This window comes from Pelmatolapia mariae, linkage group LG7 (genome assembly GCF_036321145.2).
Source record: "Pelmatolapia mariae isolate MD_Pm_ZW linkage group LG7, Pm_UMD_F_2, whole genome shotgun sequence".
Classification (NCBI taxonomy): Eukaryota; Metazoa; Chordata; class Actinopteri; order Cichliformes; family Cichlidae; genus Pelmatolapia; species Pelmatolapia mariae.
The window spans coordinates 12,355,637-12,474,417 of NC_086233.1; the positions used below are offsets into that span (position 1 = coordinate 12,355,637).

A 118,781-nucleotide genomic window follows, 5' to 3' on the forward strand; every position below is an offset into this window, starting at 1 on the left:
CATGGACATGTCGAAAAGGGCCCATAGTTTTTGTAGTAGTGCACTTAGAAAAAACCTGTCAGGTGATTTTGTTTTGTACTTTGATGAGCTAATAAGCAGCTCTCTTTTTCTCATTTTTGTTCTGAAGCAGGCCTGGAAGAGGGTGAGCAGCGCTGACAAAATTCTCAGGAGAACAAAATGTAAGGTGGGCTTTTCAGATTGTAATTGGCTGAAGAGGAGTCCATCGTGGGGACCTGATTGGCTGTGAGTCTCTGTCTAAAAGGGTTGTAGCGATTCAATCCAGACAAAAGCCTAAAGGACTATTTTCCTAAAAAGGACAACGAAATAAAACAAATGATTGAGCTCATTTTGCTGATGTGGAGTATCTGATTATTTGGAGGCTCGATATCAGCAAACATCATGTGTGAATGCGTGTGAGTGAATGTGAGTGACTGGACCAAAGAGGGGATGAATGAATGTGGACAAACAGTTTACCATGCCAGGAAGAGAAATGGGATGCTTTGTTTTGCTTTTGTCATAAGCAGGACAAGGGGGAGACTTAATTTGGGGACTGCTGATTTTTGAGTTGCTTTGAGGGAATTTCTGTTTTACTGACTGGGGTTAGATTAGTATTTTGCTGATATTTCTGCTGCTATTTTTTATAATGTATTTGCTTGATAATTGTGTCTTGTTGGGGTTTCTTTCTGATAACACAGATTGGATCATAAAGGGGGAGAGTTGGTTATGAAATGTAAAGTACAGGTTTTTGTTTCCAGGAAGTTCCAAGGAACCAGACTTTGCATGGAGCAAGGAGTTTGAGAAGATTTGACATAATGATTAGATTGATTTTATTCCTTAAACACAGGTTTTTAGGGCAAAATACCTGGGAGGAGGATGGCTGTAGTGTTTGAGTGTTTAGAGAGATGATATGACTAACCTTTTTTCCCTTTAATTTCTTAAGCCTGGGTGATGCATTTTGAGTTTTATTTGGACACACATGTGAAGTCCAAATAAAAAGGGGGATTTAATTTGAAATGGGTTTTAGGATGAGTTTATAATTATGGGGTTTTTTGTGATAATTTAGATATGGTAAAACTGAGGCAGGAATTGTTATTTTCATGTCTAAGCTGAAGGAGTAAAATGTTCAGAAGATAAAGGGTGTCCATAAGAAGTTGTACACCAAACTTAAAGGGAAACTGTGGGAATAACAATAATAACGGGGAAGATTAGTGAAATTTTGATGAGCAGAAATGTGTGATTTCTTTTTATTTGTAGAATAAGCTGTTATAATGTAGGCTTTAGAAACAGATATTAAATAGATTTATTTCTAGGGTAGAGGAGAGCTTTTTATGAGGATGTTAAAAGTGTCACTGACCCAAAGGAATAGCATTGAAGATTACATACATAGAAATGATTTCATACACACTGCATTTTGTGCTTATTAAAGAAATGTTGCTCAAGTCAATAACTGAAGGTCAGAAGCTTTGTTTGGCGCGATGTCCAAGCAATTTATTGTGCAAGATGACAGAGCATGGAAGGCCGCACACGCTTACAGACATATAGAGTCCATAACCACACATGACAGTGTTGATTCCAGGCCAAAGGCCTCAAATCCATTTAGCCTCTGTTTGAATAGGAGTTTTGCTTGTAACTAAACTGTGTGACATGTAAAATATTGCGATAACACATGCGGCCCTACATGAGTCTTGTTACATAAAATGCAGTTACAGAATAACAAATGCTTGGTGAAGTGACCAAGTTTTTTGTCTTAAAATAGAAGTAAATGGGGAAAGCTTATATTTTTTGGTTAAGTCTGATAAAGTATAAATTAGAATGTATGATTACATTAAGAGCAGCAAAATGAAATAAAATGTTATACCAAGAATCGAAATAACACAGGAAGCGTGGGTTTAAAAAAAAAAAAAAAAAAAAATTAAGTTAGGGTTAACACATAGTAATTGATTATATGCTTACACTTAGCTGATTGAAGTTTTTTGATTTTGTAGAAGAATAAGTTTAAATGATGATATTTCTTGTGAAAGGTGACTTACATGCAGCTGCAACAGCACAGGATGTTGATGATCAGATAAGGGAGAAGAGAGCGAGCAACAGGAAGTGGATGTGAAAGCAGCACTTTGAGAGTTTTATACATGATGAGTGATGTTGAATAATATATAGAAATGAACGTTAAGTTGAATCAGGTTTAAATGAAGAGAGCAATTGAGGGACATAAGGTAGGGAAGTCGTAGTAGGGAGAAAGTGTTTTCTATCCCTTAGAGGAGAAGATGTCCACTAGAGAGGGACCCAGAAAAGGAGCAGAGACCACTTAAGCATGAAGTGTTTTCAAGTAGGAGCTGGCATTTTATTATTAAGACTACCTAGATGACATGGGGTTGTCTGGTCCGCTAAGTCACAGAATGCCGAGAGAGGGTCAGAGTGGGAAAAGTGATCCTAATGTCCATGACGTCAGGGGTGGACAGGGAAGCAGCTGAATGGGCCAAGGAGTGACACAACATAATGTATGGCGACCTCTGGTGGGCCAGAGGTCGAGAGAGGGAATTGAGAGGAGTAGAAATATTTTCCTGCTATTATTTGCTGCTATTTTTATAATCATCATTACCATTTTATGTTAATAGTGATGTTGTATTTAGATGCATTCAGATGTTCAAATATATTGGTATTATATTAGTCTTTATTACAGGTCCAGAAAAAACCACTTTAAACTGTTGAGTTGAATCTATAACCCGAAGTGCTTTTGAATTTATAATTTTAATGTTTATGCAGACTGCAGGGTGAAAGAGTAACTCTGTGCTAAAAGAAGACAGGAAGTTATATGTTTTTGAAGTTACATGCTTCTGCAGAAGCGAAACTGAAACCAGAGTCTAAGTGCAAGTTAAGAGCAGGTTATTTTTTATGCATTTATCGCTGATTAAGCTTTAAGTAGTTGTATTAGATTGGAACATTTGTTTTATACATTTTACATATAAGTCAAGATCGGCACACACATAGTTTCAGTTGTGCTGGCCTTCTGTCTAGTGGAAAGGTTAAGGTCTAGCTGGGGAGCTGAGAGGTGAAACAAAGTGCAAGCAGAGGCTGACACATACACACACACACATCGTAGATAGACTCAGTTATATAGGTAAAAGTTAATCTTATGTTTTGCTTGCAACTGCAAAAATTGTGCGTGCATATGTGACTGTTTGATGAAGAAGCAGGTGCAGGATGTTCTAGAGACAAGCGACAGCGAAGGCAAGCGTCCGGGGACAACAGGAAGGCACCTGGATGGAGACGAGACGATGTTCTTTTTAAACTATGTTAAAAGTCATTGTGGTTTTGAGTTGACGTATGCTTTGTTTGGTTTCTGCCTGGCAACAGAAGGGGGGCTGTACTATTTCCCCCTATAAAGCCTTTGACTTCTTGTTGTAAGAGAGTTCAACACTGAATCTGAACAGTGTTGGCTCCACGCTGCGTGTATTCATTAAAATGCCGTCTAATTGCACCCGGCCGGATCAGTGGTCATTATTTTGGTCTACCTCCTCAATTCCTGAACCCAACACCATCTTCACCACACCAGTGCTCTTCTTCTGGCCGAGACGACTACACCACACCAGGCCCTGTGCTGCTGGTTGAGGCCAACTACACCACACCAGGCCTTTGCTGCTGGTTGAGGCCAACTACACCACACCAGGGCCTGAGCTGCTGGTTGTGGCCAACTACACCACACCAGGGCCTGTGCTGCTGGTTGAGGCCAACTACACCGCACCAGGGCCTTTTGGAAGGCCATCTTCGCCGTATACAAAGAGTAAAAACCCAACATCGACATTGTACACCATTCATTGCATTCATTGCAGACAATGGCCTGTGGCTCTGTCCTAGGCCATCTACACCACAGGAGTGCCTTTGCTTCTGGCCAAGGCCATCTTCACCACACCAGGGCCTGTGATTATGGCTGAGGCCAACTTCACCACACCAGGGCCTGTGCTGCTGGTTGAGGCCAACTACACCACACCAGGGCCTGTGATTATGGCTGAGGCCAACTACACCACACCAGGGCCTGTGCTGCTGGTTGAGGCCAACTACACCACACCAGGCCTGTGCTGCTGGTTGAGGCCAACTACACCACACCAGGGCCTGTGATTATTGCTGAGGCCAACTACACCACACCAGGGCCTGAGCTGCTGGTTGAGGCCATCTACACCACACCAGGGCCTGTGCTGCTGGTTGAGGCCAACTACACCACACCAGGGCCTGTGCTGCTGGTTGAGGCCATCTTCACCACACCAGTGCCTTTGCTTCTGGCCGAGGCCATCGTCACCACACCAGGGCCTGTGATTATGGCTGAGGCCAACTTCACCACACCAGGGCCTGAGCTGCTGGTTGAGGCCAACTACACCGCACCAGGGCCTTTTGGAAGCCCATCTTCGCCGTATACAAAGAGTAAAAACCCAACATCGACATTGTAGACCCTTCATTGCAGACAATGGACTGTGGCTCTGTCCTAGGCCATCTACACCACAGGAGTGCCTTTGCTTCTGGCCAAGGCCATCTTCACCACACCAGGGCCTGTGATTATGGCTGAGGCCAAATACACCACAACAGGGCCTGTGCTGCTGGTTGAGGCCAACTACACCACACTAGGGCCTGTGGCACTGGCTGAGGCCATCTGCACCACAACAGTGCTCTGCTTCTGGCCGAAGCGACTACACCACACCAGGGTCTGTGCTTCTTGCTGAGACCACCTACACCACACCATGGCCTGTGCTGCTGGCTGAAGCCACCTTCACCACACCAAGGCCAGTGCTTCTGGCTGAGCCCACTACTCCACACCAGGTCCTGTGCTTCTTGCTGAGGCAACCTAAACCACAACAGAGCCTGTGGTGCTGTTTGAGGCCAACTACACCACACCAGGGCCTGTGGCTCTGGCTGTGGCCATCTTCACCACACCAGTGCTCTGCTTCTGGCCGAGACGACTACACCACACCAGGCCCTGTGCTGCTGGCTGAGGCCAACTACACCACACCAGGGCCTGTGATTATGGCTGAGGCCAACTACATCACACCAGGGCCTGTGCTGCTGGTTGAGGCCAACTACACCACACCAGGCCTGTGCTGCTGGTTGAGGCCAACTACACCACACCAGGGCCTGTGCTGCTGGTTGAGGCCAACTACACCACACCAGGGCCTGTGAATATGGCTGACGCCAACTTCACCACACCAGGGCCTGTGCTGCTGGTTGAGGCCAACTACACCACACCAGGGCCTGTGGCTCTGGCTGTGGCCATCTTCACCACACCAGTGCTCTGCTTCTGTCCTAGGCCATCTACACCACACCAGGGCCTGTGCTGCTGGCTGAGGCCAACTACACCACACCAGGGCCTGTAATTATGGCTGAGGCCAACTACACCACACCAGGGCCTGTGCTGCTAGTTGAGGCCAACTACAAAACACCAGGCCTGTGCTGCTGGTTGAGGCCATCTTCACCACACGACTGCCTTTGCTTCTGGCCGAGGCCATCTTCTCCACACCAGGGCCTGTGATTATGGCTGAGGCCAATTTCACCACACCAGGGCCTGTGCGGCTGGTTGAGGCCAAGTACACCGCACCAGGGTTTTTTGGAAGGCCATCTTCGCCGTATACAAAGAGTAAAAACCCAACATCGACATTGTAGACCATTCATTGCAGACAATGGCCTGTGGCTCTGTCCTAGGCCATCTACACCACAGGAGTGCCTTTGCTTCTGGCCAAGGCCATCTTCACCACACCAGGGCCTGTGATTATGGCTGAGTCCAACTTCACCACACCAGGGCCTGTGCTGCTGGTTGAGGCCAACTACACCACACCAGGGCCTGTGGCTCTGCCTGTGGCCATCTTCACCACACCAGTGCTCTGCTTCTGGCCGAGACGACTACACCACACCAGGCCCTGTGCTGCTGGCTGAGGCCAACTACACCACACCAGGGCCTGTACCTCTGGCTGTGGCCATCTTCACCACACCAGTGCCTGTGTTTATGGCTGAGGCCAAATACACCACAACAGGGCCTGTGCTGCTGGTTGAGGCCAACTACACCAGACTAGGGCCTGTGGATCTGGCTGTGGCCATCTTCACCACACCAGGGCCTGTGATTATGGCTGAGGCCAACTACACCACACCAGGGCCTGTGCTGCTTTTTGAGGCCAACTACACCACACCAGGCCCTGTGCTGCTGGCTGAGACCAACTACACCACACCAGGGCCTGTGATTATGGCTGAGGCCAACTACACCACACCAGGGCCTGTGCTGCTGGTTGAGGCCAACTACACCACACCAGGGCCTGTGGCTCTGGCTGTGGCCATTTTCACCACACCAGAGCCTGTGATTATGGCCTAGGCCATCTTCATCACACCAGGGCCTGTGCTGCTGGTTGAGGCCAACTACACCACACCAGGCCTGTGCTGCTGGTTGAGGCCAATTTCACCACACCAGGGCCTCTGCTGCTGGTTGAGGCCAACTACACCGCACCAGGGCCTTTTGGAAGGCCATCTTCGCCGTATACAAAGAGTAAAAACCCAACATCGACATTGTAGACCATTCATTGCAGACAATGGCCTGTGGCTCTGTCCTAGGCCATCTACACCACACCAGTGCCATTGCTTCTGGCCAAGGCCATCTTCACCACACCAGGGCCTGTGATTATGGCTGAGGCCAACTTCACCACACCAGGGCCTGTGCTGCTGGTTGAGGCCAACTACACCACACCAGGGCCTGTGGCTCTGGCTGTGGCCATCTTCACCACACCAGTGCTCTGCTTCTGGCCGAGACGACTACACCACACCAGGGCATGTGATTATTGCTGAGGCCAACTACAAAACACCAGGGCCTGTGATTATTGCTGAGGCCAACTACACCACACCAGGGCCTGTGATTATGGCTGAGGCCAACTACACCACACCAGGGCCTGTGCTGCTGGTTGAGGCCAACTACACCACACCAGGGCCTGTGCTGCTGGTTGAGGCCAACTACACCACACCAGGGCCTGTGATTATTGCTGAGGCCAACTACACCACACCAGGGCCTGAGCTGCTGGTTGAGGCCATCTACACCACACCAGGGCCTGTGCTGCTGGTTGAGGCCAACTACACCACACCAGGGCCTGTGCTGCTGGTTGAGGCCAACTACACCGCACCAGGGCCTTTTGGAAGGCCATCTTCGCCGTATACAAAGAGAAAAAACCCAGCATAGACATTGTAGACCATTCATTGCAGACAATGGCCTGTGGCTCTGTCCTAGGCCATCTACACCACAGGAGTGCCTTTGCTTCTAGCCAAAGCCATCTTCACCACACCAGGGCCTGTGATTATGGCTGACGCCAACTTCACCACACCAGGGCCTGTGCTGCTGGTTGAGGCCAACTACACCACACCAGGGCCTGTGGCTCTGGCTGTGGCCATCTTCACCACACCAGTGCTCTGCTTCTGTCCTAGGCCATCTACACCACACCAGGGCCTGTGCTGCTGGCTGAGGCCAACTACACCACACCAGGGCCTGTAATTATGGCTGAGGCCAACTACACCACACCAGGGCCTGTGCTGCTAGTTGAGGCCAACTACAAAACACCAGGCCTGTGCTGCTGGTTGAGGCCATCTTCACCACACGACTGCCTTTGCTTCTGGCCGAGGCCATCTTCTCTACACCAGGGCCTGTGATTATGGCTGAGGCCAATTTCACCACACCAGGGCCTGTGCGGCTGGTTGAGGCCAAGTACACCGCACCAGGGTTTTTTGGAAGGCCATCTTCGCCGTATACAAAGAGTAAAAACCCAACATCGACATTGTAGACCATTCATTGCAGACAATGGCCTGTGGCTCTGTCCTAGGCCATCTACACCACAGGAGTGCCTTTGCTTCTGGCCAAGGCCATCTTCACCACACCAGGGCCTGTGATTATGGCTGAGTCCAACTTCACCACACCAGGGCCTGTGCTGCTGGTTGAGGCCAACTACACCACACCAGGGCCTGTGGCTCTGCCTGTGGCCATCTTCACCACACCAGTGCTCTGCTTCTGGCCGAGACGACTACACCACACCAGGCCCTGTGCTGCTGGCTGAGGCCAACTACACCACACCAGGGCCTGTACCTCTGGCTGTGGCCATCTTCACCACACCAGTGCCTGTGTTTATGGCTGAGGCCAAATACACCACAACAGGGCCTGTGCTGCTGGTTGAGGCCAACTACACCAGACTAGGGCCTGTGGATCTGGCTGTGGCCATCTTCACCACACCAGGGCCTGTGATTATGGCTGAGGCCAACTACACCACACCAGGGCCTGTGCTGCTTTTTGAGGCCAACTACACCACACCAGGCCCTGTGCTGCTGGCTGAGACCAACTACACCACACCAGGGCCTGTGATTATGGCTGAGGCCAACTACACCACACCAGGGCCTGTGCTGCTGGTTGAGGCCAACTACACCACACCAGGGCCTGTGGCTCTGGCTGTGGCCATTTTCACCACACCAGAGCCTGTGATTATGGCCTAGGCCATCTTCATCACACCAGGGCCTGTGCTGCTGGTTGAGGCCAACTACACCACACCAGGCCTGTGCTGCTGGTTGAGGCCAATTTCACCACACCAGGGCCTCTGCTGCTGGTTGAGGCCAACTACACCGCACCAGGGCCTTTTGGAAGGCCATCTTCGCCGTATACAAAGAGTAAAAACCCAACATCGACATTGTAGACCATTCATTGCAGACAATGGCCTGTGGCTCTGTCCTAGGCCATCTACACCACACCAGTGCCATTGCTTCTGGCCAAGGCCATCTTCACCACACCAGGGCCTGTGATTATGGCTGAGGCCAACTTCACCACACCAGGGCCTGTGCTGCTGGTTGAGGCCAACTACACCACACCAGGGCCTGTGGCTCTGGCTGTGGCCATCTTCACCACACCAGTGCTCTGCTTCTGGCCGAGACGACTACACCACACCAGGGCATGTGATTATTGCTGAGGCCAACTACAAAACACCAGGGCCTGTGATTATTGCTGAGGCCAACTACACCACACCAGGGCCTGTGATTATGGCTGAGGCCAACTACACCACACCAGGGCCTGTGCTGCTGGTTGAGGCCAACTACACCACACCAGGGCCTGTGCTGCTGGTTGAGGCCAACTACACCGCACCAGGGCCTTTTGGAAGGCCATCTTCGCCGTATACAAAGAGAAAAAACCCAGCATAGACATTGTAGACCATTCATTGCAGACAATGGCCTGTGGCTCTGTCCTAGGCCATCTACACCACAGGAGTGCCTTTGCTTCTAGCCAAAGCCATCTTCACCACACCAGGGCCTGTGATTATGGCTGAGGCCAACTTCACCACACCAGGGCTTGTGCTGCTGGTTGAGGCCAACTACACCACACCAGGGCCTGTGCTGCTGGTTGAGGCCAACTACACCACACCAGGGCCTGTGCTGCTTGTTGAGGCCATCTTCACCACACCAGTGCCTTTGCTTCTGGCCGAGGCCATCTTCACCACACCAGGGCCTGTGATTATGGCTGAGGCCAAATTCACCACACCAGGGCCTGTGCTGCTGGTTGAGGCCAACTACACCACACTAGGGCCTGTGGCACTGGCTGTGGCCATCATCACCTCAACAGTGCTCTGCTTCTGGCCGAGGCAACTACACCACACCAGGGTCTGTGCTTCTTGCTGAGACCACCTACACCACACCAGGGCCTGTGCTTCTGGCTGAAGCCACCTTCACCACACCAAGGCCAGTGCTCCTGACTGAGCCCACTACTCCACACTAGGTCCTGTGCTTCTCGCTGAGGCAACCTAAACCAAAACAGGGCATGTGCTGCTGTTTGAGGCCATCTTCACTACACCAGTGCCTTTGCTTCTGGCCGAGGCCATCTTCACCACACCAGGGCCTGTGATTATGGCTGAGGCCAACTTCACCACTCCAGGGCCTGTGCTTCTGGATGAGGCCAAACTACACCACACCAGGGCCTGTGGCTCTGGCTGTGGCCATCTTCACCACACCAGTGCTCTGCTTCTGGCCGAGACGACTACACCACACCAGGCCCTGTGCTGCTGGCTGAGGCCAACTACACCACACCAGGGCCTGTGATTATGGCTGAGGCCAACTACACCACACCAGGGCCTGTGCTGCTGGTTGAGGCCAACTACACCACACCAGGGCCTGTGCTGCTGGTTGAGGCCAACTACACCACACCAGTGCCGTTGCTTCTGGCCGAGGCCATCTTCACCACACCAGGGCCTGTGATTATGGCTGAGGCCAACTTCACCACACCAGGGCCTGTGCTGCTGGTTGAGGCCAACTACACCACACCAGGGCCTGTGGCTCTGGCTGTGGCCATCTTCACCACACCAGTGCTCTGCTTCTGGCCGAGACGACTACACCACACCAGGGCCTGTGATTATTGCTGAGGCCAACTACACCACACCAGGGCCTGTGATTATGGCTGAGGCCAACTACACCACACCAGGGCCTGTGCTGCTGGTTGAGGCCAACTACACCACACCAGGCCTGTGCTGCTGGTTGAGGCCATCTTCACCACACGAGTGCCTTTGCTTCTGGCCTAGGCCATCTACACCACACCAGGGCCTGTGATTATGGCTGAGGCCAATTTCACCACACCAGGGCCTGCGCTGCTGGTTGAGGCCAACTACACCGCACCAGGGCCTTTTGGAAGGCCATCTTCGCCGTATACAAAGAGAAAAAACCCAACATCGACATTGTAGACCATTCATTGCAGACAATGGCCTGTGGCTCTGTCCTAGGCCATCTACACCACAGGAGTGCCTTTGCTTCTAGCCAAAGCCATCTTCACCACACCAGGGCCTGTGATTATGGCTGAGGCCAACTTCACCACACCAGGGCTTGTGCTGCTAGTTGAGGCCAACTACACCACACCAGGGCCTGTGCTGCTGGTTGAGGCCAACTACACCACACCAGGGCCTGTGCTGCTTGTTGAGGCCATCTTCACCACACCAGTGCCTTTGCTTCTGGCCGAGGCCATCTTCACCACACCAGGGCCTGTGATTATGGCTGAGGCCAAATTCACCACACCAGGGCCTGTGCTGCTGGTTGAGGCCAACTACACCACACTAGGGCCTGTGGCACTGGCTGAGGCCATCATCACCTCAACAGTGCTCTGCTTCTGGCCGAGGCGACTACACCACACCAGGGTCTGTGCTTCTTGCTGAGACCACCTACACCACACCATGGCCTGTGCTTCTGGCTGAAGCCACCTTCAGCACACCAAGGCCAGTGCTCCTGACTGAGCCCACTACTCCACACTAGGTCCTGTGCTTCTCGCTGAGGCAACCTAAACCAAAACAGGGCATGTGCTGCTGTTTGAGGCCATCTTCACTACACCAGTGCCTTTGCTTCTGGCCGAGGCCATCTTCACCACACCAGGGCCTGTGATTATGGCTGAGGACAACTTCACCACACCAGGGCATGTGCTTCTGCATGAGGCCAAACTACACCACACCAGAGCCTGTGGCTCTGGCTATGGCCATCTTCACCACACCAGTGCTCTGCTTCTGGCCGAGACGACTACACCACACCAGGCCCTGTGCTGCTGGCTGAGGCCAACTACACCACACCAGGGCCTGTGATTATGGCTGAGGCCAACTACACCACACCAGGGCCTGTGCTGCTGGTTGAGGCCAACTACACCACACCAGGGCCTGTGCTGCTGGTTGAGGCCAACTACACCACACCAGGGCCCTGTGCTGCTTGTTGAGGCCATCTTCACCACACCAGTGCCGTTGCTTCTGGCCGAGGCCATCTTCACCACACCAGGGCCTGTGATTATGGCTGAGGCCAACTTCACCACACCAGGGCCTGTGCTGCTGGTTGAGGCCAACTACACCACACCAGGGCCTGTGGCTCTGGCTGTGGCCATCTTCACCACACCAGTGCTCTGCTTCTGGCCGAGACGACTACACCACACCAGGGCCTGTGATTATTGCTGAGGCCAACTACACCACACCAGGGCCTGTGATTATGGCTGAGGCCAACTACACCACACCAGGGCCTGTGCTGCTGGTTGAGGCCAACTACACCACACCAGGCCTGTGCTGCTGGTTGAGGCCATCTTCACCACACGAGTGCCTTTGCTTCTGGCCTAGGCCATCTTCACCACACCAGGGCCTGTGATTATGGCTGAGGCCAATTTCACCACACCAGGGCCTGCGCTGCTGGTTGAGGCCAACTACACCGCACCAGGGCCTTTTGGAAGGCCATCTTCGCCGTATACAATGAGAAAAAACCCAACATCGACATTGTAGACCATTCATTGCAGACAATGGCCTGTGGCTCTGTCCTAGGCCATCTACACCACAGGAGTGCCTTTGCTTCTAGCCAAAGCCATCTTCACCACACCAGGGCCTGTGATTATGGCTGAGGCCAACTTCACCACACCAGGGCTTGTGCTGCTAGTTGAGGCCAACTACACCACACCAGGGCCTGTGCTGCTGGTTGAGGCCAACTACACCACACCAGGGCCTGTGCTGCTTGTTGAGGCCATCTTCACCACACCAGTGCCTTTGCTTCTGGCCGAGGCCATCTTCACCACACCAGGGCCTGTGATTATGGCTGAGGCCAACTTCACCACACCAGGGCCTGTGCTGCTGGTTGAGGCCAACTACACCACACTAGGGCCTGTGGCACTGGCTGAGGCCATCATCACCTCAACAGTGCTCTGCTTCTGGCCGAGGCGACTACACCACACCAGGGTCTGTGCTTCTTGCTGAGACCACCTACACCACACCATGGCCTGTGCTTCTGGCTGAAGCCACCTTCAGCACACCAAGGCCAGTGCTCCTGACTGAGCCCACTACTCCACACTAGGTCCTGTGCTTCTCGCTGAGGCAACCTAAACCAAAACAGGGCATGTGCTGCTGTTTGAGGCCATCTTCACTACACCAGTGCCTTTGCTTCTGGCCGAGGCCATCTTCACCACACCAGGGCCTGTGATTATGGCTGAGGACAACTTCACCACACCAGGGCATGTGCTTCTGCATGAGGCCAAACTACACCACACCAGAGCCTGTGGCTCTGGCTGTGGCCATCTTCACCACACCAGTGCTCTGCTTCTGGCCGAGACGACTACACCACACCAGGCCCTGTGCTGCTGGCTGAGGCCAACTACACCACACCAGGGCCTGTGATTATGGCTGAGGCCAACTACACCACACCAGGGCCTGTGCTGCTGGTTGAGGCCAACTACACCACACCAGGGCCTGTGCTGCTGGTTGAGGCCAACTACACCACACCAGGGCCCTGTGCTGCTTGTTGAGGCCATCTTCACCACACCAGTGCCGTTGCTTGTGGCCGAGGCCATCTTCACCACACCAGGGCCTGTGATTATGGCTGAGGCCAACTTCACCACACCAGGGCCTGTGCTGCTGGTTGAGGCCAACTACACCACACCAGGGCCTGTGGCTCTGGCTGTGGCCATCTTCACCACACCAGTGCTCTGCTTCTGGCCGAGACGACTACACCACACCAGGGCCTGTGATTATTGCTGAGGCCAACTACACCACACCAGGGCCTGTGATTATGGCTGAGGCCAACTACACCACACCAGGGCCTGTGCTGCTGGTTGAGGCCAACTACACCACACCAGGCCTGTGCTGCTGGTTGAGGCCATCTTCACCACACGAGTGCCTTTGCTTCTGGCCTAGGCCATCTTCACCACACCAGGGCCTGTGATTATGGCTGAGGCCAATTTCACCACACCAGGGCCTGCGCTGCTGGTTGAGGCCAACTACACCGCACCAGGGCCTTTTGGAAGGCCATCTTCGCCGTATACAATGAGAAAAAACCCAACATCGACATTGTAGACCATTCATTGCAGACAATGGCCTGTGGCTCTGTCCTAGGCCATCTACACCACAGGAGTGCCTTTGCTTCTAGCCAAAGCAATCTTCACCACACCAGGGCCTGTGATTATGGCTGAGGCCAACTTCACCACACCAGGGCTTGTGCTGCTAGTTGAGGCCAACTACACCACACCAGGGCCTGTGCTGCTGGTTGAGGCCAACTACACCACACCAGGGCCTGTGCTGCTTGTTGAGGCCATCTTCACCACACCAGTGCCTTTGCTTCTGGCCGAGGCCATCTTCACCACACCAGGGCCTGTGATTATGGCTGAGGCCAACTTCACCACACCAGGGCCTGTGCTGCTGGTTGAGGCCAACTACACCACACTAGGGCCTGTGGCACTGGCTGAGGCCATCATCACCTCAACAGTGCTCTGCTTCTGGCCGAGGCGACTACACCACACCAGGGTCTGTGCTTCTTGCTGAGACCACCTACACCACACCATGGCCTGTGCTTCTGGCTGAAGCCACCTTCACCACACCAAGGCCAGTGCTCCTGACTGAGCCCACTACTCCACACTAGGTCCTGTGCGTCTCGCTGAGGCAACCTAAACCAAAACAGGGCATGTGCTGCTGTTTGAGGCCATCTTCACTACACCAGTGCCTTTGCTTCTGGCCGAGGCCATCTTCACCACACCAGGGCGTATGATTATGGCTGAGGCCAACTTCACCACACCAGGGCCTGTGCTTCTGCATGAGGCCAAACTACACCACACCAGAGCCTGTGGCTCTGGCTGTGGCCATCTTCACCACACCAGTGCTCTGCTTCTGGCCGAGACGACTACACCACACCAGGCCCTGTGCTGCTGGCTGAGGCCAACTACACCACACCAGGGCCTGTGATTATGGCTGAGGCCAACTACACCACACCAGGGCCTGTGCTGCTGGTTGAGGACAACTACACCACACCAGGGCCTGTGCTGCTGGTTGAGGCCAACTACACCACACCAGGGCCTGTGCTGCTGGTTGAGGCCATCTTCACCACACCAGTGCCGTTGCTTCTGGCCGAGGCCATCTTCACCACACCAGGGCCTGTGATTATGGCTGAGGCCAACTTCACCACACCAGGGCCTGTGCTGCTGGTTGAGGCCAACTACACCACAACAGGCCTGTGGCTCTGGTTGTGGCCATCTTCACCACACCAGGGCCTGTGATTATGGCTGAGGCCAAATACACCACAACAGGGCCTGTGCTGCTGGGTGAGGCCATCTTCACCACACCAGGGCCTGTGCTGCATGTTGAGGCCATCTTCACCACACCAGGGCCTGTGATTATGGCTGATGCCAAATACACCACAACAGGGCCAGTGCTACTGGGTGAGGCCAACTACACCACACTAGGGCCTGTGGCACTGGCTGAGGCCATCTGAACCACAACAGTGCTCTGATTCTGGCCGAGGCGACTACACCACACCAGGGTCTGTGCTTCTTGCTGAGACCACCTACACCACACCATGGCCTGTGCTGCTGGCTGAAGCCACCTTCACCACACCAAGGCCAGTGCTTCTGGCTGAGCCCACTACTCCACACCACGTCCTGTGCTTCTTGCTGAGGCAACCTATACCACAACAGGGCCTGTGCTGCTGTTTGAGGCCAACTACACCGCACCAGGGCCTTTTGGAAGGCCACCTTCACCGTATACAAAGAGTAAAAACCCAACATCGACATTGTAGACCATTCATTGCAGACAATGGACTGTGGCTCTGTCCTAGGCCATCTACACCACAGGAGTGCCTTTGCTTCTGGCCAAGGCCATCTTCACCACACCAGGGCCTGTGATTATGGCTGAGGCCAAATACACCACAACAGGGCCTGTGCTGCTGGTTGAGGCCAACTACACCACACTAGGGCCTGTGGCACTGGCTGAGGCCATCTGCACCACAACAGTGTTCTGCTTCTGGCCGAAGCGACTACACCACACCAGGGTCTGTGGCTCTGGTTGTGGCCATCTTCACCACACCAGGGCCTGTGATTATGGCTGAGGCCAAATACACCACAACAGGGTCTGTGCTTCTTGCTGAGACCACCTACACCACACCATGGCCTGTGCTGCTGGCTGAAGCCACCTTCACCACACCAAGGCCAGTGCTTCTGGCTGAGCCCACTACTCCACACCACGTCCTGTGCTTCTTGCTGAGGCAACCTATACCACAACAGGGCCTGTGCTGCTGTTTGAGGCCAACTACACCGCACCAGGGCCTTTTGGAAGGCCACCTTCGCCGTATACAAAGAGTAAAAACCCAACATCGACATTGTAGACCATTCATTGCAGACAATGGACTGTGGCTCTGTCCTAGGCCATCTACACCACAGGAGTGCCTTTGCTTCTGGCCAAGGCCATCTTCACCACACCAGGGCCTGTGATTATGGCTGAGGCCAAATACACCACAACAGGGCCTGTGCTGCTGGTTGAGGCCAACTACACCACACTAGGGCCTGTGGCACTGGCTGAGGCCATCTGCACCACAACAGTGTTCTGCTTCTGGCCGAAGCGACTACACCACACCAGGGTCTGTGCTTCTTGCTGAGACCACCTACACCACACCATGGCCCGTGCTGCTGGCTGAAGCCACCTTCACCACACCAGTGCCTTTGCTTCTGGCCGAGGCCATCTTCACCACACCAGGGCCTGTGATTATGGCTGAGGCCAACTTCACCACACCAGGGTCTGTGCTGCTGTTTGAGGCCAACTACACCACGCCAGGGCCTGTGGCTCTGGCTGTGGCCATCTTCACCACACCAGGGCCTGTGATTATGGCTGATGCCAAATACACCACAACAGGGCCTGTGCTGCTGGGTGAGGCCAACTACACCACACTAGGGCCTGTGGCACTGGTTGAGGCCATCTGCACCACAACAGTGCTCTGCTTCTGGCCGAGGCGACTACACCACACCAGGGTCTGTGCTTCTTACTGAGACCACCTACACCACACCATGGCCTGTGCTTCTGGCTGAAGCCACCTTCACCGCACCAAGGCCAGTGCTTCTGGCTGAGCCCACTACTCCACACTAGGTCCTGTGCTTCTTGCTGAGGCAACCTAAACCACAACAGGGCCTGTGCTGCTGGTTGAGGCCAACTACACCACACTAGTGCCTTTGCTTCTGGCCGAGGCCATCTTCACCACACCAGGGCCTGTGATTATGGCTGAGGCCAACTTCACCACACCAGGGCCTGTGCTGCTGGTTGAGGCCAACTACACCACACCAGGGCCTGTGCTGCTGGTTGAGGCCAACTACACCACACCAGGCCTGTGCTGCTGGTTGAGGCCAACTACACCACACCAGGGCCTGTGATTATTGCTGAGGCCAACTACACCACACCAGGGCCTGAGCTGCTGGTTGAGGCCAACTACACCACACCAGGGCCTGTGCTGCTGGTTGAGGCCAACTACATCGCACCAGGGCCTTTTGGAAGGCCATCTTCGCCGTATACAAAGAGTAAAAACCCAACATCGACATTGTAGACCATTCATTGCAGACAATGGCCTGTGGCTCTGTCCTAGGCCATCTACACCACAGGAGTGCCTTTGCTTCTGGCCAAGGCCATCTTCACCACACCAGGGCCTGTGATTATGGCTGAGGCCAACTTCACCACACCAGGGCCTGTGCTGCTGGTTGAGGCCAACTACACCACACCAGGGCCTGTGGCTCTGGCTGTGGCCATCTTCACCACACCAGTGCTCTGCTTCTGGCCGAGACGACTACACCACACCAGGCCCTGTGCTGCTGGCTGAGGCCAACTACACCACACCAGGGCCTGTGATTATGGCTGAGGCCAACTACACCACACCAGGGCCTGTGCTGCTGGTTGAGGCCAACTACACCACACCATGGCCTGTGCTGCTGGTTGAGGCCAACTACACCACACCAGGGCCTGTGATTATTGCTGAGGCCAACTACACCACACCAGGGCCTGAGCTGCTGGTTGAGGCCATCTACACCACACCAGGGCCTGTGCTGCTGGTTGAGGCCAACTACACCACACCAGGGCCTGTGCTGCTGGTTGAGGCCATCTTCACCACACCAGTGCCTTTGCTTCTGGCCGAGGCCATCGTCACCACACCAGGGCCTGTGATTATGGCTGAGGCCAACTTCACCACACCAGGGCCTGAGCTGCTGTTTGAGGCCAATTACACCGCACCAGGGCCTTTTGGAAGGCCATCTTCGCCGTATACAAAGAGTAAAAACCCAACATCGACATTGTACACCATTCATTGCAGACAATGGCCTGTGGCTCTGTCCTAGCCCATCTACACCACAGGAGTGCCTTTGCTTCTGGCCAAGGCCATCTTCACCACACCAGGGCCTGTGATTATGGCTGAGGCCAACTTCACCACACCAGGGCCTGTGCTGCTGGTTGAGGCCAACTACACCACACCAGTGCCTGTGGCTCTGGCTGTGGCCATCTTCACCACACCAGTGCTCTGCTTCTGGCCGAGACGACTACACCACACCAGGCCCTGTGCTGCTGGCTGAGGCCAACTACACCATACCAGGGCCTGTGATTATGGCTGTGGCCAACTACACCACACCAGGGCCTGTGCTGCTGGTTGAGGCCAACTACACCACACCAGGCCTGTGCTGCTGGTTGAGGCCAACTGAGGGGGCTGAATAATTACACATACCACACTTTTCAGTTATTTATTTGTAAAAAAATGTTTGGAATCATTGATGAATTTTGTTACAATTCTCAATTGTTTACCACTTTTTATTGGTCTTTTATGTTGAATTCCAATAAAAAATATTTGTTTGTGGCTATAATGTGACAAACTGTGGAAAAGTTCTAGGGCCCGAATACTGCAGCCCTGAAGTAATCAAGCCGTTGGGTTGCTTTGCTTTCTAATATCATCATAGGTTAATGCTGAGTTTGTCATGGCGTCCATTCACCCTCAGCTGAGTGAGAAGGGAACCTCCAAGCATCAGGTTGAGCTGGACCTGGTTAACTTCATTCAGGACTTGCTTTATGAGTCAGAAGGTAAATGGTTATTTTTGTCTAGTTTATAGTTGTCACATTCCGAAATTATATTCTAAGGTTTTTGTGACAAAAGTTACACTTGTATCGAATTAAAATATTTAGATTTTTTTTTTTGTCCAAAAGGCCAGTGTTCTTCAAAACGTCTTAAAATTCACTCTTATCCTAACAGAAGGTCAAGAACATGTAGCTGACGAAGATGGCCCAAGATCTATCACATCTGCCAGGTTTCTGCAATGGATCACCGGTCAAGGCCATGTTCCTCTCCTCCCCTCAGAAAAGAAGGACTTTGCTGTGGTGGTAAAATTTAATCACAATTGTGAAGCTGACTTTGGAAATCACAGCATCTGCTATCCTGTTGTGTCATCCTGTGCTAAGACCATTGTCCTGCCTGTGAAACATATGAAGTCCTATAGTCAATTCAGAATGGTTCTGCTGGAGGCTTTTCACCTTGGCCAGGAATTTAACAATGTGTAAAGCATAGCATTGTCTATCAATGGTTTTGAGGTGTAACTCAAAATGCTGCTCCTTCCATTTAATGTTCAGGAAGCACATTTCAAAGTTGGAGATTGACAGCCAGAGTTCTTTAATGAGTGGCATGAAGCACACAAAAACATACAGGTTTACTGTTGAAAAATGTGCCAGAGACAAAAAAAATAGTTTGTAATGTGATGTTTGAGTGTTCACATAAAAATTTCCTGGCAGGTTCATTTTACATGTATATCAAATCAAATAAAAGTCTGAGCTATTCATGAACCTTCTCTGGGTTGAAAATTCAAAATAAAAATGTTGCCGCCTAGGAACGGTGAGTTAGTACAAAGTTAAGTACATCCAAATAAATGTCTCGGCCATGTGACTGAGAGGGCCTTGTTACATTGACAGTGTCTCTTAGTCTTGCCATGTCCTCCTCAGATAGAGGACATTCAACAGATGGAAGAATTACTCCAGGATTGCTCCCATCCAGCTCACCAATAGAGTTGACATCCAAGTACGCATCCTCGATTTCCTGTGATGATTTAAAAAAAAAAAAAGATATTTCAAATGACAATTCAAAAACAGTGTTGGGAAATTCAAGACAAACAGTCAGCTCCATAAATATTGGAACATGGGAATTCTACTTTTGGCTCTATATGCCACGCAATGGATTTGAAATGGAACTAACACGATTGGCTATAACTGCAGAGGTATTTGAACTGTTTTCATATGTGCCTTCCACTTAAGGGACCAAAAGTAATGGAACAATTGGCTTCTCTGATGTTCCATGGCCCAACATCTGCTGAAGTCTCTGCGATCCAGTTTCAGTTATGATTAATGTTCTGTCTCATTACTTTTGGTAACTTAACAAGTGGGGGGTACACATGCAGACTGTTGTAACTCCTACAACTTTTAACTGATTTGGATGCAAATACCCTCAACTTAAAGCTGATAGTCTGCAGTGACAGCACACCGTGTTTTTTTCAACATCTCCAAGGATGTGATATTCTTGTATTTAGTGAAGCAATATATCTGCTCATATTCAGCCAAATGCTTCGAAACTCATGAGTCAGCACTTGATGGTCCAGATGGACAATCACTTAAAGCATTCTGCAGAAAAAAAAACAAATAGTTAAAAGAAGTGGAATGTTATGCAGTGGCCACATCAATCACTTGACCTGAATCTGACGGAGCAGTGTTTCATTGCTGAAGACAAAATTGAAGGGCAAATGCCTCAATAATAGCTGGAAGTGAAGACAGTTGCAGTAGAGGCCTGACAGAGCATCAGCAGGTATGAAGCCCAACATCTGCTGAAGTCTCTGCGATCCAGTTTCAGTTATGATTAATGTTCTGTCTCATTACTTTTGGTAACTTAACAAGTGGGGGGTACACATGCAGACTGTTGTAACTCCTACAACTTTTAACTGATTTGGATGCAAATACCCTCAACTTAAAGCTGATAGTCTGCAGTGACAGCACACCGTGTTTTTTTCAACATCTCCAAGTGCACTTTTTGAAACTTGATTAAAGAGGGATTGTATAATTTAGATTTGTTTTAGTACCTCCACTGTGTCTGGAGTATCAACTGGATTCTGGTGGAGTCCTAGTGTCCACAGTTGTTGTGGGGACAGATTCCTCTCTGTCCTTAGAGGGTGGTTATCCCAACCCTGTCTAAAGACATCCAGATCCCTCTGCAGACGTGGAAGAAATGTATGTTGGGCACAAAACATGTGGACACCATCAGTTGGATCCAGAAGGCCTTCATCCTCGAGGTTGTGAAGGGTTTCATAGTGCACGCTTGAAACAGCCATCCACACATCTCGCCACAAGCGCTCTATTCTGTTCAACATCAAAATATGGCAACGTTTTCAGAATTTTACCCAGAAATTCACTGAATTGAAAAATATATAAGAACATTTTTCTTATTTCCATGGGACATTTATACAAATACTACACATACCTTTGGTTGTGAACACTCTTGCCTGACAGAAAGCTTCCTCTTCCACAGCCCCGGATAGTGAACATGCATCTTGCTATTCCAACATTTTCCACCCCTTGATCCCCTCGAACTCTGAAACAAAATTAAACATCGACAGTACAATTTGTTTTAAATCTAAAAAAAAACATGTCACTCTTAAAATTTATTGCAGCCTTTGTGTTTTTAATATAGTTTTACTTTAGACTGGTTATTAGAAGTTTATTGTTTTGGTCATTCAACAGTGTGCAGCTCTGTATAAGCACACCTTTCAAGAATTCTAAATGTTTGAACCATTTAAACAACTGTATGGGGATGTATAAACAACTGATCATATAGGCTACAGTTTACATATTGCATGTCAAAATAATTACACTGCTAATCAAGGGGGGGGGGGGGAATCATATTTACACATTTGCACAATCATTGTGAAAATTAATTTTGTGTAGATTTTACCTCAATGGAAAGCCATACTTTTGTACAGCCTCCAAGAAGAAAGCAAGTGCAGTTGATGCTCTATTGTTGGCAGCAGCACCCAGGTACATGATCTAGAGATGTAAATATCATTAAGTGGAAACTTGGTCAAGTCAAGTTACTATAATTAAAGATAGAAACATGTTTATCAGGTATTGTAGCTTGGTACATTTATTTTATATTTATAAGTACAAGAAAAAAAGCAGGCTACATAATTCCCAAGGTAGCAAGCTGCCATGAGATGTAGCAGTACTTGTAATCAACTATTCACCCAAATGCAAAGGGTAAAAAAAAAATCCTTTTAGCAACTTGAAGAATTAGTTTACCAAGCATTTATAGTCACCAAATACTGACAAACATAAACAGATTAGGAACATTTTGTTCTACAGAAGGATCTCTATATTACAGTATATGGTAAGATCTGAATCTGAAAAAATGTAATCTGAGACTGAATAGATTTTTTAAAAATAATAATAATGAAAAAAGGATTCAGTTAATACAAATATTCAAAACGTTTGATTTTATTTTAAATCCAACTCTTTCTTTTTCAAAGTTCACTCTAAAAATGTGACTTTTGCTTTCAGTTTACAAATTTTCGATTTCAAATTTTTCTTTTAACTACACAAACATTATGGCCCTGATTTAACTCCATAGTTTTCCTTCATTTCTGCATTTACATGTGGACGGGATTATTTTTTAAAACGAAAACGGAAAATCTCTGTTTTCAAAAATACCCATGTACGTGTGGACGTAGCCTCAGAAGCACGTAAAAATTCCAAAACATGTATAAAAGACAACAGAAGTGCTCCAGAATGCTAGGTGCAGTGTTGAGCTTTTGTTACCTAGAGGCTACACAAGCCAGCAAGTACCAACGACCGGTGTGTGGTAGTAATAGGTAAATGAACTTTTTTTTTTTTATTATTTGAATATATATGAGTGCTTGTGTATAAATACACAAACAATACACATATGCTTTCAATTGTGTAATTTAAGTGATCTAGGTAGCTCTGTTTTGGAAGTTCAGTTAATGCTAGAAATGTGTTTTAGAGTTTGTACGTGCTTTTTGGAGTTTGTACGTGTCTCTAGGGGCCACTGTATATATTTATATATAAACATAAATAAAACCACTTTTTTTTTTACATTAGTAATTCCTTTTGTGCATAATTTTATATTATTGTTTTGTTTTTTTTTGTTTTGTTTTTTTTGTTTTTTTTAAACCTGTCCCGTTTGGTTCTTTTGCCATCAGAATTATTGTCTAAAGGCGAAGAAAGATGCCCAACGGATTTACTTTACCAAATGGACCATCCCAGCCTTGCCGTAATGGTCCATTTGATTTACCTTTTATTGTTTATTTTATTTTATTTTATTTATTTTTTTTTTACTTGCTAGATACGGGACAGGGGAAAAGAAAAGGGAGAAAGAAAGAGGGGGGAAAAAACAAAACAAAACAACACAAAAAAAAAACAGCGGAGAAGAGGGACGGGGATAAAGGGCAAAAAACAAAATAAGCAGACAAAAAATACATATATCGATCACCTGGATCACTTGTTGAGAAAGAAAAAAGAAAACAAGCAGAAGAAAACGAGAGTAATAGAATAAACAACATCACAATGATATATGGGAATATAACACTAAATACTTAATATTAAACATTATTGTGCAGCACGTAAGATCGACAGCGCACAGTGTGCTTTGAGGTAGGAGCCAAAAAGGGTGTAGTTTGTGTGTGTGATCACCTGTGTGTACACCTGTGAGCATGAGCGCGCTTGTATTTAAAAGGTTCCTTAATGTAATGATCTGCTAGAGGGTGTGGGGGGCCACAGTCCCATCCTCCAGGGCATGAAGCAGGTATGGAGGAGATCAAAACTCCAGACATCCAGAGGCCCCCAGAACACAAGAGACCAAGGAAGACCAACAGAGGGGCAGCCGCGCCACTGTCCCAGAAAGAGCTGAGGAGAGTCCCAGATGAGGGATCACTCAGCAGCCGCGGAGCAGAAGCCAGGGGGGGTTGCAGTGACGTGCCCGTGAGCTCCGCCGGCAGCCAGCTGTGCCTGAGTGACCGAGCCCCAGGCCGAGAGGCCGAGGGCACCCCACCCCCGAAGTGGCCCGAGCGAGCCCCAGGTTCCAGGCCCGGATAAGCAGCCACCAAGGAGTGAGCCGGTGTGTACCCGGACGCCCACCCCCGGACACAAAGAACCACCAACGCATCGATGTCTGAGGGCGTCTGCCACCGGCAGGGGAAGTGGTGGGGGGAGATAGGCCTCCAAACCTTGGAGGGCCTGAGATGTCCCCAGAGAGGTGGCGTCTGATACCCAACCTGACATATAGACACAGACATACAGGCACACTCAAATACAAACATCCATTCCCACCCTCATGCTCTCATAGGCAATTACTCCACACTCAACCAACGTGGAGACAGACATAAAGAGACGCTGTACACACAATCACACTCCCCAAGCGTACTCTAAGAACCGGGTCTAGGTACCCTTGCCCCTGCAGGGGGAAACTGCACCCAGACCCAGGTGGTGTTACCCTTTTCCCTGCAGTGGGGAGAAGCAGACTGCCCCGACTCCGCAGCAGCAGGGAGGCCCCACACACCAGACCCCAGTCGGACGGCCAACTCCTCCTCCTAGCCCCCCCCGCTCCAGCAGGCCGCAGAGACCGGGGGTGTGAGAAGACTCCAAACCTCCCTCCACCCGCTCATATGTAGTGTTGATGTATATGTGTTCTAAGGTGCAATTAAAACCCAGGAGGGCATGGAGCTACCTGCCAGAGAGCAGCAGGTAAGCGCATAGCCCCTCCTGATAGCCCTCAATGTCTACGTGTATTTAAAATTGAGAGGTGGGCAACGACGCCAGGGGTGCGGTGTACACCCTGATGGTAATTTGGGGTCCGTGTTGTGAGCCCACCCCCAAGATCCTATATGTATGTGTTATGAGAGTGTGAGTAATGTGAATGTCTAAGTTGTGAGATAAAATTGAGGCAGAGGCAGCCAGAAGGGGACAGAGGGGGGGGATGCCTCCTCTGCACCCTGGTGACACACCCCTACCCCAAGGCCCTGCATGTGTGGGTGATTGTGGTGGAGCGGGAAGAGGGAGGCAGCTGGAGATGGGGAGGGAAGAAAGAGAGGGGCAAGTGACCCCTCCCTGGGGCCAGCTCCCCCGCTGACCCCAGTAGGCACCCCCATGCTCTGCAACCCGCCATGGAAAGGGGGCCCAGGCCCATCCGGACCAGGGCCCAGTGCAGCAGCGCCGCCCGGCCCCACAGAGCCCGGGACAGCCCACCCGACCCCACTACAGAGAAAACTGCACCCACCCCATCATCCACTCATCTTCCAGACTACACAAGACAATAGACGCCCAGGCTGAGATCTTCCTCCACCTCTCCTATATCTCCCCCTCCTGCAGAGAGAATTCCTGAAGAGAGGAAAGCTCCTGCAAGATGTGACAACCTCCCCCACCAGTTGAAGAGTCCCCCAGGTGGCTCGATGCACCGGCGGCGCCCTGCGCCAGGACTGGGCCCCCATATACCCACCCGCCCACAACCCCAGCAACACACCAACCAGGACCCGAGCCCCCGAGGCCCGGCCAGGGCCCCAGCCCAGAGACGGAGCGCCCCCAGAACCTCACGCCTGTCCCGGACCCACCCAGGGGCAGCCAGGCTACCAGGTCAGTAACCCACGTCCGTCAGCACAGCAATTTTATATTATTGTAATAATAAATTAATTAAAGCAACAAAACAACCTGAAGAGCCGGTTCGGAGCCGAAAGAGCTGGCTCTTTTAAGTGAGCCGAAAGAGCCGGTTCTCTAAAAAGAGCCGGAAATCCCATCACTACTGCCTGCATCTGTGAGTATCGCTTTCCCACTGTTGGGCGCTAGGCGTAGCTTTGCCGGGGGAGGGTAACCGCGGCTGCGCCGACAACGTTGCTGGCCCGTGTCTGTTGTTTCAGGGCGGGGCTACGAGGGAGGCCGTGTGCGGGTGTGGAGAGTGGCTGGACTCCTCCCTGGTCTTCTGCTGGCGAGATTCCCCATCCCGGAAGAGGAGTTCCTCTCCTGTCTCTTTCAGCTAAGGAACATTTGCCCGCGTGTGGCTGGACTGTGGGGATATAGGACTCTGGGGGGAAGTTTTTAGCATATGAAAAAACATTCATTTAGTTTTGTTTTTTTAGTGTATAGTTATTTCTGCCGGCAGGGTTTTTAGCGGGTTGTGAACACTATTTTTATTGTATAGCGGGGGTTTTAGCTTGTATTTGTGATTCTGGCTGCATTTTCTTATGAAAATAAATGGTGTGTTTAAAGCCGCCTTAGCTTCTGTGCTCTGAGCGCTGACCCACTCACTCCCCTTCCGCTTGTATGTATACAGACGTGGTAGTGAAGATTTAGGTCCACCAGTTTAGCGGCTACACTTACACTCATAACAGATCACAATGTCTGTTAACATGGACATCTTCCTGATCTCATCTGTCAAACTATCTATCACCATGTCAAACAAGATCGGGCTTGGCACCAGTCAATGATCTGTCTCTTCAACTGCACACCTCACTACTGTTTAGCTCTCCTTATAGACATGACGCACCATCCTCACTTACACTACCAGTCAAAAGCTTTAGAACAACCCAATTTTTTCAGTTATTTATTGCAATTCAACTCATTCAAGCCCAATGAATAGCTTGAAATGCTACAGTTACATTAAGTTAAGTGCTGAACTGCCAGAGGTGAAAAAAAGGTAGGGTTAGCCAAAAATTGAAAAATAATGTACATTTCAGAATTGTACAAAAAGGACTTTTTCAAGGAAATATTACGTCTGCTAGCATGGAGCAGAGAGTGTGTGGACCCAAATGCAGACGACAGAGACGGAGTAAAGCTAGCCTTTATTTTGGCTGAAGAAACTACAAACAGTAGGCAGCAAGGGAATTAAAAAAACCTAAACTAGGAAAGCTAAACATAAAATACTACATAAAACCTGGATACACAGGGCAGAAAAGCAGACAAACCAACAATAGACAGAGGAGAACGGAGGACTAAATACACAAAGGGATAACGAGGGAATGAGGACCAGGAGGGAAACAGCTGGGACTAATCACGCACATGAGACAGGGAGGAAGCAAAACAGAATACTCTAACACAGGACACGGGACTGTCAAAGTAAAACAGGGACTACACGAACATAGAGACAGGAATGACGAGGAACACAAGGAACACAGGGGAGGTAGTAACAAAACCTAAAGACTAGAAATCACAAAATACAAAAGAATGACTAAGGGAGCTAGAAATACAAAAGACTAGATTCTGCACTAGAAAAACCACTAAATCACAGAATATTATTAATCAAAACATAAGCACTGGGTTACCAGACCCAGGACCATGACAGCAACACAAAATAGGTTAACAATTTAAAGCTATTCTGCAGCAATGGAGGTTGATCGAGTCCTGAAAGCTGGTGCTACTAATTCCTACAGGTGTTCCAACTTTTCTGGATTACTTACACCCCCCTCTGTGTGCATAAAAGCAGTACTGGAACACACTGCTAGTACCATACCCTCATGAGCATCAGTTGAACAGTATTGTACTGCAGAAAGTAGTTTGTTGCTACAAAAATGGCGAGAAAAAGGCAATTAAAAATGGAAGAGACAGATCATCATAACACTTGAAAATGTAGGTCTTTCCTACAGAAAAACTGGAAAGAAAGTCAAGGTGTCAGCAAGTACAGTTTCCTTCACCATCAAAAGGCATTCAGAAACTGGAGCAAACTCAGGAAGAGGTCTGGCAGACCCAAAGCCACAACTGAATCAGAAGACAAGTTTCTGAAAGTTAACAGCTTGTGTGATAGGCGGCTCACAGAACAACAGCTTCAAGCACAGCTTAATAGTGGTTGTAGTAAGCAAGTCTCAGTTTCAACTATGAAGAGAAGACTTCGAGCTGCAGGTTTGACAGGACGAGCTGCAGCAAGAAAGTCAGACATCTGAATAAGACAAAGAGGCTTGCCTGGGCCATGTAACACCACCATTGGACTACTGAAGACTTGAAGAAAGTATTATGGACTGATGAATCAAAATTTCAGATCTTCAGTTCATCACGTAGGATCTTTGTATGCCGTCAAGTAGACGAAAGGATGGTTCCACAGCGTGTGGCATCAACTGTCAAACAAGGAGGAATTGTGATGGTCTAGGGCTGTTTTGCTGGATCCAGGGTCGGTGACTTGTACAGAGTTGAGAGGTCCCCTGAACGGCTACCACAGCATTCTGCAGCACCATGCAATACCCTCTGGCATGTCCCTAGTTGGTCAAGGGTTCATCCTACAGCAAGATTATGACCCAAAACATAAGTCAAAACTATACCAGAACTACCTCAGGAAAAAAGCTTGAAAACATGGAGTGGCCAGCACAGTCTCTAAACCCCATTGAGCTGGTTTGGGATGAACTGGACAGAAGAGTGAAAGCAAAGCAACCTGCAAGTACCACACATTTATGGGAACTTCTGCAACAGATATGGGAAGAACTTTCTGGAGAATATTTGACTTCTATTGTAGAAAGATTACCATTCAGCTTTTATACAGTGGCTTGCAAAAGTATTCAGCCCCCTTGAACTTTTCCACATTTTGTCACATTACAGCCACAAACATGAATCAATCTTATTGGAATTCCACGTGAAAGACCAATACAAAGTGGTGTACATGTGAGAAGTGGAACGAAAATCATGCATGATTCCAAACATTTTTTACAAATAAATAACTGCAAAGTGGGGTGTGCGTAATTATTCAGCCCCCTGAGTCAATACTTTGTACAACCACCTTTTGCTGCAATTACAGCTGCCAGTCTTTTAGGGTATGTCTCTACCATCTTTGCACATCCAGAGACTGAAATCTTGCCCATTCTTCTTTGCAAAACAGCTCCAGCTCAGTCAGATTAGATGGACAGCGTTTGTGAACAGCAGTTTTCAGATCTTGCCACAGATTCTCTATTGGATTTAGATCTGGACTTTGACTGGGCCATTCTAACACATGGATATGTTTTGTTTTAAACCATTCCATTGTTGCCCTGGCTTTATGTTTAGGGTCATTGTTCCGCTGGAAGGTGAACCTCCGCCCCAGTCTCAAGTCTTTTGCAGACTCCAAGAGGCTTTCTTCCAAGATTGCCCTGTATTTGGCTCCATCCATCTTCCCATCAACTCTGACCAGCTTCCCTGTCCCTGCTGAAGAGAAGCACCCCCAGAGCATGATGCTGCCACCACCATATTTGATAGTGGGGACGGTGTGGTCAGAGTGATGCGCAGTGTTAGTTTTCCGCCACACATAGCGTTTTGCATTTTGGCCAAAAAGTTCCATTTTTGGCCAGAGCACCTTCTTCCACATGTTTGTTGTGTCCCCCACATGGCTTGTGGCAAACTGCAAACGGGACTTCTTATGGTTTTCTGTTAACAATGGCTTTCTTCTTGCCACTCTTCCATAAAGGCCAACTTTGTGCAGTGCATGACTAATAGTTGTCCTATGGACAGATTCCCCCACCTGAGCTGTAGATCTCTGCAGCTCGTCCAGAGTCACCATGGGCCTCTTGGCTGCATTTCTGATCAGCGCTCTCCTTGTTCGGCCTGTGAGTTTAGGTGGACGGCCTTGTCTTGGTAGGTTTACAGTTGTGCCATACTCCTTCCATTTCTGAATGATTGCTTGAACAGTGCTCCGTGGGATGTTCAAGGCTTGGGAAATCTTTCTGTAGCCTAAGCCTGCTTTAAATTTCTCAATAACTTTATCTCTGACCTGTCTGGTGTGTTCTTTGGATTTCATGGTGTTGTTGCTCCCAATATTCTCTTAGACAACCTCTGAGGCCGTCACAGAGCAGCTGTATTTGTACTGACATTAGATTACACATAGAGTGCACTCTATTTAGTCATTAGCACTCATCAGGCAGTGTCTATGGGCAACTGACTGCACTCAGACCAAAGGGGGCTGAATAATTACGCACACCCCACTTTGCAGTTATTTATTTGTAAAAAATGTTTGGAATCATGTATGATTTTTGTTCCACTTCTCATGTGTACACCACTTTGTATTGGTCTTTCACGTGGAATTCCAATAAAATTGATTCATGTTTGTGGCTGTAATGTGACAAAATGTGGGAAAGTTCAAGGGGGCCGAATACTTTTGCAAGCCACTGTATCTGCCAAAGGTGGCTACTTTGAGGAGTCAAATGTTTAGAATACATTTCGGTCTATAAATTGATTCCATCATTTCTTTTTTAACTCCAATTGCTTATTTGTACTATGCTTTCATTTCAGAGTGCAATGAGACATTAAACTGCATAATTTTCAAAGTTTTAGAACACCCCCGGAAAAACTTTTGACCGATAGTGTACTTCTCTGCCACTCCTGACTTAAAAATGCAGTAGCACAGTTTTTATTAGATTTTTCCACAGTTACCTGAATTTTACAGGTTTAACCAACTCAACTAAAAAAGATACATAAGAACAGTTTCTTGCCAATATGAAGAAATTGTTCACTTCCTATTACTTACTATTACTGGCCTGGGTAATAGTAAGGTCACTTATTATTGCCCAGGCTTTTATTTTTCCCTCTGTCTCTGCGCAATCTACTCAGTCGTAAAACTAATAAGGTCCATATAGGCAATAGTGTCAATGTGTCTCATCTCTGCCTGCAAAGTCAAGATTGCGTGTTTTGTGGTCTAATGTTTTGTGCCTCGGGTTTCTCATTGGCTCACACTCTTGTGGAGTCGTAGCATGCGCATGAACAAGAGGCGGAAGTAGAGTTGGATGTCTCGAGACCACTTTTACGTGGTCTTGTCTTGGTCTCGGATCCCTCGGTCTTGTCTTGGTCTCGCTGTCTCGGTCTTGCTGTCTCAGAGCGACATAGTGGTCGGGAGATTTGGAGTCACCAGTATCCATGACACACAACCTAACGTTCGATAATGTGTCATGCGCAAAAGCATCAGCTCTAAGAGCCGTGCTTAGAGAGTGTTTTGTAGTGAATCAGAAGAGTCGACTCCCATTGAGCGAGAGCCGTCTCATCACTTAATTTCCTTTCGCTGCTCAGCTCTCACACAGTGGTTCAGCTATGCTCCAATCGCTTCAGAGGGTGAGAGACGCGGCAGTCAAGTGGAGCGTGCGTCTGTCCTCTCAGTAAGTGAGTGAGACAGTAGACAGTGGTGAGGAGGGCTGTGCGAGTGCATCGGAAAGACACATAAATATGCCTGACACCCTTAAATGAAGCAGCATCTGGCTGCAGTTTAAAGACTTTTTTGTCTTGGTCTTAGTCTTGTCTCAACTTTGTCTTGGTCTTGATTTGGTCTGTCTTGGTCTTGATCTTGTCTTGGTCTCGATACCCTCTGGTCTTGGTATTGTCTTGGTCTTGGTTTAGGCGGTCTTGACTACAAATCTAGGCGGAAGGCGATTGTAGTTCCTATTAACAGGGTATTGCCGAATATCCCGCTAATTGCAAAGTTTACTTTTGTCTGTATGTCATCTTTACAATTAAAACAAATTTAATCAAAATAGATATTGATATTTTCATATGGGAATTGATCCTGCAACATGAAATGCTGGTATTGAAAGCATCAATATTTCAGGATTGCTCCTCACGTCACTCCTCAGTCAGTGAGTGAGACGGTAGACAGCGACAAGGAGGAGAGTGCAAGTGCATCGCAAAAACTCATAAATATGACTGACACCCGTAAACGAAGCAGCATCTGGCTGCAGTTTAAAGAAGAAGCAGATACTAAGAGGAGAAACGGAATCACCCCATCCAAGCTGAGGCATTTGATTTTTCTGAATCACTCAGGACTTACTGTTTGGCTACTGAGTTTGGTTCTGTTTCTGTTCTGTGGATTTGTTTACAGTGTTTTGTTTTTGTGTTGAATTAAAATTAAAAGTTTGATTACATTTTTTTAAAGTAAGAATGCCTGCTTTTGTAACAGAACAAATACACAAAATTAGGCAATTATAAGGCTTCTCATAAAAACACTAAATGCAAAAGGGTTTATCAACACACAAAGCATTCATATTTGCCAAATAAAGCTAAAATATGAGGCTACAGATGATAATAAATTAAGAGCCATTTGGGAGCCAAAAGAGCCAGCTCTTCTTTGGGAGCCGTGCCACAAGAGCTGGCTCTGTGAAAAGAGCCGAACTTCCCATCACTAATACGCGAACTCACACGTGCTGGCAGTATAAGTTTTATGCATGGTGTGGGCCATGCTTGGGTTTTCTGTGGGCATGCCCATTGTGGGGTGCCCATGGGCCCAAAAGGACTGACCTATATGTGCCCCGTATACATTATCCATTTCTGTGGGGGTTTTGTGGCAAGTCAACCCTTAAGTAGTTGTCAAACGGCTAACACATCATCTGCAGAGGAATGGTTTATTTGAAGAGTTTCCGTCAGGTTTAAGAGCTTATCACAGTACAGACACAGCTTTAGTGAAGGTTACAAATGATCTTCTTATGGCTTCTGACACTGGACTCATGTCTGTGCTTGTCCTGCTAGACCTTAGCGCAGCATTCGATACTGTTGACCATAATATTCTATTCATGTGATTAGAGCATGCTATAGGTATTACAACACAAACATGTCTGCTGAGTATTCTTGAAACCAAGGAGTCTTCATTTACAGTATTACAAATACTGCTTTAAAAACCTGTATGAATCTTCTCAGCAGTGCATGTAAACAACGCACACGCTTGAATTTTTAATTATTTATTTTTTTTAAACGCAATTTTGTTTTCAGGCAAGTTTGTTGTTTAAATCCTGATCTTATTCATTCCTCCAGTGCACTCATTTGTACAGTACACAATATCTTGATCACGTGCTAGTGACATAAAGTTCACTGATCCAAATCTGTCCATTAGAGGGTAAGGTATTGGGGGCAGCCGATGTTTAAGGTGGAGTGTGGCATTAAGGTTGTAACAAGTGAAGTTACAAGTCTCTAACTGGCTAATTGGTGGATGTCTGACTGCTAAGCTCCACACTACAAAGGAGCCACTAAAGCTGATAACGACATTAATGGACCAGGGACTAAACCCTGGCCTGGATTCACTGGACTGTACAAGTTAACACAGTGCAACAGGCTGAATGGTTTACATCATTCAGGCTACACATACAGACCAACATGACCTCGCCTGAAAGTCATTGAGTGCTAATTTGTCAATGTGTTTTTGCAACCAAGGCTCAGACAGTGGTTTATATCTTTTATTTTTTTTAAAAAACACATTTATTTATTTGTTTTACAAGTTTTACATAATGCACAGTTAGTTTATTTCTTTAAGGTGTAAATGTAACTGGTAGATGTTGGAACTGATGTAAATTAGAAAATCCATCCATATAATGCACCCACTGTCCAAATCAAACAAGTATATATATATCTCTTTTTTTTATTTATTGTGGGTGCATTTTTGCCTTTAGTTTAGAGTTGAGTGTAGATACAAATGTATTGAAAAAAACCCGGGTATTGTGGTGTCTCATGCAAAAAAAGGGCTACATTCGAAGAGATGTACTTTTGAGAGATGTACTATTACAAAACAATACCGAAACTCTGTTTTTGAAGCTTCTATATTCAGTTTTTGCTGATTTCAGAGTGATAATTTTACCTTATTTGTTATGTTATTGAACTTGTCATAGACCTTGTACAAGAATGCTTTTCCACTTGGCAGCCATCTTGAAATAACTGTAGACTCCTATTTGTGCTGTTATTTTTGAAGAGTTGGACTTTTATTTCAATAGTCACAGGGATAAAAGCTGCATAAACTAGAATCATTAGTCAAATGTGACTACAAAATTTAAGAAAAATAGATAAATGTTTAAGAACTTTTCCAAATTATCTTTGTGGGTGGTGTAATTCTGAGACCATCTTTGCTGTGGTGGATTTCTCTCATATATTTCCTCTGTCTGTCAGTGGGATGGACTGTCACCTCATCTCAAATGGCCAGCCTTCCTTATTTTGAAGATTATTTCTGTTTTTCTTCAAACTGTTTCCAAGTTCTTCTAAATGGGAATGGTTGGCTTTTCCACTTTAGTATTTGAAGTTCTTTATCTTTATCTGAAGTGAATTGAACAGGGGTTTTACACATTGCACTTTGTCACAAAAAGTTGCAGAATTCAAAGATTTGGCCTAAAGCGCTTCTAAGAACCATTCCATTTACCATTTGCTTTTGTTGAAGGAAAAAATTATTTACAGATCATAATATTTTCTTACTTTTTTCTGTTTCTAGGTGGGACAGTTAAAGGGTTTGAGGGCCTCTGAATGGAAAAACAGTATTAGCAGGTGCTAATCCAGTTCATGTTTTCCTGTTTTCTTTCACGTGGCTGATTATACTCCAGTCTAAAGCAGGGAGGGCTTTCGGTCTGTATCCAAGCATGAGTATTGGGGCAACCACAACACAGCGAGGAGCCTTTACATTGCACAGCAACATGCCATTACTGTAGGACTTCTTCACTTGTTTTTTTTTCCTACTGAAAAACAAATTGATATTTCCTTGTGGTTTTACATACCCCAGTCTGTGATTGTGCTATGGAGTTGGGGAAAGTTCATGTGAATTTAAAGACGGTGCTGCTGACAATGATGATGTTCAAATGGGGTGAGTACAAACACACTTAACACTTTTGTTTTAGAGAAGGTAACAGATTACATTGCAAGAGTAATCACAGGGATATATTAAAAAAAACCAAAAAAAAAACGGAGAACTATTTTAAAAATTTATTTGTTTATTTGTTTATTTATTTGATAGTCCTGAGGAGTCCTGAGGATTCTCACTTTTACAAACCAGTAAGAGGAGCAGGTCCTAGAAATGCCATGAGTGAAAAGAAGTTTCAGGGAGGTGCTATATTGTGTTCTCAACAGTGACAGGACTGAAAACAATAAGTGAGAATATTGAGAAAACATAGGCATGTCCATAACCATTACTTTAATTACGAGGCTGTTGTCAGACAAATATATTTAGCAGATTTTTAAATATTAGTAGTTAATATGTGTCTAAATCATTCAATAGAGAAGTTGATTTGTTAGAGACAGAATTCCTCATTTGCTTCTAGTTTTTGAAAGCTCTATCTGTCAGATTTTACACATGATTGGATCTGAATGAGAGATTGTGCTCCTTAGTCATGCATTCCTAATCAGTGCAACCAGTTGACTGGAGAGAAGCTCATTCACACCTATATGTGCATGAAAGGAGGGCAAAAACAAGGTCACATCTTGGTCACAAAGTTTTAAAGCACAAACCATGTTTTCAGCTTTTTAAAATCTCCCTTTTAACAAAAAGAAAGGCCCAGCAAATGCAGGCACTTCCTGAACACCGAAGAGAGCCAGAGTCCCACCACCAATCGTCACCAATTTCACAGAAAATAGGAAAACTCTAGAGAGTATCCTGAACAGATATATTACTATGGGATTCAGGAATGGCAAACCACAGGAGTGCAATTCTATAAAATCTTAAACAGGGCATTCTTCCACCCATCCATGACATCTTCCAGCCATTGTTTCCACATAGTCTTTGCTGTTGTAAAGTTTCCCATCCACTTCACACTGCTCATGCTCATTGTATCAGGTGTTTAGCTCCTCCTTGGCCTTCTTTAGTAATGATACTTGTAATAAACATAGCCTGTTTGCAGCTCTGGAGGTCCAGATCTCTAAATTAGAGACCCAGCTTTGCACCCTCGAAAAACCCCTGTAGCCAGTTCAGCTGAAGGTAGCATAGCCCCTGTTAGCAGATTGTCCAGAGTGTAGTCCTAAACAGAAGCCCCCAGTACACTGCATCAACTCATTCATGTGTCTAATCGTTTTTCCCCACTCAGCAAAACACCTGCTGGGAAACAAACTCTGATAATTAAAGATTCTGTTTTGAGATGTGAAGCTGGAGACACCAGCGACCTTCTAAGGACCAGAAGGAAATTTGAGGGAAATATGAAATCAGAGGTCACTAAATTAGTGTCTAACGTTGCCAAAACAATGTCGGACTCTCTAGTTTTCTCTGGTCTCCTCTCCAATCGCACCAGGAGTGACGTCTTCAGCCGCATGTTCTCCCTATATTGCAATAATCGCAAAGAAAAAACAGTATTAGTAGTATCCACAACTGCACAAAAGAGAAAATGTGGATTTTTAGACATTAGGTGTCTGTCATTTCTAAGCCCTTATATTACATGAATTAATAATTGATCACCAATCAATTTACTCTGCCTCACAGAAACCCGATTATTTTGTTAGTTTAAATGAATCAACACACCTGAGTTGTACAAATTGTCACAATCCTCGAAGCACAACCTGAGGAGCAGGTGTGGCAACAATCTTCAATTCTGTCTGATTTCTTGGATTTTTTATCTGTTTAAGTGCTCAGCTCAGACAAAATAAGTATAGTGGGTGATTTTAACATCCATGTAGATGCTAAAAATTACAGCCTCGACACGGCATTTAATCTGTTACTAGACTCAGTTGGCTTCTTTCAAAATGTGAAAGAAACTACTTTAATCACACTCTAGATATGTTCTGACATATGACATAGAAACTGAACATTTAACAGTATTTGTGAGTTCCTCATAGTTCCATACATGCTTGCATACATTTTCACTGCTATGCAGATGACACCCAACTTTGCCTATCCATGAAACCAGGACAGGCAAATGACTCAGATAAAACTGAGGTTACTGTACTCCTTAAAATCTAAGAAATATGGTATCTAACCAGATACTTACTCTGGATGCCATTACTTTCGCATGCACTAACACTGTGACAAACTGAAACACACTTTGTCAGCGTGATGCAGAAAAACTAGTTCATGTGTGTATTACCTCTATCCTGGATTTCAGTAATTTGTTATTTTCCGTTATTGTCCTAAAAACTCCATGAAAAGCATTCAGTTGACCTAAAATACTGCAGAACAAGTACTGATAGGAACTAAAAAAGAGAGAACATATTTCTCCTATATTGCCTTGCCTTCATTGGTTCCCTGTCAAATCCAGAATCACTTAAAGTCACTTAAAATCCTGCTTCTCACATAAAAGGTCTTCAATAATGAGACCCATATCACTCCATAAGAACACATTGCTCTCAGACAAAATAAGAATGGGAGGCAGAGCCTTTAGCCTTCAGACCCCTCTTCTGTGGAACCAGCTTCCAGTTTGAATTTGGGAGACAAACACCCTCTCTACTTTTAAAATTAGGCTTAAAACTTTCCTTTATGATCAAGCTTATAGTTAGGGCTGGATCAGGTGACCTTGAATCCTACCATAGTAACGATGCATTCAGTTATTAATTATTATTCATCTCTGGCCGTCTCCCACAGTAAGTCTTCTCCTGTGTTACTCCCCTAACCCCAGTCAGTTGGTGCAGGTGGTTGCCCCTCCCTCAACCTGGTTATGCTGGAGGTTTCTTCTTGTGAACAGGGGATTTTTCCTTCCCACTGTTGCTCATATGGGATCATATGATTGTTGGGTTTTTCTCTGTTTCTTTGTATTATTGTAGGGTCTTTACCTTACGATTTAAAGTACCTCGAGGCAACTGTTGTTGTGATTTGGACCTATATATTAACCTGTTTGCTCTCGTGTCATCAGGCAGAAATGTAGTCAGATGCCTTTAGTCAAGATTGAATAAAACTGACATATTGATGTTTTTAACTAAACAAATATAGAAGCTAGCTCAGAGAACTCAATAGGAGAGAGGAAGTCTAAATAAATATGAGCAGTTACTAAAGTTGCTGTAGGTTAAGTTGTCATTTTTATTTTGTCATTAGTAGTTAATTAATAATCTGAGTTGTCTCTCAGAAAATGGAGACATAATAGTGTGTGTGTCTAGGAAGAGAAAATTGTTTGTGATTGCTTATATTTGTGCCATAGGGAGTTTGACAGCTAAGCTGTAGACTTTGAGAGCTCTGTATGCGAAGGAGGAGCAACCCAGCAACTTTTCTTTAATGTGCACTGGGCATTTTCAGCTTTGTTGAATTTTTGACCCTTTCCTCTGCATCACGTCTTACAGGTCCAGCTATCTGCACAGTAAGCATCAACCTTGTGTGTGTGTGTGTGTGTGTGTGTGTGTGTGTGTGTGTGTGTGTGTGTGTGTGTGTGTGTGTGTTCTGTGGGTTATCATAAAAAATGGACAGGTTAAAGTGTCAGTATTCACTTGTCTGTCTGAATGCATTTGCAGCTATTATTGCGTCAACTCTTTTGGAAAGGATTTCCACAAATTTAGGAGTTTATTAATTGGAATTTTCAACCATTATTCCAAAAACACAATTAAGAGGTCAGACACCAATACTGGATAAAAGCCTCCGCTCTAATTCATCCCAAACATGTTCTATCGGTTGAGATCAAGACTCTGTCCAGGCCAGTCAAGTGCTTTCACGCCAAACTCGCTCATCCATGTCCTTATGGACCTTACTTTGCACGCTGGTGCACAATCCTGTTAGAATAGGATGGAGTCAAACTATTCCCAAAAAACTGGAAGCATGAAATTTTCCAAAATGTCTTGTATGCACCCAAAGGATCACCTTTAAGTCTGACAAGTAGGGATGGAAATTTAGTAGAGAACTGGTTCAATTCCTTGGAATTATTAGCCTGCTTGGCTGCCAATTCTGCTTATTAGTTCCGCTTGCTCTTGTGCTACAGTCAGTTGATTATAGCTCATGTCCCTAAAGAGAAAAATAGTAGCATCCACAGCATGGATATGGACATTACTTTTATTTTTATTGTACAAAAGGACAAGAGAACAATGGTAAAGACCAAGGAGCTTGGAAAGAAAAGCGTCTGGACTTCTTACTTAAAGAAGTCCAGACGCTTTTCTTTCCAAGCTCCTTAGACTACGATGACCTGGATGACTGAGAACCTTCGCAGGACAATGGTAAAGAGCAAACTGTGTCCAGGACAGACTTTGCTTTTTGCTATCAGCTTTGTGTTGATACATAAATCAAAGAGAATTTCAATTCAATTCAATTTTATTTATATAGCGCCAAATCACAACAGAAGTCGCCTCAAGGCGCTTTATATTGTACAGTAGATCGCACAATAATACATACAGAGAAAAACCCAACAATCATATGACCCCCTATGAGCAAGCACTTTGGCGACAGTGGGAAGGAAAAACTCCCTTTTAACAGGAAGAAAGCTCCGGCAGAACCAGGCTCATCTGCTGCGACCGGTTGGGGTGAGAGAAGGAAAACAGGATAAAGACATGCTGTGGAAGAGAGACATAGGTGTGATTAGGGATGGGTATCGTTTAGGTTTTATCCGATACCGGTGCCAAACCGGTACTTTTCCTTTATGTTATTATCTCTTCTCTTTCATCAAAATGGCCCTCACCTCTTTTCAGCAACGGCTCCACTCAGATACTAAAATAAAATAAAAAGACTGACAAGAGGAGCCTCTACAGAGCTCATCTTGGCAAAAGAAAATGTGTTTGGGGCAAAAAAGCATTCAGACCATGATTCTGCTTACTAAAACTGCCGAACAGAACCGGTTAGAAAAAATAAAAAAAAATCTTCTCTTGGCACAATGCAGTCAAACATGTTTCGTTCTCCTAGCAACCACTAAGCCCGCACTCATCCATCTGTGACACGTCAGACCAAAAGGGTGACTGTAGCTCAGCAGGTAGAGCAGGTCACCTACTGATCAGAAGGTTGGTGTTCGATCCCTGGCTCCTCCAGTCTGTATGCCAAGTATCCTTGGGCAAGATACTGACCCCAAGTTGCTCTCCAATACATCCATTTCAGCGTGAATGTAGTTAGGAAGCACTCAGTTTAGTTTAGAGGAAAGTGAATGTTGTATAGAGTGCTTTGAGTACTCCGGGAGAGTAGAAAGGTCCGCTCCATTTATTACCCAACTATTACCATGTTACTAATGAGCTGTATTGTAAAGTGCTACTGGTTTTCTAAATTAGTATGAAACAGTATGGATCGTTTCTTTGTTTTACTGCAATTGTAACACAACCTATGGTGGCAAATCTGAACTTTGGTAGGTTACTTGAGTGGAAACAAGCTAGAGGTTGAAGCTGTAAGCTATAAGCTCTTCGCCACCTGGAGATTACAAGAGCAAGGGGATTGACCCAAAGAGGCCAGAGGGATTACAACATGGAAAGGCTCTGAAAGAGAGGGACAGTAACGCTGTCTAATTAATCTCAGGTATACATCAAATGAGTGAGAAAATGTGTAAAATATGAAAAGGTTAGTAATCCAATCCAATCCAACTTTATTTATAAAGCACTTTAAAGTAGCCATCACAGGATCAGAGTGCTGTACAGTAAATAAGTTAAGAACAATAGAATAAAACAAAACAGCAAAAAATAAAACACATAATACATAAAATGACAATTAAAACAGCCCCATATTAAAAAACAACATAAAACAACACAGAGTCAACTAATAAAAACTAATAAAAATAATCTGAAAAAACAACATGTCACGTGGTGTCAAAGGCGAGGGAAAGGTAAATGGGTGCTTTCTTATACAGTAATTTTTTTTTTGTACTTAAGCCCTCAAAGTACTTTGTACAACATGTCCCATTCACACATAAATTCATACAAGCGCTTCACGCATCTAAGTGCTTTCTATCTAATGGTCACACACACACATTCACAATTTGATGACTCTGTTTTCAGTCTTCCCCAAGGTTATTTTAGTTATGGAATAGCCAAAGATTCAAATGACCAACCTTCCAATTGTTCAACCTTTTCAGGCACAACACGTAATAACACTATAATACGTGTTAAATTAAAAAGCCCTTTTAAGTCTTTATAAGGTGCTTAATAAAAATTAATATGTTAATAAGAACTGAAAAAATAAACATATGTTAAATGTTTTGTGTGTTTATATGTTATCCTATAAAGCAACACACAATGCATAAGTAAATGTTTAATAATGAAATACTAAGTAAATTAGTTGAACTTTTTAATATTGTTAAATTAGAAGTTTCCCTTCAAGAATGTCCTACAAATGAATTATAAATCTGTTTCTAATTCTAAAATTCAACACTCTCTGTTCACTTATTTAAAAATAAACCATATTATAAATATTTATAAATTTTATTACCCCTTAACTAAGGACTTAGCAAAGTCCTTATATTAAGCGTCAAATAGCTATGCTACTTAATATAGCCATGAGCCTGGGAAGAGATGCAAATCCTTTGGACTTTGTTTCAGAATGGATATCCAGGCGTAATAAATCTCCCAAATCAAATAAGTAGAGCTACCAACTGTGACAATCTGTGAAGGGAGCAGCTAAAAGTAGCTTTTAATGTAGCTACTTATTTATTTCTATATTTATCCAACTGCTTCTTTATTTGTTAGTAGTAAAAAGGGACTACATCACAGCAATCTTTCTGCATAAGAAACAAAAGGATATAGAAGCGTTACTGTATTATATTCAAATATACCAAAATACATATGCAATGTATGAGATACAAATTTTAAAAAAAGACAGACATTTAGTATTATTGGCTATTTCACCTCTCCTTGATGTAGTGGTACAGAGAAAAGATAATGCAATACATTTGTTAAAATACTTACTGTTCATGTCAAAGTCAAAGTCAGCTTTATTATTAAAAAACATATTTACAGATCATACACAGGAATTTGAAAGTGCAATGCTCCCACGACCCGCAGGGTACACTAAACAACATAAAGATAAAAAGATAAAAACAAAATAAAAGTCTTATATACAACACAATACAATCTTATATAAACAACAATGTCCAACACAATCTTGTGGGCAAGAGTTAGTGTGCAAGTGGGTTGGGGGAGTCAGTGAAAGGGCGATGTCCCCCTACAATGTGTAATTGATAAGATTTATCACAACATGTCTATGTCACTTAATTACTATGTTTCTCCTATACTCCGTCTTACATCAAGAAGACTTGAATCTAATCTTGAATCCTTACAGCGTCCTGGAGCACATCCAGCCTACAGGTGGCTAACACTCCTCTGGAGTCACTGTAATCTGGAAAGATCAAACGCAGTTAGTGTCTAATGTTTGGATTGAGGGCAGAAGGCACCTTAACCAGAACTGGAAATGGTAACACCCTTCTACTTTAACAGAGTGACTGTGGATAATGCCTGCCTTTGAGGCCACACTTGAGGAGTTTACTTTTTTTGTGTGCATGGTTATTCTGTAAATAAGACAAATTACAACATACTAATTAATTGTAGAGGCAGGGTAATAATACATTAAATAATAGGAATAATTAGTCAGATTTCAAAATAATTATAATTATCCCAGATTGTATTTGATTAAAATTATAATTTAATTCTAAAAAATCTATTTAAAAATATGAATTTTTTAGCTCTGTTTGGGTTTGGGAGTTATGATATCTCTTCTTAGATCATCATCCCCATGATATGGCTGAATGGATGGATGGATGTGTCTAAAGTCCATTCTCAAGACACAAATAAAAGACCTCAATAGTATTGGGGAGCTCGTATTGCAGTATTTTTCACAGTATCAGATTGATATTAGATTTTTGGGGGGGCATGACGAAAATATGAGCGAGTGATTGGTGTCCAAACTTCCAAACTTCCACACTACCTCCAACATGGCTCCATCTTGTTTCCTCAAATTCTGATATATATTATTTTTATAGTCTTCTTCTTGTAGGTTAAAAATGTCAGTTAATACATTAACTTGCCTGGATATCACTAGTTTGATCTTTTTAGCATAGTATTTACTCATTTGTAAGTATCTGAAGAAAACCTTGTACTCCAGTCCACATTCTGTAGCTCTGCAAACCTTTAAAAGTATCCTCTATGACTTAACGTGCAGACTGCTGTAATGCCCTTGTCCCACTACTATCTGAATCCAATATCATTAGATCTTGGTTTGAATTATGATCAAGGACTACGTCAATATTTTAATATTGCATAAAAATACCACTTTGAATTAGGAAAGCCTAATCCTCCCTTCTGCCTGGATATAATGGACCCTCGGTCTTTTGCAAGCACATAAAAATCTCAAAATACCATATTTGCAGAATTTAAATTGTGTGTCAGAGATTGTATGGGGAATAGACTGAAAAAGATAGAGGAGTTGTGGTAGTATGTTCACTTTAATGTCGATTTGAGTGCCAAAGCATCTGATTTTTGTCTTAACGGTGTCACGAATTGTGTTATACTTAATTAAGATATTATTAATATATTTAGTTATTTTAATCTTCCATTTGATCTAATATTTCTAGAAATTTCTTGGGACCACCAACCCATTCATGTCTATAATTGTTTTTCCCCACTCAGCGACACACCTGCCAAGGAACATGCTGCAGTTATTGGATAAACTTTTTTGAGACATGCAAAACTATGTATATGAGACATGTAAAACAACAGCAACCATAGTGTCCATTATTTGTCTAGTGAACTGTCCAACATTGAGCGAAACCTGAAACTACTGGCTAAGGATTAATGCAAATACCTTAAAACTGTAATTCATGTCAATAGTAATGACAACAGGTAACATGAATTGGAGGACACTAAAATTACTGCTGTATAACTTTTCCAAAACAATGTCAGACTCTATACATTGCTGGCTGGCTGAGTGTAAGAGTTTTAATCTTACACACCCCTTTGCAGCTCCTCTCCTCCCCTTATCTCCCCAAAACTCCATCCTTTAAGAGACTGTCTGCCCCCAGACCACCAAAAAAACATTCAAAATTCAGCAAAAACAATTTTAAAAAAGAACAATGTAGTATCTAAAACTGCACCAAAGAGTCAAACAGTGAAATGTGGATTTTTAAACATTAGGTGTCTCTCTTGTAAATCTCTGTTAGGCCATCAATTAACTGAACTTACAAAATATAAACAACGTAATTCTGAAATCAACAATAGCATAAGGATTAAAGCCAAAGAGTATCATCAACATAGCCTGGAGAACATTTGCTAATAAGATGAAGTTAGCTAAATAAGCAATCTCATTCCTAGAGTATTTGAAATGTAGAATGGGAGGCAGAGCCTTCAGCTTCCAAGCCCCTCTTCTGTGGAACCAGCTTTCAGTTTGTATTTGGGAGACACCCTCTCTGCTTTTAAGATTAAACTTAAAACTTCCCTTTTTGACAAAGCATGTAGTTAGGGCTTGATCATGTGACCCTGAATCTTCCCTTAGTTATGTGTGTAGGCTGCTGGGTGATTTTTCATTCATATAATTTATATAATAATAATAATGACTAATGATTAAGATATTATTATATCTTAATCATTATATCTTAATGATTAAGATATTATTATATCTTAATCATTAGTTATTATTAATATCTGGCCCATCTATATATGCATACATAAACAATAAGATCAGATATAAGGATATTGCATGTTAAAACTGCACCTGAGTTATTTATGTACTATACATATATCTTTAGATGGGTACACATACATAGATGGGTATACAGTCATGTGCATACAGACAATACAGGAAGGGGCTCAGCACACAGCTTTGGGGAACTTCAGTGCTCAAAGTGAAGATGGTGTGCTTGCCCCTAGCTTAACATTTTGAGGGTGGTTGATGAGAAAATATTATATACAGTTACATATTGAGGGGGCACTAGTTTGAGAAGTTTGTCTTAAGTTTGACTTAAGTGTTGTGTTTGTCTCTATGAGTAAGGGCTGTGTGTGAGAGCCACACAGACTCTTTAGTTGATCTTTTTGCCCAGTAGACAAACTGGTTTTGATCTAGATCAGCTGGGATGGATTCCTTGATGAGAGTGGGTATCAGTCATTCAAAGCATTTTGAAAAGGTTGGGGTAAGAACATTTGGGGGGGGGGGGGGGGGGGGGGTTGTTGTTGTTTTTTTTACATACACAAGGAATGGTGGGCAGTTTTGTCTTCATCTCTCAAGATTTCCAGATAAAGATCTGCAGATAAAGATGTGTGTGAGTACCTCTGCCAGTTGGTTGGCACAGGACTGTAGTGGGTATCCATGCACACCATTAGGAGAAGCTACTTTCCTTCTCAAAGGAGCTTGCAAAGAAGCGTCTGGACTTCTTTAAGTTGCTTGAAGATGTTTCACCTCTCATCCGAGAAGCTTCTTCAGTTCTAAGGTCAAATGGCAGAGAGTCCCAGATTTAAACCCAGTGGGAGTATCCCCCCAAAGAGGGACAAAAGGACCCCCTGATGATCCTCTAATCACCTGAGCCAAGGTGTGAAAATGGGTGTGGGTCCCAACCAGCCAGGGTTTCGGGTGAGCTCATTGTGAAACCTGGCCCCACCTTATCATGCGATTTCCTGAGGTCAGATGGCCCAGGATGTGAGTGGGCGTTAAGGCGTCTGGGGAGGGAACTCAAAACTGGATTATAGATGGCAGACAGTTGGTGTCGTAAACCACCGCCTCTGTTCAAAGATGGTCGCTCACAGTGGACATAGATGGCTTCTTTCACTCCTCTTTCAAACCATCTGTCCTCTCTGTCCAAAATGTGAACATTGGCATCTGCTCTGGTAGTCCCATAAGCTGAGATGTCTTCTTATTTAAAGGTAGTGTCTCTGGCTGTGAGCAATCATTTGATATCACTGTTCTACTATGATTTCGGTTAGTCCACAGTGATGTAAAACTTGCTTCACTGGGCACAGTGTCAGTGATACTGGTGTTCTGGCGGTTTCCAATTCATGGTAGGCTTGAGCTTGGTGGTTCCTAGGTTATTCCTGAATTTCCTAACCATTTTCTCCTCATACTTCCCCAGACCTATCTCAAAGTCATACATCCAGAAAAACTATTTGAACTGATTTATGTGATGTTTGAACTTGAAATTTGTGGTTGTTCAGGAATGCCTCCAACAGACCTCTCCAACTTGTATAAATCTACAATTCTCCTTTGTACATGTTTAATCTGTTCCTTGGACTTTAAAAATATACCTGATCTGACTGCATCACTTTCTAACTTTGCTACACCTGCTGTCACTGAAGATAACAGCATTTGAGATTCTAAATCTCAAGCTTCGCACAAAGCAGTTATGGAAGACAAGAAGTCAGACACAGATATAGAATAGAGAACTCAGTAAGCTTTTAAAAAATAAAGATGTGCAGACTAAATGCTCTAGTTCTAAAAAGTTCACAATATGATTTGACATGGTGTAAAGAAGAAAACAAAACTGCACTGTAGGTGATGTAATCCCAGGTTGAGGTTTTGTGGTCTATGATTTTATAATGATGGAAGTTAAGATTTGTAGCATAGTATATTTACAGTCATTGATCCTTATTTCTTATATTTTTGCACATTTGTCACACTTCCATGTTTTAGACATAAAACAAATTTTAAATGTTTGATAAATCACAAATTAATGTTGATTAACCAAAAATGATTTTGTTAATTACCAGTATTGTTAGCTTAGGGTACCTGTGGCATAAACATTACATTGGGTGGTGGTCTAATAAATTTATACACAATTGCAACTTGTGTATGCCACTTTTCACTATGATGAAAACTGGGAACATAAACTGCATATAAGAGCAAAAAGAAAGAATAACACGTATAATCTTTTGGCTTGATTACTTTCTATTTTGTAACAGAATTTTGTAACAGAAAAAAATGCAGGCAATTTGTAATCATAACCATTTTTCTTTACTTTTATTATTTATCTCTCTTTTCTTTTACACTGTCACTCTGCTCCCACATTCCTCTCCTCTGCAACTCAGTCACTTTTAATATCTTCCACTCCAGTGAGAATTTGGAACCATAACACTGATCAAAGAACTGGGGACTGGGAGGTAGACTGGGGTATTTTGGATAGTGTGTTGAGATTGGCCTATTTAAAAGGAATGTGAACTGATTCCACTGAGACCTAGTAGGACTGGCTGATGAGGGCACACATTAATATGTATTGAAAGAATTCACTGTACTTGCCCAGCCATTTTCCCTAGATACCCACAAACGTGAAAAATGGACTGATATTTAGATACTGGATATCTGCCTTAAATTGGCAGTCACAGTGTTTTTCCAGTGTAGGTTTTAGTTCCTATTAGTTATGGTCAATGGCCAAATGAAGCTCACTGAAGCTTGAAATGAAGAAGGATCTACTAGATCTACTAGTAGAGGTGCTACTTGAAGCTTTTCAACACAGCCCTCTTTGGTGGCATCTGGTGGCCAGACATATTAAGACCAGCCTGAATCAAAATGAACTGCTTCATCATGATTGTCTGCTCAAGAGAACTGATTTGACAGCTTCTGTTTGATATCATGTGACGATTCTTTGTGATATTGGGCTACCGTTGTGGTCCTTTGAACATGTTTTTTTTAACAAAAAAAAAAAAAAAGTTATTTAATTTAATAATTGTGATGAATAAACCATCCTTGTTTTAGACATGGGCCATTTTTTGATCTCCCTTTGCTTGTGATTTTTTAAAAATTGTCAAGTCTGTCTAGATTGCAATTAAAATTGCCATTTTGAGACTAAACATGCAGAGAAACACAAGATCTTGACTGATGTGGAGTGGTAGGCGGTATTTGAACTTAAAAGCAAAAAGGAATTTGTATCAAGATTTAAACATTTAAAGACCAGCTTAAGAACAACTTTGTCATCGTAAAATTGAAAAAAAAAAAAAAAAAAGCAAAAAAACAAAAAACAAAACAGTAAATGATGAGGAGTTTATCAAAAAAAATGTTTGGCAGTATCCAGACAAACCAAGACTTAACAAAACATAACACTTTACATTGCAGGAAATCTGTACAGTGGACAAACATATAGTTTTTCTCCTAGGCTCTGATCGAGAGATGTCATGTCTGCCACACACTCCAGTTACTCATCTTTGTATAGGTCATCTTTGTAACAAGACTTTGAGAATACAGAGGAGGTGGCAGTAATATGCTGAATGAAAGGGACTAGGTAAGGGAGTGATTTAACCACGGAGCTATATGTATGCTTGGAAAGGTTTAAACTGAAAAGAGACAAGATTGTCAGATGACAGATTTTATAAAGGCTGTCCAAGTGCAGCCAAGTGCAGATTTTGTCATCAGTGTTGTGGCAAAAGTACTGGATTGGACTCCTGTTTTCTCTGATTTTAGGGTCATGTTGAGAAACAGGAAGCCCACTTAGCACGTTTATATCTATTATGATGGATGAAAAAACACAAATAAGTACTAAAATACTAAATACTAATGCATCAGTATTCTAATAGGATAATAAAATCGGATATATTAGCCTGGAATGAAATAAAAGATATTGAGAGTCTTTTTAGCAATTAGATACTGCATATTCTTCCTCTTCTTTTTCACTCACTTCTTCTTTACTAATATTCATGCTTCAATGAACACATCAGGAGCAACTTGGGGTTCAGTATTTTGTTCAAGAGTCCTTTCACATGTAGACTGGAGGAGCGAGGGATCGACCCACCAACCTTTAACACAGCAACCTAGAAAATGATCTGCTCTACACAGCCAGCCTGGAAATAAACCCAATTCCAAAGAAGTTGGGAAGCTATGTAAAATGTAAAAGAGAATACAATGACTTTGAAATCTCATAAATCCATGTTTTATACCCAATAGAACATAGAAGACATATTAAATGTTTAAACAGAGACAATGCATTAACATTAACTCAGTGTATTTTCTTTTTTTTCTCACAGGAACATTCTGCACAGCCACAGCAGACAGATGCTTGTCTGCACCCTGCCAAAATGGTGCTACCTGTGTGGACACAATGGATGATTATGCCTGTATTTGTGCCAGAGATGGGGTGAGGTACATGGGCAAAAACTGTGATGAACTCTATGATGCCTGCTCTTTTGCTCCGTGCGAGGACTGCAGTAGTGTTCCTGGCACCACAGAGTACCACTGCATCTGTCCAGACGGACTGACAGGAGATAACTGCACAGAGGAGGTGGATGAGTGTCAGAGCAATCCTTGTTTTGAGCCTCGTTCTCTGTGTGTAGACCAGCTGAATGGCTACTTCTGCAGGTGTCCATCTGGGTATGGAGGACGAGACTGCAGGACACCTGTAACCGACTGCATTGATGAACCCTGCAAGAACAATGGAACGTGTTTATTACAACCCGAAGGGTTTGAATGCCATTGTGCACCTGGGTTTGAGGGAAAGACCTGTGAGGAAGATATAAATGAGTGTTCATCAGAGCCCTGTCAGAATGGTGCCATCTGTATAGATGGAGTGGGAGAATTTCACTGCTTCTGTGTCCCAGGTTTTCAGGGCTATAACTGTGAAATTGATATCAATGAGTGTGCTTCAAGACCCTGTGAGAACAACGCCACTTGCATTAATGAGAAGGATCACTATAAGTGTGAGTGCCTGATGGGCTTTAAAGGTACATTCAAAAGTTGCATACACACACGTCAAAGATATAGAGAGGAAAACTGTGTCCATATTACGTTATAGGCATATATTTCTAAAAAGGCCTAAAACTATACTAATACTAAAGTGGCTAAGGTCAATTACAATTTATTTAAATGGCACATTTCATGATATAAAAACTCAATGTGGTTAACAGAGAAAATAAAGACATAAGAACCTGCAAAGGTTTACAGTGCCTTGATGCAATGAAAACAGCAAAACAGAAGTTCATTTTTAGAAATTATTCAGCAAACTGAAATGTATTATGTGCTTCCAGCTACAGGTTGAGATGTCATTTACTTTGTATTCCTACCACTTTTAAGCAATGTGAACCAAAGTCTCACACAGGCAAGACTTCCATAGTAGTAATAATACAGAGAAAGCAACAACAGTAAAAAATAAATAAAAACAAACAAACAAACAAACAAAACAGATGAACAAGCAGTTGGTGACAGGTGGAAGTAAAAAGTCAACAGCCAGCAGTCTGAGATGATGGGGCCTGATTATTTAAGACCTTGTATGTGATGAGGAGGATTTTGAATTTGATTCTGGATTTAACTGGGAGCCAATGAAGCAAAGCCAGTTTGGGAGAAATATGCTCTCCATCGAGTCTAATCAACTCAAGGCTTTTAGGACAGCTTGATAATGATGAAAACATTCCAGACATGAAGTGATAAATGCATGAACTACTTTTTCAGTATCACTCTGAGACACAACATTTCTAATTTTAGAGATATTGTGCAAGTGGAAGAAAGCAGTCCTACATATTTGTTTAATATGTGCATTAAAAGACATATCCTGGTCCAATACAACTCCAAGAGTGTTACTGGAGGCCAAGGTAATGCCATCCAGAGTAAGTATCTGGTTAAATACTACCGGTATGTTTAACCAAGATTTTTAGGACTGAGTACAAAAATCTCAGGGTTATTTGAATTTAGAAGTAGGAAGTTAACCTGCTTTCCAAATTTCTTCTGAGATTTTTGCACTGGTTCCTTGTATATTTGCTCCCAATTTCACAGAAAGTTTTCAGGGTCTTTATAAATATATTAACTCTTCAGTTGTGCAGAAGCTAAAGAGTCTTTATGTTTTGTACATAACTACAGCAAGGTGCTACCTTAAATCAATGGACCACAGGGATTACCTTTTTAATTACAAAATGTATTGTGAAAAAGTGGAAAAATGAAAGAACCTCCACATTGTTAATGCGCTGACAAATAAACTTCCAAAATATGTATTTCAACAGTATATGTTACCACTAACTGTGGTCTGAACAGAAACCGGTTAATTTGATTATTTGCTTAGTCCACACATAAATTTTTGTTTCATATCACATACTCATTTTCACTAAGAATGCATCAGTAGGAAGACCGGTGCTCGCTCACATCATAGAGGCATTTCTGCTTCTGCTAATTCTATTGTTTTGTTTGTCGTTGATAAACTGGGCACAGCCGCACAGAGAGTATTTTAAGCATTTAGGTTAGATTAATCTCTCATTCAATTAGTTTGTTTAAGGATTTTACCAGAAGCTTTTAATCATCAAGAGTATCTGAAGACGAGAATAGACACACTAATGTTGATGGTTGCTGATCTCAATGGGTAGTTGATTGTGCTTTGTTTTCTTGACATGACAACTTATTATTCTTTTATCGCTTTCATTTATCTCCTTTGCTTGACTCCCCCCTTCTCTTCCAGGAGTCAACTGTGAGACTGAAATAGATGAATGTGAGTCAAATCCCTGTCGCAACGGAGCCGACTGTCATGACCTCATAGGGATGTACTCTTGTGAGTGTCTACCTGGATTTGGTGGCATCCACTGTGAAGTTGATGTTGATGAGTGTGCCAGTATGCCCTGTCAGAACGGTGCAGTCTGTCATGATATGATTAACAGGTAGGCCAGTCCATCGGTAGCTGCCACAATAGCATAGACCGTGAAATACTAAAGACAGATACTAGAAAGCTACCAGGTTACTGTTTTGAGGAGCTGATCACACCCACTAAAGGCAATAGTCGAGTAGTCACACTAATTCTCTCAGTCAGCACTAATGATTTGTGCAAGAGTTTGATTTGTGCAGGAGGCTGTTAATACACAACATACAGTTTAAACATGAGGAAAGCAGTAATATCATATACTATAATGTGTGCTTTTTTGAACATGAAAAATAAACATAATAATCATAATAACTTAACATATTTTTAAAAAATCCTTGTACCTTATTTTAGATAGGCTCTTTATTGCCATTGTGCAATTTTGTTCAGCAAAACTCTTTGATGGCAGTCTTTTTCAAAGCAGCATATAGAAAAAATGATATAAAAAGAAAAAAAGAAATAGGAGGTACTAAATTGACTATTACTAAGTAGTTTGAGTTCAATAGTGCAATTATGAAAAGAAAAATAATAATAAATATCAGACAAATTATGGCTAATGTGAATGTCCAATGAATGTGACGTGTTGGGTGTAAGGTGCAATTTGCCAGTCCAGCTCAATCTTCAATCAGAGCTTTCACAGCCCTTGGAAAGAAGCTCTTTTTCAGTCTTTCTGTGTGTGCTTTATTGACCCCGAGCCTGCTAGAGGGGAGGGAATCAAAAAAAAAACTAGTCTGTCTAACTAGTTGGGGGCTAGGTAGACTTCAGTGTAGACCTGGTCCAGTGTTTTTCCATTCCATGTTCCCATGTGGATGTTTTTGTGTTGTTTTTTGTTTTGGTAAAACAGACTTCAGGTTTGTGTGGTGAAAGCCACACAAACTAATGAGGAGTAAACTGGGAATGGGCGGTCTGTGGATAGCCTGATGCAGCCTGGCTTTGTATGATCTCTATCCAGTGTTATGGATTATCCAAAATGGATAATGAACATAGTGAACACATCTAAGAAGAGCTGAAGCATTTCATTCAGGTTTCAGAGCTCATCACAGTACAGAAACAGTACTAGTTGCCTCTGACAGTGGACTCATCTGTGTGGCTCTCTTCCACAGCATGTCTTTTATCCTGTCTTCCTTCTCTCACCCTAACCGGTCGCAGCAGATGGCCAACCCTCCCTGAGTCTGGTTCTGCTAGAGGTTTCTTCCTGTTAAAAGGGAGTTTTTCCTTCCCACTGTCGCCAAAGTGGTTGCTCATAGGGGGTCATATGATTGTTGGGTTTTTCCCTGTATGTATTATTGTAGGGTCTACCTTACAATATAAAGCGCCTTGAGGCAAATGTTGTTGTAATTTGGCGCTATATGAATAAAATAAAATAAAATAAAATAAAATAAAATAAAATAAAATAAAATAAAATAAAATAGAATTGAATTGAATTGAATTGAATTGAATTGAATTGAATTGAATTGAACTGAACTTAATCTCTGGGCTTCTCCTGCTAAGCCTGAGTGCTCAGTTCGATACTGTTGGTTGTAATATTTTATGGCAGCTATTTGAGTATACAGTAGGTCTTGTAAGCTGCTGTGCTGCAGTGGTTTGAATCATATCTATCTAATAGACCCCAATTTTTTCATGTAAATGGAGAGTCCTCTTTACAGACTAAGGTTAATTATGGAATTCCACAGGGTTCTGTGCTAGGACCATTTATACATGCTTCCCTTAGGCAGTATCATTTAGCATAACATACATTTTCACTGCTATGCAGATAATACCCAACTTTATCGATCCATGAAGCCAGATAATACATACCAATCAGTTAAACTACAGGCTCTAATTTCCTGCCTCTTAATTCAAATAAAATTGAGGTTATTGTATTCGGCACTAAAATCTTAGAATATGGTATCTAACCAGATGCTTACTGTGGATGGCATTTACTTGGCCTCCAGTAACACTGTGAGGAATCTTGGAGTTGTTTTTGACCAGGATATGTCCTTCAGTGTGTATATCAGGGACTAGAAAGAGAGAGTATATTCCTCCTATATTGGCTACTCTTCATCGGCTCCCTGTCAAATCCAGAATCAAACTTACAATCCTGATCCTCAAATACAAGGTCTTCAATAATCAGACCCCTCTTATCTTTATGAGTTTATACTACCGTATAACCTTATGAGAGCACTTTGCTCTCAGATTGCGGGCTTACATTATAAAATGATGTAAAAATCTGGGCTTCCAATGTGCAGTATTTAACATTTTAGTCCTTGTAAGGCTCATTTCATTTTGTCATGTTAGTGATGTCATTATCATTGTTTCTATTATCATAGCTACTGCACTAATGTATAGAATACCCTTTTAACCACATTCACCATGCTCATATGCTTATTTTATATATTTATTTTAAATGCTGGGCTACCTCACGATAGAAATTGTTACATTATAGCTATCAAAGATATTCAGCATTCATCTATTGCAAGTTAGCTATAAACATTACAATACTTATGTGATGTAACTTAATGTGATGTAACTAAATGTAATGCATCTTAAATGTAACACCATTAAAACTTTAATCACTTCTGCTTAAGTTGCTTAAAGATCAGATAATGAATTTCCATGACCTCAAATTACTTTTTTATGTCATTAACTTCCACTTAGCTCTATAAGCTCAATAATATTGTTATTCTCTTAAGACAAAAATGCCTTCAATCTGCCTATATAATTCACTATCAAATATGTGTTTATACATAACAAAGTTTTCTTTTAATCTTGTGGAGTTTATGCTAAAACCCAGAAATTTTTATTTTTCACTTAATTTCATTCATGAGACGCAAACTAAAACTAAATACCACAGATATTTTTCCATAGTTCCTCCTTTATTAGAACAATAAATTTCTATTACAATAACAATTTTAAATTTCTGAGGTTAAATTAGAAGAGAAAATTAGCATTGACCTTCAGATGGTTGGACACTTTGTTCCACGTTCTCTGAATGCTGATATCCTTGTGTCTTTTACAGCTATGCATGTGACTGCTCTGATACAGGATATGAGGGCAATCACTGTGAGATAGATATTCCTGAATGTCTGTCTGATCCCTGCCAGCATGGTGGTACTTGTCAAGAAGGAGTCAAAGAATACACCTGTCTCTGCTGGCAAGGTACTGATCTACAAGCTCCAATCCAAACATTTCTGTCCCAGACACAAGAGTACAAATTGTGAATGCCTCTGATGTTCACGACTCTCTCTAATAACACCTCCATCTGTTTTTTTGTTGTTGTTGTTTTTGTGTGTTTTTTTAACCAAACCACAATGAGATACTGGAATTGCCTACAGAAGAAATCAGAGTTGCACTTCACTAAATCAGAGTCATGTTTTTTTGTGTGTGTGTTTGTTTTTTAAATATTTTCAGTGTGTGACACACACCTTTTTTTCTCTCTAGGTTATGAAGGACCGAACTGTGAAGCTGATATAGATGAGTGTGCTGATCAGCCCTGTGAGAACAATGGGGAGTGTTTTGAACGCTCTGATGCATCTCACTGGGAGCTAGACTGGGAGCTGAGCTTTGCAGATGCAGCTGGATATATTTGCCAGTGTCAGTCGGGATTTGCAGGTCAATAAAAGTAAAGGAATCAATGAGCAAAGAATTATAGATAGATAGATAGATAGATAGATAGATAGATAGATAGATAGATAGATAGATAGATAGATAGATAGATAGATAGATAGATAGATAGATAGATAGATAGATAGATAGATAGATAGATAGATAGATAGATAGATAGATAGATATTAAAACTACTGATAATGTTATATTTTGTTTGGCATAACAGGAGAGAACTGCTCTGTCAACATTGATGAGTGTGAATCTGAACCCTGTCAAAATGGAGGCATTTGTAAAGACAAGATCAATGGATATACCTGCACATGTCCTGCTGGATTTTTAGGTGGGTCTTATAATCTTGTAATACAGAGACAGAATTCCCTGCCACACTAAAATTTAAATTCTGTATTAGTGTGTCTGTGTTTCCTAGTTTATAGTGAATTAAACAAAAGGTGAATCTTGCAAACCATTCTCTCTTATAAAAATAAATTAGTAATACATGCACACAATTAAGCAACATTGGATTTCAATTCTGTTAAAAACAAACAAATGAAAAAAAAAAGTCTTTGTCTCCTGGGATTTTCACCTTAAAGATGAGGAATATACTCCTGTGTGTGACTTTTACACAACTTTCTATTTTTTACTATATATATATATATATATATATATATATATATATATATATATATATATATATATATATTTTCTTTACGATTAATCTTTATTATTCATTTATTTAAACCTGTTTATATAAGTTTGGACAGCAAAACTACTCATCTAGGTCACTTTCTGGGTTACCAGAAGTACCCTTGGTCAAGATACTGAACCCATGCTGCTCTTCAATGCATGTATGAATGTGTGTGAATGTTAGATAGGAAGCACTTAGAAAGAAAGTGCTAGTGTGAATGGGTGAATGTACAAGTTGTGTAATGCGCTTTGAGTCTTCAGATAGAACAGAAAAGCGCTATATAAGAACCAGTCCATTTACCATCTCTGTTTTTTCTAATACAGCACAGTATCAGGTGGTCATCTACCTCCACCATATCTAACCACCAATTTTCTCCTTCCAGGTGAGTTGTGTGAAGTGAACATTGATGAATGTGAGAGCCAGCCCTGCCAGAACGGTGGCTGGTGTGAAGATGGCAGGGCCACCTACACCTGTCACTGTCCTGAGGCAGCTGCAGGTGACCTTCCTTGGGGAGGTCGTCACTGTCATTTGAAACTCCTTGGTTGCGTTGACCATAAATGTCAGAATGGAGCCACCTGCCATCCATGGCTAGAGGATGGAGAACATGGCCACACATGCTTGTGCCCTCATGGATTCCTAGATGAGAAATGCTCCACCAGAACAACATTCTCATTCTCCACTCCTGGATTTATTCACATTCAAGTTGTTGTAGAAGAAAGAATTCGCCGGGAAGTTGACCACCATGTTCACAAAGGTCTCGGGATACAGCTTCGCTTCCGGACAACTATATCTAATATGTTGGTCTTCTTCAGAGGGGATGTGGACAACCACCTCTTTCTAGAGATTGTGAATGGTAGTCTTCATGCAAAAGCCTCTTCTGAGGAATCGGAGTTGGATGTAATATTTCCTGGCTTGGTTAGTGATGGAAAATGGAGGGACGCTCACGTGTTTATGGCTCAGGAAGGTCTAGTCTTAAATCTGAAAGGTCCTGACTGTGACAATGATGGATGCACAGTTATAGATAGTGGTGCAGGTGAACCACCTTTCGAGCTCTCTGAAGCCTTTACTCATATTTATATAGGCGGAGCACCAGAGAACCTTTTAGAGTACTCTAAAAGTGGTGCAGGATTCATTGGGTGTATGGAAGACCTGATGATTGACTCTAAGCCTATTCTACCACAAACACTTCCAGAGGACCAAGGCCATGAACTGGGATGTACTAAGACTGAATGGTGTAATACTGAACCCTGCAATGGGCATGGACGGTGTGTGGACCTGTGGACCAGTTACCAGTGTGACTGCTACCGTCCCTTCCACAGTGAAAACTGTTCTGAAGGTAAAAATGTTTACCACAGGCAAATCTTGTCTTGTCAAGCTTGTTATATGTTGTAATCCCAATTTCCCAGAAACTAAAGCCTGTAATAATATATATGGGGAACCATTGGGGGGGGGTAATTGAAGGGATTTATCCATTCCCCTTACCTATTACTTTGCTTTACCTTCTAAAAAAAAGAAACCAAATTCATTGATTTTATAAAGAATAATGATGATTATGTAAAGAATAATGATTAAATTTCCTTAGACTACGATGACCTGGATGACTAAGAACCTTCACAGACAATAATGATTAAAACTAAAACTAAAACCTGAGATAGTCCAGCTAAAGTAATAAGCAAATAAAAGTCAGTTTAAAGGAACTCAAATTCATATTACTGAAGAAGGAATGTGAATTCAAAGGAAATTAGACCAGCTGACAACTAGACCAGCTCTTTGTAAACACACAGACATCACTTTACATTGATTATATGGTTTTCCTTTGAAAAGTACCAGTCTCCATTTTATTTTTTAAATGCTAATTTTGCTGGCCTGAGATTCACATTTGATTTTAGTTTCAAAGAGATATGAATGCAAAAGGTATATATACATAGTGTATGTGAGAGAAATAACACAGGGAAAATATTAAACATGCTAACTGAAATTTTTAAAATTACTGAAACACTTGGTACAAAAGCTTTTGTTGGTGAGAGGTTCTACTTACTGATAGTAATTAGATTAGTAATAGGTTTAATAGGAATAGATTTCAGCTGATGTCATGACTTTCCATGCCTTTTTGCACCCAACTTTCTTTGTGTGTTCAATACTTTTTCCCTGTGTCATTTCTCCTTAAAATACTTAATTTAAGCATATCTATGTACGCCATACTCAGAAATATGAAGCTAAAGTACACTCTAGCTCTTCCAGCTGCATGGGCTCCAGCAGGAGATGTTGAAACCAATTTAAAACAGCTGGGGAAGAATTACTGGAGTGATATTCAAGTGATATCCAGTTGAATCAATGACAGATCTATAAAGGTAATGCTGAAATGTAACCAGTGGCGACATGTATAGACACTTATCATCTTTTGACCAAAATAGACAAAATAATTATTGCTGGGCACTTTATTTTTATATTACATTTAAATAATAATAACATTCCAATTGGCGTCCATCGAAATGTTAATGAATATTAATTATTTGATTCCCTACTGAATTTTTAAGTTTCCTCACTTATAAAGAACAGTCTCAAATTTTTATTGGCCTTTTATTTTCATGGAGAGAGTCAAAATATCAACCAATATCAAGAAAGAAAATATCAAGAAAAAACACATTCAACAGACATTATTGAGTGAAATAAGTATTTGAATCACAAGCAAAGCATAACCAAGTACTTGTTGGAGAAAACCTTTTTGGTCTACTCCCCTTTACAGAAACTCTACTTGAAGCCAACTTGAAGCTTTTGCTCCCACCACAGATTTTCTATAGGTTTAAGGTCTGGAGAATTTCTAGGTCACTCCATTCCTTAATATGCTTCTTGTTTAGCCACTGCATTATTGCCTTGATGGTAAGTGATCATTATCATGCTGGAAGACCAATTCACAATCCATTCCGTGTTCTGGCTGAGGAAAGGAGTTTCTTATGCAAGATTTCATGATACATGGCCCCAACTATTGTCCTCTCACTGTGGTAAAATCATCCTCACCAGATCCTTACCCTTACCAGAAAAATAGTCCTAAAGCATAATGTAACTCTATGCTTGACTGTGGATGGTGTTCTGTGGGTCATAGACAGCATTTCTCTTTCTCTGGAGCTGTAGCCCTAAACAGAACTCCTGCACACCCACCAAGGAACAAACTCTGGTTATTGACAATTCAGTTTTAAGAAATATGACACTAGAGACACCAGCAACCATTGCTAATTGTCGTCCAGGGGCCAGAGCAGGCGGCACTGAAGAAACACTGAAACTGTTAGCTAAGGATAAACGGAAATTTCATGAAACAGTAATTCCCATAATAATGAAATCCTGTTAAATCAATCAGAGACATTTAAAATGAATGTTTATTTGTTGTGCAACTTTGCCAAAACATTTAGAATCAAATTTTATTCATCCCTGAGGAAATTACGTGGTTACAGTTGCTCCAAGACAGTAAGAACAGTAATTAACTGAACTAAATTAAATAATACAATATATTGTCAGACTCTTCTTTTCTGGTCCCCTCCCCAATCGGACCAGTAGTGACATTCTCATCGAATTCCTGGCTCTCGGAGTGGTGTCCAAAATATGATGTGGGCTTTACTGATAATTGGGAAACCTTCTGGGGAAACCCTGGTCTTGTTAAAAAAGATGGCATACATCCCACCTTCTTGTTTCAAGAAATCTGGCCAAATTTATTAAACCCCCAAAACATGAACCACCCCAAAGAAAAAAGGGTACTAGAGTCCCAAAAAAATTGTGGAGTCTGCCTGGCCATGAATCAAGACTAGCAGGGATGGATAGTAGGACCAAGCTGGGGAGCTGCTCAGGAGGGGGTAATCCCAACAACAGCGAGATGAATTCATCGGAAATTATAAGGTCTTTGGTTTGTATCATATCTTTCTAATAGGCTCCAATTTGTTCATGTAAATTGAGTCCTCTTCACACACTAAGGTTAATTATGGAATTCCACAGGGTTCTGTGCTAGGGCCATTTATTACACATAACATACATTTTCACTGCTATGCAGATAATACCCAACATCGATCCATGAAGCCAGATAATACACACCAATTAGTTAAACTACAGGCTTTAATTTCCTGCCTCTTAATTCAAATAAAACTGAGGTTATTGTATTTGGCGCTAAAAATCTCAGAAATATGGTATCTAACCAGATGCTTACTCTAGATGGCATTAGCTTGGCCTCCAGTAACACTTTGGGGAACCTTGGAGTTGTTTTATTGACCAGGATATGTCCTTTAATGTGTATATTAAACAAATATGTAGGACTGCTTTTTTCCATTTGCGCAATATCTCTAAAATTAGAAACATCCTGTCTCTGAGTGACACTAAAAAAACTAGTTAATGCATTTATTACTTCTAGGCTGGACTACTGTAATTCATTTCATTCAGGATGTCCTAAAAACTCCCAGAAAAGCTTTCAAGTAATCCAAAATGTTGCAGCAAGAGTACTGACAGGGACTAGAAAGAGAGAGCATATTTCTCCTGTATTTGCTTCCCTTCATTGGCTCCCTGTTAAATACAGAATTGAAGTCAGAATCCTGCTCCTCACATACAAGGTCTTAAATAAATCAGGCCCCATCTTATCTTAATGACCTTATAGTACCATATCACCCCATTAGAGCACTTCACTCTCGAACTGCGGGCTTACTTGTTGATCCTAGAGCATTTAAAAGTAGAATGGGAGGGAGAGACTTCAGTTTTCAGGCCCCTCTTCTATGAAACCAGCTTCCACTTTGGATTGGGCCTAATCTCTACTTTTAAGATTACACTTAAAACTTTCCTTTTTGCTATAGCATATAGTTAGGGCTGGATCAGATGACCCTGAATCCTCCCTTAGTTATGTGCGTAGGCTGCTGGGTGATTCCCACGATGCATTGAGTATTTCTTCTTCAGTCACCTTTTTCGCTCACTATGTGTTAATAGATCTCTCTGCATTGAACTATACTTGTTATTAATCTCTGGCACTCTTCCACAGAGTGTCTTTTGTCTTTTCTTCCTTCTCTCACCCCAACTGGTCGCAGCAGATGGCCAACCCTCCCTGAGTCTGGTTCTGCTAGAGGTTTCTTCCTGTTAAAAGGGAGTTTTTCCTTCCCACTGTCGCCAAAGTGGTTGCTAATAGGGGGTCATATGATTGTTAGGTTTCTCTCTGTATGTTTTATTCTAGGGTCTACCTTACAATATAAAGTGGCTTGAGGCGACTGTTGTTGTGATTTGGTGCCCTATAAATAAAATTGAATTGAATTGAATTAGATGTATCATTACGTACATTTACTTTCAATACTACTGATGTTTATTTAGACTTTTTCTCTCCGTTTAAACTTTCTGAGCTAACTTCAGTAATACCTTCTTCAAAGCCATCAATGTGTCTGTTAAATGTTTGCCATGATTAATCTGTTTATAAATGGGCAACATACTATAGCCTTCGAGTGGAGGTAATTAAACCATTATTTAAAAAGCCATTGCTTAACCCAGTTGTCTCAGCTAATTATAGGCCGATCTCCAATCTTCCTTTTATCTCAACATTTTTTGAAAGAGTAAATGTTATCTGATCATCTGCAGAACTCGCCTCCAACTCTGGAGACCCACAAACTCACCACACTTGATTCCTACTTCCGCTTGATAGGTCCCTTCACCTCTGGTGTCCATCATTTGTTCAGGGGATTACTGCCACGACAGTCCACAGCTTTGTACTGCTGTCTCTGTATTTAACACTAGCCATTCAGGCTCAATCTCTCTATTCTCCATCATAAAGTTGTGTTGATGGTGTGATTCAAAAATCTCATGGGGCTTCTGCCAGACACTCTCAGTGTACCCTCATTCTATGTTTGGTTACACCAGACCTATCCACCATCCTCCCCATAGTGTTTGTTATGGACAAACTGTGATTAGTACAGAAGTCCAACAAACAACTTGGAGGTTTAGGTTTAGCTCAACTCTCCCTGAAATGTCACCATAAGAATACAAGGACTAGAAAGATGTCCTATTTCTCCTATACTGGCTGCTATTCATTGGCTTCCTCTTAAATAAACAATTGAATTTAAATTCCTTCTCTTCACATACAAAGTAAAAAATCAGACCCTATGCTAAAGACCTCTTAGTAGCATATTATGCCAATAGAGAACTTTGCTTTCAGAGTGCAGGGTTACTTGCCATTTCAAAAAGCAGAATAGAAGGCAGAACCTTCAGCTATCAGATCCCTCTCCTGTGGAACCAGTTACCAGATTCCCTGCCTAATTTTAAGATTAGGCTTAAGGCTCCTTTTTGGTAAAGCTTATAGTTTCACTCACTGAGCCTTGTTCTGCTGAAGGGCTTTTCATGTTGCAAGGGATTTCTTCCTTCCAGTTGTTGCTAAGTGCTTGCTCATAGGGGATTGTCTGTTCGTGTTTTGGGGTCCAGGGTTTTTTACCAATATAAAATACTACAGTGAAATTGAAAGCTATGTATAAACTATCTGTATGAATGAGTGAATATGGTTTTTAGTGTAAAAGTGCTTTGAGTGGTCAGCAAAACAAAAATTACAACACAAATACATGTCCAATTACCTTGCTATCACCTAATGTAGACTTTACTACTTTTACTATAGACATCCAGGTATACATATTTTTTACAGAACATTTTAACTTAGGTGTGTGCTAAACATAAAATATAACTGGACTTTATTAATGGAACACACTGGGGCATTGTTGCAGAGGTGTACATGATGTTTTTAATGTAGTTCAATTATTGTTCCCTGACAGAATTTTCTTGGTGGACCTACAACCATGAAGACACAGTGAGTTCCAGTGGATATGATATTGTTAAAAGCCACGGGAGCAGCTTCAGTGTGTCTTTCATCCTGCGCTCTTTAAAGCCAGATGGCTTGCTTTTCCAGCTGAGGAGGCCCACAGAGGAGGCCTACTTCTCAGTTTACCTGGGCATGGGGAGGGTTTTTGTTAGCTCTCTGCCAAGTAGTGCTCCACTTACAGCTCCAATATTTGTGACTAATGGTGAGAAGCACCTTCTGCAGGTGGAAGTGCAACACAGACAGGTCATCTTTGAACATGCGGGAATTCGCTACAGAATGGGAGAGATCCCTGAAGTTAGTGTTAACAGTGGAGATCAGGCCTATGTGGGAGGACTTCCAAAGGAATGGCCCTCTGATACCTGGGGGGGACGTTTCAAAGGTTGCCTTCAGGATCTTCGTTTAGACTCCGTGCATTTGGATGTGGATGGTTGGAACACCTTGAATAAAGTGGACATTTATTCATTAACCTATTCTGAGAATGTAAAGAAGGGATGTGTCAGTGACAATACCTGCAAGGTAGGACAAACCTCCTAAATCTTTTTATATTCTTTTGTGTCTTTGTGTTCTTGTGAAAAATACCTTTAGGTATGTTGTTCACCTTCATGTTGTTTGGATGTGCAGTTCTCAGTGAGTGTATAACTATTGTCTTTTTGAAAAAGTAACTTAACTGTCTGCTTATGGTGTATGTAATGGACATCAGTAAACTGCCATTATAAAAGGACAGGTTACACTTTTCCTTAAACCATCTCTAAACTAATGAGGTGATATTTAGGCCAAAATGGTACCCACTTTGTTAAAATATGACCCAAAGGGGAAAGTGTTATAAATGAAACACAGACCATTTTGATACTAGTCCGAAGCCAACAGTTCTGGGCGGCTCTCACTTCATGTTGGCTTTCTCTGCGTTACAGTTTCATGTCCTGTTCTTGTTACAACGCACAGTTGTGTCTTAGTGTAGCATATCTGTGTAGCCCATTTAATTCAAATTGTTTATATAATTTCTTATTTCATAGATCAGTCTTCACATCTTTTATCCAAGGCACACTCTGTGTTGAATCACCTGCTAATTATATTCACAGTAATTTGAATATAATAAGTAATAATTAGTCCCCCAGTCCGCACCCTTGAAAACCTGCAGCTAGCCACGCCCCTGTGGTCACTGTGGTCAAAGTTAGTATAAACACTGTTAGCTCTCCCCCAGCAGACTGTCCCGAGCAGCTGGGAAAAAAAGGAAGCATAACTCTATACAGAGGTCCCTGGCATGCCAGCAACCTGTTCATGTCTCTAATCGTTTATCCCCACTCTGTGACATACCCGCAAAAAAAGACAAACTATGGTTATTGCCAATTCTGTTTTGAGACATGTGAAACTAGAGACACTTGCAACCTTAGTAAATTCCAGGAGCCAGAGCAGGCAACACTGAAGGGAACATGAAACTACTGTCTAAGGATAAGTGTAAACTTTGTAAAATTATAATTCATGATGGCAGTAATGACACTCGGTTATATCAATCAGAGTTAATGTTAAACTTTGCTGTAACAGTGTCCGATCTGTAGTTTCCTCTGGTCCCCTCCCCTATTGAACAAGGTGTGACATGCTTAGCTGCATATTCTTCATAAATTGATGGCTCTCTGAGTGGTGTCCAAAAATGATGTGGGCTTTATAGATGATTGGAAAACTTTTATGGAAAACCTGGTCTTGTTAGAAGAGACAGCATCCATCCCACTATTCCACTTTGGATGGAGCAGCTCTCATTTCTAGAAATCTGGCCAAATTTATTAAACCCTCAAAAACGTGTCTATGCAGAATCAGGACGAGAAAGCAGAGTTGCAATCTTGCAATTCTCTCTGCAGCTCATCACTTCCTGTTATCCCCCCGAAACCCCATTATTATTAAAGATTAGGTCTCTCTCAGTACATCAATTATTAATCGACCAACAAACTTTTCTTTGATTTATTCTGCCTTACAGAAAACTGGTTACAGTAAGATGGTTACGTTAGTTTATATGAATCAAATGGCCTGGTAAATGGCCTGTATTTGTATAGCGCTTTACTAGTCCCTAAGGACCCCAAAGCGCTTTACACATCCAGTCATCCACCCATTCACACACTGGTGATGGCAAGCTACATTGTAGCCACAGCCACCCTGGGGCGCACTGACAGAGGCGAGGCTGCCAGACACTGGCGCCACCGGGCCCTCTGACCACCACCAGTAGGCAACGGGTGAAGTGCCTTGCCCAAGGACACAACAAGCGAGACTGTCCAAGCCGGGGCTCGAACCAGCAACCTTCCGATTACAAGGCAAACGCCCAACTCTTGAGCCACGATCGCCCCACCCCTGATTTAGTGCTCATGTGATATGAAATAATTATTGTTATTATGTTATGTAATTATTGATTTTAAGATCTGTGTAGATACTGAAAATGACAGACTCAACACAGCATTAAGTCAATTATCAATTATTAGACTCAACTGGCTTCTCTCAAAATGTAAAAGAAACCACACATTATTTTAATCACACTGGATTTTGTTCTGACATATGGCATAAAAACAAACATTTAACAATATTACCCCAGATCCCTCTTTTGTGTGATCATTCCCTAAAAACATTTAAATGTATAATAACACACTAGAGAATTGGGGAATACATTTTATCACAATAGATGTCTTTTAAGTATACAATTCCTCTTCTGTTTCCTTTTTCAATGCCACTTGCCAACACTGTGCAGAGCAGTTACCTGAATTCTACTCCCACAGTGGCCAATTATTCAATTCAGTTCTATTCAGTTTTATTTATTTAGCATCAAATCACAACAACAGTTGCTTCAAAAAAATTATTGTAATGACCCTAAAACAAAGGAAAAAAAGGAAAAATGGCAACAATCAAATGAGGCCTTTTGCGCAAGTGCTTTGGCAACAGTGGGAAGGGAAAAGCTTTTAACAGGAAGAAAGAACCAACTCAGAACCATGCTGAGTTAGGGGCAGCCATCTGCAGCAAACAGTTGGGGGTGAGGGGAGGAAAAAGACATACTATGGAGAAGAGTGAGAGATTAATAATAATTAATGATTAAATGCAGAGTGGGGTATAAACACATGGTGAGTTAAGAAGAAACAGTGCATCATGGGAAGCTTCCTGCAGCCTTGACCAATTGCAGTGTAAGGGAAGATTCACAGTCATCTAATCCAGCCCTAAATATTTGCTTTATTAAAAAGGAAAGTTTTAAGCCTAATCTTAAAAGTAGAGAGGGTGTCTGTCTCCCCAATCCAAGCTGGGAGCTGGTTCCCAGAAGAAGGACCTGCAAGCTGAACAAGGCTCTCTCTGCCAGGCCTTCAGCCTGGGATGCATGAGGTTCGCCCTGAGTTCCCAAAGGCTCTGGATGTTGTAGGGCTGCCTTGGTTGATGTTTCTCATTTTCAAGATATTGCACAAATAAAAGGAAAGCAGTCCTGCATATTTGTTTAATATACGCATTGGACATATCCTGGCCAAAATTGACTTCAAGATTCTTCACAGGGTTACTGGATGTCAAGGTAATGCCATACAGAGTAGACAACTAGTTAGACATCATATTCCTAAGATTTCTAGGGGTGAATACAATAACCTGAGTTTAGAACTAGAAAATTTGAGGTTATTTTTTATCTGAATTTTGGTCTTTAAACCTGTAAGACATTCCTGCAGTTTAACTACTTGTTAAACGGTATGGTATGTATGGTATGTTATCTGACTTCATGGATAGATAACCTTCGGTATCATTCGCATAGTATTGAAAATACATGCTATGCCTTCTAGTGATACTACTAACGGAAGCATGTATAATGTCATAGCACCTAATTCTGTGGAACTCCATAAATAACCTTAGCATTCAATTTAATTCAATTCTGTTTATATTCCGCCAAATCACAAGTTTCAAGGTACTTTACATTTTAGGTTTTAAAAAAAAAAAGAAAAAAAAAACCTACAATAATATAGAGAAAACAGAAAATTCCAACAATGATATGACCCCCTTGGAGCAAGCACTTTGCATTGGGAAGGAAAAACTCCTTTTTAACAGGAAGAAACCTCGAGCAGAACCATGCTCAGAGAGGGGCAGCAATTTGCAACGTCTAGCTGGGGTTAGGGGAGGAAGACAGGACATTGACACTGTGGAAGAGAGCCAGAAATTAATAATAACTAATAATTAAATGCAGAGAGGTGTATAAACACAGAGATTGAAAAAAAGTGACTGAAGAAAGTAGCTGTGTGAAGAGGACTATCCATTTACATGTATAAACTGGATATCTGCATTTATCCTGGAAAAGTCGTTTTCTGCTCTATAAAAAAAGCCCCCCATAATGCTGTAATGAACATATTAATATTGATCACTGACTGAAGAAAGTAAGAACAATCCTAGGTTTCTCTTTACCACTGTAGCACAGCTTACAAAAAGTATGCATTCCTTAAACCTAAATTAGTAAAGACTTCATAAAATAATACAATTTTAACCATTAGAGAAGAAAATTACAACCATCTCACAGATTTAATATTATGTATTACTACTTTCAGTACCATTGAAATTACTGTTTTTCTCCAGTTGATCTTTCTGAGTTAACTTCAGTAATTATCTCTTCCAAACCATCAACATGTCTTTTTAGACCCCATTTCTACAAGCCTGCCCAAAGAAGTCCTACCATTAATTAATGCTTCAGTGTTAGATATGATCAAATCATCTCCATCAATTGGCTACATACCACAGGCCTTCAAGCTGGCAGCAGTTTAACCACTACTTAAAAAGCGTGACCAAGCTCTATTAGCTAATTATAAGCCAATCTAACTTCTTTTTATCTCTAAAATTCTTGAAAGAATAATTACAAAACAGCTACAGAGAAATGTTTTATTTAAAGAGTTTCAGTCATGTTTTAGAGCTCATCACTGTCCTGAAATAGTGCTAGTGAAGGTTAAAAATTATCCTTCTAGGATAATTTTTATCCATCTCCGTGCTTGTCCTGCAAGACCTCAGCGTTCGATACTGTTGACCAAAATATTTTATTACAGCAATAAGAGCATGCTGTAGGTATTAAAGCACTGCACTGCAGTGATTTGAATCACGTCTCTGTAATAGATTCCAATTTGTTCATTTGTAAATCCTTTTAGAGGCTTAGAGAGTCTTCTTCACACACTAAGGTCAATTATGGAGTTCCACAGGGTTCTGTGCTAGGACCAGTTGTCCTTACATTATACATGCTTCCCTTCGGCAGTATCATTAGAAGGGATAGCATACGTTTCCATTGCTATGTCGATGACACCCAACTTTATCTATCCAGATAACACACACCAATTAGTTTAAACTGCAGGAAAGTCTTAAAATTGACCTAAAATTTCCTACTTCTAAGTTCAGATCAGATAATTGTATCTTGGAAATATATCATCTAACCAGATGCTTACTCTGGATGACATTACCTTGCCCTCCAGTAACACTGAATAATCTTGGAGTCGTTATTGACCAGGATATGGACTTCACTGTATATATTAAACAATAATTATAAGACTGCTTGCTTCCATTTGCACAATAACACTAAAATTAAAGACATCCCGTCTCCGAGTGATGTTGAAAAGCTAGTCCATGCATTTATTACTTCTAGTAATATTACTTTATTACTTCTGGACTACTGTAATTCATTATTTTCAGGATTTCCCCAAAACTCCATGAAAAGCCTCCATTTGAACCAAAATTGCTGCAGCAAAAGTACTGACAGGGACTAGAAAGAAAGAGTATATTTCACACATACTGGCTTCACATCATTGGCTCCCTGTTAAATCCAGAATCAAATTTTAAATCCCTCTGTGTCAAAGGGGGCCAAAGGCCTGTACTGAAGCTGGGCCGAAGTAGTTTTAATAGACTTTATTATCTTTGCAACAAACAGAGTAATAACTTGGCATAGAAAAGTAGCGAACTTAAAGTGAACACAATATTTAACTTTGATGGATGAGGGGTTTGGGCCTGGGAGGACTAGTGAGGACTGAGTCGTGGCAGGTAATACAAGTTATTGCACTGAACAGAAAGGGAAAAGGAGGTTAGAGTGATCATAGAACTTCTCCAGGTGAATGTGGATATTAAAAGAGGGAATAGCTTATGCTGCAGGTGGAGTCAGAGGTACTTTAAGAGGAGGAGGTGAAAATTCCAGGTGAGCTGAACAGAGAGAAATGACTGACCTGGGTTCAAAGAAATCCTGTGAGCAATGGTGGCAGGAGGGCAGGCAGGTGTTGAGCAGGAGGTTTTCCAAGTAACAATGAGTATAACTGGGAATCCGAGGAGTGAGCGAAGCTGAAGAACTGAGCTGAGATGTGACCAGAAAACTGCAGCACAAGGGAAGTGCAAGGACTAGAAACAATAGCAGTGACAGAGTGTGAGAGCCTGTTACCAACATGGATTAGTTGACAAACTGATGGTGAAGAGACGTCAACGCAGGTCTTAAGTAATGTGGACACAGGTGAATCAGGAACCCAGTGGAATTTTTCCACAGCTCACCCAGCCTGTGACACTCTGCTCACTTACAAGGTCTTGAATAATCAGATAATAATAATAAAATATCCTATCTTAAAGACATCCAAGTAACATATCACCCAAAAAGACCACTTCACTCTTAGACTGCTGGTTTTCTTGTGGTTCCTGAGGTATGTAAAAGTAGAGGGAGGCAGATCCTCCAGCTTTCAGGCCACTCTTCTCTGGAGCCAGCTTCCAGTTTGGATTCAGGAGACAGATACCCTCTCTGCTTTTAAAATTGGGCTTTTCTTTTTGATAAAACATATAGTTAGGGCTGGATCAGGTAACCCCAAATCCTCCCTTAGTTACATTGCAATAGGCCTAGGGTGCTGGGGCTGAAGTGTTTCTCCTTCTCTCACCCCTTGTGTTTTTACACAACTCTGCATTTAATTATTAGCTATTATTAATCTCTGTCTCTCTTCCACTGCCTTTGTCCTGTTTTCTTCTCTTTACTCCCAACCAGTCACAGCAGATCGCTGCCCCTCCCTAAGCCTGGTTCTGCCAGAGGTTTTTCCTGCTAAAAGGGAGTTTTTCTTTCCCAGTGTCACCAAGGCCCTTGTTTATAGGAGGTCATCTTATTGTTTAGACTTTCTGTCTTTTCTCTGTATTATTGTAGGGCCTTAAATCAAACCAAATGTTGGTGTGATTTTGCACTATATAAATAAAATTATTTGAATAAAATAATAAAAAATGTAATTGATTATTTCCATATCAGTTCATTGTTCTACAAAAATGTAATCTGCATGCTTCCTTTTATAGATGAAGCCTTGCCAAAATGGAGGATGGTGTACCATCACATTCAACGATTTTACATGTTCTTGTCCTGAGGAATACACTGGGAAGACCTGCAAAAAACGTGTGTGGTGTGTCAGCCACCCATGTGTCAATGGTGGCCATTGTGTGGATCTACCTGATGGATATGAATGTAAGTTTATAAAACTTCAACTCCTATTATGCCATGGAGCAAAAAATATATATTTCTGTTCGCCTACCACCCAGGCAGATTCTCTTGTCTCCCTAGGCACACAAAAACCAAGAGCTGAAAGTAAAGAATAAATGTAATTAGTTTATTTGTCCAACAGATAATTAACAAAAAAGATAAAATATTACTGCAAAATAATAAATAGTAATAATAGTAACTGTTTTAGCACAAAATCCAAAACCAGATTCTTAGATACACTATATTACCAAAAGTATTTGTTTATCTGCCTTTACACCTATATGAAATTTGAGTGACATCTCAAGTGACATTAAATATAATGCTGTCCCACCTGTTGCAGTTACAACAGCTTCAACTCTTTTGGGAAGGCTTTCCTTAAGGTTTAGGAGTGTGTTTATAGGAATTTTTGACCATTCTTTGAGAAGCACATTTGTGAGGTCAGACACTCATGTTGGACGAGAAGTGTAGTCTCTGCTCTAATTAATCCCAAGGGGTTCTGTCGAGTTGTGGTCAGTACTCTGTGTAGGCCAGTCAAGGTCTTCATGTCTTTATGGACCTTGCTTTGTGCACTGGTGTGCGGCCATGTTGGAACAGGAACGGACTGTTCCCAAACTGTTCCCACAAAGTTGGGAGCATGAAATTGTCCAAAATGTCCTGGTATCATGAATCATTAAGAGTTTTTTCATTGATACTAAGGGGCTGAGCCTAACTCCTGAAAAACAACCCCACACCATAATCCCTCTCCACCAAACTTTACACTCAGCCCTGTGCAGTCAGACAAGTACTGTTCTCTTGGCAACCACCATACCCAGCCTCGCCCATTGGATTGCCAGATAGACTCCAGAGTCGAGTGGTTCTACACTGTGTAGTGGTGTGTGTCCGACACTTTACTTTCCAATTATTTCGATCGGTGAGTGGATACTTTTGGCAATACATTGTATTTCATTATTTTTTGACATTGCACACTTAACACTGAATCGGTTAAGGAACAGCCCAAAGTGCTTCAAAGTGGATTTAATAAAATGATCTTACCTGTAGGTCTTCTTTGTATAATAACTCGTTAAACTGAAGTCATTTGATAAAATACAACAGTAAAACAAAAACAGTTCTTCACAATTACTTTTTTTTCCAGTTATAAAAATCAAGGTTTTCTGATTATGAAACACTTTCAGTGAGAACACAATAAAAATTGTCTATTACTTTCAGTACTTATATGAAAAAGCCATATAAGTCACAAATACTGCAATATGTAGATGTTTTCCTATATGACTATAGTTCTTAAAGTGCGAATAAAAAGCTAAACTAATACTTGCCTATGAAAGTATAATCATCTAAGAAAAAATCTTTTTTGGATATCATGTCTTCTGAGATTACATCTTGCTTCACACATTGTGACATCCTATCACTGTTGTTGCCATTTAATTGCCACACCTTATCATCCTTTTTCCTTCTCTCTTTCTTACTTCAATATGATTTAAAACATAATTTAAACCTTGAAATCCCTTCATTACATTTTTTTATTTTTTGTGTTGTATTTTAACAAGATTTATCATTAATTCCATCACATGTCAATATACTTTCCCTCATGTTTCATTTAGTTTATGCTATTTAACTTCAACTAGATTTTTCATTAGCTCAGTCACACTTTTTATCTTGAAAACGCTTGTGTTTGTGAATTACAATATGCTCAACATAATTTATTTTTTAAATCATATATGTTAAAGTCTCCCAATCCTTCTTGTGCACACATACACATGCAGCCTCGAAGGCTATCATTGAATAAAAAGGCCACTCTACACAAAACCTAAGTGAGAGGCCTGTTATTAATTTCATAGATTATATTTTTGTATTCATTTTACTGCTTAAGCTTATACCTGATTATATTCTGATCAGTATTAAGTAGTTAAGCATGATTAACTATCAGCAATATCACATTTAATTATGGCTCTATGTTCAGAATTATGTATAATGATGTGTCAGACACACATTTCCTATCTTTCACATCCCTGCAGCCAGTCTCAGACACACAAAGGCATTAATCTGCCACGATGAAAGCTGGATCATGTCTACACACACAAAATTCAGACATTAGAATAATTGTCATTACTCAAACTACATTTGTAATTCAACATATCGATTAGACTTATACTTTGATTATATTTTTTGATTAAGAATTAAAGATGATTTACTATTAGCAAATGCACATATGGATCAATGGTACTGGCTAAAAAATAAAACTAAGAGGAATGGTTTAGGAGGAGACACAGGCACAAAAAGACTCAACTCAGGCTTACAACCCAGTTACAATTTTTGGGTACTGGATCAGACTTGTCGATACAGAGACAGGAACAGAATCTGAGACTACTTAAAAATCAGAATCTAAAAGAACTAACTTATACTCAGGAACTATGCTTACCCTCTGAATCAAGTGTTGCAGAGGTCAGTATATCACCAGACTCAGGGGTAACTGACCCAGCCACAGGGAGAAGATCTTCAGCAGTAAGCCTGGGCAAAAGAAGATCAGTCTCCAGGGTAACTAGCTCAGATACAGGAAGAACACTCTCTGGGTAGTTTGCACAGTGTTCACACAACCTGTAATGTTACTGGAGGTGAGTTAGGGAGGTAAACATATAAGGTCCATCTCAGTCCATGTGTCTATGTGCAAGCACGTTTCTCCCACACTCAACAGAGAGCAGTGGCACATCCAAAAAATCACTCCTAAACTGTTTTGTTTTGTTTTTTCAATGTATTGGGGTGGGGGTTGGGGGCTGTAGCCTATCCCAGCTGTCTTAGGGCGAGAGGGAGGGTACACCCTGGACAGGTCACCAGTCTGTCGCAGGGCAAACACATAGACACAGACAACCATTCACTCTCACTTTCAAATCTACGGGCAATTTAGAGTTTCCAATTAACCAGTTTCCAATTAAATATCTTCTACACAACATCCATATTTTGAAATAATAAGGAAAAATTGTTCATATTGTTCATTTTGACTCCTAGGTGTTTACAATGCCACATTTGAGAACAACGCTGTGCAGTACAGTTCTGGAGGCTCCCTGGTTGAGTCTGTCACTAACATATACATGGAGTTGAGGACCCGGTCAGAAAATGCTGTGCTCCTGAGGGCCTCCTGGGGCTCTGATCTCCTAATGGTGGGTCTGTTGGACTCATCAGTCCGGGTGGAGATCCAGCTAAGCAACAGCTTTGAGCCTCTGACCTTTACAGGCGTCCGTCAGGTTGCAGACGGGAGCTGGCACCGCGTGAACATTTCCATGACTGAAAAGGACCGCAAAGCCTCCCCCTGGATCATCACTGTGGATGGAATCACAGATGCTAACAGTGTGCCAGAGCGCACAGGTAGTATTCGCTTTCTCAATCAGAAGGGGGCGTTACTAGCCCTTGCAGAGAGCTTCAATGGTTGCATGGGTGCAGTGAGGCTCGGAGGAGTTTACCTTCCTTTTGTGGATGATTATAAGGCCCCACAACCTTCTCAGTTCCATTTAATTGGGAAACCAAAGATTTATTTGGGCTGCACTGGTACCCCTGTTTGTGATTCAGATCCATGTCTAAACGGAGGCACGTGTGAAGACCTCTTTAATAAATTTGGATGTATCTGCGACTCTGGTTGGGAGGGAGACCAGTGTGAGATGGACACTGATGACTGTGTGTCTCAGCCCTGTGTTCATGGAAGCTGTAAGGACTACTTGGCTGGTTTTCAGTGCCATTGCCACCTGGGATATGCTGGCACTCTCTGTGATGAAGATATTGATGAGTGTGAGCATCATAATTGTGAACATGGGGGAACCTGTCAGGATGGACCCAACATGTACACCTGCATATGCCCTAAGGAGTACAGGGGCCCACACTGCCAGTGAGTTCTCACTAATTGGTCATTTGTTTATTCCCTGTAGTTAAAGGTGAACTGCTGTAGTGAAGCCAAACTACACAAAAGTATTGGGCCACCTGTGCATTACCCCTAGAGGAATTGCTCGGCCATAGAAATTCATTCCATAAAACTCCCTGCAGACTGATGTTTTTTGCTGATGTTAATGCCAGTCCTACTCTGTTTTATATGGTCATCCACTTTATGGCTGAATTAAAACCACTTTGCAATATTAGTAGTTATGACTGATTATGGATCACTGATCTTGAAGAAATTTCCTGAAATGACTTGTTGCAGCACTGGCATCCTATTACAATACTATGCTCAAATTCAGTGAGCTCTTTAGAATGACCCATTCTTTCACAAATATTTGTAACGACTAGGTGCTTGATATTATACATGTGGCTATGATACTGAAAACACTCAAATTCAAAGACTCAAATGTTTTGCCCAATACTTTTGTTCCTATGGTGTATGTAAGATATGCATGCTGCCAGCTTGTGCTGAGTGAGTTAAGAGCACAACTAATCTGCCTTATTTTACACCATATTTGTCTTCACAATTAAAAAAAAATGCAAGGAAGTGTTATTGTTTTTCTGTCTTTGTTTACAATTTTTTGTTTATTAGTTTGAAAAGACAATAAGATTGTAGATTTAGCACACACTACACATGCACTTAAGAATTCCTGCACATCTTGCCAAGATAAAGACTAATACCATTTCCTCCAGGTGGGCCTATCCTCCTATACAGTGTGGTAAAGATGTTATGTGTGCAAACGATGGTGTCTGCAATGATGGACTGTGGGGGGCTAACTGTACATGCATGCCAGGTTTCACAGGCACCAGGTAAGCTCACATCTGAGTCATTTTACTCTAACTGTTGCTAAATTTAAGTAATACCACATGTGTGTATGTATATCATGGTAGAGGGGATATATATAAATATATAACCATAAATATGACTTTAATTTAAAAAAAATATCTCCATAGCTTCAGAGTTGTTAATGTAACAGTTAATGTTGACTTCAGGTAATTTCTGGTAATTCAGGTAATTTTTGTCTTGCAGATGTGAAATGGAGATCAATGAGTGTGGGTCTAACCCCTGTAGAAATGGAGGTTCCTGTTTGGATCGATTTAACATGTTTGTATGTGAATGCCCGCCCGGTTACAGTGGTCCAGTCTGTGACAGTAACGTATGTTCGCTTCAATTTCTTCTTCAGAGCTAGATAGACGAGATCAATAACTTAGTTGCAACATTTAACGAATGATATATTATATGTGTTTCCCAAACTAAATTACTTTTCATATTTTACATGAAGTTTCACAACAGCAGTATAAACTTGATTTAGATTCACATCTTTCTAATTTTGAAATGACTGAAAATCAAACTATGTAATGGAAACCCATCAGTAAGACCAAACCTCTACACTTTTTGTCTCTGCAGAAAGAAGCCCATATACAGGGAATCCCCTGGCTGCTAATTGTGATCCCGTTGCTCTGCCTGTGCATTCTCCTAATGATTATTGGCTTGACCTTTGTAGTGCTCACAGCAAGGAAGAAGCGCCAGTCAGAGGGCGCTTATAGCCCCAGTGCTCAGGAACTAGCTGGAGCCCGGCTAGAGATGGACAGCATGCTCAAAGTACCACCGGAGGAGAGACTTATCTGATCTGACAGGAACACAAATCGATAAAGGGAGCTAGAGGTGATCCGATGCTGTGGGGAGGTGCACAGGGCTGTCACTGTCAAACTGTTAGATCCTCTGAATGTCCAGGCTCATCTGATGTTATAACCCCCTCCTCATAGACCTGTGCTACAGAAATATATTGACAATGTAGATTGTGCATATTTCATCATCTGAGGAAATAAGCCCTATGAACTTCAGGAACTCATAGCCATCAGTTTATCCTCTGATGACCCCCTCTTATCAGAAATCATGCTAGCTTTTTATGCTCAAAACTGCTAAACAGAGGACAAATAAGCTCTCCACTACATGGTCACCTTTGGAAAATGTCCAACAGGTTCATGGCACACCAGTGGTGCTGCTGCTGGAAACTTTGCTCCAGTGGAGACAGTATGGCTCTGAGAAAACTCTTTACTGTTCTTTCTTTTCTGATAGACATGATTGGCAACATGACTTATTTTTCAGTTTTCCTGGTAATATGGGACTTTGTAGCAATTTTTAGAAATGCTTTTTCTTGTAAAAGATTACATTTATTTACATTTATGTCCACTTGTATACACATTAATTAAATCTATAAATATAATAAAGGCCAACTAGAGGTTTTTACTGCTTGGCCAGGAAGAATGCTTGTTATAAAGAATTTAGACAGTAGAGATAAAGTTAAATTGTTTGCTGTTATTTTTAATTCTAGTCTAGATTTTCATTGTCTCTTGTGCTCAGATTTTCTTTCCTAGATTTTTTTCCTAGTTTTTTTTTCCCAAAAAAGCAAACAAACAAACAAAAACGACATCCCATTTTTGATATTAGGGTCATTCGGTCTCAAATCAACCAAGGGTTCTGCTCAACTGTCTCTGATTTGCATACAAATTTGAGAAAATTTGATCATTTGGTATATCTTAAAAAGTATTTCATATATGAAGCTATGGTCTATTAACTCATAGTGAGTGAGGAAGGTGAGTGAAGAAGAAATACTCAATGCATCATGGGAATCCCCCAGCAGCCCACACCTATTGCATCATAACTAAGGCACTATTCAGGATCAGCTGGTCCAGCCCTAACTGTATGCTTTAGCAAAAAGGGAAAGTTTTAAGCTTAATCTTAAAAGTAAAGATAGTGTCTGTCTCCCGAATCCAAGATAGAAGCTGGTTCCATAGAAGAAGCCCATATGGAAAAGATATATATAAATCTTATAAAGTTTGTATCTGTCTTATGTGAAACTTGTATGAAAAGCATACAAGAATATATATATACTATATGAAGTAGGCCACATCTTATGCAAGTCTTTTATAAGTTTTTCTATTTCTTTTCCATATGGGAGGGCCTGAAAACTGAAGGCTCTCCCTCCCATTATACTTTTAAATACTCTAGGAACAACAAGTAAGCCTGCAGTGCGAGAGCGAAGTGCTCTAATGGGGTGATATGCTACTAAAAGGCCATTAAGATAAGATGAGGCCTGATTATTTAAGACCTTGTATGTGAGGAGCAGGATTTTGAATTCAGTTCTGGATTTAACAGGGAGCCAATGAAGGGAAGCAAATACAGTAGAAATATGCTCTCTCTTTCTAGTCCCTGTCAGTACTCTTGCTGCAGTATTTTGGATTAACTGAAGGCTTTTCTGGGAGTTTTTAGGACACCCTGATAAAAATGAATTACAGTAGTCCAGCCTGGAAGTAATAATGCATGAACTAGTTTTCCAGCGTCACTCTGAGACAGGATATTCCTAATTTTAAAGATATTGCACAAATAGAAGAAAGCAGTCCTACATATTTGTTTAATATGTGCATTGAAGGACATATCCTGGTCAAAAATCACTCCAAGGTTCCTCGCAGTGTTACTGGAGGCCAAGGTAATGCCATCCAGAGTAAGAATCTGGTTATATACTATATTTCTAAGATTCTCAGGGCCGAGTCAAATAACCTCAATTTTATCAGAATTAAAAAGCAGAAAATTAGAGGTGATCCAGGTCTTTATGACTTTAAGACGGTCCTGCAGTTTAACTAATTGTTGTGTGTTATCTGTCTTCATGGATAGATAACCTTCGGTATCATCCGCAATGCAATGAAAGTGTATGCTATGCCTTCTGGTGATACTGCCTAAGGGAAGCATGTATAATGTAAATAGAATTGGTCCTACCACTGAGCTGTTTGACAACTACTCTTTCAAGAATTTTTGATATGAAAAAAAAGTAGGAGATTGGCCTATAATTAGCTGGCTTTTTAAGTAACGGTTTAACTGCTGCCAGCCATTAGAGATAGGTTGATCATGTTTAAGATTGAAGCATTAATTAATGGCAGGACTTCTTTGAACAGTCTTGTAGGAATGGTGTCTAAAAGACATAGTTTGGAGGAAGTAATTACTGAAGTTAACTCAGAAAGATCAATTGGAAAAAAAAGACTAAATAAATATCAATGGTACTGAAAGTAGGTGTAGATAATGTTACATCTGTGAGACGATTATGAGTAATTTTTTCTCTAATGGTTAAAATTTTATTTGTGAAGAAGTTCATGAAGTCATTACTAGTTAACATTAAAGGAATAGTTGGCTCAACAGTGCTCTGACTTTTTGTCAGCCTGGCTACAGTGCTGAAGAGAAACCTGGGGTTGTTCTTATTTTCTTCAATCAGTGATGAGTAGTAAGATGTTCTAGCTTTACGGAGGGCTTTCTTATAAATCAGCAAACTATTTCTCCAGACTAAATGATGATCTTCTAAATTTATGACACACCATTTCCTCTCCAGCTTACGAGTTATCTGCTTTAGGCTACGTGTTTGAGAATTATACCAGGGAGTCAGGTACTTCTGATTTGAGGCCTTAGTTTTCACAGGAGCTGTAGTATCCAGTGTCATACGTAGTGAGGAGGTAAAATTATTAACAAGATAATCGACCTCTGTTGGAGGAGCGTTCGGGTAGCTGTTCTGCTCTGTGTTGGTACAGGGCAATGAAGATGATAACGGCACATGAATTATATTCTTAAACTTAGTTACAGCGCTTTCAGAAAGACATTTACTGTGATGAAATCTACTCCCCACTGCTGTGTAATCAGTTAGTGTAAATTTAAGTGTTATCAGGAAATGATCAGACAAGAGAAGGTTTTCAGGAAAAACTGTTAAATGTTCAGTTTCTATGCCACATGTTAGGTCAAGATCTAAAGTGTGATTAAAGTGGTGGGTGGGTTCTTTTAGATTTTGAGAGAATCCAATTGAGTCTAGTAACAGATTAAATGCCATGTTGAGGCTGTCATTTTTAGCATCTACATGAATGTTAAAATCACCCACAATAATTATTTTATCTAAGCTGAGCACTAAATCAGATAAAAAGTCTGAGAAATCAGACAGAAACTCAGTGTAAGGCCCGACGGACAATAGATGAAAGCAAATAACACTGGTTTTGAATTTTTCAAGAAAGTAAAAGTCTGTCTTGGTCTTTGGTTGATTAATAGGCTGGTGTGGAAAATTGCTGCCACACCGCCCCCTCAGCCTGTGCTTTGAGGTTTCTGATAGTTAGTATGACTCAGGGGTGTCATTTAAACTAACATAATCATCCTATTGTAACCAGGTTTCTGTAAGGAGGAGTAAATCGATTTGTTGATCAATTATTAACTGATGTACTAACAGAGACTTGGAGGAGAGAGACCTAATGTTTAATAATCCACATTTCACTGTTTTACTCTTTGGTGCTTTTGAGGATACTGTATTGTTCTCTCTTTGTGATTTTTTATGTTTAAGTTGTTTTTTTGCTTGGGAGCTGACACAGTCTCTAAGGGGATGGGGTTTGGAGGGGATAACAGGAGGAAAGAAGCTGCAACTTTGCTTCCTGGTCCCAACTCTGGATAGTCACGTTTTTGTTTTTTGTTTGTTTGTTTGTTTGTTTGTTTGTTTGTTTGTTTGTTTGTTTGGGGGGGGGGGGTAATAAATTTGGCCAGATTTCTAGAAATAAGAGCTGCTCCATTCAAAGTGGGATGGATGCCGTCTCTCCTAACAAGACCAGGTTCCCTCCACAAAGTTTCCCAATTATCCATATCGTACTGTTTTCAGAATAAAACATTATTCTGAAAACAGTTAGGTACAAGGACTACATGGAAAATAAATGAAAAAGCAGCAAATGTCCAAAGAAAAACCTGAGCAAAATCTTCAGCAAGCCTGGAGAACTATTGATCAGTAGCACTTAAAAAACATCTGGGAAGTAGGGATTCATCAAGACTTTTGTCAGTATTTTTTTATCAATGCATTATAATGATGAAATTTTAAAAAAAGTGGGTTGTGTGGGTTGGACTTTAATTTTATCCATGCAAATTATCCTTATCATCACTACAAGCAAACTTATCACACAGAAGGTGTTCTTTATGAAGAACCAGAAGGTTCTTTCAATAGGTTGCTTCAAACCAAGAGTGTTGCATCCATTCTTGCATGCTACAGAGTAAAGGTAAATAAAAAATTCTGGATGGACATGAATGGACAGGACAGGATGGTTATTGGGGTAGTTAGTTGTAGCACAGGGGGTAGAGCTATAGCCAGCAACCTCCTTGGTAGATGCTCAGGAGGTAGTCTTCCCTTGCCATTTGTTGTGTTCTCCCTCAAACTGTGTGTCCCTCTTCACATGGCTACAGAGGATCCTTTCCAGGATGATCTGTAACTGGCTTATGTTGTGTTTACTTTGTATGCTCTGCAGTAAAACTGTTTCAGAGGCCAGTTGGGTTCAATTCTGCCAGCCACACAGCAAGCCTTGACAAGATTGCTAACAAATTGATGATGCCAGCTTTTACATGACTAAAAAGCATGACTGGTGTAATTATAAACTTTAATTTTAATTCAGTTCAATTCAATTCCATCCATTCTATTCTGCTTATCCAATTCAGGGTTATGGGGAAGTTGGCCACAGCTGCTATAGGGCGAGAAGCAGGGTATACCCTGAACAAGACAGCAGTCTGTTGTAGGGCTAACACAGAGAGACAGACAACCATTCACACTTACATTCATACCTATGGCCAATTTACAATCACCAGTTAACCTAACCAATAACTGCATGTCTTTGTGAGGAAGTCGGAGTACCCGGAGAGAACCCACACAGGCACGGAGAAAATATGCACCTTCCACACAGAAAGGGCCCAGCCAAATGGTGGAGTCAAACACAGAACCTTCTGGCTCTGAAGGTCATTTCAGAAGACCACTTTATATTGTACCACAGTGCTGCCCAATTTAATTTAGTTCAGTTTAATTCACTTCACATAGAGTGAAATCACAACAGTCACCTTAACAGTCACTGCTTTATATTGTAAATTAAAGACCAATACAAATTGGTGTATGAACACATAGTGAGAATTATTATGGTAAGCCCCCCACTAGTGTAAGTCCATTGAAGTCTAACTAAGAGAGAATTCACGGTCAACTAATCCAGCCTTAACTATGCACTATAGCAAAAAGGCACGTTTTAAGCCTAATCTTAAAAGTAAAGAGGGTGTCTTTCTCCAGAATCCAAACTGGGAGCTGGTTCCAGAGAAGAGGGGCCTGAAAGCTGAAGGTGCTGCCTCCAATTCCACTTTTAAAGACCCTAGGAACCACAGGCAAATCAGTCATCTGAGAGTGAAGTGGGTGATGCACTACTATGGAGTCTTTAAGATAAGATGGGGCCTGATTATTCAAGACCATGTACGAGAGGAGAGGATTTTAAATTCCATTCTGAATTTAACAGGTAGTGTATGAAGAAAATCAAGTATGGGCAAATTATGCTCTCTCTTTCCTTGTCAGTACTCTCGCTTCAGCTGCATTTTACCACCCCACTTGCACATTGTAGGTGAGATTTTCTAATCTGGATGATTTCGTAGTTAGCACAAGGTGAGTCTCCTGACCTGCATCAGCTCCAGAACCCTGCATTATCTACTGGGCAAGACTAATAGGATCAGGGGTTAAGACTTTTTTTTTTTTAAATCAGAGAGCCGAAATGAACAGCTCAACTTGATGAAAAGAAGGAAATACAGAGAGAAGATTTTGAGGAGACACCTGAATCCTCCATAGTACTAAAGGGAATGAGCAGGACCCACCAATCATCACACAGGATTACTGCACAGCGAGAGGAAAGCAGTAGCTGGTATTGTCTCACACAGGAGCATCTCTGTAGACCCATTCCAGGTCAGGTATGAAATTATTGGAGAGATAAAGTGGCTGGTGCAATGTCATGGTATGCTGTGGTAGGCAGGATGTAGGACCCAAACGCACTTGGAGACTGAATGATTAACTAAGGGTGGCAGCTTTATTGCTGGAGAAAAAAAACACAAACAGGACAAGGACTAACAAATTAAAACAGGAAATACACGACAGGCACAGAGGCACGGACATGACACTGAACAGAGGGAACACGGAGCACAGGGACAGGAATAACAAACTGCGACATGAGACTGAATGACTCATGTCTACTGAACAATGACAACTGAACAAGAAAATAAAGATAAAGACAGAACTAAACCTACACTAAAAATGAGGGGCACAGAAACAAAACACAAGAACTAGAAATCACAAAACAAAGAAGAACTAGAAAGCTAGAAATACAGAACCATAAACCAAAAGACTAATAATGATAAATCATGATGAAATCAAAGCTTAATAATAACACAAAACACTGGGTCACCAACCCAGGACTGTGACATGCAAGCCAGAAAAGCCAGATCTGCTGCACTGAAGTCAGAAATTCAGCTTACCTCAACTCCTTTGCCAAGCCAGACACCTGACAGGGTATAGATTGAGTCTTTTGCCCAACAGTTGTCAAGCTCTTGGAGTCCTCTGGAAGGTACCACGTGACCTCCACACATCTGATGGACCGGAGGTATGTGTTAAATGGACTGAAATAACCAGCTGGAAAATAGGCCAATGAGACTGCTGCAGGAGTGGATTTGTATGTGTGGGCAGTCAGTGCCACAGAAGAATACAACTTTTGTTTTTTCAATAGGAAGAGGGCCATGTGACACATCAAACACATCAAACTTAGCCACTGACATGTTGAAGAGGTTAACACGTGAGGAGCAGATCGAAATTGTGTTGATATCTGGTGAACGCAGTAACCGGGTCATTGCACCAGATTTCAATGCAAGACACCCTACGAGACCACCCATCTCCCATGCTACAGTTAGCAAACTGCTTGCTAAGTTTCGTGAAACTGGTTCAGTGTTGGATTTGCCAAAATGTGGATGCAAGAAAACTGTCACTAATGAAGAAACATCAGTGGCTGTCCTAGCTTCATTCAGCAAGAGCCCACAGCGTAGCACTCGCCGCATGTCACTGGAGAGTGGCATTAGTCGAACATCCCTTCGGCGGATATTAGCTACTCACAAATGGCACCCTTACAAACTCCAGCTACTGCAGCATCTCAACGAGGATGACCCAGATCGGCGCGCAGAATTTGCAGAATGGGCAGAATGGGCAAAACAAAAATTGGAACAGGACCCTCAGTTCACGCAGAAGTTTTGTTCAGTGATGAGGCAAACTTTTATGTGAATGGTGAAGTTAACAAACAAAACCACCGCTATTGGTCTGACACTAACCCACATTGGATGGATCCCTCCAAGACTGTTGGAACAACAAAAGTGATGGTTTGGTGTGGTATATGGGGTACAACGATAGTGGGTCCATTCTTCATCAATGGAAGGCCACTGGATATTTGAAATTGCTACATGATGATGTGTTTCCCTCTTTATGCACTGAAGCTGGCATGTTCCCTGAGTTTTTCCAGCAAGATGGTGCACCACCACATTATGGGTGCCAGGTCCGAGCATTCCTAGATGAACAGTTTCCTGGAAAGTGGATTGGTCGTCGTGGGCCAGTTGAATGGCCCCCAAGGTCTCCCGATCTGACCCCCTTAAACTTTTATCTTTGGGGTCATCTGAAGGCAATTGTCTATGGTGTGAAGATACGAGATGTGCAGCACCTGAAACTACAGATACTGGATGCCTGTGCTGGCATTTCTCCTGCGGTGTTGCTATCAGTGTATGAAGAGTGGGAGAAGAGGGTTGCATTGACAATCCAACACAATGGGCAGCACATTGAACACATTTTATAAGTGGTCAGAAACTTGTAAATAACTCATGAAAGAATAAAGTTACGTTGAAATCAAGCACAACATTGTTTTTCTTGTGACATTACCAATAAGTTTGATGTGTCACATGGCCCTTTTCCTATTGAAAAAACAAAAGTTGTATCCAAGATGGCTGACTTCTAAATGGTCACCATGGTCACCACCCATCTTGAGGAGTTTGCCCTCTCACATATACTAATGTGCCACAAACAGGACTTTAATATCACCAACCATTCCCATTTTATTACGGTGTATCCATATAAATGGCCCACCCTATAGTTTGAGTAGTAGAATGTCTCTAATGTCTGAGTTTTGTGGTGGCGTGTGTGCACATGAGCCAGCTACAACCTTGGCAGTTTTGTGTCCATCTGGAGGAATGCAGGAAGATATGTGTTATAACTGTTAAACACAGAACCATGATTTATATGTGGTTAACATGAGATCAAAATATAACCTAACATATTGAACATAAATATGTATCAGTTACCACACTTAATATGTGGTTATACCAGCTAAATTATGCTCAATTGCTTAATACTGGTATGTTGAACATGGAGGCATGTTGCTATTGACCCTGCAAAGGTTGGTGATCTTCGTGCATAAGATTAACCTTCATGCATCTCAGCATCTCATCCACTGTGTGATTTTCACATGGCCTAGTTGTGTTAACTTTGTTACACTTTAACTGAATTCACTGAACTAAATGTACATTTTATACCTAAATTTGCAGGCAGACTGGACATGTCTGTGAAAACAGATATTAATCAAGCATAACATTCTACCATTAATCCATTAATTAATAATTGTAATTTAGTATATTAATCCAAAAATAATAAGTTGCTTTACTATTATTTCAGCACTTTTTGAAAATGTATATACAATTGTTGCTAAGCATGAAAGTATCATTTTGACTAAAGTGATTTTGGTAATTACAAGTACTGTAGCTTTAGGACAGCTGTGGTTAATGCCACAGCTGTCCTCAATTTACACAGCCATGGCATAAACCAGACCACAGTGTAATGGGGTTATACATTTAGGGGGGTCAATTTGGCCCAGTCTCTCGGAGCATTAAATTTTTTGATGGTCATTAAACCTGTGTTTTTCAAATATTTTTCACTTATGTTGTATGTTTAGTAACAGTTCAAAAAATAAATAAAAGTCACCACATCAAACCAGTTCAAGCTGACAAAATCCAGCTTTAACCACATAGAAATATCTAATGGCAACATCAGATTGAATTAAAAAAAATCACAAGTTAAAGTAATATAGAAAGTTAAAAAGAAACACACACACACACACACAGACAGTGTGGTTGACACAAAACATTGTGAAATATGTAATTTTAATGAAACTGATATTTGTAGATTTAAATTATATGCAAATGCAGTAGGATACTATTCAGCAGTCTTTAGTCATTCTTAGAACAAATATAGTGTTGTCTTTACAAATAGGCACACAAGACAGCAGCTACAGCTGATATGCACAGCACTTTCAAGCTGTTAATTTTTTTGGTATTCACCACACATGAACGCATCAAAAATATCTGGAACGCAGTAAAAAGCTGAGAAAGACACTGACACAATTGTGTAATGGTAGAGAGGTCAGAGCAGATAATTTAGAAACTGATGGCCAAAGTGTGAGAAGCTATTATTATTCCTCTTACATCACAATGTTTAAGCAGCCTCATTAGCTAATCACAGTTGCAAAAACCAAAAAAAGGAAAATATATCAGCAACAGGCTTGTCCAAAAGATCCAGCAAAACAATACTATACAACAAGGGGTTTTGTTTGTCTGCTAAGTATTCATATATTTAGCAGACAAACAACTTTAAAATATTCCAGGAAATGTAATGTAATCTTATGCTTGTAGACGGTCTTAAAAAATTATTGACAACACATTTTTTCAGGTCAGAGAGAGAAGCATTAAACAGAATTTATCATGAAAGCAACAAACAAAACAAAACAACAAAAACCCACACCCAAGCAAAAAATTCATTGTGTACAAAGCTACTAAAACATCAATAGAAGAACTATGCACATGTGAGGTGCACTATATTTTGTAGCGACAGCCACTTAATTCCATTAGGATGTTCTTTTGCTATAGCAGACTAGCTAAAAATAATAATGCGAGCTAATCATAGAAGCTGACTTCATGAAAACGTGTGCTATTGTGACATTTATGCGCTTTCAGGAAATAATGGGTGCTATTCTTAAAGTTTATACACAGATAATGGGATGGCACTGAAGACAAATGACCCACAAGAGAGCTGTGCAGTGAAATGTACAAGCAAATGTTCTGGTAAATGCCTTTACAGAAAGGCATTTTCCCCAGGAAAATCACACATGACGTAACACAAGTTCACATTTTGTAGAAATGCATCCACGTTTCCCAATCTGTTTAATAGAAAGAGTTTGTCACTGGTCATCAATCAGAGGGTGAGGGTGTCATCATGTGACCATTTTTACCTTCTATATCAGGACCTTCTGTTACAGTTAATCGGTGCTTTTGAAGCAAACTGCTCTGGAGCCCACTAAAAGGTAATAACCTACTGAGAAGCTCCACAGAGGACTTTATAGGTACAAAGACCTTTTTTTTTTCTTCCATCAACTCTGAAATGATGGCTACAGCTGGGTATTTACAAATCAACATCAATTTGCATTTCCTCTGAACAAACCATTTTACTGCTTGTTTTAGTTTATTTTTTGAGGATAACACAGAGCTATTGTCTAAACAACTAATACTCTAGGGACCTTTAATTTTTTTTAAATCGCTTTTGCAATTTCCCATTCATGCATTTGACCAAAAACAGTATACTCACAGTTCCTCTTGTGCCCTGAAGACTACTACACCAAAGAAGAATTAAAACAAAAAAACGGTCTGTATTATACTTGCTTATGAACACAATCATGGATACTTGGAATAAAGAGGACCTCAGCATATTCAAAGAATTAGAACACCTGCGTAAGAACTGTTGTCATGTTGACTTCTGTAGTTCAGTGTTAGAGGCTTCAAACTACAAAAAAAAGTAACTGGTTTGAAAATCACTTCATTTCTAATGCATCTACACAGATAGACTCATGACATGACAACAGAATGACTAATGTACCCAGCACAAGGAAGGTGGTTTTTAATGGTGCAGCTGATTAATGTGCGTTTTATTTATTGTATCTTGTATTTATTACTTCGGAATTTAGAATCCTGCCTCAAAAATATAAGTTCTGACCTATATTCTACAACGGAAAAACTGGCAGCGCCCACACACTCATCAGCCTGGTTGCAGATAGCATACAAAATGTACCTGCTCTTCGTTTTTCCACTTAGGCAATCAGGACAACTCTATTAGAACTCCGACATGGCATTTTTCAGCAGTCTTTAATCTTCATTTAATCTGTATTTTTTGAGCTAGACAAGTATAACAGACTGAACCAGATTATTGCACTATTAAAAGCAACCCAAGGTCCTGATAGAGCAGTGGTAGAAGTGACATAAAATAATCTCTATGCACATATAAAGATTTTAGTCAAATGTTTCCCATTTCCTTCGGAGGTCCTCCACCTTCTGTTTTTGGGATGAAGCTGGTCTGGCCAAGGACAACAGGTCCCCAAAAGGATCCTGAGGCTTCTGACTGTCCTGTTCAACATTAAGTGGCTTTCCCAGTGCATTTATAGCTGTGGAAAAAGTGTGATTGCTGGCAGAGGAGTGAGGCAGAGAGGTGACTGATGACGGGAATGCTGATTGGAGCAGTGAATAGCTGGGTGGGGCAGTGGAACTGCCTGGCGAATGCTGTCTGTAAAGCCCCGGTAATGTTGTAAATGACTGCTGCTGGGTTGGAGCAGGCATATAAGGGCCTGGCGGAGGTCTGGAGACTGTATTAAAGGGGTTTCCACTTATAATTGGTGAGTAATGCATTTGAAGGGAAGGGTTTTGCAAAGACTGTGTGAAAGGGTTTAGTGATAGGTTTGGATATTTTGGGAAAGAAGGCAAGCCCTGTGGGTAGGTTCCAGGTTGTAGTACTGGCTTGTAGGAAGATGAGATACTACTATCTGTCCCATCAGTTGGTGCAGTGGAACTGGTCTGTGCTGAGTTCTTTAGAGGATCTAAAAGGCTTATGAGATCTATACCTTCCTTAGTACTCTTGGGGGTCTTCAGCAAATCTCCATCTGTGGACATGCTCAGAGCTTGTCTAAACTCTTCTCCCCCTGATATAGTCCTTCCTTCACCAGTTCCTGTTGGTTTGGAGCATGACTGGGCTGTGGGAGGTGTCAAGACAGAACCAAGCTCAGGTGTCTTCCTTCCCTGGGGACGAGGAATAGTGATATTACCAAGAGAGGAAAGGTCCAAAGGCTCAGGGCACGTGCTGGAGCTATCAAGCCCTGGGGAGTGGGTTCCTGTGTGCACAGGAAGTTGGACAGATGGAGGTCTATTACAGGTAGAGGGACCAGGCAAAGGCGTTTTTTCATGACCTGTACTCCACAGCTTGTTGTAAGAGTTGGAGAGCTTGAGCCCTGGAAATGTTCGTGAATTGTCACCAACGTTTACGTCCATCCGCTGCAAGCACAAGAGATCAGAATTTAAAGAACCACTTGAGTTGTTTTTCTTCACAATTTAGCTCAGTAAATCCTACAGTACTACTGCTTCTTAACTCACATGGTGTAATATATATACAAATATTATGCCATGTGAGTTTTTGAGATGAGATGAGATTTATACACACACACATATATGTATATATAAATATATACATATATATACATATATATATATATATATATATATATATATATATGTACACATACATGAGCATCTGTTTCTTTTTTTCAATACAATTTTGTGATCCACAACTACGTGTCATTTAAATGGCTATAATTTAATCTTCTAAAAGCTTTTAGATCATCATCTGAGGACCATTAATACTCATGTACAGATTGTGGAATTTACAAACAGTCTGGAATATCTGGATTTAATTTAGAAAAAAACTAATCTTATATAATAAAATGAATTATAATACAAACTATTAAGGTAGTGTCTGGAACAGAAATCTCACCTGGTAGGTAAACTTGGGCTGCAACTCATCGGAGTCTTTAGAAGTCCTCAGATCCTCGAGACTCTTAGCCAAGGCAACTGGTTGGCTGTCAGGTTCGTCCAGGCACCCAAAAAAGTCACCAAGCAAGTTGAGATTGGAGAACTTCTCATTGACTGGGCTAGGGGGGGCGGTATGACTTTCTGGTGGCCCAAAACCAGTATCATGACTTTCTATCAACTCAACCTCTTTTAGTGTGTGGTACGGCTGTGGCCTGCAGGAAAAGAGATAAACCTGTTATTATAAATTCTTCCTCACATTGGATGTTATATGCACTTTTCTACTCTATTTTTCTAGCGCTTATGACAGCATTTCTCATTCACCATTCACATACACATTCATACAAGCATTTATTCTATATCTAAGTGCTTTCTATGCAAGATTCACACGCCAGTGAACACATTGCAAGCAACTTTGAGTTTAGTATCTCGTCAAAGGATACTTCGACATGCATACGAGCAGGAGTCTGGGATAAAACAACAGACCTTCAAATCAGTAGACGACCTGCTCTACCTTTTCAGCCAATGACTTTAAAATAATTTAAGTTTGGAGCATTTGCCCTTCAATGTTTTTGACTTAGACAGGCAGAGTTGGAGAACTTCATCATACTGGTTCAAAGAATCATGGTACAAGTCAGATATTAATAGAAATTAATCATATTTTCTATTAATATCACTTTTTTTTTTTGTTTATTTCAGTAGATGCACTGCTCTACCTCTATCACAGCCACCCCTCTTAAATTGCCCCTCCATGAATGGCCACCTCATTGTTTTGGAGGGATCCCAGGAGCCATGTTGTCAGGGGCAATTTGCCCCTAGTAAAGGCTCCCAAGGCAAATTAGTACTGGGTAAGGGGCCAGACTAAGTGTGATTTAAAAAAAACAAAACAAAAACAAACAAACCCTATAATAAACCCCTATAACAATGAAATCCATAAATATCACCCAGATCATAATTATGGGGACCCCACCCTAGAGTCAGGCATAGGGGAGGGGCTCACTTCAGAGCACCTGGTGGTCATGCCTTAACCTATGGAGCCTGCCCAGGCTCAGCCTGAATGAGTCACATAGGCCAGTCCTACCTACCATAGCCCCACCAACTGATCTGTCTGCTGTTTTTTTCGTTTTTGCTTTTTCATTTGAACCTGTTTTGGTCCCTGGATGCTTAAACTTGCATGGCTTTGAATACTTCACTGTCTCTAAAAAGCCTGGAGTAGAGGATTGGGGAGAGGAAGGTCAGGCCATCTCTGGTTAAACAGCTGATCCAGGTAATCATTACAAAATGGATGGATGGATGGATGGATGGATGGATCAATGGAGTATAATAGTACTAAAAAAAGCATCTACAGTAATAAAAAGACATGTTAACATAGAAGTAAAAGAAGAGCTGTGCTTATCACTGTATATAGTGATAAGCATCGTCACCTTAGATTAAGAAGGCTCTTGGATTTATTTTCCTAGTTGGTTGGGAAATTTGTTTGTGAAGTTTCCATATTGTTCCTCTGGCTTTCTCCCAAGTCTGAAGATCTGTATACTTACAGGGTTTTTTTGTTTGTTTGTTTGTTTGTTTTTTACAACCGTAATGCATTTTTACTGGTATACATTTAATTTCTTTAGAGATCTTTAACCACCATTAGATAACATCTCTGGAGTAGGTTGCACTCACAGGGATAATTTTCTATGGAAGAGAAGTCATATGATCTGTGGAACACCCATTTGTGATTGGTCAGATGCTTCCCACACCACCCCTTTCACCCTTGAGTTGACAACAACCCTCAACAACGTATGACCACTTATCCTTGTCACCAATTTTCCACCCCGATAATTGAAAGATATCCTGGGTATGTTGAACTTACTTTAGATCCCAGGTTTCATAAGCCCATACCAACAACATAACATCGTTTTGTTTCCCTAATCGTACTAATTGCAAACAAGTCTACAAATGTCCCTATCCAAGAACCTATTCAAATGTACAGCTTTAAAAGTAGCTATGCACAGACATGCCCACAATTACTGAAAGAGAAAAGGAATAAGAAAGGCTTGTTAATGAACCAAACAGTGCAAAGTCAATCAGGGAAATGCATACAGAGGCGACCACTCAAAAGGGACCGAGAAGAAAAAGCTGTCAGGAAACCCAGAGATGGACTCATTGTCGTATTGGAGCTCATCTCCAGACGAATCCTCAGACAGAAAGACTGTGTAGTGACGAGTAGGACGGACAGGGCTACGGTGACAAGAGGAAAGACAACAGAAAATACACAGTTCATTACACAGGGGGCAGAAAGCAAGAGGCACATTAAGAAGAGAAATTAGAAGAATTAGAATTAGAAGTTTTCTAGTTTCTTATTATTTTGTTGCTCAATTTAAGTTATATAAGAGTATTCAATTATTGATTTGAATGGGCAAAGAGTTTGTTGAAAAAGAAAATAATCCAAATTTTTTGGCACTCCTTCAAGTAAATCCTTACTTTTTTCTAATTTCCAATGATGCAAATCATTTTCCTGTAATGGTACACACAGCTTCTGTCCTATTGCTCCATCTTTATGATGTCAAAAAGGGGGGATGTACTTATATAGGCATCACAGAAGTCCCTTCCACCTAATGTTCAAAATATCTCTTTACACAGTGTAGCCAATCAGAAGAAAGGTGGTTTAAAACAGTTTATTTCAGACATAGGGACTAAAGGGCTGCACCAACGCCCATCACAAAATGTATTGATTTTTCTGAATTGTGAGTGATGCACCAAGAGGCAATTGAAGGGAGTCTGATTTGTGTCTAACTCACTACAGCAGTACAGGACAACTGTTTCACCATCATCAATATCTTTCAGTGGTACCAAACAAACATTCCAATTATACTCTTAGTCGAGTCGCTTTTGACCAGGATATGTTGTTCAATGCGCCATGTTAGACAAATATGTAGGACTGCTTTCTTCAATTTGTGTAATCTCTCTAAAATTAGAAATATCCTGTTAATTTAAAGACCTCGTGGTACCCTATTATCCAAATAGAGCACTTCGTTCTCAGGCTGAAGGTTTACCCGTGGTTCTTAGGATATTTAAAAGTAGAATGGGAGGGAGAGCCTTCCGGTTGCAGGTCCTTCTTCTGTGGAACCAGCTCCCAGCTTGGATTAGGGACACAGACACTCTCTACTTTTAAGATTAGATTTAAGACTTTTCTGTTTTGACAAAGCTTGTAGTTAGGGTTGGATCAGGCGGCCTTGAACCCACCCTTAGTTATGAGTTATTAATCTCTGGCTCTCTTCCACAGCATGTCTTTTGTCCCGTCTATCTCCATTTACCCCCACCGGTCATGGCAGGTGGATGCTGAGATTATATTATCAGTTTATATGTGGATTATATATGGAGACCCATTTTAATATGATGAACTTAGAAGTGTCCAGGTATGTTGATTGTAGATATTAACAAGGTTAAAGAAACCCCCATGTTGTTTGAATCCTTTAGGCCCACAATTTATCCACTGCCTTTTCCAACAAGGGAACATTAACATTATCTCTTGACTGAACAAACTCAAAAACAGTGGAATTTGCTGTTTATAAATAAAGTATGCTTACTGGTCAATGCTGCTTTCCAGACTCAGATTGCTGCTTGGTCTTTTCAACAGCACTGGTGGCCGAGCCTGTGGACATGACGAAATAGGAGAGAAAGGAGAAATTTTAATGTCAGAAATACAAATAATGTACTACTATCTAAAGAAAGATAGATATAGATTGTTATACATATACATATATATATATATATATATATATATATATATATATATGTATGTATGTGCATATATACAGTGGTCCCTCGCTATAACGCGGTTCACCTTTCGCGGCCTCGCTGTTTCGTGGAACAACTCTTTCCAATAGCTTTAGCTTATCTTTTCCACTCTATAGTTACTACAGCTCTGCCCATTACCTTTGTTCTGTTTTATGTCATGTTTTCCAGTCACTGTGTATTTATATACCACTCTGTATTTAATATTAGTTACTATTAATCTCTGGCTATCTTCCACAATGTGTCCTTGTCCTACCTTCCTCCCCTTACATTTTTTCCCCACTGACCAAAGTTCTTGCTCACAGGGGGGTCATCTGACTATTGGGATTTTCTGTTTTTTTCTCTGTATTATTGTAGGGTCTTTACCTTACAATGTAAAGCACCTTAAGGCAACTGCTGTTGTGATTTTGCCCTATATAAATAAAACTGAAACTGAATTGAATTCTTGAAAACTGGGACCAGTACACTTCTTCTCTGCTCTTCAGACTTCCTTTCACTCGGACAAATTTGTCTTAATCAATCTGGTTAGTCCATTGCCCTCTCTTCTATACAACTCCATACTTCACAGGACTTTTTTTTCCTGTGCCCAAGTGCTTTCAAACATTCACATACAGACTCAGACTAATGGATTCATCAGAGGCAATCCTTAGTAGATCCCTGATTCCATGATTCAAACAACCTTCCAATTTGTAAATGAACCACTTTGCCACCCATAAGCTGTTTCTTAGATATTTGCAATGAATAGCTGTACAGGTGTACCTAATAATACAGCCCATGATTGTATATAGTTTAAAAAACAATTACACATGTCAGCTTATCTACTCTGGAATATATACATAGTGCCTTGCGAGCACATTTTAATCTTTTTTTTCCAAATTTAAATAATTACAATATACAATATCAGTCTCATATTTTTGTACTGGGAGATGCAATCAAACATTATGCTACAAACAGAATAATGCTATTTTAACACACCAGATTTAAATCCCCCTTTGACATAGCATTTCAGGTGTGCTATGACATAAGTGTTTCATATGAAACGTTTTTAGCGTTTTTACATTGTCACATCCTTTTTGCCCACCTGTCCCAAGTGCATAGTGACTGGCCGACTGTCTTCCCAGTTTTGCAGTGACCTGTTGCTTCTAGCTGCACCAGTGGAGGTGGCAAATCCTGCTGTGCTGTCATCATCAGTCACTGCTGACCCCTCAGTGGAGAGTCCATTCTCTGCTTGCTCCTGCAGTGGTGGGGGGGACACAGGAAGAAGAAAAGTTAACAAAGGTGAAAGTAGCGATGGCAGAGAAGGAAAAGAAGGATAGAGGCTGCATGCTGTGGCTGCTGCTGTGGAAGACCATAGGGTCAAAACTAACAGATTAAGGAAGCCATCATTATAATTCATGATTAAAACTCCCAAATGATTCAGAGCAGGAAAACAAATCAATACCTTTTGCTTCAACCGACTCTTGACTTCTCTGATCCTCATTTTTGCATGGTCCTTGGCCTGTTGAGCACATAAGCACACATAGGTCATTGCCATTGTGAATGTATTTACATCTTCTTAAGATTCTTACATTTCAAAGGAAAGTTGAGGCAAGTCTCATCTACACAGTGAAACTACGTAAATAAGAATAAAGGTGCAGAGTATCACCCACGTAGACACCTCATGCTCACAGATCCTTTATAGTTTTCAGAGGAGCTCTGTTAATTAAACTTTGAAACAATATAGCTTTGTAACATGCAAGGTTTGTTGCTGATATGGTTGATCACCATGTTAGCTCATATTGTAACACTGGGGATTAATATTAACAGCTGATACATGGAAGAAATTTCAAAAGTCACTAAAGTGCTCACAAATTTATAAACTGTCTTCATGGCTGGGTTTGCTTTGGTCTTCACTGTGTTGAAGATGGCTCCACCACCTTTCTGCAAAACAAACAAAAATGTTATATATTACGATTAATTTTTAGCTGAACCAGTATCATCAAAGTCCTCAAACTCCAATCAAAATCCTTAAAACCAGTTGAGACATTAAATTAACATTAGCCCTTCAAAGTTTCCGTCTCAAAAAGGAGAGGCGGGTGTCTACTAATCTGAAGGTCAATGGTTCAATCCCAGGCACCTGTGGTCTGCATGTTGAAGTATCCTTGGGCAAGATACCAAAAAATCAGATTCCCCTGATGTACACTTGAGTGTATGAATGTTAGGTTAAAAGTACTTAGGAACAGAAAATAATTTGCTTATATGAAAGTACGGGTGAATGAGTCTTATGGTAAGAAAGCACTTTGACTCCTCAAATAGAGTAGAAAAGTGCTATATAGGTACTAATCCATTTACCATTTTGTTAGCAGTGATTTAACCAACATGGAAAAAACTTGTCAAAGCAAGGAAAATGGTGTCTTTCCCAGTTTGCAACAATTTTTAATCTTTTATTCAGAGTGTTATCAGTATTACTCTGCATTATGTGATACTTCACATACATGAAACCTGTTAAAACCTGTTAAAAATATTACTCATGGAAATAACTGGTGATATGAAATAAGTATTGAAACGTCACCAATTTTCTAAGTAAATATACTTTTAACAGTGCTATTGACAAGAAATTCGTCAGTGAAATTTATTTAATAAGGAAACTGAGGTTTAGTTCTTTCCATAGATTTTCAATTGGTCAGGTAATTGGTTGGGCCATTCTAGCAGCCTTGTTTTCTTTCTCTGAAACCAACTGAGAATTTCCTTGGCTGTATTTGGGACCATTGTCTTGCTGAAACGTCCACCTTCATTTCATCTTGGTATATGGTATTGGTATATTGGTATTTGGTTATCTTGGTATATGCAGCTGATTTTTAATCAAGAATGAACCAGTCATTTTTTTCATTTATCCTTCCTTAAATTATATGAAGTGTGCCATAATAAAAAACAGTCCCATGCCATGATGGATGTGGGAACATCATGGCATGGGACTGTTGGTGTTTTTGGGGTGATATGCAGTAACTTTTGACTTCAAAATATGGTGTGTATTATGGCAAAAACATTCAATTTTGTTCTCATATGAGATGTTTCTTGTGTGACACCTTGGTAATGAGACATCTTTTTTTATAACCCATCAGTTAGGACAAAAACAGCTGTATTATTTTGCACTAAGTGGCAGTTTTTTAATTACTGATGAATTTCAGCTGGTGTCATGATTTTTTTTTTCACCTCCCTTTCTTCACGTGCTTGGTCCTTTTTCCCTGCGTTATTTCGTATTATTACACAATTTATGGACATTGTGTAATAATCTATGATTTGATTTCTTTGCATGTGTGGATTGAATGGATAGCTACCAACATCTGGTGAGAATTTTATGTCAACAGCACCTTTAGAAATATATTTATTTAGAAAATTGGTGATGTGTTCAATACTTATTATACCTGCTGTATTTTTATTTTTATATATTAGCACCTACAATTATATAAAGCACTGAAGCACATAGAACAAAATGAGTAGAATAAAGGAGTGAATGCAACATAACATTGTCTATTTGCAGAATCAGAGAACACGATGTGTTTATACACCTCTCCGCATTTAATCATTAAGTATTATTAATCTCCGGCTCTCTTCCACAGCATGTCTCTGTCCTGTCTTCATCATCTCACCCCCAAGCGGTCTTGGCAGATGGCCGCCCCTCCCTGAGCCTGGTTCTGCTGAAGATCTCTTCCTGTTAAAGGGGAGTTTTTCTTTCCCACTGTCACCAAAGTGCTTGCTCGAGGGGGAGGGTTCTAATTGTTGAGGTTCTCTCAGTTTTCTCTGTATTATTGTAGGGTCTTTGCCTTACAATATAAAACGCCTTGAGGCCACCGTTGTCATGAATTGATGCTATATAAATAAAATTGAACTGACTTGAAAACTTGGTTATCCAATATGACAATGATCCCAAGTACACCACCAAATCTACAACAGCATGACTGTAAAAGAAAAGAATCAAGTTGCTGCACTGGCCTAGTCAAAGTCCAAGCCTCAACCTGACTAAAGCACTCTGTGTAAATAAAACCTGGAATGTTGCACAAAAAAAAATGGGCACAAATTCCAAAACAGAGAGGCTGAAAAATTTATACAGAAAACAACTATTTCAAGTTACTGCTAAAAGTGTCTATGCAAGTTATTGAATCATGGGATGTATGTAGTGTTTTTCACACGTTTCACATGTTGACTTAGACTTACTTTTCTTCTGACATGACAGTAAATACCAAAAAAAGTGGCATTCTGTCTCTCCTCATAACGACAGAGATTTGTGCTGGCGTGTGAGACCATGACCTAACAGCATAGCAGATAACTGAAACAATATTTCAAAAATTGATACAATTGCCAAAAAACCTAAATGTTCAACCCTCTGGAGCCATTTATTTTTAAAATAAATTCCATTAGCTGCTGAATTTTCAAAATTTCCATGATTTCTATCTTAGCAAACAGCTGTTGTCAACAGATGGGTAAAATTTTACTCTTGATTTATATGCTTTTGACTATAAGTAAAATATATAATTTAAAAACTTCTTGAATGCTTCTTTTTCCTTCTAACAAAACAAGATAATTGAGATGACATATGTTTACATGTTTCAATAATATCTACAGCTGCAGAGTGCAGTGCAGGTTGAGGGATTACCCTCTTAACCCCTTTGATTTTATGGATACAACTTGGTAAAGAAACTAATCTTAGTATTCAGATGTGCTTACCTTTACGGTGAACAACCACTGGTGGTAGGTTTTGTCACTGCCTGTGGGGGAGAAACAAAAATACACAGCATCAAGCAGGTGGAATACTGGATACTAGATGAGGAAATTTCATATCCTATTACAGAGCATAAATAGTATTCCAGTGAATACTGACCTGCATATTCACTCATGTTGATCTCCTCCTCAAAGATGTCACTAAAACCTTCGCCTGAGTTCAGCAGGTCCAAGCGACCGTCAATGAACTGCAGGTCAAATCAAAACACATGAGCCAGCAAAAGGAAGCTTGTGTGTGTGTGCACACATCTTATCTTATCTTTACACTTTCACCGTGAAGACATTGTGCCAGTACAGGTAAGGGTTAGTGGGCTAATGTTTAGGGTTAGGCACAGAGACACAGTGAGGGGTGTAAGCATATAAATACCTGTTTGAAGAACTGCAGCTGAATGGCATTCTGAAGGAACTGTCTCATGGCACTCGACCGATGGTTTAGAAAGGTTTCTTCATTAAATGTTATACGTTCTTCCTAAAATGCAGAAAAAAATACCAACTGTCACAGTACTTTTATAATAGTGTATAACTCAGGGATGTGGAAAAAAAAAAGTTTTCACATGATGCCATAATCACATTGTTTTCTTTTTCACATCACTGCATTTATAAAGTAGTGTCTTACATAAAGGAGCAAAGAAACCAAAATTAGTCCATCCTATGGTGACTGACATCTGACATTCCTTTTAAGCTCAGCCCCTCAGGGTTTAAGTGCTTGGAATTAATATTACACGTACTTTGCCTTCACAGTTTTCTGAAAATTAGAGCCCCCTGCTATCCCTTTGTCACCAATAGGCAGGATTAATGTTATCAAAATTAATGTGCTACCCAGATTTCTCTTTTTATGTCAGGGGAAATAATATTCCCCTATTTCTGTCCAAACAGTTTTTTAAGTCCTTAGACCAGATGGTTTCTTCTTTTCTGTGGAATGGAAGGGCTCTCTCTATTGCAAAAGTTCACCTCTAATGGAGATCTTTCCCTACCAAAATTTTTGATGTATTACTGGTCTTCACATACTTAAACGTAAATTCACTTACTGCCTAAATTCACCAGATCTGATTTGGTGTAAACTTGAAATTCAATTTTTCCACCTTTTTCACCCACCTCTCTTATCTATTATTAAACTTCTTCTAAATCTTCTGTTACTTTAAATCTCATAGTGCTCTCTACACTTAAGATCTGGTCTCAGTTTAGATCTCATTATAAATTCATATCTTCCTCTAGCAGAATACTGTTGTTAAGAAATCATCATTTCCCCCTGCCACCACCTATGCCGCTTATTTGATCTGGCATGAAAGAGGCATAAAAACCATGCGAGCCCTTCACAAAGAGAATGTCTTTCTTAGCTTTTCAGAGTTGTCCCCAAAATTTAACCTGCCTCCTTCTCACTTGTTTCTCTGCTTTTAAATTAGACACTGTATTTCATCACTGTTTCCAAATTTTCCAAATTCTCCCTGCTGACCCACCATGTGTTGACCTTCTGGTTCTTAGGCCTAATCAGAAATTAACTCTATCTAATATATATCATACACTTATGGCAACTGAATCTGACTTATCAGGTAAAATCCAAACTGCGTGGGAGCGTCAATTAGGTGCTGAACTGTTTGAATCATGGTGGGATAACGTGATTCTCGCCATACTTTCAAGTACACCATGTGCTAGGTTATGGCTTGTACAGTTTGAAGCTTTAAACAGTCAATTTTTCAAATTCCCATTTATCTAAAATCTTTCCTTCAGTTCTAGACCAGTATGACAGATGTCAAACCTCACCTTGTAACCTAAGTCATATGTTTTTCTTCTATCCAAGTTTGCACAGATTCTGGAGTGATTTCTTTTCTGTACTTTCAGGAGTTTTTGAAATCCAGATCAGAAGAGACCCTCTAATTGCCATATTTGGTTCCAATGACACCTCTTAACCTATCCCCCAGCAAACATGAGATCTTGGTTTTCTTTTCCCTTCTTGCTAGATGCTGTGACCAAGTTGAAAAGATTTGATATTTATTATTATTTAATTTAGTCGCAGCACCACTCCCTTTTTTTTTTTTTTGCTTTCTGTTCTTGTGTTTGTATGACGTTTTGCATATTTTAATTTGCTCTTTGTTTTAAAAGAAAAGCTAAAATGGTTGGAGAAATCTAATCACATGTAAGGTGTATATAATGTGTACAAGCTTGTATAACATCTTGACAAAAAATAAAAGAAAAAAAATAAAATCTGAAGTTAAAGTTAGGTAAATGATGACCATAGACACTATAAAACAATTATATTTTATATCAAACTTCTATACTGTTTATGATGATGAGGACTATCGTTCTTCCTTCTCATTTTTTTTTAAATAATTATCATGAGTACCACATGTTCATATTCCTCAGTCCACTGGGTTAAAATGGAGACTGCACTTTGTCTACTTGTAGCCACAGTGAATTGTGGTACTAGAGCACAATAGATGATGGCTTCAACAGATCAGCACTTCCTGCCTCACACCCAAAGCAGACATGCTGACTGCAATTTGCAGTGCACAGTCCAGTTTGGTAAGCAACAGCTTTCATTTGATTTAATACGTGCAAGAAATACCTTGAACATTGACCTTACTTGAATGGTCCTGTTACTTAAACTAACAGTTTAGATTGGAGCAGTTTGAGTGCTTCACATATTATATCTTTGCTCCATTCATGGTTGTGATCTAGTTCGTGCACTGACCGACTCAATCTGCAGCGCACTCCTGTAGCTGCCGAACAGAGCTGCCTGACTCTTGAGGAAGGCTCGAGCCACACAGTCTCCTGTTGTTGCTGAAACCTTCTTCAGTCGACTTTTCAGAGCAGAAACCTTAAGGTATAAATTTAGTTATTAGAAAACACTTTCAACCTGGAATGGTTGCTCAATTTTTATAAAACTGTTTCTCAACAGGATAGCAGTCCTATAGTTCCTTACCACATCATTGGGAAGGCTTTGGAGGTCGTCATAGGGGCTTTCAAGCATGTTTGTATCTACATTAAGGACCACCACATCATCCAGAGCCATCCCTCGAACTTTCTACATGCAGTAGAGAGAAGACATGGCATAATACCAAGTGTCAAAATACACAAAGATTTCTGTATAGACGCCAAACGCTCAAACAACTAGTCCGTACCAGAGAAAGAATGACTGAAAACAATTAAAAATTTTTCTACTAAATGCCAGTTGAACACACCTACCTCCATTAGGCTGGAGTGGACTCCAATGAGGTAAGGCATCGGGGCACTGGGGGGGAAAAAAACCACACATAGCTATAAATGAGCTAATAGCTTGGTTGTGTAATCTTAACACTGCTTTTCAGTCTAGTTGGCAGGCACTTCCACAACCTATTAAGATATTTTTTCTCATTCAACTCCAGAAACAGTGTGCAAGAGATGCTGCAATTATTTTGCTGATTGCAAGATCATTCAAATTTATCAAGACAAAAGGTAAACATTGAGGAAATTAATTAATCGATTAAAAAAAGGAGTCAGCCCGAAAACATGAAGGTGTCTTATTGAAATATGAACTATACTTTACATATAAATTATATTCTGCAGATCGCATTTGAGTGTGACTCACCAACAGTAGTCTAACAGATGCTGAGGCAAGACAGGGATGTAAACATGTTGCCAGTGCATTGGAAATAACATGGCTGCAGACCCATGGACACAAGCTGTTAACTGTGAACACCCAAAGAGATGTTTTGTTTTTTAGACAATATGCAAACTGCACCAGAAAAACTGGTTCCAAAGTGACCATATAGACCAAAGTGCTGGTCTAGATGGGAAGTAACCAGCACAAAATTACACTATGGTCCCATTAACTTCCAGAAAAATAGAATAGGGTTGGCTCTAGGATGAGTGCGCTGTGAAGACGATACCCTAGGGTACAGTATCAATCCGTTTTACATTCAGACAGCAACTGTGAAAATACAGTTCAAGGCTTCAGAACTTCAGTCTGAAGCCTTGAAATTTTCAGACCTATAATATACAGACATATTAATGACTCAGGCTGTAATCTCCAAGTTAATTGGTTTTGTCAATGTGGTTTCAAATGTCCTCAATGGACAATTAGGTTTATTTTTATAAAGATGAATTCACAACCTGTCCACTGTTTACTACACTTTTTATCCAGTGACAAATAGGATACATCTGAATTGTAAAAACAGTCAAGAAAGATTACGTTCTTGTTCTGTCTATTTGAGGGTTAAAAAATGCTGGACAAAAGACTTAAACGTGACCCACCACTCTCTACTTTGAGGGACTGTAAAACTATGAGATTAAAATTTGGTATAGGGTCTTTAAATATGTTCAATTTATTGTACAAAGAATTTAAAACAAACAAACAAACAAACAGTTAATTCAGAACTGGGTTGGGTGGAAACATTTTCCTCACATTTTAGGAGGTGGAGCAAAGGAGAATAGTGATTTTGTTTTCCTTGATAGCTATCTATAGCTTTCATTCAGGTAGTTGGAACAACAGGGATGTGGTTGAAAATTGGAAATAGGAAAACAAATGGAAAAATGTCAAAATCTATATTACAACTACATTAAAGGTGGCTGGATGTCAAAGGGAAACAAAAAAGCAAAACTGAAAGTGAAATAAACAAAATAAAACCAAAGAGATCTTCATTGGCTTTTGCATTTGATCATATAGCACATTATTTTCACTCGTTCAGTAACAACACTTGCCAGTGTTCTAAATATGGGGTGAAATGATATCTGTGGCCACTTTAAGGGCAATGTTTCAAAATGACAGTTTAAAGAAAATCTCTTCATGGTCATTAACAAATTGACAAATTACTAAAATATTCAAGGCCCAACAAATTTCAAATTTCCCACGTGTGGGACTAATAAAGGTTATCTTATCTTATCAAACTGGCAGAGCATTAACAGAGAGAAGAAAGAGGAAGTGGACTCTACTTACAGTGCTAAGTTTGCTACAGCAGATGAGGATTCGACGTTCATAAAGCATACTAGCATACAGATGAAGCATGTTATTGACATCTACTGCTACAAAGTACTCTGTTAGGTTTCTCTGCAAGGATCAAACAAAATAAGAGAAAAAACGAGAGTTAGTTGTGACAGTAAAGACCAGTGAGAATCACATAATGTCAACCTGTGAAACTCCATATTGTGCATTTCATTTGACAAATGCAGTGCAATATGGCAGTCATGTTAACTGCACAATGTACATATGTTTTGGCACATTATTTATGCACTCCCTATAGCACTCCCAATCGAAGTCACAGTAGCTGACCTGGACTAGAAACCATCTAATCCAATGATTTTTTTGTCATTTTCATTACAAGTGGGACATAGTTGTTGACTTTTTAAATTGGCTTGAAGACAGAAGGTACTGCTTCGATGTGACCAAAAACTTCTCTTTCCCAGAAACACAACACTCAGGATCTATGGGAGAAATTTGTAACAGTAATAATGTGTAACAGTTAACTGCCAAGTAATAACTTAATCTAGTGCAAAGTCAGCAGCCTTTAAAAAAAAAAAACAAACAAACATTTTGAGTCTATACATTTAGTTTTATGTCCCAGTGATCAATGAAATTCAAATTCTTTCATGTTGGGTAGTTATTTTGACATAAGCTGTTTCAACATGGCGGTCAAGAGGTGAGACTTTGGGTTTACAGGATTAAATATCTGAAGCTATTTTTATTCATTATAATTTTTTGATCCTGACAGCCTAGAGCACTTCTATATTTCTGCTCTTACAGAAGAGTACGGCAACTATTTATTTGCAGTAACCCTGTTAATGTACAGCAGATATTACTTTGTCTATGGGTGGAACTTTACCATTCAGTAGGTCTATCTACACACATAGCATGGGATGACCTCAAAAGTCAAAAGATGTTCATGTCCATAAGAAAAAATACATAAGCACATATTCATGTGCACTCAAAAACCTGTCTAAAGTCTCTCATTTCAAAGTCATAGTTGAGATACGAGTCAGCTGTCAAAACGGTGGGCTTCTGTTTGACAAAATGTAAAGCAGCTTTAATGTTTTCAGCATAAAGGAAAAGTAAACACTCACATTCTCAGGTATGCTGGGAAGTTCCTTTGTGTCAGGCACAATGAAATAGGAATGCTAGAGAGAGACAGACAACAAGTGTCTGAGTGCTTCACAGTGTGAATAAAGAATGTAGAAAATCTAAGCAGCATTCCCTGCATGATGATTCATAATAACACCTAGTGTAGTAATCCAGGAGAGCGTCACACTTTAAAGCTAAAAATTAAACTTAGTTTCAGGATTTTGTATGGGTGATTCCATTATTCCATTATTTCCTCTGTATGAAGGAAAGATAATATGTGTTTTCCAGTGTAATTACGAGTTTAGTTGGATGTGATGTGTTGAGTCAGACTCACCACACCAAGGTGAATGGGGACACAAGGTTCAGGGATGGGCAGCGTATACAGTAACAACAGGAGCTCTTGCCACTGGCTTTCCTAAAAAAAATAAATAAATGAAAATAATTAATAAAAAAATAAATCAGAACACGCTAAATGCATGGATAGCATGTCCTCATGCGAATAAATACAAATAGCACAGCCTGAACCGATAACCTGTTATGGTGTAGCTAGAGTCTCAGAAAAAGTCCCAAAACTGCAGCTACATTTGAAAGCCCCAGCAAGCCAGGGGCAATAAACAATGATCGTATCTAATGCTAAAAGTAAAATGGACAGAAGATCTGACATGTATTGGCTAATGAAGAGACTGGCCAATGAATTCCTAACTGAGGTGAAGAAATCCAATTTCAAGATGAATCGTGTGTCATTTCTCACCTGTCCTTTGACAGTGTAATCTGCAAGGATATTAAGCAGCTTGTAGAAGACTTCGAACCAGGGAAGGTAGCTAAAAAGTCACAAAACCAGTTTTTAATTAGCACAATTCAAACAAGATGGAAATCATCTATTTTTTTTTTTTTAAAAAAAGGAAGAGTGGAGTTCATTCAGCAATGGCAGAAATACAGTGAAACACAGGAAACCACAAAAATGTAGACTGACCAAAAATAAAACAAAAAAACAATAGTGCCAAAGAAGGTATATTGGGTAAAATATTCCAAATAAGGTGGTAATTCATGTACCCAACAAAAAAAAAAAAAAGAGTATAAGGTGCTTTTGAAAAAAATTAACAATGGTGATAATGTTACAACAAAAGCGTTTTATTCAAAGATTTTCATAGTTATATAGAGCCTGCAATGGTTTTAAAGCATTGAGACCATGTAATCAAACAATAATGAATATGAGAAGAGACCAAGTAATATATGCTACCAGTCAAACATTTCGACACACTTTTTCATTTAATGGTTTTTCTTTAATTTCAGGACTCTTTACATTGTAGATTCTCACTGAAGGCATCAAAACTATGAATTAAACACATGGAATTATGTAATAAACAAAGTGTGAAATAACTCAAAACATATATTTTGGACTCTTCAAAATAGCCACCCTTTGCTTGTTGGGCCTTTTCCCTTCACTCTGCAGTCCATCCCAAACCATCTTGATTGGGTTTAGTCATCTGGCACAGCACTCCATCACTCTTCTTCTTGGTCAAATAGCCCTTATACAGTCTGGAGGTGTGTTTGGGGTCATTGCCCTGTTGAAAAGTAAATGGTGGTCCAACTAAACACAAAACCGGATGGAATGGCATGTTGCTGCAGGATCCTGTGGTAGCCATGCTTGTTCAGTGTGCCTTCAGTTTTGTACATAAAAATTAAATCCCCAACAGTGTCACCAGCAGAGCATGCCCCACACCATCACACCTCCTCCTCCATGCTTCATGGTGGGAACCATGCATATAGAGACCATTCGCTCACCTTTTCTGTCTTACACAAAGTGTGGAACCAAAGATCTCAAATTTGGCCCAAACAAATCTCTTCTACTTGTTGCTTTTCTTAGTAGTGGTTTCTTAGCAGCCATTTGACCATGAAGGCCTGATTCCCCAGTCTCCTCTGAACAGTTGATGTAGAGATGTGTCTGCTACTGGAACTCTGTGTGGCATTTATCTGGGCTCTAATCTGAGATGCTTTTAACTTGCAATTTCTGAGGCTGGTGACTCCACTGAATTTATCATCAGCAGAAGAGGTGACTCTTGGTCTTCCTTTCCTGGGGGAGTGCTCATGTGAGCCAGTTTTTTTTTCATAGCACTTGATGGTTTTTGTGACTGTACTTGGGGGCACATTCAAAGTTTTAGCAATTTTCCGTACTGACTGACCTTCAGTTCTTAAAGTAGTGATGGAGTGTCATTTCTCTTTACTTAGCTTTTTGGTTCTTGCTATAATATGATTTCCAACAGTTGTCAAATAGGGCTGCTGTGTAGCAACCTGACTTCTGCATAACACAACTAATGGTCGCAACCCTATTAAGAAAGCAAGTAATTCCACAAATAAACTCTGACAAGACACACATGTCATTATGAAGCTCACTGAGAGAAGGCCAACGGTTTGCAGCGCCATCAACAAAACAAAGGGTGGCTACTTTGAGTAATCTAAAATAAAATACATATTTAGTTATTTATCAATTTTTTCTTTGCTATATAATTTCATATAACTTGCTTCATATATTTGATGTCTTCAGTATGTATCTACAATGTAGAAAGCAGTAAAAAAATAAAGAAAAACCATTAAATGAGGTGTGTCCAAACTTTTGACTGGTAGTGTACATACATGTTAGCTGCATTAGCTAAATTTAATTAATTTCAATTTTATTTATATAGCAACAAATCACAACAACAGTTCCTCAATATGCAATATTCTAAGCTAAAGACCTTACAGAGAAAACCTCAACAATCAGATCATCCCCTATGAGCAAGCACTTAGAGACAATGGAAAGTTAAAATTGTTTTAATACATGTGAAGACAATACGGATTCAACCATGTGGCAACATTCAAGAGAACATTTGTATGTTTGGCATCAGCTTCAATTTCATTATTACAGTTTCATCAGCATACATTTGAATATTAGTTCCAGTAAAATGGTCGAATGGACAGTTCTCTGTAGATCAGGGGTTCATTAACCTCGTACTCAGGCTCACCAGTTCAAGCTTTCTCTCACACTCAAAAAAAGCTCTCGTTCAGGAGACAGAGCTCAACCACTACTCCCAGCCGACTAATGTGACATTAATTGCCTGGTAGTGGCGATTGGGCCCATGCTAGGTAGGCTCAGATGGACATATCACAACGGATTTAGCATGTACTTACTGTAAGTACATGCTTATGTTTCTTTTCAGTGGTTGTTATAACTAGCTAGTATTGGAGTAAAGTGTTATCTGTAACTGGCAACAGCTGTGATTGCTATGTCTACGATAAGCTGGGCAAAGTCTTTGATCAAGTTGCAGAAATTAGGTAGCTAAAGCATTAGCTAAAAAAAAAAAAAAAGACCAACAACAACACACATTTATAGCAATCACTGCAGGATTTGATATCTGAAACTGATGGATCTGAAGGATAGGCTAATCTGAATTAGCTTTGAACCTACATACCTCTGGCTCATTATACAGCTGGAAAAAAAAAGCTGAAAACAAGATTAATGGCAATATAAAAAACTACTGCAATTTCCTGTACACAGCATTAGGCACTTCCACACCCTTTCATTTGCAAATGGTTCAAAATACTTCTGCTTTATTTTTAACTGATTCAAAGGAAAGACAGTACATTACTCCTGTTTTAGCTCAGCTGCACTGGCTACCTATGAAGGTTTAAATACATGAAAAAAGTTTATTACTTGTTTTTTAAGGTCTTCATAGATTAGTGCCACAATATATTACAGAACTTTTAATTCTGTCTTTTGCCTCCAGGTCACTGAGATCAACATCCTATTAGTTTTCTCTCAGTGCCTCACCCAAAAACTAAAGACAACCAGGCTTTGCAGTTACAGCTGCTAGACTCTGGAATAGTTGGACACCCCATACTGGAAAAAACGAACACTTTTAAATCAGCTATAGACGTACCCATATCCAGCTGCTTTTAGTCAAGTCTGAGGTCCATTTGACTTGACGTTTCACTCCTGTACTGGCTGCTCTTCCTTGGCTCGCTGTTTAATCTAAACAATAATTTTTTTAGATTTAACAGACAATCCCAACTGGTTGCCCTAAATGGCTGCCCCTCTCCGTTTCCATCAGGGATTTCTTCCTGTTAAAAGTGATTCTTCCTTGTTACGTGTGCTGTTGGTTTCTCTGTTGTGTGACGTGTGTATGTAAATTCACCTGTGCAGGGACTCGGCTGTGATTGGTGGACCTGATGACCGGCCTGATGTGACTGGTTCCTGCGGTGGCCGTGAGCTACAAAAGGGCGACTGAAGAGCTGCACGTGTGGGATGTGTGGCAGACTTCCCATGCACCTGCCTCTGGCCCTGACGGCGCGGCCGCAGCTACAGTCTTTTAGTATAAAGTCGGGCATGTGTGTGAGGTGCGGAGTAAGTAGGGGTGAGCTGCCGATTATTTTGAGATGCCTTCTTTTCTCCTGTGTTTTTTAGACCAGGGAGGTCAGTCTGTGTTATTCCTTTGTTTTCTTTTCCGTGGATAGGTTAGAGGGGAACCGAAGCATAGGTTGAGTTTTGTTTATTGTTTTGGCCTTGGCTCACCCCGAAGTATATACTCCCCCCATTATGCCATTATTGTAAATAAATTATTGTTAAGAATCTAACGCTGTGGCTGTGTCTGTTTGGGCGTGGGAAGTCGCGGGACGTCCTGCGCTGGTTACGGTCATTACGAGCCGGGTCGTAACATTCCTTCTTACTGTCACCAAGTGCTTGCTCATGAGGTGTCATCTGATTTTTTCCTCATTATGATTATAGGGTCTTTACCTTACAATATAAAGGTCCCTGATGCGACGGCTGTTGGTTTTTCACTATATAAATTAAACTGATTTGAACTGAATTGAACTTACTAGGATGACTAATTTTTAAAGACTGCAAATAAAGTATAATCACAGAAAATTCAAAAGCTAAAGAAGATGCACAGGCAAGATTCTCAGTCTGATGTCAATTTGTTATCACTAGTGGAGATAACAAAATATGTACAGTATCTTACTGCCAAATTTAACATCTCATCAAAAGTCAGGCTTATTTGTTTTTCTAGACCTTCTTTTATTTAATAAAAAAAGCTGATATAAAACTGATATAAAACAGTTTTATATCAGCTTTTCACAAAAAATCCACAATACAATGACTGCACACCCCACACTCACCTATACACATACTTACCTAAGAATACAGTAGCAAGTGTGTGCACCTGACGAGAGGCGGCAAAAGCCAAACCTCTGTTTGCTCTCAATGTCAGTCAACACAAACGTAAAGTTCTGGCCAACTTGGTTGACAGAAAGACTGTTGGTTGAGAGAGGAGGAGAAGACAAGACTAAGTCCTTTCCATAAGATACAGATACACAAATAAACAGAATATATAGACAAACCGACTTCATATAGAATAAAACGGACATCTGTTAATGGTGCCAAATAAAACTTAATAAAAGCAGAACAATCAATGAATGAATGCTGTTTTGTTTGAGCTTAGTTTAGTGGACAGTCTTTAGGCCAGCTCCTGAACTCCCATCAGGTCTGAATAGTTTTAAAAAGATACTGGCGGCAACCGGTGGTATTCCTCAGCCTCCTAGAGATACACCTATGGAATCAAATTTCGAAATCCTACTTCGCCTTGTTCTCAAGTTACCGCATTCACAAGATTTTCAGAAAACTTGACCACTAAGCTTGACATCAAGGTCACTGAGAAACTCATCTAAGATTCTTAGTAGATGAACCCATGGTATCAATTTCAAAATCCTAGGTGACTTTCATCTTGATGTTTCGAGTGAGACATTTTGAGGCTTTTGTGTCCAAGTCAAGATATGACATCCATGTTTTACTGAAAAAGGCAATCAAGCATCTTCACCTATTTAAATCAAACAGGCAAAAATGACCTGTTTAGCATTTATACTACAGCACCTAACAAAAGCATTGTATTATTTTAATTTCCCCAAACCAACATCTCAAAATGACCCATCTTTAGCTTATAACAACATCTAATATTACTTTTTTCCCTCTTGTTCTTAGTGTGACTAAATACTGTATATAATTTTGCTAATAACCCAAATGAGCCAAAATACTATAGCATTTAATAGTGTCATTAACATAAATAATAGTGTACCAGCACCAAAAACTTCATTGAATACCCACAGCAATGATTTTAATTCAATTCTCTTAAATTTAATCAACCCTATGTAGGTGCAGATGTGTATGTGTGTATACCTGTCCATGCTGAAAGGGAAGCAGAACTTGGACACAGTTTTAAGAGTTTCCTGTGGTACAAAGAAAGGGATTATAAAGTACATTAATTCATGAACAAAGTTAGAGGGGCTCAATTGGAACATGTAATGTGGAGCTATCCATAGAGAACAGTGTGCATAGAGGCATTTACATTATTGACACTACATAATAATTAAAATTACATAAAAATAATGCTTGTCAAAGAGAAAGAGTGAAAGCATGGTATGTACAACTGTAGAAAAGTACAATACTATAAAAAAGAAAACGTAAGACCTGATCTCTGTAGTCGTCGGGAAACTGCCGACGAACCTCTGGCCCTGTTAGAAGCATGCAGACAGGAAATGACTTCACTGAAATCACCAGCTTCCTTTCAACAAGACAACCCTAAAGACTATGACCCAATCCACGAGGCTTAGGGGTTTCCCACTTTCAGTATGTATGAGGAGTCGCTGGCAGACACATTCAGTCTTGTACGCACATCTTCTCTTAGTTAATTTCTGCACCCTTAACTCACAGTGCACAGTGCTTTCATTGGTTTTTTTTCTCTTAAGGTTTAATGTCACATTAAACCTTAAGAGAAAAAAAAAACAATGAAAAAACTTCTTTCATCATCTTTTTTTTCTTTTTGTTTAATGATTATGTTTAGACAAAATATGCAAATTAATTATCTGAGAGTTATCACTCATCCCTTTTGTAAAAGAGAAACCTGACTGACTTTGAATTTAAACAGTTATTCTCATAAGAAAAAAAAAAAAAAAAAAAAAGCAGAAAAAGTTTTTAAAAAAAAAAAAAAATTGAACAAATCCAAGTGACCCAAAAATTTGCAGTTCACATGCATGAACTTGAGTGACATCCCATTCTTAATGGGTTTACTATGATAACAGCTTCAGCTCTTTTGGCAAAGCTTTACACAATTTTTAGGTTTGGTGTTTATGGGAATTTTTGACCAATCTTCCAGAAGGGCATTTGTGAGGTCAAACACTGATGTTGGACAAGAAGGACTGGCTCACAGTCTGCCCTCTAATTCATCCCAAAGGTGTTCTGTCGAGTTGAGGTAAGGACTCTGTGCAGACCAGTCAAGGTGTTCCATACCAAATTCCCCCCATCCATGTCTTATGGACCTTGCTTGGTGCACAGTCATGTTGGAAAATGATTTTTTTATTTTGTTGCTACACCAAAATCATGTCTGCACTCATCAGCAGATTTGATCATCACTGTATGTTCTGCCCAGGAGGTGAGCTTGAGCTTTACTGCAACATGTTGAGTGCTGCACTGTTCCCTCATATGACAAGGGAGAAACAATGTAAGCAAGGGTATAAATCACCCTTACAAATGATACTTCTAATATAAGCATACTGCTTAAAACAGTAAATAAAAAACAAATGGATATTGCATCTTGAAGACTGCAGTTTCATCATTTCCTCTGCAAACAGGATAAAATTCTTAGAAATACAGCCAACAACCTCTCCTCAGTATCCAGGAAATTAGTCACTTGCTGCAGATAAAAAAGCTTTAGAGACAGAGTTGAGATATATCACCATTTGCATAAAAGAAGCAGCAATTATCCATAAGCTATAACTCAGCTGGTGCCATCATCTTAACCTCTTGAAATGTTTCTACTGACGTAACTTTTTTTCTTGCTAGCCAGTCTATACAAAAATTATGAAATAATCAAAATAAATTCAAGTTTACAATAGGGCTGAGCCATATCATACCGTTCACGGTAATACTGGTATAATGTTGGGCAATGATAAGAAAATGAAATATCGCGATAGAATATGGGTAAAACGCGCATGCACAGTGCCTTTGTTTTCATATGCACATGGCGGAAAACGCATGGCGGCGACGGAGAATAAGAAGGGCGAAAGCGGATCGTTGAATGAAACAGATGAACCAGAATTGGTTTGTAAAAATGCTGCAACTTCAGTGGTGTGGAACTGGTTTAGCTTTCGTCCGTCAGATACACAACAAAGCACTATTTTTGGTAGAGCGTGCTAGCGGGTCGTCATTATTACCGTGTTTTTTGGAAAATACGGCACACTTAAAATTAATCCTTTGATTTTTCTGAAAATTGACAGTGCCCCTTATAATCCCGTGTGCCTTATGTATGAATTCTGGTTGTGTTTACTGACCTCGAAATGATTTTATGTGGTACACATCTGTCAAAATCTGTCAAATGTTTCAGTACGACTTTGCTAAGCTACGAACTCGCACCGCTTGATGGATTGTCGGAGCATTACGGCTATCGTAGGCAGAAGCCTCGCGGAGTGATACGTACTGTGCTTCAACATAATATTACTGTATTGTGTGTGTATAACCTCTTTTTAAGTTTTGTGGATATTATACATGGTTATGCTGAGGATATGTCGGCCAATTTCCACTGGAAATGCCTTTCGGTTAAACTGTCAGCAAGGAATTTGCATTTGCACTGTTAAATTTTTATATAACTTTAATGCACATAAAAAAAACCAGCTGCTTGTTAAAGTGAAAATACACTGATGGGGTTTTTTTTGCACTAATAAAGTTGTGGAGTTGTAAAGTATTTTGTCTAGTGTCAATTATATTGTCAGTTATATCGTTATCGCAAATTTTCAAATGTATATCGTGATAAATATTTTTGGTCATATCGCCCTGCTCTAGTTTACAAAACAGTACACTGGCGTAGGACCCTTTATGTACTAATCCATGACTTGTTGTCAAGATTTCATAATCACTGTTCCCTCTAAGCTGAGCACGTGAGCAATCGTGCACTGCTGACACAGTCTCCGTGCACTGAAAATCAGCGAAATAAAATAAATACATGTATTTACTTTAATTCCAATTCAGCCTGGATTTTTTTTTTTTTGTGCAGCGCAGATTTTCTGTGTGGGGAGACCGTGTCAGCAGTGCTTAGAGGGAACATTGTTCATAATTACTATAACCAACACCCCAAAGTTTGGGCCATTCCACTCCATGTGTGGGCACACTTCATCAACAGATAGGACAGAAGAAGAAAAGAAAAAAAAGAAAAAAGAAAAAAAAAAAAAAAGAGCGATTTCACATTTCCACATTACCAGAAATCTATTAAAAGTAGTGTAAGGGAAGTGGTAGTGACAGAGATATTGACATGATAAAGCAGTGTAGTTTGTCTGCTGCAAAACGTGTAAAAAGTGTACCAGAGAACTATCCACAGTAATATGCAACAAATGGTGTGGCCCTTCTCTCAACGTTTTGGAATAAGTATGAGATTGCACAAAGAGACAGGAGGCCTAAATAGCTAGCTTTATTCCACCTTCTCTTTTGGGACAGGGTAGGCTCGACTTTATTTTTCCTGCGGAGGCTGAACATCCTCTGAAAGCTGCTACAGATGTTGTATCAGTCGGTGGTTGCTAATGTAATTCCCTATGCTGTGGTCTGCTGGGAGAGCTGTACCAACAAGAAGAACAATCACTGGCTGAATAAAATAATCAAGAAGGCAGGCTTGTTTGTTGGACCTTGTGGAGGCAGTGTTAGAACAGAGAATGCTGTGTAGTTTAAAGTCAGTTGTGTACAGAGAAACTGAGGAGGTCTTTGGTTCCCCAGGGGATCAGACTGCATAAAACATTGGAGGGGAAAGTGCATTAGGTTGGGTAAAAAAAAGTCCCAAGAAAAATACTCAATTTCAACTGAGTTTTTTTTTTTTCTAGTGTTAGGGAATGGAAGGTAGATAACCAGCAGTGAAAATTGTATTATGTGCAGATGTGGATGTGGATACTAAGGATGTGTGCAAAGAGTCAACTAGACTACTAATTGTTAATAATGTGACTAGGCAGTACCAGATGTAATAGTCATTTAATCTAATTGTTCACATTTTAATTGATGCCCAAACCCGGCAAACTGTTATGTCCTAAGTGTTATACAGCTGTCTTCCACCAGATATACCATAATTCAGTGAATAAAACAAACAACAAAACAATATCAATACAAATAATATCATCGACCAGGACAATTCAAGAAGAATGTGATTACTGGTTTCAAATGCCTTTATTTGGACAACTTTTGGAATTGTCCACTAAATGGTTCTCAAATGTAACTAGATATCTGAGTGTTTCTTAGTCTTAGACTAGTCAGCTAGTCAAACTTTGTTTCCTTGTTAAGTCAGCTAAGAAATTAGTTGGCAGGAACATTTCTAGTGGATACTATGATGACAAGAACTATAAAGATATGATAAAGATGATAAATCAATTTATTTTCCATGTTACTTAAGTACGTCTGGTTTGGTCAGGGTATTTTTATAACTATAACCAGAGAACATTTTGTGATTAATGCCTTCAAAAATTCTGGTAATTACTAACCTTGAAGGGGTTCTATGTATTGAAACACTTTACAGTTGTTTCAATACAGTTTGTTTGGATTTTAAATTCATTATTACTTGTTTATGTACACCTAGTTCCATGATCAATATGTAAAAGAAAATGTAATTTTTAAGGACTTACCAGAACTGTGGATGCCTGGGTTGGCCACCTCCAGATACACCTCAAAGGTAGACTCAGGGTTCTCCCTGCAACAAATAATAAAAAATTAGCTTTATGGGCGCCAGTTTAGTTCAGTTGGATGAGCAGGCGGCCATATGCAGCATGGCTGAGAGCTGCTGGCCCCAGGTTTGAGTCTGACCCACGGCCCTTTGCCGCATGTCTCCCCTCTCTCTTTCCCGTCAGTTCTCACTGCATCCATCTAATAAACCCGAAAACAAAGGCCAAAAAATATATTTGTAAAAAAGCTTTATGTTTACTTATGTTGCAGACAAAAATGAAAGCAAATATAGCACAACAAAGATATAACCAAGAATTAGACATCCATCAAAAAGATGAAGGAAGAAAACTGGTAAAGGACACTGCAAAGTGGCCTACACCAAAATTGAAGGAGCTGCAGGAATTTCTGGTAAGTACTGTACTGTACTATTAATGTTTCTCATGGTGTCTGTGCACATATGTCGAGATCTGTCCACCATATTGGGTGTGATACCACAGGGAGAAATATTCCCAGACTGACTGGCAGTGGTTCCTGGAGGTTACTGGCTTTGGGAGAAAATGGTTGCAAAGAAGGTGCTCCACCAAAAACAGCCTAATGATTGCTTTGGTTAAGTGACTGCTGAGCTACAGCCAGGAGGTAGAGCAGGTCTCGCAGCAGATATACATTTTTACAAGAAACTCACCTAGAAGACAGTGAATATCTTAGGCTAAAAACCTAGTTGGGTAGGTCAAGTATGTTTTTCTTCTTTCACAACAAGTAGTAGCATAGGTGTAGCTGTATTAATACATAAATGGTAAAGGTTGGTAAAGTGAGCTAGAGATAAAAATGTGACAGGTTTTGATTTTTCAGGGACTCTTAGATGGTGAGGAAATTACCATTATGAACATTTACTGTTCACTAAATTATTCTTCAGAGTTCATACTCAAAACATTTGCGAAATTTGTAGAACTATCCTCAACAAAGGTCTTGATAGGAAGAGATTTCAATCGTTTATTTAATCCTTTAGTCAACAAACATCTGCTGTGAAACAAACAGACTGTGGGCAGGCACAGGGGTTTGGCGCATTTGAGAATTATGTCTAAGATCTACAGTTCCTCATCATCCATATCGCCAGACACGGTCAACAAGGCAAAGCAGCGGAAATCTTTCTGTCAGATGACATCATTTATCCAATGAAATAAAGAGTTGAAATTAGCTGTAGACCATGCATTATGTCTTGATTTTTGTTTTTTTTATTTTACACATCGCCCCAAAGTTCAGGGATTGCAAGGGGTGGGTTTAAAAAATTGATTTTCCTATTCAAATCAGTTTTAGTTTGAATAATGCAATATCAATTCATTAAATCCTGAATTGATTTTTAAATATATTTATTTAGCCAGAAACACCAGAATCTCAGCTTAAAGCTCACAAAACTATTTCAAAAAACCACCAAAGAGTTATAACACCAAACGATTAAAGAGCAGGTAAACACATTCCACAGAAAGATGTAAATGCAAAGCGCAACCCGGCGGCACGAACACAGACACCTCATCAGGTGCTAAAAGTCGACATCTCACAGATTCTGAAGCTGCAAGTTTGTCACCCTCCGACCAAAATTCACTGAAAAAGCAGCAAATGAAGATCAAAACTACGCTTCACATTTGAAAAATATTGTCATAAATTCCCACAGTGTACTTCCAGTTTACCACCAAAAATTTGTGTTTCTGCATTATTCACTTGCTTACTAGGCACCAGTCTACCGTTGTGTACAGTGCTGTCGACTGTTTTTTTTTTTTTTTAAATGACCTCCGACCAGAAAGCCTCATTTCTGCTGTTCAATACCAAATAAGTGTAAACTTTTACAAAATATGCCAAATTGCAAAACGCTGAGCTATGTCTTTAATAAAACCTCTGTAACTTAACTCTGCTTCACTTCAGCAGCATCAGGTAATGTTTATCTGTTGATTCATGGATTTCTTTCGTTTTTGACATTCTGCAGAATATTTTTAAGCTGGTTATCTGCTATAAAAAGCCAGGTCAGGAAAATCTCCTTTATGTTTTTCTGTGTTTTATCCTCAGCTACTTTGACACAAAGGCATCCGCTATGATGCTTACACCTCTGATAAAGTCTCACAACTGTCAGCTTTGTTTTTATACATAGACATAAAAAATAAAAAGTATATGGATATATACTGATAAATGATCATAATTATAATATGTCTGACTGTCTGAGTTAAAATTGAATCGAATTGAAATCTTGAAATTGAATTGGTTATAGTAATCAGTGATGATATCCAGCCCAAACTGTAAGGATTGCTCTTAAAAAGCAGGCAAAGTAGGGCCTCAACATAACCCTACTAACATGGTGTCTCAACACAGTGCAGTGAATTTTCTTACTAAATCTGTCGTTATAGTGATATAAATCTCATAAATACACCATATCTGTATACCAAAGCCAATCTATAGATCGGTTGTCCTTTTCTATCATGCCACGAGAGTAGCCTGCAGTCATCGTCTCTGCTGCACTTCTCAGTCCTGAAAAGTAGCATCCGGTTTTGGGGGGGGAAAAACATCTAATACAGTTACCATGCTTAAAGTGGCTACATATCCACTCACTGTCAGTCACCACTAACCGCGCGGAAAGCTTTGTGAGTTACTAGTACACCTCAGTGTCATTAAAAATATATAAATAAAAGGTTCTTGTTTTTTGTTTTGTTTTTTCCAGGTCCCGTCAGTGTTTTTAGCCTGTGTCACAACAAGCCAGGGCCTCATACTCTACGATATCTTCTCCATGACTCTGTGGAACACTGCTAACACAACAGTTTTAGCTAACGCACCGAGAAATATACTTACTTGATTCGAGACCCCATCCTGTATTTAGTCTCCCCGCCGTGGCTGGCAGCAGACAGGCAGTACGCAGACGCGTCACTCCGTATTTTTCTCAAGCTAACCTGCCCGTCACACACAACAGTACACCGCCATGGTGAATCTCCATGCGTAAGTCACGCTCCACTTTGTGCCGCTCCTGGGATTTGTAGTCTTCTAAGTAGAAGACGTGAATGTCAATAACATACAGCTACCTAGTATTAGAAACTACAGCTTCCACAATACGTACAAGACGATTGGGTCGCGTGGTGCTGTAGCCGATAAAGTTTCTGTTACTCAGCATTTACTGTAACGGTAGCTCCAGTGCAGTTTATTACATCATTTTGAGGTTTTATAGCTAATAATTAAAAACAGTTTTGGAGATAATTTATAGTTTAATATAAATTAGTAATATTTTCTACCAATATTAATTTTGAAATAATCCAAAAGATAAATTATATTATTTATGTCACAAACATTTTGTTTTTAAATGTAATGTAATGTAAAAAGAAAATAAATGAAAATGACAGCTACATGGATTAACAAGAGGAAAAATTGGGGCGGATGCTCCAAAAAAACAGCAGATTTGTATGTCCTGTGTTTTTTCTTACAGTGAAGCTGTTTTTTCCAAAACACTAGAGCAAAGTAGAAAAATGATAAAACAAAAATTCCCACAAAGTTTACATCTTTGTTCTACTATTCTCTAAACTGTTCAAAATATTTAAATGAACCTTCTGAAAACACATCAGACCTCAATAGGAAAAAAATTACACTGGATATCTATGCTGATGTGGACTGGATAATCTGTTAGGATGCCACATTGTTTGATGGAAATGAAAATTATCAACCTACACAGGGCTAAATTCAAAGACAGTCCAAAAATCAAAGAGGAAAAAACTGATGCAACAGACTAGTCTGTTTTTGCTGAAATTTCATTGCTGCAATTCAAAGTGGTATTCAGCAGTTTATATAGCCTCTACATGCTTGTATGCATGACTGACAACATCGGGGCATCCTCCTACTATGATAACAGACAGTATCATGGGGGGATGTCCTCCCAGATCTGGACCGGGCCATCACTGCCCCACAAACTGAACCAAAATATAATGTCCAAGAGGCTTTCTATTAGAAATAGCTCAGGCGAGTTTGGGGGCAGGAGGAACCCAGTGCACAAGCTTTGGCTGTGACAATGGCTCCAAGGATTTCATCCCAATGTTGAATGGCAGTTAGACTATCACTGACACACCACCAAACACCAAAACTTTTACAGGCAGCATGACATTCTCCACAGCTTCCCCAGACCCTTTCACTTCTGTCACATGTGCTCTTGGTGAATCTGCTCTCATCTGTGAAAAGCAAAGGGTGCCAGTGGTTGGCCTGCCAATTCTGATATTCTATGGCAAGTGGGCTCCATGGAGCTGGACGATAAGCACAGAGCCTACAAGATGGCATCGGGCACTCGTGCGTATATATATATATATATATATATATATATATATATATATATATATATATATATATACATATACATACATACATATACATACATACATATATATATATATATATATATATATATATATATATATATATATATATATATGTGTGTGTGTGTGTGTGTGTGTGTGTGTACTTCAAATATATATATATATATTCTCAGTTTACAACATTTTTGTTATAAATGCTGGTCAGGTTGTTTTAGTTTAATTATGTTTTGGGTGTGGTTCACACTGCAGAGACAAAAAGGTGAAGCTTGAACTAGTCTGGCTCTGTCGCTATTCTTAGTTCTGTATCAGCCTGCAAGCCTGGACCATAAGATTTGCAACAACACCTCCTTGAATTCTTTTGTTAAAGCCCTGTAATTAAAGTCTGCACTTCAATCGCATATTGATGTTTGATTGATGCTGAATAACACGTGGAAACAAATTTCCCACGTGTGGGACTAATAAAGGTTATCTTATCTTAATCCACTGTGGTGGTGTACAGAGGCAAAAAATATATAAAATCCCAACAAACAAACAAACAAACAAACAAACAAACAACACTGACCCAAATAACCATGCCAAAATACTATTGCCAAAGCATCAAAAATACATATACAAATAATTAACACAACATAAATTAAAACAGCACAAGGATAAATGTATATTAATTCAGTTTAATTAAATATGCTTGATAAATAAACAATTATAAAATGTATGCACCTGTGTGTGTTCAGGTCTCTCATTGTTCTTTGTTCTTTTTTTTACATTTTGATACAAAATTTTGCTTTAGTAATTTTGTATTACAGATCCGAACTGATTAAAGTATGTTTTTCCTTGCTTTGTTGTTTTGTAGTTGTTTTTTTTTGTAATTCCCCGAATGATTAACGTTTTAATAGAAATTTCATCTCCGTTTCAACCTCATCTGTCAAACGGCCACCACGTTTTTTTTCTTTCGTTTCAACATGTTAATTTATACAAATCTATTTTCAGACCAGACTCTAAAAAAAAGCCCCATCCCGTATGCAGGAGACTGAGAGAAGAAGCAGGGCGCGGAGACTACTGACCCA

The 118,781-nt window shown here is 41.0% G+C and overlaps 2 protein-coding genes across 4 annotated transcripts; one reads left to right on the forward strand and one right to left on the reverse strand.

The window, feature by feature from the left end:
* Positions 1-34,129: 34,129 nt before the first annotated feature.
* crb2a (crumbs cell polarity complex component 2a) lies at positions 34,130-79,414 on the forward strand. The gene is made up of 13 exons (XM_063477893.1): positions 34,130-34,338; positions 48,267-48,959; positions 50,678-50,873; positions 53,850-53,989; positions 54,272-54,442; positions 54,663-54,776; positions 55,504-56,457; positions 61,892-62,454; positions 69,217-69,382; positions 72,398-73,268; positions 74,009-74,125; positions 74,346-74,472; positions 74,724-79,414. The coding sequence occupies exons 1-13, from the start codon at positions 34,272-34,274 to the stop codon at positions 74,943-74,945; spliced, it is 4,401 nt and encodes a 1,466-aa protein (XP_063333963.1). The 5' UTR covers positions 34,130-34,271; the 3' UTR covers positions 74,946-79,414.
* A 4,931-nt stretch (positions 79,415-84,345) lies between these two features.
* Positions 84,346-116,361, reverse strand: dennd1a (DENN/MADD domain containing 1A). 3 transcript variants are annotated; one of them, XM_063477894.1, is made up of 23 exons: positions 116,219-116,361; positions 113,350-113,414; positions 109,169-109,212; positions 108,878-108,927; positions 107,840-107,959; positions 103,421-103,490; positions 103,004-103,084; positions 102,672-102,725; positions 101,551-101,661; positions 100,204-100,304; positions 99,822-99,867; positions 99,559-99,660; positions 99,328-99,453; positions 97,006-97,107; positions 96,739-96,826; positions 96,585-96,625; positions 93,729-93,800; positions 93,322-93,378; positions 92,962-93,114; positions 91,673-91,737; positions 90,186-90,323; positions 88,066-88,315; positions 84,346-87,569 (listed from the first exon to the last, which is right to left on the reverse strand). In XM_063477894.1, exons 1-23 carry the CDS (start codon positions 116,233-116,235, stop codon positions 86,538-86,540), a joined length of 2,985 nt encoding a protein of 994 aa, XP_063333964.1. In that variant the 5' UTR covers positions 116,236-116,361; the 3' UTR covers positions 84,346-86,537. The 3 variants fall into 3 exon arrangements, with proteins under 3 accessions (XP_063333964.1, XP_063333966.1, XP_063333967.1); XM_063477896.1 differs by lacking the exon at positions 101,551-101,661; XM_063477897.1 differs by lacking the exon at positions 90,186-90,323.
* Positions 116,362-118,781: the final 2,420 nt, after the last annotated feature.

Bases quoted from the DNA above. Each gene is read 5' to 3' on its own strand.
- dennd1a (XM_063477894.1), bottom strand. The intron at 107,960-108,877 runs GTATACACACAT...CTCAACCAACAG, and splicing joins TTCCCTTTCAGCATGGACAG to TCTTTCTGTCAACCAAGTTG. The intron at 96,827-97,005 runs GTATTTATATGC...TTTGACCTGCAG, and splicing joins AGCTGCAGTTCTTCAAACAG to TTCATTGACGGTCGCTTGGA.
- crb2a (XM_063477893.1), top strand. From the start codon at position 34,272: ATGGAGTTGGGGAAAGTTCATGTGAATTTAAAGACGGTGCTGCTGACA. The intron at 34,339-48,266 runs GTGAGTACAAAC...TTTTTCTCACAG, and splicing joins AATGATGATGTTCAAATGGG to GAACATTCTGCACAGCCACA. The intron at 50,874-53,849 runs GTAGGCCAGTCC...TGTCTTTTACAG, and splicing joins TGTCATGATATGATTAACAG to CTATGCATGTGACTGCTCTG.